At 43.6% G+C, this 144,179-nt stretch overlaps 5 protein-coding genes and 1 long non-coding RNA gene across 15 annotated transcripts in view; 2 read left to right on the top strand and 4 right to left on the bottom strand.

Moving 5' to 3' along the window:
* RASL12 (RAS like family 12) overlaps window positions 1-39,415 on the bottom strand; it is a 40,015-nt gene extending 600 nt beyond the window's left edge. Inside the window, exons 1-6 of one of the 5 annotated variants that reach the window (XM_043494515.1) lie at window positions 39,270-39,415; window positions 26,233-26,358; window positions 21,758-21,814; window positions 11,649-11,722; window positions 9,641-9,831; window positions 1-2,089 (exon numbers count right to left, since the gene is read on the bottom strand). The exon at window positions 1-2,089 is cut by the window's left edge and continues 600 nt beyond it. In XM_043494515.1, coding sequence (XP_043350450.1) covers window positions 1,705-2,089; window positions 9,641-9,831; window positions 11,649-11,722; window positions 21,758-21,814; window positions 26,233-26,350 — 825 coding nt within the window. In that variant the 5' untranslated portion in view covers window positions 26,351-26,358; window positions 39,270-39,415 and the 3' untranslated portion in view covers window positions 1-1,704. Of the gene's footprint in view, window positions 2,090-9,640; window positions 9,832-11,648; window positions 11,723-21,757; window positions 21,815-26,232; window positions 26,413-27,036; window positions 27,667-37,339; window positions 37,465-39,269 lie in introns of those variants that run through there. The other 4 variants (XM_043494514.1, XM_043494516.1, XM_038419557.2 and 1 more) reach the window with 4 other exon arrangements.
* Window positions 39,416-43,386: 3,971 nt separating this feature from the next.
* On the top strand, window positions 43,387-45,687 carry KBTBD13 (kelch repeat and BTB domain containing 13). Its single transcript, XM_038420516.2, has one exon. The coding sequence runs from the start codon at window positions 43,580-43,582 to the stop codon at window positions 44,939-44,941; it is 1,362 nt and encodes a 453-aa protein (XP_038276444.1). The 5' UTR covers window positions 43,387-43,579; the 3' UTR covers window positions 44,942-45,687.
* Window positions 45,688-60,366: 14,679 nt separating this feature from the next.
* UBAP1L (ubiquitin associated protein 1 like) lies at window positions 60,367-76,013 on the bottom strand. Of its 2 annotated transcripts, none has more exons than XM_043494510.1 (7): window positions 75,879-76,013; window positions 73,957-74,109; window positions 73,020-73,850; window positions 70,589-70,798; window positions 65,214-65,315; window positions 63,706-63,851; window positions 60,367-63,026 (listed from the first exon to the last, which is right to left on the bottom strand). In XM_043494510.1, exons 2-7 carry the CDS (start codon window positions 74,023-74,025, stop codon window positions 62,969-62,971), a joined length of 1,416 nt encoding a protein of 471 aa, XP_043350445.1. In that variant the 5' UTR covers window positions 74,026-74,109; window positions 75,879-76,013; the 3' UTR covers window positions 60,367-62,968. The 2 variants fall into 2 exon arrangements, with proteins under 2 accessions (XP_043350445.1, XP_043350446.1); XM_043494511.1 differs by having other exon boundaries at window positions 73,957-74,131; window positions 75,879-76,006.
* Window positions 75,898-95,102, bottom strand: PDCD7 (programmed cell death 7). Of its 2 annotated transcripts, XM_043494512.1 has the most exons (6): window positions 94,274-95,102; window positions 90,868-91,006; window positions 88,412-88,648; window positions 87,696-87,783; window positions 86,497-86,658; window positions 75,898-76,033 (listed from the first exon to the last, which is right to left on the bottom strand). In XM_043494512.1, exons 1-5 carry the CDS (start codon window positions 95,078-95,080, stop codon window positions 86,541-86,543), a joined length of 1,389 nt encoding a protein of 462 aa, XP_043350447.1. In that variant the 5' UTR covers window positions 95,081-95,102; the 3' UTR covers window positions 75,898-76,033; window positions 86,497-86,540. The 2 variants fall into 2 exon arrangements, with proteins under 2 accessions (XP_043350447.1, XP_038276568.1); XM_038420640.2 differs by lacking the exon at window positions 75,898-76,033 and having other exon boundaries at window positions 85,007-86,658.
* Window positions 95,103-99,090: 3,988 nt separating this feature from the next.
* On the bottom strand, window positions 99,091-132,140 carry CLPX (caseinolytic mitochondrial matrix peptidase chaperone subunit X). 4 transcript variants are annotated; one of them, XM_043494508.1, is made up of 15 exons: window positions 128,934-132,105; window positions 125,043-128,674; window positions 124,710-124,870; window positions 123,055-123,172; window positions 116,834-116,988; window positions 116,102-116,261; window positions 114,332-114,373; window positions 112,765-112,941; window positions 109,484-109,648; window positions 109,048-109,136; window positions 108,290-108,454; window positions 107,131-107,430; window positions 105,036-105,128; window positions 104,657-104,763; window positions 99,091-100,220 (listed from the first exon to the last, which is right to left on the bottom strand). In XM_043494508.1, the coding sequence occupies exons 2-15, from the start codon at window positions 125,119-125,121 to the stop codon at window positions 100,130-100,132; spliced, it is 1,902 nt and encodes a 633-aa protein (XP_043350443.1). In that variant the 5' UTR covers window positions 125,122-128,674; window positions 128,934-132,105; the 3' UTR covers window positions 99,091-100,129. The 4 variants fall into 4 exon arrangements, with proteins under 4 accessions (XP_043350443.1, XP_038275069.1, XP_038275070.1 ...); XM_038419141.2 differs by lacking the exon at window positions 125,043-128,674 and having other exon boundaries at window positions 131,915-132,140; XM_038419142.2 differs by lacking the exons at window positions 114,332-114,373; window positions 125,043-128,674 and having other exon boundaries at window positions 131,915-132,140.
* LOC122456199 lies at window positions 100,220-111,656 on the top strand. Its single transcript, XR_006274931.1, has 3 exons — window positions 100,220-100,344; window positions 110,224-110,452; window positions 111,577-111,656. It is a non-coding gene; the product is annotated as an uncharacterized LOC122456199 (long non-coding RNA).
* Window positions 132,141-144,179: the final 12,039 nt, after the last annotated feature.

The raw sequence follows: 144,179 nt of genomic DNA, 5'->3' as shown, positions 1-144,179 counted from the left end.
TTGAATTATTTAAACCAATGTGTCACTGGACGGGTAATAAGAACTCCTTTTCTTTTTATGTATAGACTAGACTCCACCCTGTGTACATTTCTGGATTCTAGTTCGGTTTTCCTTTCCTGAGAAAGGCATACCAGCTGCAGTGTGCTAACATTCCACTAGAGGGGGCTCTGTGGTCATTAAATGACATTTATTGGCCTTGGAGCACTCTGTTAACATTTTGCTAGCTTTCGCTGAACACAATACTGGCAATAAGGACTTTCATCTGCACATGCGCTGTAGCAAGTTACCTGAAATGGGATTTGTAGATCTCTAAACAATGGACCTGTTCCTGCTCCCATGGAAGTGAAGGGGAGTGTTTCCACTGATTTCAATGGGAGTCACACAGGATACAAACTCTGGATTTTCAGACCAATCCAGTTAGGGCTGTAAATACATATCAGTAATTTTAGGGGACAGAACCTTAGAAGAACACTGACATTTTAACAAATGCTGGAAAGCTAGGAAATCTTCAGTTACAGAAACCTTTTAAAAAACCCTAAAAAAACCCAAAACCCTAATGTTGGAAAGTATGGAAATTCAGTCAAGATACCCCAAACAACCTTATCTCCAACATGTATCTCTGACCACCTTCTATCCAGATTCATCAGACATTATGCCTTCACACTGCAGATCTTCAGCACTGACAACATAAACCAAATACTACAGCTTGTCCGGAGTACAACCATTCCATGGCGGGGTAACTTTCAAGGTTGCAAAGAGAGAGCAAGGCCCTGGGATGTGGGAGACCTGGGTTCATATCCCTGGTCTGCCAGAGTCAAAGTGATCTCGGATGAAAACTCTGCTGTGAATCAGCCAGAAGCAGGAACTTTAACCCAGGCCTCCCACATCCCAGGACAGTGCACTGACAACTAACCTGCTCTCCCACATGCCAACTGAATGCCTTAGCCACTCAGCTGCTTTCTCTCTCTCTCTAAAAACTTCCTGGCAAAAGTTTTGTGAAAACCAATACGTCTCCATAAACCATCCTGGCTCTGATGAAGTCGTATATTCCAACCAAATAGTCCCGCTACAGGGTACCAAACTGGGCATTACATTTGTGCCCTCTACATGATCACTGCATTTACATAGCCTGGACCCACTTATTACATGGGCCGCACCTCTTGTCTAATCAGCTCGTGTGTCTTTAAGGGACCTGATTTTTCAAGAAGTGGTGGTACACACGTACAAGCAGAGGATGTGGCCTCTTGGGAGAACAATGTAAAGTTTATTTACCCTACGCACAGGGTGAGGGCATTCGGCCTCTCCTCCTGCTGACATGCCGAATATAACGTAGGCTTCATCTCTCCCTCTCTCTGTCCTGCTTCTGCGATAACACGCAGTGCAAACGCTAGGACTAATGTGCAAATATCATGTCAATACTGAGTTATAGGGACTGGACAAATAGTCAGTGATTTAGAAGGACGTTATGACGAAGTTTCGGACTCTTCTGCACTCAGTCCCAGGCCTGTTCGCTGCATTCCTACCAAAGTGCTTGGCTGTAGATCTAAGGCCAAATGCATTGTCAGTAAATCATGGAAGATGGTCTGTAAGCCACTGCTGCCATGGAAATTGTCAAATGTGCCACTGCAGAAGTTGGAGAAGGTTCCTCGGGATGCCATGAAATCCAGTGGCTGCTTCTTTCCCATCCCCTGGAGGGGCCCAGGCTTAAAATATTTTAAAGCCCTTCAGTAAGGTCAACGTGGGAGCTTTCCTCTTGCTTTGAGCCCGTGATGATTTCACCGTGACCAGCTTGGCTTGTGCCACAGAGGGAATCTCTTTGTAGTTGACTGTGGAGAGAGTGTTGAGTGTGCAGCTGGCCAGGCCATGCTTGGAGACCACGGCAGTCGGGGCAGCAAGGTGTACGAAGGGCCTCTCCTCTGTGATGAACAGCGGTCGGACCGGCAGGTTCCTCTCCATCTCCCTCCTCACTTCCCGCGCAGCTTCATGGAACACATGCTGTACAGCCTCAAACTCCAGGCAGGCAGAGACCTCGTAAAATGAGCACCCGTGCTTGGCAGCTAGAGACATCCCGTCAGCTTTGGTGACCTGTCTGTCAAAGGAGAACAGGAAGGGATGTGAGCCGAGCAGAGACCACAAACCATGACAGCTGATACGCACGGGCTCAGGGCCTGAGATCATCGCTCCCTCTAGTGGCCAGCCCTAGCCACTAGAACAGCCTGGTACAAAATGACAGATTATAGAGAGGGCTTGAGCGCGAGATAAAGGAATTTACGCTGTAGAGCCTGATCCATTTAAGTCAATGAAAAGACTCCCATTGACTTCATTAGGTCTTGGTTTGCTTCACACTAACTACCCTAGTGCCTGGATATGCACAGCCACAATTTATTACACTGGTACCCTTCTAAAATGAGGGTTCAGGCCCGGTTCAGCCAAAACTTAACATTAAACATGTGAGTAGTCCTGTTAAAGTCAATGCATTTAAGCCAATCGGACTATTCTTATGCTTAGTTAGGCATGTACTGACTCAGGGCCTTGGATGCTACAAAGCTAGGAAGTATGGCAAGAGACCACCCTGGCTTAACCAGGAAACCTTCAATGATCTGAAACTCAAAAAAGAGTCCTACAAAAATTGGAAACTAGGTCAAATTACAAAGGATAAATATAAACAAACAACACAAGTATGTAGGGACAAAATTAGAAAGGCCAAGATACAAAACGAGATTAAACTAGCTAGAGACATAAAGGGTAACAAGAAAACATTCTACAAATGCATTAGACACAAGAGGAAAACCAAGGACAGGGTAGACTTGTTATTTAATGAGGGGGGAAAAACAATAACAGGAAATGGCAGAAGTGCTAAATGACACTTTTGTTTCAGTTTTCACCAAAAAGGTTAGTAGCGATCGGATGTCTAACATAGTGAACACCAGTGAAAATGAGGTAGGATCAGAGGCTAAAATAGGAAAAGAACAAGTTAAAAATTAGACATAAGTTAATTAGACATAAGTTAGACACAAGTTAGATGTCTTCAAGCCACCAGGGCCTGATGAAATACATCCTAGAGTACCCAAAGAACTGACGGAGGAGATATCTGAGCCATTAGCGATTATCTTTGAAAAATCATGGAAGATGGGAGAGATTCCAGAAGACTGGAAAAGGGCAAATATAGTGCCCATCTATAAAGAGGGAAATAGGACAACCTGGAGAATTACAGACCAGTCAGCTTAACTTCAGTGCCTGGAAAGATAATAGAGTAAATAATTAAGCAATCAATTTGCAAGCACATTGAAGCTAATAAGGTGATAAGTAACAGCATGGATTTGTCAAGAACAAATCATGTTAAACCAACCTAATAGCTTTCTTTACAGAGTAACAAGTCTTCTGGATACGGAGGAAGTGGTAGATGTGGTATATCTTGTCTTTAGTAAGACTTTTGATACAGTCCCACATGACCTCCTCATAAACAAACAAGGGAAATACAATCTAGATGGAGCTACAACAAGGTGGGTGCATAACTGGTTTAAAACTGTTCCCAGAGAGTAGTTATCAGTGGTTCACAGTCAAGCTGGAAGGGCATAATGAGTGGAGTCTCTCAGGGATCAGTTCTGGGTCTGATTCTGTTCAATATCTTCATCAATGATTTAGATAATGGTATAGAGTGTACACTTATAAAGTTTGTGGACGATACCAAGCTGGGAGGGGTTGCATGTGCTTAGGAGGTTAGGATTAAAATTCAAAATGATCTAGACAAACTGGAGAAATGGTCTGAAGTAAATAGGATGAAATTCAATAAGGGCAAATGCAAAGTATTCCACTTAGGAAGGAACAATCAGTTGCACATGTACAAAATGGGAAATGACTGCCTAAGAAGGAGCTCTGCGGAAAGGGATCTGGGGGTCATAGTGGATCATAAGTTAAATATGAGTCAACAGTGTAACACACTTACAAAAAAAGCAAACATCATTCTGGGATGTATTAGCAGGAGTGTTGTAAGCAAGACATGGTAAGTAATTCTTCTGCTCTACTCCGTGCTGATTAGGCCTCAACTGGAGTATTTTGTCCAGTTCTGGGCCCCACATTTCAGGAAAGATGTGGACAAATTGGAGAAAGTCCAGAGAACAGCAACAAAAATGATTAAAGGTCTAGAAAATATGACCTATGAGGAAAGACTGAAAAAAATTGTGTTTGTTTAGACTGGAGAAGAGAAGACTAAGGGGGGACATGATAACAGTTTTTTGTACATACAAGGTTGTTACAAGGAATAGGGAGAAAAATTGTTCTCCGTAACCTCTGAGAATAGAACAAGAAGCCATGGGCTTAACTTTCAGCAAGAACAGTTTAGGTTGGACATTAGGGAAAACTTCCTAACTGTCAGGGTGGATAAGCACTGGAATAAATTGCCTAGGGAAGTTGTGGAATCTCCATCATTGGAGATTTTTCTGAGCATGTTAGACAAACACCTGTCAGGGATTATCTACATAATGCTTAGTCTTGCCATGAGTGCAGGGGACTGGACTAGATGACCTCTCAAGGTCCCTTCCAGTCCTATGATTCTTAGTGTTTAGAGATGTTTAGAGTAAAAAGAAGGGTTTCTTCAGGTACGTTAGCAACAAGAAGAAAGTCAAGGAAAGTGTGGGCCCCTTACTGAATGAGGAAGGCAACCTAGTGACAGAGGATGTGGAAAAAGCTTATGTTCTCGATGCTTTTTTTGCCTCTGTCTTCACGAACAAGGTCAGCTCCCAGACTACTGCACTGGGCAGCACAGCATGGGGAGGAGGTGACCAGCCCTCTGTGGAAAAAGAAGTGGTTCGGGACTATTTAGAAAAGCTGGACGAGCACAAGTCCATGGACCGGATGCGCTGTATCCGAGAGTGCTAAAGGAGTTGGCGGATGTGATTGCAGAGCCATTGGCCATTATCTTTGAAAACTCATGGTGATCGGGGGAAGTCCCGGATGACTGGAAAAAGGCTAATGTAGTGCCCATCTTTAAAAAGGGAAGAAGGAGGATCCTGGGAACTACAAGCCAGTCAGCCTCACCTCAGTCCCTGGAAAAATCATGGAGCAGGTCCTCAAGGAATCGATTCTGAAGCACTTAGAGGAGAGGAAAGTGATCAGGAACAGTCAGCATGGATTCACCAAGGTCAAGTCATGCCAGACTAATCTAATTGCCTTCTATGATGAGATAACTGTCTCTGTGGATGAGGGGAAAGTAGTGGACGTGTCGTTCCTTGACTTTAGCAAAGCTTTTGACACGGTCTCCCACAGTATTCTTGCCAGCAAGTTAAAGAAGTATGGGCTGGATGAATGGACTATAATGAGGACAGAAAGTTGGCTAGATTGTTGGGCTCAATGGGTAGTGATCAATGGCTCCATGTCTAGTTGGCAGGCGGTATCAAGCGGAGTGCCCCAAGGGTCGGTCCTGGGGCTGGTTTTGTTCAATATCTTCATAAATGATCTGGAGGAAATTGTGGATTGCACCTTCAGCAAGTTTTCAGATGACACTAAACTAGGAGGAGACGTAGATACGCTGAAGGGTAGGGATAGGATACAGAGGGACCTAGACAAATTAGAGGATTGGGCCAAAAGAAATCTGATGAGGTTCAACAAGAACAAGTGCAGAGCCCTGCACTTAGGACGGAAGAATCCCATGCACCGATACAGACTAGGGACCGAATGGCTAGGCAGCAGTTCTGCAGAAAAGGACCTAGGGGTTATAGTGGACGAGAAGCTGGATATGAGTCAACAGTGTGCCCTTGTTGCCAAGAAGGCCATTGGCATTTTGGGATGTATAAGTAGGGGCATTGCCAGTAGATCGAGGGACATGATCGTTCACCTCTAGTTGACATTGGTGAAGCCTCATCTGGAGTACTGTGTCCAGTTTTGGGCTCCATACTACAAGAAGGATGTGGAAAAATTGGAAAACGTCCAGTGGAGGGCAACAAAAATGATTAGGGGACTGGGACACATGACTTATGAGGAGAGGCTGAGGGAACTGGGATCGTTTAGTCTGTGGAGAGAAGAATGAGGGGGGATTTGATAGCTGCTTTCAACTACCTGAAAGAGGGTTCCAAAGAGGATGGATCTAGACTGTTCTCAGTGGTAGCAGGTGACAGAACGAGGAGTAATGGTCTCAAGTTGCAGTGGGGGAGGTTTAGGTTGGATATTAGGAAAAACTTTTTCACTGATGAAACACTGGTGGTGAAACACTGGAATGGGTTACCTAGGGAGGTGGTGGAATCTCCTTCCCTAGAAGTTTTTAAGGTCAGGCTTGACAAAGCCCTGGCTGTGATGATTTAGTTGGGGATTGGTCCTGCTTTGAGCAGGGGGTTGGACTAGATGACCTCCTGAGGTCCCTTCCAACCCTGCAATTCTATGATTCTATGGGTCGGATGTTCTGAGGGGGGTAGTCAGGGGTGAGAAGTGGGAAGGGGCGGGGGGCCAAGCTGTTTGGGGGGGCACAGCCTTCCCTACCTAGCCCTCCATACAGTTTCGCAACCCCGATGTGGCCCTTGGGCCAAAATGTTTGCCCAACCCTGCTCTAGGTGAATTAGCTGAACGACCATGCCATCTTCCCTGCCCGTGGATGGGGCAGCCTGCAGAAACTTCCCACGCCGGGAAGTTCCAGATTCTTTGTGAGACAAGGACAGCATGCATGGACCCATCTGCTGAGACCTTGCAGTGGAGGTTGTGGGATGCTGGTGTAACTTGTGATCTCTGTGTCCCCACTCCCCATACTGCAGCTAGGGCACATACAGAGGTGTAGGTGTCTGCAGCTACCTCCAAACTCACAGATCTGGACCGTTAACTCAAGCAGCCGCAGCTTGTACTTTCAGATCCAGAGAGCCTCGGCTCAGTCCTTGCTGGGGTGTTGTCACATCGGCGACAGCAGGGGTGAGAGAGAGGGGCACCCGTTGAGAGTCAGGGAGCAGATGGAGGAAATGGGGGAAGAGAAGCATCCAAGGGGATGGGGAGACAGCTGGCAGGCTCCGGTTATGGATCAGAAAGGCGAGATGTTGAGAGAACGTTGGACCTGCTGGGTAGAATCCCCAAAGGCAGGACACAGGAACACTGGATGCTAGCTTTTAAAAACCACAAAGCCTGGACTTTTGGGGCAGGAGAGGGGAAGAGATGGGTGTGCTCTCGGAGCAGGTAGGGCCCAATTAACTGCAGGACCAAAGGAAGCTGACCTGGGGAGAGTGAGAGGGCTCCATGGTTGGGAAGGCAAACCAGGTGCCGTGAGAGAAGGACGCTGAAGACCCTCCAAGGGCTCTGACTCCAGCCCGAAGAATGCTCTGGCCTGTTGAGGAAACCGAATGAGGGAAATGCAAGTAGGGTTTATTTTTGTATAGCTCTACATTTTTCTCATGCAATTAAAAAGCAGCGGTGGTTTAGAATCCCGTGCAAAGTTTGTGTGTGTGTGCGCGCGCGTGTGTGTTCCATCCACCATGTGCCCTTGAAGAGTTAACCTGTGGACCCAGAACACCATACAGCTGTGTTTCTGGGGCAGGCTGTGCCTATACTGTGGAGAAGCCTGAGGGGTCAGCATTTGTCCCAGTGTCTAGGTAGTTGGACTGCAGGGGACTAAGCTCTCAGGTGTTTGATAGAGGATCTGCACCCCAAGAGTGTGCCTAGGGTCCCCAAGACAGGGACAGTGCCTGGACTCTGTTCAGACTCTGGGGGCTCGGAGAGGTGGGCACAGTCTGGTGGGTACCCAAGAGGGGGTGTTAAACTATATCTGTGACGGGGCTTATCTGGACTTCAAAGGCTGGTAGGAAGCTTCGCAAGCTCCAGCTGTGATCATATGCAAAGAGAGCGGGGTTTCCAGTAATAGCTTGGGTTTACTTGCAGGTTATTGTTCTCAGCTTTACAAGGGGGGGGTCGGGGGGCAGTGGCTGGCACTGGTGTTCCAGGGACACCCTGCAGTTCCTTCCAGCTTTAATCAATTCAACAGGGAAAATGTGAAACCCCTCCCTCTGCGTGCAGTGGGTCCCTGTGGTCGGAATAGACACTGGCTCACGTGGCTCTAGAATGAGCAAGAAGTGGGGAAGTATTCTCTAAAGTATCGGCCTAGAGTAGCACGCAAGGCCAGGCAACCACATCAAAAGCATTTAGCCCCCTGCAGAGAGAACCACAGGATAAAGAACTCTGCGAAAAGGAGTCAGGGGAGTCAGACCATGTAACAGGAGGAGCTGGAGCAGGTTCAAATGCATTGTTACAATGCAGCCTAAAAAAAACAGCTAAAAATAGCAGCAACCTCAAAATAAGCAAATCATCTTCCAGCCAGTGCCCGGACACTGGGCAGGGAAGAGAGTGAAGAAAGGAGGGGGAAATGTTTGGAACAGGAGGTAAGGTCACACAGAGCAAGGGGTGTCCTCACCCACATCTACAGCCAGCAATCAGGGACTGTGGGAAAATGAACAAAAGATTCAGCGTTGGATTGTGCATTTTAGCGCTACAGAACAACCGAGCCATCAGAACTGAATCTGTGGGCGCATCCCTACAGTGGGCAGCCGATCACAGGCTGCTATCCGGCCAAGGAAGGGCAGAGGGCAGAGGGGGAGGGACAACAGGGCAATGACAACCAAGACTCAGATAACAAATGCCTTGTCTTAAATATAACAGAGGGAGTGTGAGTGTGAGTGTGTGTGTGTGTGTGTGTGTGTGTGTGTCTGAATGCGCAGAAATGCAAAACAGTTGGCTAAACTAGAGTATCAGAATAAGCCCTTGGATGCAATAATGAAGGTATTTAATATAAGTTAATGGCTTTGCTTCATTTTTAAAACAGATCTGCCATTTAAGAAGGTCTCTACTGTACAACAATGGACCCTTCAGCCATTTTAGGGAGTAGCTAGCAGGATGCACATTCTGAAGCTCATAGGAGTTAAGCCCCAACAGCTGATCAGCTGCGCTCCCCCCACCCCACACACACATCTGCGAGTTCTTCAGTGGATGACAGTGATGTGTGCTCCCTTCAACTCACCTTAACAGAATAAACATACATCTATCTGCCTGGCTGCCAGTCATACATCAACTATGCAGCTAAATGTCCCCCTTTCTCGACAGAGAAAATCATCAGAAATGACAATCTCACATTCATGCTTTCAGAGCCTCCCCCAAACATTAACATCAGAGCCACGCCTCCAGCCCTTTGGAGAAACCCATTGACTTCAAGAAGACAATTAATGAGTGAGGACAGCAGCATCTGGTCCTGGGGATTCAGCCAAACATATGCTCCTCGCTGCACTTTTCAACCCAAAAGCGAGTTCAGTTCTGAAGGAGAAACACTCCATGGCTCAGTATAAAATAATATCACATTCTCAGTCCAGAGCTCAGTGAACAGATATTCACGTCACAGAATCACCATGATTATCAAGACTAACTTGTCCCCTTTTTTCAGCAGAGACATGCAGGCCTGGCTGGAGCCCAAACTCCCTTGCCCCCTCCAGATCAAGTTGAGCTACCTTGTCAGGGAAGCTTGCATTTCAGCTGCCCTTCTCTGCATAAAGTGAGGACTCCGGGGCTAGCAATGGAGCAACTTGAAATAAATTAAAGGCTAAAGTCAGCACAGAGCGCATCTCCATGGGACCATCTGGGCTATGCAATGTCACCCCTCTGCATGGCACAGATCGAAGATTGTTACCTGTATTGCTCCAAATCCAGCTTATTTCCTAGCAGGAGGATGGGATAATCGTGCTGAATGCCTTTCGCGTGGAGGGAAATGATATCCAGGTACTGATGGCAACCTTCAAAGCTCCTTTTGTTGTCAATGCTGTAGACGACCATGAATGCATTGGCCCAGTTGAGATAGCGTTCGCAATTCACCGGTACATCCTAGAAGAGTAACACAGGACAGCATTATCATTGGCCCCCAGTGCCACTGTCAGAGCCCATCTGGGGGCATTTGCTTGTCTAACGCTTTGTACATTGTTTCAAAACTAAGCTTATTTCAAAAGGCCGTTTGAGAGCGGACTTGGCTTGGCATGAAAAAGTTCCTTGTGCAGCGAATCAATGATATGAAACAGCTCACGCTGCCCCGAATCAGAGCAATCAAAAGCATGCAGTGGTGGAGTCAGGTTTTTGCTCGGGCAGGCTTCCAGAAAGAATAGCCTTTCAGGCAGCCTTTTGCATTGATTTGTTTAATTGGTAGGTTTTCTTTGTAACAAAGAAATTCTGTTTGTGGCAGGGAGAGCCGGTGGGAAGGCCTTCTGGGATGGACTCCAGGGGGCCTGATCCAAAGCCCAGTGGAAGGCAGTGGAAATCTTTCCATTGACTCCAGTGGGCACTGGTCTAGGCCTTGAGCATGGAGGAGGCCCATGAGAGACAGGACTATCTGTGAGCGGAGGTGTAAGGTTAAATCTACGTCGTGTCCCAGGGCACAGCAGTACCAGGACTCCCCTCTAAGTTACTGCGCTATGTGTTTATCCTGAGACTTAAGCCTATGTGACCCGATTCCCCAAATATGGATGAAATACACACAGTACAAATCAGCAGAGGGGAGGGTGTGCAAAGGTGGCTTAAAGCTCACTTCTCTGTGGCCCTGATCCTGCTACAGCTGACAATGAAGCAGTGGATCAGGCAGAGAAAGGGTCACTCTCGCCGGGCCCCCTTTCGCTGGTGATGCCAGCAGCTGGAAGGTGTCTGGGATCAGAGCCACTGCCCAACTTGCGTGTCACCAGTACACAGACACGCCAGCTGGTCTCAGTTACACATAGAATCTGGAGTTACTCCATGAGCTACAAACAATAAAATATATATCCACAAGTGAGTCACTGTCTGTGTCGAGCTGCAGAGACATCACTGACGTATTGTACAAGTGAAATCAGCTAGCCTGGACTTGTAATGAACAACAGAACAGCCTACCCTGGGGGCTGTGGGAGATTGGAGAGTGTTTACTTCAGTGGGGGGACTCTGTGGAAAGGCGGTCAGCACCTGGGCCAAAACTTGATGGGACAAGCAGCCCCAGTGGTGTTACGGCCCTTTCAGGCTGGAGGTTTTTCCAAGGAGCCTCTGAAAGTTGAGCACCCAGCTCCCATTGCACTTCGGTGAGCTCCAGGTACCACCAGCTATCTCGCCTTTATTACTTATAATGCTCTCCTAGGCAACAGATACAAACCCTCCAGCCCAAGCAGAGTTTTCACCCTAGCTGGGAAGAAGAACCAGAGATGTAATGAAATCACTAGGGACCTTGCTATAACTATCAATTTTATGTGGCAGGTGCCCAGATACCACAGTGACAGGCAGCAGGATAAAACCCTATCCTCGATTAGCTTGGGTAGAAATAGCTGATTCGCGTAGTCAGCTACTTGTAGCTCTGACCTCCCCACTTGCTCCTTTTCTCTCTCATGACGAGGTCGACATTCGGGATGAAATTGGCCCCTGTGCATCAGGCCAGAACAGGGCCTCCGCACTGAGGCCCTTTGGACATACGCCTCATGCTGGCCTCTGCACACGGGCAACGTTCACCCGTGGTGAAATGTGAGACTTCACAGCAAACCATGCAGAGACGGTTTCCCCATTTGTTTCACAGTCACCACCCCGTTCTATTGAGATCCCTGCTGCGTGCTCCACGGGGAGCAGGAGCCTGCCACCCTTTCTAGAGGCACAGAGACTTCCTCCTTCAATCCCTTGGAGAAGCCCTTTGCCATTACCTGGTCAGCTGTGTCCATCACTTTCATCAGCACTGGCTGCTGGTCCACAGTTTCTTCTGACGTGTAGGTGTCCTCTGCAATACAGATGAGCTCTTGTGAGCGGCTGGGACGAGAGCCTTTCACATTCTGGGCCACACACTCCGGGAAGGCTGAGCCCCAGGTATTTACATCTTCCACTCAATGAAAGTGGAGAGACAGGCGCCGACTCTGTCGGTGCTCCGGGGCTCCAACACCCACGGGGGAAAACTAGTGAGTGCTCAGCACCCACCAGCCACAGCTGTTCGGCGGCGTCACTGGTCAGCTGTTTGGCGGCTGGGGAAGGTGCTTGGGGGAGGACAGAGAGCAGCGAGTAGCAGTCGGGCGGGGGCCTCAGGGGGAGGGGGCAGAGCAGGGGTGGGAAGAGGCAGAGCAAGGGCAAGGGCTCGGAGGAGGGGGCCGAGTGGAGATGGGGCCTCAGGGCGGAGTGGGGGGTGGTGGAGCATCCCTGGGTGTAAAATAAATAAAATAAAAGTCAGCGCCTATGAGTGGAGGTCCCTGGTCCTGGCCCCTGAAGAACTGCACTGATCACAAGGCTCTAGCCACTAAATCTGCGAGCAGTGGGTGAATCGGGACGGCATAACAAGCCATTACTCCTCACTGCTTAGCACACCTCCCACACGTTCCATCATTTTAAGCACGACTAAGACGAGTCAGTGTCAAGCTTAGCCGTATAATTTGACTAGACCACGGTTATGCCTGTACGCATTGCTATTCTTTCATATCTGCATCACCATAGTGTCTAGAGGCCTTACTCAGACTCGAAGGCCCATTGTCCTAGGTCAGGGGTTCTCAAACTGGGAGTTGGGACCCCTTGGGGGGTCGTGAGGTTATTACATGGGGCGTCGTGAGCTGTCAGCTTCCACCCCAAACCCCGCTTTGCCTCCAGCATTTATAATAGTGTTAAATATAAAAAAGTGTTTTTAATTTATACGGGTGGGTTGCACTCAGAGGCTTGCTATATGAAAGGGGTCACCAGTACAAAAGTTTGAGCACCTCTGTCCTAGGTGCTGTACAAATAGGTAGAAGGACTGTCCCAGACCCAAAGAGCGTACCCTCTAAGACAGGTGGCACGTGAAGGATGCAGGGGAGTGAGACGCAATGAAATCAATACAGTTGTTACTTAGAGATACATTTGCCACGTGTTTATTATTACAAAGAGACAAAAGAAGGCCCAAATTATTCCCATCGGCCCCTGAAGCTGGTTGATTGGCTGGTTTCTGACGGGGATTGTGGCAGAAGTGAGTCTGGAAAACAGAGCTATTTGGACAGTTGTCTGATTGGAGATGGAAACATCCCCCGTTTTCCTAGATTCTTGGGAAACAATCTACTCTAATTGCTTGTTGGTATTTATAAAGTGCTGATCAGACTGATCTGGTCACAGGAGCAAAGTCACCGAGCTGTAATGCCAATGAAGGCAATGGCAGTTACTTCAGGGATGGTTTTGGCCCGCAGATGTTACTGCCACTAGCCCATCACAGTTTCCCTGTAAAGAACACTGGGCCAGATCCTCCGGCACATATGGACACTTTGTGCCTCACCACAGGTGGTTGCTGGCTGTAGAACCTGGCCCCAGAAGGGTCATCCCAGTTCAAAATGGACCCTTTGGTGGCTCAGAGTCAATCATAGACACATGCCTTCAACACGCCCTCCCTGCTGTTGTCATGTGGGCTGTGACCAGAGGAAAGAGGACATGTCTGGATGTCCCCATCTTGTGCCAATCGCTGACTGGTTTCAGCCCCCTCAGCTGGTGAAAATTAGAGCAGTCCAGAGGCTGCTCCAGCCTGGTGCAGGGGGCTGGCCCTGCATATAGCAGCCCCAGTATCAAGGGGATGGAATAGGGAGATTTCTATGTCCTTCTCTGAAGCCTCCACCCCGCAGCTGTTGCCTTCTGTTTTGAGCTCCTTGGCGATAGCCACAGATCCAGCCCATTATTGGTACAACAGCCTCCAAGGAATTTCAGTGAGATTCTCTCTCCACAGTCCTGTCTCTGACCCAACAATGAGGCCTTTGGTGGGCAGCACCGCCGGCATCCCTCAGTCTCTTTTGTATTGCGCAAAGCTCTCTGTTGAGTCAATGCTTCCGCTGCTCAAGTATCCTGAGCCCTCTTTCCCAGGTAAAATAAAGGCTGTATTTTCACACACACATCTGTGTCTCCACCCACAACCAACACATGTCACACTGGATGTGTACCCATGTAGTCTGGGCCAACCTGCATTTGCATATGCAAATCAGGTATCAATGCACTCAGCTTACCCATTACACTTCTTAACAAGCCTTAAGATCTAATGTAGGCTATACTTCAAAATCCGTAGAGCTCACAAGGTCCTTCTACCTACCTACCTATCACCATAGTACCTATGGGCCATTGCATACATGTGCATGCATTCTATGACTGGCTTCTCATATGAATGGCCACACTGGGTCAGACCAAATGTCCATCTAGCCCAGTATCCTGTCTTCTGACAGTGGTCAATGCCAGGTGTCCCAGAGGGAATGAACAGAACAGGTAATCATCAAGTGATCCAACCCCTGTCACCCATTCCCAACTTCTGACAAACAGAGGCTAGGGACTCCATCCCTGTCCATCCTGGCTAATAGCCACTGATGGACCTATCCTCCATGAAGTTATCTAGTTCTTTTTTGAACCCTGTTATAGTCTAGGCCTTCACAACATCCTCTGGCAAAGAGTTCCACAGGTTGACTATGCGTTGTGTGAAGAAATACTTCCTTTTATTTGTTTTAAACCTGTTGCCTATTAATTTCATTTGGTGACCCCTAGTTCTTGTGTTATGAGAAGGAGTAAATAACAGTTCCTCATTTACTTTCTCCACACCAGTCATGATTTTATAGATCTCTATCACATCCCCCCTTAGTCGTCTCTTTTCCAAGCTGAAAAGTCCCATTCTTATTAATCTCTCCTCTTATGGGAGCCGTACCATACCCCTAATCATTTTGTTGCCTTTTTCTTAACCCTTTACAATTCCAATATATCTTTTTTGAGATGGGGTGACCACATCTGCACGCAGTATTCAAGATGTGGGCGTACCACGGATTTATATAGAGGCAATATGATATTTTCTGTCTTCTTATCTATCCCAGGGATCGACAACCTTTGGCACATGGCCTGCCAGGGAGATCCGCTGGTGGGCCGGGATGGTTTGTTACCTGCAGCGTCCCCAGGTTCGGCCGATCGCCGCTCCCGCTGGCTGCGGTTTGCCGCTCCAGGCCAACGGGGACTGCAGGAAGCGGTGCAGGCTGAGGATGTGCTGGCCGCCATACCTGCAACCCCCGTTAGCCTGGGACGGCGAACCACAGCCAGTGGGAGCCGCGATCGGCTGAACCTGCAGACGCAGCAGCTAAACAAACCGGCCCGGACTGACAGGGCGCTTACCCTGATGGGTCGCGTGCCAAAATTGCCGATCCCTGATCTATCCCTTTCTTAAGGATTTCCAACATTCTGTTCGCTTTTTTGACTGCCGCTGCCCACTGAGTGGCAATTTGAAGGTAATTTTTTCCACTGAATTCCACTAATATGGTTTTACTTTTTTCTTTTGGACCCAGTAGAACTCACTAGCTCGTCCACATTCTGAGCTTGATCCAGCTTCTATCAAAGTCAATTGAAAAAGTCCCTTGATTTCACTGTAAGTTTGACTGGGCACTGTGTCAAGTGAAAATAACCTCCTGCTTCAGCTGTATTCTTCTGCTAAGTGGCCATCCCTCTTAAACCAAAAGTTGAATCTCCTTTTTAGGTGGAGTAAGAACCATAATTTCCCCCTCAATCATAAACATTTCGACATATCTGCTAAACCTGGTTTAACAAACAAGTCTACAGTAGTAGAGTAGCATGTAGGTCATGTTTTGCTGTTAAAACATCAGCTGTCAAAATAAATCCCGTCACAAATGGTTCAGACCGGAACTGGAAAGAGTTTAACCCATTTCAGAATTAATGTGTTGCTTACTTGGCAACAGCAGGGGTTTATGTAAGTGAATTCTGCTATAAATTCATTTGATGAACTTCATCTGTTGCACATTTATTCAAGGAATGACATGTCTCTGGCACGGGGGCTGCAGCTCAATGCAGGCATTTGATCTTACTTCACCTGGGTTACGAATTCACATCTCAATTATCCTGATGTGTTCGGTTTTGAGAAATGAGAGCAAAGGAAAGGTTTGCATGCTGCTGTTCGCCAGGGCTGGAAGTTTCATGGCCCTGGACAAGACTGTTCCATGCAACAAATATCAGGAAAGAGCAAGTGCAATAAGGGAAGGGCAGAATAGAAACATTCTGTTAAAAGACGGGAGGAGAGCGAGTACTGTAGGATCTCCCCTAAATGAATCAGCCAGGAGAGTTCGCCCATTCTAGCTCCTCTTGCTGACTAACATTCAGACTTCTGTTACCTGGCAGCCATAACATTCCTAGGGAGAGGTACGTGGTAGTAACTGCCACAGGACTTCATATGTGCACAGACAGAGGGTACTTCTACACAGACAGGGGTGCTAGAACAATCTGTATTGTGGGGGTGCTGAGAGCCATTGAACCAAACTGTAAACGCTGTATATGTTGGAAACTACTTCAAACTGCAGCATGCCCAGCACCCCTAGTTCCAAAAGACCTGTGGCATGGCCAGGGCTGGCCTGGGACAGCTGACCTGGACTCGCAAGGCTCAGGCTGATAAGTAAACATTGCTGTGTAGACGCAGGATCCCAGAGCTCAGGCTCCAGCCCGATCCCCAATGTCTACACAGCAATTTTTCAGCCCTGGTCAGCCGACCCAGGTCAGTGGCAGGTTTTTATCCCTGTGTAGACATGCCCAGGGAGTACTGCAGGCTAGTAGTCTGAGTGCAGGTGTAGACACAAGAATTCCTGACACTTGCTCTGCAGCCTTGTCATGTCATTTCCGCTGTCATTTCTCCATCTGGAAAATGGGTCAATAATTTTCTTAACAAGTCTGTGGCCACCTAACACCACACGAGAGATGTCACTATGCTGTATGCCATCTCTTCTCGAAAATTCATGCTGACAGCAGGGATAGATTGCAATTCTTTCTCCTCCAAACACAGATGCCACTCACACTTGAGCTATAGGAAAATCTCCTGTAACTGATAGCATTAGAGGGCATATGACACATAGTCAAGCAATTCTGATCCTATCCTGTACAGAGCAGTGGTACACACATACACACTCAGAGTAGCTGATCCTTTACAAAGCTAACTTGCATACTACACAGAGGAGTGGGAAAGCTAGTGGGCCTGATTTGCTATTGCCTTATACCAGTTTTGTGTAACTTCATTGATTCCACTAGCATTAAACTGGTGTGAAACTGGAGTAACACAACAATGAATCTAGGTCAGTGTCTCCAAAGCCTTGTGATGGTTACCAGTGCTAGGTAACACAAGACAAGAGCTTCAGTATTTTTCTCCAAAAATCCAAATAGCACAAATCAAGAACTCATCAATATATTTTCTTTTTTGGCCATCAGTAAAGGTAAAAAACCAGTTCAACTGGAAATCAAGGGTGTCTATTTCACAATGGACCTACGGCTCAAATGCACATGTGCATATTCTGACAGGGGAGAGGATAGGCCAGCCGTCACACAGGTATGTTCAGAAAAGGTTTGATCTGGTAAGAAAAACAGAGCTATGCAGAATCAGGAGCCGGAGGTATGGTGGTGTTCTTGTCTGTTAACTTATGCTGCAATGGCTGCCTTTTATTTTGAAAAATGGGGAAGAAGAGATTACTTGTGAAATAACAATTGTGACAATAATGAATGTTCAGCAATTGCTCCAACTAGATATTTTTTGAGAGGCTTTAAAATATGGGAGGATTTCTCTCTCTTCTCCCTTCTTTAAAAATGACTTCCTGAACAAGATCTGAGGAAAGGATTTTTAGGAACACAAGTTGCTGAGTTATTAGGTCTTTAGTCCGTTCTTGGCTAATGGCCACAATAAATCATTTGCAGTTCTTTATGATGCCCTGGATTTGGGCCCATAAAAATAGTTGTTAATTACTCAAACAGAGATTCAGTGGAAAAAATGCCCAGAACATTTAACTGCAGTCAGTGCAAAATATAGTTATCTCCAGACTTCTGCATCTGCTGCTCATTTCTGGGATATTAGTTTCCTACCAAAGTTAACACGTTCCACAAATTGCTAGTTTGTAATTTCAGATGGAGCAGTGCACAGCTGAGACAATGAAACACACTACAGGCCACATCCAAAAGCCACTGGGAATTTTTCCACTGACTTCTCCAAGCTTTGGAGCAGGCCTTAAGGTGAAAGAAAATAAATATGTTAGGAAGCGTTGTTTCTCTAAGCAAAGATGCTGCCTCTCTTAGGGCCTGACTTAAACCCTTTGAAGTCAATGGGAATCTTTCCATTGAATTTGACGGGCTTTGGATCACACACTTTTGTTCCAATGCAAACTCCTTTGCCCATGTGAAGAGGGCTTTGAGTAAGCACAGGACAGCCCAGAGGTCAGTGGATATGACTCCTAATTTATGATAGTTCAGGCCCCAGATTTGCTTTCTTGGTTTTGTTACAGGAATGTCTATTTTCATTGTAGTACTATCAGGTTTGTTCTAGCTGGTTCTCTGCAGCCAAATTTTGCTCTGTTCTTGTGTAGCTCATTAAAATGAATGAGTTGTTTTGGGTTTACACTCACGTGCTTAGGGATTGTACAAAAGCCGATTGCAATGAACCTGAGCCTTTCCCTGAAATCAGCCTGAGCCTTTCCAAACTCACGATTGGATCCACTTTACAATAACAAGCCAATGTGTAAAAAGAAAAGGAGTACTTGTGGCACCTTAGAGACTAACAAATTTATTTGAGCATAAACTTTCGTGAGCTACAGCTCACTTCATCGGATGCATTTGGTGGAAAATACAGAGGTGAGATTTATATACACACACAGAGAACATGAAACAATGGGTTTTATCATACACACTGTAAGGAGAGTGATCACTTAAGATGAGCCAACACCAGCAGCGGGGGGGTGGGGGGAGGGAGGAAAACCTTTCACGGTGACAAGCAAGGTAGGCTATTTCCAGCAGTTAACAAGAACATCTGAGGAACAGTGGGGGGTGGGGTGGGGGGGAGAAATAACATGGGGAAATAGTTTTACTTTGTGTAATGACTCATCCATTCCCAGTCTCTATTCAAGCCTAAATTAATTGTATCCAGTTTGCAAATTAATTCCAATTCAGCATCCGATGAAGTGAGCTGTACTCACGAAAGCTTATGCTCAAATAAATTTGTTAATCTGTAAGGTGCCACAAGTACTCCTTTTCTTTTTGTGAATACAGACTAACACGGCTGCTACTCTGAAACAAGCTAATGTGTATCCATGTGATAGGGGATGAGCACCCTGGTGAGGAAATAGAATACACTATCCAGATTTCAAGAGATTATTCATACACAGCATATAATAAAGGAAAAATGATGTGATGATCACCAACCTCTAACTAATGGGGGTCAGGAGGAAACTTTCCCTATGGAGAGATTATCTCATCACTGCCTACTGCAGAATACATGCACCTTCCTCTGAAACCAGTGGTGGTTGCCACTTTCAAAGACAGGGTAGGGACTAGATCATCTGATCCAGTCTGGCAATAACTACATTGCTTTGCTAGTGTCTCTAACTGTCTTTCCCCTTGCATAATCACAGGTTTCAGAGTAGCAGCCGTGTTAGTCTGTATTCGCAAAAAGAAAAGGAGTACCGGTGGCACCTTTTGAATGCATCCGATGAAGTGAGCTGTAGCTCACGAAAGCTTATGCTCTAATAAATTTGTTAGTCTCTAAGGTGCCACCGGTACTCCTTTTCTTTTTGTCTTTCCCCTGTTATGAATTTTTATGAGTTTTCAAACAACTCTGGCCAAGTCCTTATTCCTGACGAACACTGTGCCTCCGGAACAGAAGCCTTTCCATGTCACCACAATGAACGCCAGGCAGCTACATATTTTTCAGATGTCCTCTGTAACTGATTCACAGACATCTGGATGCAGATTGAGAGGGAACCAAAAATAAGACAACTTATGCCCATTCTCCCCTAGATGGAGGAATCCCATGTAGGAACAGGGATTCTCTAGGAGTTCTCACCAGCAGAAGTCCCTTTATTCTTTTCTCAGGGTTGGGGAGGGAGGTAGGGACTTAAACTGCATAGCCCTGGTGCTGACCTGCTGTGCAGGGGGAATTTTACCGCTTTGTGAAAGATCACTTTGTAAAGGGGGAACATATCCCTGGCAGCCCCCTGCTGATGAACATAAGTATAAGAAAAAAGGGTCTCAAATGCTGGGCAAAGTCCTATAGTCCTTCCACAGGGCCAAATTCCCTCCCGTTTCATTGCTGCTGACTTCACTGGGAAGTTTATCTGAGGAAGACAGCAGAGGGAATATTTCTGAAATCATCTTGTCCTTTAGAGTTATTAATTGGATTAATAATCCAATGCTACCTCCATAACTATGAAAGCTGTTCTTCTTATATTTATATATCTCTGCTGTCTGTAATGACAGTTTCAGTTTTCCTTTCTACGCAATCTCCTTAGACAAGAGTTGTGATTTCTATCATCTAGCCTTTCTCAGCCTGGTCCTGTTCCCTTGATAGGCTGTCCCACACAGGAGTGTATTTATGTGACTCGTAAAACAAGATCTGGAATGTGCATGGGGCTGAGAGAACCAGTAGCAAAGGAGCTGCATGTGACGAAATGACAAGTAGAGAACAGGAATAATCCCTTTTTTCTTAACCAAATAAAGAGCACATGCTCTAGTCTATTCTAATCTATTCTATTTGCTCCTCTGGCACAATGGAGCTCTCTTCAATATGGGTAAATCTTGTCTATGAGGAAGACAGGACGTTCCCAGGGGCTGGTCTCAGACTGTGGAGTGAACTCCCCCAGGATCTAAGGACCATCCCCACTTTCCACTCCAAGTGCACAGTGCATTTTTTTGACCTGCCATCTCTGACATAATATAGAGCAATGTGCGCTTGCGCGCGCGCGCACACACACACACACACAGACAACACCCTACCAAAACAATACACTCCACTGCTCACATTTCTCCCACGGGGGAGAGGATGAGAGAACAAACAACGTGTGACTGCGGTTAGTTACGGTACTGAATGCCCTCCAGGAAGACGCTCACGCACTATAACGATGAGCGTAGTATAGTAACCTACACACAACAGAGAATAGAACAGAACTGGTGTAAATCAGTGAAGATCCACTGACACCAATGGAACTATGCCCGTTTACACCAACTGAAAATCCGACCCATTGTGAGAACAACCCATGGCACCGGTCACTAACCCACAACCAGTGAGGCAGATTCTGCTTTCTCAGCATTGTAACCCAATTGACTTGATTTATATTGGTGCCAATGATGGGAGAGTCAAGCCCTTTGGTTTACTCTGAGTCTAAAGCAGATTTACCACCCAAACCTGCCTCAGAGCCACTGCTGAACTCAGAACTGACACCAAAGGGCTAATTAGAGAGTCGGGTGTGCAGTACATGGCCAAATAAGGAATGGTGAAGCACCAATGATTGGAGAGAATGAGGAGGAATCATATATATTTTTTTGAGATAGAAAATAGAAGTTTGTGTTTTCCATGATTTCCATGAGCACTTAGAAATACAATAAAGAGGAGGCTAATTTCATCAGCACATATCCTTAGCGATGACATTTAGAAGCACCGATATAAAGTGCCTGGAAAATGAGATTTACATATGAGAAAAGTGGTTTTCAATCGGCATTTTTCAGTGTAATTAAGTTCTCATGGTTTTATATTTCCCAAGTGTTTAGTTGTTTTCCAAATACCGCACTTCCCCTGCCCCCCTTAAATGCCATATTTATGCAAAACCTAGACCTAGGAAAGAATTACTGTTCACTTATAAAGGAAGAATATTTTCTCATCTGCCAGTGTAGAAAGCCAGCTTGGTACCAGCTGGCTAAAGAAAGCTGCAGAAACTAACTGCTTGGCTTTATATTACAGCAATAATAGGACAGGCACAAAAGTGTTCCAGGAAATGGCATGTAGACAACAACCAAGGGAAAAATAACTGCAAAGAAAATGTCTTACCCAAATTGGGATCATATTCACTTATAAACCTCTTGGTTAGAAACTTCACAGTCAGTGCTGTAAAAGGTGAAACAAGGTTTGTTTAGTCTCAGTTTTGTTCGCCTCTGTGCACTCAGCTTCACACCAGTAGCAAGTAGCTCTTGCAGCCACGTGCAAAGGAAAATGAACAAACTCTCCCTTGAGAAATGGTTCATGGGCCGGTTTAGTTCTGCTCATGAAATTAAAGCATCCTGACACTTATTGTTTCCCTCAGGGTTAGGCTCAGAGTTCCCATCTGTGAAGTGATACAAACTATTACACAGTATATTTATACACACTCATTTCACTTTTGCTGAGCTGCAACATACTTTTGAAGGATCACAGATTAGATTTAACTAACACAATTCCCATAAGAGTTTTTCAGAAATGGGGTCTGAGCACAGGATTGGGAACCAACAACTTCTACACTCTAATCCCACCTCTGACACTGACTAGCTGAGCCTGGTGGAGACTGGTGTAAATCCACCAGTTAATGGCACTATAGCAACATCTACCAGCTGAGGATCCGGCTCCAGGATTCCTTTCCTCCAGCGACCCCACCAACAGAAAGATTTCACCCAAAGTTTCTCTTATCGCCAGGTGTCAAAACCAAACCAGTCCTAACTTATTACACCTTGCAACTGACCACAGCCCAGATAATGTCACTGGACCCTCCTAGCCCCAGCCAGCATGAACCAGACTGAGTTTAAAATGCACAGTAGGTACTGCCGGGAAAAGCACAGCATCATATGGCATTTCTGAGTTGGACGTTTGTTGTCCCAGGACATAGTCACAGACCCTCCATATAGTCTGAGTGCAAAGCCACGGGGAGGCTTGGGGCAGAATAAAGTCATTTGCATTAACTAGAAATTATGGGATCGATTTTCTCATGTTTATTTACTTTATGCAACATTGTACAGACAGAAACATAGAGAAGATGAGTGGCCGTGCTTCCCATGTGATAATTGTGGTTATTCACTTCTGACTGCTCCCCTGAACTCTGCCTCCCCATCTAGCTCCACCAGGCCTTATGTTACCCTTCCAAACCTTCCATCAGGCACCAGCTGTTTATTCTTTAAAATCAACCTACCCTTTCTTCCTTCAAATGTGGAATTTTCTCCCTTGCTGCTCTCCAGTTACTCTGCTCATTTGCCACTGGAGGCTGCAGATACTGACCCCTGCCATGAAACGGGCCAGGAAATAAAGGCTATGATTAGGCAAGGCACCCCTATTCGGCAAAGCTCTTGAGGCCTGATCCTGCAACGCTGACGGGAACAGGAGCTGGAACATTGACGTCAAAGAGCACAGGGCTCAAGCCCGTAAGCGGGTGCAGAGTGTTAAACGTGTGCGTAAGAGCTCTGCTGAATGGGGGCCGCACCACAGCACTCCTGTGCCCCTCACAACTTTCTTGCCATGTGCAGTGCAGGCTGGGCAGTACTCAATCTGCGATAGTAAGAGGTCGAGGGGCTGACATCTTGTGGCTGGAAATGGGACCTTTCCACCACGGGCGAGAAGGTGGCTCAGCTCCCAAACCTGGGGCTCAGAAAAAGCTCTCCTGGGGCATTTTCAGATGTGTTAGCTACAGTTCTTCTCCTCCCTTTCCGTGGCCTGCATGGTCAGACCTGCAGTACGAAGGCCTCTGGCTTTACAGAGATGGAGTTACACAAAATACACACCCAATCAAATCGTTGATAACTCTCTCAACCAGCTTTCCTGCTCGGTAGTCTACGTATTACCTGTGGGGCAAGTAATACAAAGGGTTTACTGGCGTTCCTTTGTGACAACCTTCATAACTCTCTCACGGCTCGGCCACTCATGTGTAACACAGCCACCCCAAACTACTGCTCATCGTTTTATATGGCAGAGTGTAACCAAGTACATAGGACACTGGCTGGCACTCCGGAGACCTTGGATCTAGTCCCACCATGGTCTGCTGCGTGACCTTAGACATATCATTTCTCCTTTCTGTGCATTAATTTCCCCATCTGTAAAATGGGGAGAATTATACTTATCTCCTTTGCAGAGTACTTTGCAATCTATGGACACAGAGCACCATATAAATGGAGGTAGATAACAGGATTAGTATCATATAGTCTGTATAATATATGAAAGGAGAAAGATATATTATACATCAGGCACTTGAGGCTGATCCTGCAGTCCTTACTCCCATATTCTGCTTAACTCATAAAATGATTTTTAGATTGTAAGCTGTTTGGGATCGATACCATCACTTAGCATAGTGCTACAAATGATAATCAAAATCAATGGGTGTTTGGTCTGTGTAAGGAGAGCAGGATCCAGCCAGATATTGAGTAGATTCATTTTGCTGCTTGTTATGGGTTGAATTTAGAACCAGGCTAGTCTGTTAAGAGCAGCCACCTCTATACACACGTTTCTCAAAGAATGCAAGAAACATTTTAGCAAGGAAGCAGCAGCTAGCTGAGTGTCAAAATTCAGCCAGGGAGCATTGTGTTGATACAGAAATTAGGTCACTTTAATCAGTTCACTCAAAGAACAAAAGGAATGAATGAAAGTCGAAGGTCTTTGCAGTTCTTTGGGTTTGGGTGGAAGGCAGAGAAGACCAGATGTTAATCACAATTAGAACAGAGCAAAACATTTTCAGTGAATAGCAAAGTTGAGAAAAAAATGCATTTTTCTGAATAATTTTTTCTGAAATTATTTCCACATTCAGGTCAAATTCAAAGAATAGTTTTGACTGAAAAAGAAAATGTAAAAGGAAATCTAGAAAAGTTGAAGCATTTTTTTCTGACCATTTTGAAACATTTCATTTCGACTTTTCGATTCAAAATGGCGTTTTGTTTAGCAATTTGCGTCATTTAAAAAAAAAGGGGTGGGGGAAATCACCCAAAACAAAACACCAAAGTGAACTGTTTTCAGGGGAAAACCCCCCTGAAAATATCAGTTTCAGTTCAAATTGGACCAAAATTTATTATTCACTCAGTTCTAGTCAGAATTGTTTAAATGTCAACATGAAGAAAAGGCCATTCCAGAGAGAAGCAATTTCCCACTACAGATTCACCCAACTTTCCCCAGGATTTCTAACAAACCTCTTCAGGAGCCATATCCTTCTTGCCTTGCACATGTGTGTTGACTTCAGTCAGAATAATTGCAGGATGGTGGAACAGGCTTTGCTGGAAAATTGGCTACATACTATAGAATGGGTTTCAGAGTAGCAGCCGAGTTAGTCTGTATTCGCAAAAAAGAAAAGGAGTACTTGTGGCACCTTAGAGACTAACAAATCTATTTGAGCATAAGCTTTCGTGAGCTACAGCTCACTTCATCGGATGCTCACAAAAGCTTATGCTCAAATAAATTTGTTAGTCTCTAGGTTGCCACAAGTACTCCTTTTCTTTTATAATATAGAATCTACCAAAGGCCAACAGGTGAACGCTATTTAGTTTACGCCTTAGCAGCCAGTGTAAATGCAGTCATCATGGTTACAGTAAACAGAATCTAAAGGTTTTGAGCTGTAGGTCCAACCCAGCAAGACACACCATAACTTTAAGTGCATGAGCAGTGCCGTTGATTTCAATAGGGCTATTCGCGTACTTAAAGTTAAGCATGCACGTAAGCACTTTGTTGGATCAGGGCCTTAGTTCTGGTCATCACAATTTCTTCTCTGTGGGGTTTCACCCATCCGGAGAAGGACAAAGGGAATGAGGAAAGTTCTGTTTTCCAAAGGCAGCTCTCCTCACTTGGAAGATTCCTGAGCCACATTTTATACTGGATGGGCCATGTGGGTGTCTGTTGTGACCGCTGTGAAACCAGTGAGATACGTTTGGCCCTGTGATGAAGGCTCAAATACAATGGAGTTCCTACAGAACTACATTTGATTTCACTCAGACAACTCCCCCGGACAGCTTAGCACAACTGATGTTATTCCAATGGAAGCTGTGAGGATCTGCCACTTTCATAACTTCAGGTGAATTAATGCCATGTTAGCAGCACTTTGCTATGCTCACCTCCAGTATGAGCGGGCATTGGCTTTTGGTTCCCTGGGCATGATCATGTGAGGCCTGGGAACCACAGAGCAGGGCCAGGATCAAGGCATTTATTATCAGGTGGAGCAGCGGGGAAAAATTTTAACCCTCTTGCTTGTTTTACACCCATATATACTTATATAGTCCGTTTTCTCTATAGATCTCATAGTGCTTCATAAAGGATCAACATCCCCACTTTACAGATGGGAAAACTGAGGCACAAAGAAGGGAAGTGACTTGCCCAGGGTCACCCAGCAGGTCAGTAGCAGAGCCAGGAATAGAACCAAGGGTCCCTTGAGTCCCAGACTGATGCCCAACCCACTAGGCCACACTGCCTAAAATGAACATGAACTGAACATGTTTTACCCCAAGACCTCTCAGCCCAGCCCTGGGGCTCTCTCTTGCCAGATGCATCTTTCTCTCTCTCTATCTCTCTCGATGACACTTTCCTCTCACCTGATTTGCCGGATCCTCTGCATCCTAAGATCGCCACGTTGCACTCAGGCAGCAGGCTGGGGAGATGACGGTCAGTGGTGCTGGGGGCGGCCCGTGGCTTGCCAAACATCGAGGACATTCTCTTGCCTTTCAAAGAGAGCGAGGAGAAAGCATGAGAGCATCACAGGGAGACTGATCACCCTATAGGGAGGAGCTCAGGTTACCGCTTGCGAGACAGAGCGACACAAGTGCTGAGTGTCTCCCCCTCCACCAGCTCTATCACCCCCAACAGATTCTGCAGCAAAGGTCCACCTCTGCCTTAGCGGGATCGAAGATCATGGGGGGGGCGTACGTTACTGGGGAGACAGGCACCCCCTCCTCCTCTCTCTCTCTCTCCTTCCCAGTTCTCTGCAGCAAACTCATCTTCAGCACCACCTGTCGATTTCCAACCCCCCCTCGCAGGGCACCACTAACTTCTTCCCGGCCTGAAGAAGCGAACAGCAATAGGGCTTGGGAAATCAGGGCCGCAAAGTGTCGTTGGAAAGGAGCACAAAAGAAATCTCCCGTTCTCCTGAGTACAATTTCTTTTGCATCCTTTAAATAAGCAGCGGCCCTGCAATGCGCAGCCTCCTTGCAGGAAGGAATTCACGTTAAGTTTTGCTGTGTATTTCCTTGCAATTCCCCCCACCCACCCCGTCTCAACCAAACCCGCCATGAACACACGGAAAAAGATGCTTGCTTTGCAAAGACAAAGCTACAACTGACCTCTACCCCTGTGCCCCCCCTTCCCACTATTAGAAACAGAAGATAAATTAGTCCTCTAACCTTGATATCAGAGCTGGATTTTCATGAGGGACACAGAGAGGATGAGTTTGCTGGGCAGGCTTTGTTGTTTATATCCACAAATCCATGGTTTGCCCCCTACACACACGCTCACACTCACACGCCCGCACACGCCTCCTCAAGGCAAGGCCAGGGCTGCACCCACACACCGAATCCAGAGGAACAAGCCAGCCACCAGGCACCGATGAGTCGAGTGAATCATTGGGAATTCAGCGTCTGCGCCGTCCCCACGGCTGCTGGCTCTGGACCTCAGCCCCGCGCGTGAATGAATGAGGCAGGGAGGAAGAGAGCTCAGGCTCCCTGCAACTTTCGCCAGCTGAGTCCCAGCCAAACTCCTTGTAAGGAAAGCTGCTGCCTCTCTCAGGCTCTGCTGGATACAATTTCCCATCAGCACAGGGGACTTTCCTCACAGCAAACAAATAAACCTGCCGAAAAGGCCTCCAAGGCGCATGGTTAAAGGGGATAGAAACACAGCAGCTTGTGGTTCCCTTGGGGGCTTCTGTGTGCTACAGTCCTGGCCCCCCACCCAGACACTGCAGCATCACCCTGCACTACACGGCATCCTTGCAGCACACTCGATACTAATACTTTCGTTATTAATAAAGGGCGGCAGCAAGAAGCTGTTAAAAGGCGAAAGAAAAACCTTTCTAGGAACCCACCCTCTCCTCTTTCCAAGCCCTCCTCGAATCACACGGCTCCCCATGAGCCTATCAAGTATTTCAGCCGCTACCCACGGAAGTGCAGTGGCTCTGTAATAAATACCTGTGGCTGTGTGATCATGTCATCTCCTTTGCACACTGTGCTGTCTAGGTCCAGACTGCATTATCATCTCTTGTACAGAAACACAGGGAGACGCCAGGCAAGATCCGGGTGCCCAGGGTCACACAGGAAGTCTGTGGCAGAGTTAGGGCTAAACCCGAGGTGTTCTGAGCTGTTGCCCAGTGCGCTACCTACCAGGCTGCCCTTCCGACCCTTAAATCCCTTCTGGGAGGTTTTCCTCTGGTCTGCAGGAAATGTCTTGAGTAATTATGGGGGCGCGTGTCTAAATAAACTCAGAGCATCCGAAGAAAATAAGCAAGTAATAGCATGGGACTTGGTTTACCTGGATGGGAGTGCTGGGGCGGGGGGGGGTCAGGAACCAGGTTTTTGTTATTCGTGTGTCAGTGTCTAGCACAAAGGGGTCCTGATCTCTGAGTGGCGCCTCCAGGGGCTGCCGTAACACACAGAGTACATCAGCAGTATTGTCTCAGCTATCTCAGATGCTTTGGGAAGTGAATCCGCCCTGCACAGTTTAATAGCTCAGCTGGTGTTTATATATTTTTTCACGTGACAGTTAGTTGAAGGTCAACAGAGGCCAACTTCTTCCAGGAAGTGACCAAACACAGCTGAAGACGGTAGGACCTCCCTGAACTCCATGGAGTTCCCCCCAACTCCCAGCTGAGTCAGGAATAGAACCCAGGCATCGTGGCCGCCCACTAGGTCCTAACCACTAGGTCTCACTGCTTCCATTCATTCATTTGTAGAATGCCTGTTGCTGTAGCAACTGGTTGTTGCTGTCATCTCCGAAGCTCCCTGCTCCAGCAGGTTTCAAAGGGGCTAATGCGTCTGCCAACCAAAGTGCCAGCTTGGGGGAAAAACAATAAGCAAAACAGAGAAACCTCCCCACCCCCCCAAAATCCCCTAATATTAAACTCAAGCCATCAATTAAAAGCTAAACAAAGTCAGCTGGTGTAAATCAGAGTAGTTGGGGTAAATTGAAGTTAATGTTGCCATGGTGATTTATACCAGATTGGGATCCAGCCCTGTCTACTTGGATCACACAGATGCGTGCTCTTGCTTGGGGATCCGTCACACAGTCCTTAGGCCTGGTCTACACCTAAAATTCAGGTTGCTCAGTGACAGCACTCAGGGGTATGAACAATCCGCACCCCTGAGCACGGCAACTATGTGGGTGTGGACGCGGCTAGGGTGACGGAAGAATGCTTCCGGGGGAGCTAGCTACCATCGTGTAAGGAGGTGGATTACCCACTGTGAGGGAAAAAATCCCTTGCATTGCAGTAGGCTGCATCCACACTCCGGGGTTATGCCAGCCTTGCTATGGCGCCATAGCTACCCCACGATAGCTCCCGTGATGTAGATAGGGTGGCCAGGGGACCCGGGTGTAAGGGTGGGAGGGGAAAAGCAGTGAGCAATGAGGGGTGGGGGAAGAGGAGTGGACAGAGGCGGGGCTTCAGGGGGAAGAATGGTACAGGGGCGGGGCCTCCAGAGGAGGAGCCGGGGCAGGGGTGGGGGCCTCGGGGGGAGAGGCGGGACAGGGGAGGTTCCAGCACCCCTAATGGAGTGTCCAGTTTTTCAATATTACCAAGTTGGGAACCCTAAATGTAGACATGGCCTTGCTCACACAGAGGGATTTCACTGGGAGGGAATGCAGGACTGGGCTCCTGCTTTGGGCTCCGTTGGGACGAACAGCTCTCTTTTAATATACATCATTAAAGCACTACTCTTCTGATTGTCATCCATGAAAACAAGGGAGTTATTTTTAAACCTGCCAGAAATAGTCTGTGATCGCAACGGTCCAGCCAGTGCCTTGGAGACAGGCTCTGGTGATACTATCTGCTAGATGCATCAGTTAGCTCCTTTTCAGTCCTGGGAATCCAGAGGTCATGCTGGGACCGCCATAGAGGCAGTCATTTTTTCATACTGACCTCTATTTCAATAAATATGGTAACTGGTCGTTACTGCGCTCCCATGGAAAAATGGCTCATTTTTCTAGCAGCTCACATAAAACTGTCTTATCAAAACACCCGTCCGTTAACTACAACCCATTACTGGCACTGACTGTAATTTACGGTGCAGTTAGCAAGGCCCTTACATAAACACGGCAAAGCACTGGAAAAGTCAGGTCACCAGACCTAATTAATGCAGGGCCTAATCCTGCAGCCTTTAGACCAACAGCCCCTCCTTTGGGCCCGGCCCTGATTGCACACTTACTTAAATCAGGAGTAGCTCCAAAGGGACTCCAAAGCCCAGTGGGACTGCTCCTATGAGTAAGGTCTTAATGAGCACAACGCAGGCCAAAACACTTTCCTGGCAGCACATACAATTCCGTCCATTTTCACAGCCTTGCCCTCAGCTGGTGTGACTCAGCTTCGCTCTGGGGTGTTCAGAGCAGCAAGGCCGATTTGCAGCCTTCTGAAAAGGTGCCAGGCCTAGCATGAGGTCAAAGGATCCAATTCTGATCTCACTCTACCTTTACATCACAGCTATTCCATTGGCGTCAATGAAACTAACACAAGCCCCCAAATGCCTGCACTCCAATCACCCCCAAAACATGGTATGGGCTACCCCATGCTGCTTGAAGCCGTTGTTTGGCGACTAGTCAAAGCCATTTATTAATTCATCCTCACAGCATCCCCGAGGATAGTATTGCACACACACCCCGGAGAGGGGTACATTGAGGCTTAAAGAAGGCAAGTGCTTCACCCAGTCATTATCAGGGCTGGGAAGAGAACACAGAGGTCCCCACTCCCAGAACCCTGCCCTACCCATTAGGCAATGCCACCTCCCTTGTGTAGGGTTGCTTCTGTGTAATGGTTTTTGCCAAATGTTTGTAACAACTGACTCATGCTGAGAGTCCTATGCCCACTGGCTGTGCCAGTAGCCAGTAAAGCCAAAATTTGCAGCTATTCATCAGAGTGCCCACCTGTCTGAGGGCTCTGTTCACCTTGCAGTGGAGGGGCTGGGTTTCTATACCAGCTCTGAGAGACAGGGCCAATGACCCAGATGCTCTGCTATGTCCAATTCACAGTAGTGCAGCTGAGGGGGGGTCACAGTTATTTTCTGCAGCTCCTTCATCCTGAGCCCACTCCTATACTGGCCCAGTCCCCAGCATAGTTTAGAGCAGCCTCAGCACTGCTCTAAACTACCCTAGCTGGCTAGTATGCAAATTGGGTATTACCAGAGTGTACCAGGGCTCTGGCTATGCCATCTTCCTCCCAGCCTTGTGAGCAACACAGTCCTTACACCAGAGGATGGAGGTATAAGTGTTATGTATTCTCACTCTAAGATGATCTAGGGATGCCCTCACCCTAGGGGAATGTCCAGCCAGCTGGGTCCACTGGTTTACAGCTGCTTTGCACTAGCCCAATGCAAAGGGATTGAATCTAGAATGGTGTCTTTGAGAGCTCAGTAGGGAAGTGCATATAACACCTATAAGAAGATGTACGGTGCCAATCAACGCATCCCTATGGTGCTTCTAGTGACTCCATCAAAGCTAGGGCCCCGAGTCCTTGCATGATGGGAGAGCACAGACCAAGGCTGCATTTGGTCCTTGCACAGCTCACAGGGTAAAGGACTCAGCTCCTCGCACCCTCAGATCCCCCAGCCCTTATGGCCCCACTCATAGGTAGCCACAGTCTATTCCCTGCCACCACTTTGCTACAGGTGGACCAAAGGAAAGACATTAGCAGCCCTTCTCTTTCGGGAAACACAGGCTGCATGTGTTTAAAATTAATCACAGTTCAGAGCTAAGTGTTTTTTCAAACCCAGCCCTTGCCAGGTATTTGGAGAGATAAATCACTACAACAAAAGCAAAGACGACATGTCAGAGATGCTGCTGCATGAGAGAACTGTGCTAATCGTTCCTGGAGACGAAGGGGGAAACAACTTTATGGGGCAGAGCAACATAAATATTTATATGACTCCAAAAGGTCTTGCAAAGATCATCCTAAAATTCCCCTGTTATTAAGGCTTTAGGTGCTAGGGTGGAATTTGTTTAGCTTACATCCTGAAACTGTGATTCTTTTAGACGCTAATAGTCTGGTGTTTTCCTTTGCCCCATGTGTGCCTGCGAGCATGAGCTAGACTCCACTGTGCTGATATCAGATCTGGCAACCTGGGTTTGCAAAAATAGCACTTTATGGTACATGTCTTTATATAGCTATTTTACCAGAATAGCAAATATTGCAAAATTGCCCGAGTAATCTTACAAACAAAATCCCTAGGATTCCCAGGGGAAATGAAAGATTTGCTCTTTAGATCGGTCTTTAAATTAAGCCACGATGAAAGGACCCACTAGAGGATGCTTCCGACCAAATGACTTCTTTCCTAATGCACACCGGAGGCAGCCCGGGATGGAGGAATGAAGGAACATGTGGCAGAAGATACCAAATTCCCATCTGCTGCTGGGTGCTCTCAGGTGAGCCACTTTAAATGGTGACTTACCATATGTATTGCAGCAGCACCTACTGACCCCCACTTGAGAGCCAGGACTCACTGTGCTTGGGGCTGCCCCTGCCCAAAGAGTTTACAATCTAAACAGACAAGGCAGACGCAGGGGAAACAGAGGTGAAGTGATTTGTCCAAAATCACACAGCAGCTCAATGGGAGAAAGCCCAGGTCTCCTGACTCCCAGTCCAGTGCTCTATCCACTAGCCCAAGCTGCTTCTCCACTCACTGCCTCTGTTTCCTTCTCCATACATCAGGGACAAAATGTAACCACCTCCTTCACATGGAATGATTGTGAAGCACTTTGAACATGTGCATGTATATAAATGTTATAGATTATTATTAGGAATGTTTGGTAAACGTGCAGGCAATGGCCTTTGACATCAGGTAATCTGACATTGACATGAATGCCAAAACTCCCATGGATGTCAGCGAAAGCAGGACTGGGCCGAACGTTTACAAGAGGGCTTTACACTCCACTGATCTACTAGTAGCGCTGTTATTCTGATTGCTTTCCTATCACAACACTGATTGTATCTCTGCGTTCCAGCTGTTCTGGTATTTGGGTTAATAATACAAAAAAAGAATTGCAAGTGAATTTAAAAATAACATCCAGCAGTGAGATCACTTGCATGAAATTACACAGTAAAAACAGACCTCGACCCCAAGCGATTATTTAAAGGACTCAAAGGGTCTTAATTCACTGAAAGCCAGCTCCCGGGCCAGATCTCAGCTGATGTAAATCAGCAGAGTTGCACTGAGACCAATGGAGGACTCTGCCCCATGTGAATCAGTGCAGTTCTTTATGGAACGTGCACACATGAGTGACACACAGGAAAGACCATACATATTGCTTCTGACTCACAAAATAGGACTGGTGCACAAGACACCAACCCACAGCAAGGGAGCCAGTTAAAACACCCAATGTCTATTCTGGTAAAGAGCACACAGTATGTGGGAAGGGACCATCCCAGCTTTAACTGTGATAGGAGGAACTACGTGGGTGGAACATAATTAATTGTTCTTCCCAAGATGTTTCCATAGTATTTGATTTGCTGTAGAGCCTTATCTTCCCCAATGCTGTCAGCACAGCAGTGAGAGCTGTGGGTCCTCAGCACCTCTCAGGATCAGGCCCCAAAACTGCACCTGCCATCTCATGCCCCTCCAGAAATAAAACTAACCTGGCCACGTGGAATCACTGCCCTGCATTCTGCTGTCCATGGCACGGGTGCGGATGCCCTTGGAGGTAAAATAGCATCTTCTCTGTTCTCCATGTCTGATGCCATAACGTAAACATGCTCCAAGGGGAGTCACAGGGCAAGTTGCTGCATGATCAGAAGTTGGAACCTGATGCCACAGCTCAAAGAGGTGCCCAGCTGATAGCAAAGAGAAAAACACCCAAATTCACCCCTAAAATCAGAGGGCCTTGATTCTCTGCTCCCTCCAAGCTAAAGTGGATCAGAGCTGTTGAGAAAGCAGGGTACATTTTTACAGTGTTGCTGTTCTGACCCTCACTTCACTTTGTGATTTGACTTTACTGATTTGGGGCATCCATGGCTTTCATCTGAGTTCTCCCCATGTTCTTTCATAGCACTTGGTTCCCCTGAGTAAACAGGCTTCTTCCTCACTGGGTGGACCTTTAACACCAGGGCGAGTGTAACACACACCCCTCCTGGGTGTGGTGTTCTGTCCCATCTAGTGGCACCAAGACCACTTAGAGAGAGATTATAAGTCTACTCTACAGCCTTTGCTAAGTGCCAGTCAACTTCTAGCTCATGCAGTAGAGGCTCATGCACTAAACTCCAAAGGTCCCAGGTTTGATCCTGCCCACCGACAACTGAGATCTGTTGGTTTTACACTAGCATGACATGGAGTTATGATTGTTGTAACCAATTCTTCCCTTTTCTTTGGGTTGAAATTGACCGGGACTGGAACCAAGCCGATGGCAAATGATTTGATTGTTACAATTGCTGCATAGCAGGACCCCAACCAGATGTTTTTCTAAAAGATCAGCTCTAGTTCAAACAGGAATTATTTCAGGGACATTCTAGAGAATGTGTTATGCAGGCAGATCATAGATGACCACAGTGATCTCTTCTGGCCTTAGAATCTATGACCCTTTGAAAACCTGCCTTATGGTTTTTGTAATCAAACCAGGTATTTGTTTCAAATTCTGAAGCATTGAACAACATGCTACAAATCAGCAGATGGGGGTCATACATGACAGCTGTTCTCTTAATAGATTACCAGGCTCCACTATCATCCAAATTCAATCTGCTGCTGTCACTGCAGACAGACCTTCTGAACGGCTACATAAAGCTGCTCAGGGAGAGAAGAAAGGTTTTGACAAGCTGGAGAGCGTAAATTATGATATATTAGAATAATGTAACAAGGCCATGGAATCTGGCTGTCAATACGTTGAGCGTGTTCATTCATGACACGACTATTTTGTAGAGTATCAGAGAGATAAGATGGGTGACGGAATAGCTTTTATTGGACCAACCCCTGTGGGTGGTAGGTACAAGTTTCGAGCTACAGGTCTGGAGAAGGAAATCAGAGTGTCTGTCATACAAAACTATGTCCCCAAGATTGCTTTACAGAGTTAAATACTGGTAGTAACGGGAGAGAGAAGTTAAGAAGTAAGGCCTGGGGTGGGGAAGATCTGTCATTCATCTATGATCTGAAATGAGGTGGAGAGTTGATGATGTAAAGAGACACAGGAAGTCTCCACTAAATGGCTAGAGAGGAGATTCACCCTACATCATAATGTAGCAGTGCTGGGGTTTGGATTCAACTGTGCTGTAATTTCGTGAGCTGTTCTGGCAAGATTTTGTCTCATGTCGTTTTGTCTGCATGCAAGTCTGAACCAAGAACCAAGTCCCTTTTGGATCTGACATAGACGTAAGATTCCCTAGGATTCAGATCAGAACCCTCCAAAATGGAAAGGGTCCTGGACTGATAGCTGCACATCCAGCTATTGCAATACCAGTGTCAAAAGCTTTATATGCACAAACCAGGCATGAATCTGCTCCTGCATCATCTCCAAATAACATATTTTCCCCATGTAAAATGGTGTGCATTCAGTTCTGCACGTGCTGTAACAGCTGCAGGGCAAAACTGGGCAGGACAGTGCAGAAGCTGGGGCTGGAAATGTGATCCATTATGGCTACTGGTCAGTTCTAGCGTCATTTGTTTAACTAGATACACATGCTATGACATGCACCACCAGGTTTGGCTACAGCAGAGAACTCTGAAGAAGGTTGAAGGTGGCTTTGTTGGCATTTTGTTCCCCCACTCCCTCTGAAGACAATAGAGAAAAGACTGCTGAATGCCCCCTCTGGACAAGAGAGGCCTGTGGTGGGTCAGAGAATGGCAGCTAATCCCAAATTTAAGAAACAGCAGGATCATGTGAACAGACTTCTGCACTTCGTCTCCAGAGAGAGGAACATCTTTGATAGAGGCTACTACCACCTCCAGAGATAGCAGGATCCTTCCATTTGTCAGACCTCTAGTTCCTCCTGCTTAACCTCACTTGCCTTCTGTTGCTGATGTTGGAAATAAGGGGCATGTTTTAAAAATTGAGCATAATTTGCCACTGGAACGTGGGAAATTCTCCATCATTTGGGGTCTTTAAACCAAGACTGGCCATCTTTCTCAAAGACATGTTCTTGTTCAGCCACAGGTTTGTTGAATTTGACACAGGAATTTCTCAGTGAAATTCTCTGGCCTGTGCTATGCAGGAAGTCAGGCTAGATTATCAGAATGGTTCCCCTTCTGGCCTTAAATCTATAATAAGATGGACCTTGCTTCATCATAAGCCTCCTGGGTGAAATGAAGTGAACTCAGAACAATGTTTTCTGCTGCTAAGAAGCAAACATTTGCTCTGCTGCCTATGTGGACATTCCAAGCTGGAGTAATATGAGGAAGTCCTGCTGCTGCTTAGATCTGACTTTTTTTTTGGAGGGAGGGATTTTTTTTTTCTTTGAAGGGAAGGTTGAAGGACACCAGCCCAGAAAGCCATCTTCAGATGAGTCCCTTTGTTCTCTTCCCAGCAGTTCTACTTAGATAAAGACTCCATTGTGCTGTTGTGCAGCAAAGCCAATAAGCCCAGATGCCCCATAAGTCATTGATTTAACTACCATCAACCTTTAGCAGATTAAACCACGCAAGCCAGCCAGCCCAGTCTGGAACGTCCAGCCACCTCCACATCGACATTTACCTTGGGGTATCTTCAGCGTGATCGAAACTGACAATCCCTGCTCCTTCCATCCTCTCTTATTCCTGACCTGCTGCCCTGGAATGTTCAGTCTCCCCCAGTTATTGCTTCTGGCCAGGCACCAGGTTTTCCTTTCAAAGGAATGGTCCAAATAATCTTGGCCACAGAAAAGCACTTTCCTCGCTCTCCCATGTAATATATCTATGTAAATCATCACTGCTCAGCCTGGCTGGAGCTCAGTAGCCATTTAGCTCCAGGAACAGGTGCACACAATCAGCAGCATCTCATTCAGACCATTGGCCCGAAAGGCAATGAACCGCGTATAGCAAAACAAAAACCACCCCTCCCCGACCTGCACTTAGCACACTTAAGACTCCCAAACCAGCTGATAAACATGATTTAACTCCCACAACTACCCTCTATGACAGGTAAGTCATTTTAGCTAGCTGCTTTGAAGTCAAGGAAACTGATTTACACCTGCTTATACCAGGTCTGAACTTGACCTGGGAGACCTGATTCTGAACTGCACCTCTCAGCCCATAATAGGGGGTAAAGGTAGTTCCAAGCCACCTTTGCGCTTCACCCACGTCCCAATTCTGGGAGCCTGCTCGGACTCCAGTATAAGTTAGAGCAACCCTGGGATCTGCTTTAACTTATAGCAACTTCCTATAGCTCAGCATAGCTGGAACGCAGAGCACAACAGATATACCCCCGGCCATCTGTGACACACACCTGCACCCATCCCAGCATGCCTGCGTGATGGAGGCTGTGCAGGGGAGTGGCAGAGAATCCTCATGCCAGCTTTGCACCAGCTGAGGAAGGTCCCTGCTCTGGGGTTATTACCTGGGGGCCATCTCTGCCACTTGTCTTTTATGCGAATTAAGGAGATTCGGGAGTTTAAGTGGCTCGCCCAAGGTGACAGTGGCAGAACTGGGGTTAGAATCCCGTTCTGTTTCTCTCTCATCAGATCAGACAGCTCCCCAGCACGGCTCTAGTATTTATCCAGGTGTCAGCATTTTATTCCCAAGTAAAACACTATAGTCCATTGCAAATAGAAAAGGAGTATTTGTGGCACCTTAGAGACTAACAAATTTGTTAGTCTCTAAGGTGCCACAAATACTCCTTTTCTATTTGCGAATACAGTTTAACATGGCTGCTACTCTGAAAACTATAGTCCATTGGAAGTGTTCATCCTGAAGCCTCTTCCCTGTTTTGTACACTGCTCCAGGGTGCGGAGGGACACACACGACCTTTCCTCTGGTCTGTTTCAGTTTGAGATTTTGTTATAGCCATGATTTTAGAAGTGCAGCAGGAAGCCTTTGGCAGCTGCCCCTTTTCCAGCTGTTAACCAGTCTGACGGATCCTTTCTATGCCTTTTGCCATGGCAACCTGAACAAGACATAGAAGCTGTTTGAGGAGAAAACAAAACAGCTGTTATTTTTAATGCACCAGCTCTCTTCTGGCAAGAATCCAGTGGGTTCTGAGCATAAGAAACTAGTACCATGTTACTCAGAGGCACCCAACTGCACATGTGGGGCTCTGCAAAGCATCCAGGAATGGCCAGATCACGTGCATTAAGTGGGGCAGAGCTGACTTTTCTACCCTCTCCTCTGCCCCATGTTTTGGGGACCAGAAAATAGAACATCCTGGTTTTACATCTTTACAGATGTTGCTAATCCCCCATGGGTCTGGGGCTGCACCTGCAGCAAGCGGTCTCATGGTAGGAGATTAACCGCCAGCTCCCATCCAGGAGTTTGACAATCACATTCTCCAGGCCCCCTTCCCACCCGATGGAGGGGCTGTGTCTTCAAGGGTGCATTGGGGGGAGGGTGCAGAGGAATGAGGCTGCTCATCCCCTCTTTATCCCTTAGAGGAAATTTTTCAGTGCTTGTTAAAGGTACTGGCTTAGGTCATGACTGTGATTGGTAGGCAGACACCCCAGCCCTCTGGCAATCCAGGCCCGTCCCGGGCCTCAGGAGGCCAATAGACACAACCATTGCAGACTGCCCACTCGCTGAGAGCTTTTTGGATACAGCTATCTTCTCTTGCTGTAGGGGCAGCATTGCTGTGCTAACCGTGAAGCATGGGTTTCAAATGGCCTACGTTTAATAGCACACTTGATGGACTAGGGTGTTGTATGTAACATTACAATTGTTAAGGAATGCGTCATCTGATCAACAGTGAACTGTGTGTTCTCCCTTTGAACAGAGTGGTCAGCAACCGATCTTGGAGACCAAGAGACACAGGGAAAGGGAGGCACTGGACAGCACTGATGTAAAGCTTTGCCAATGAACCAATAACTCACAATACATTGCACCTGCCCAGCTCCTTTCAACCCAGGGTATCGCAAAGCATTTTCAAAGGGTCGGTTAACTATTACCATCTGCATTTCACCAATGGGGAAACTGAGGCACAGAGCAATGAGGTGAGTGATTAGCTCAAATCCACGTGGTGAAACAGCGGTGGCACCCAGAACCAAACCTGAATTTCTGGAGTCCCTGTCCCCTGCCCTGACAACTGCCTCCACAGACCGTTCGCCACTTTTCTCTCTGGCATCTTGCATATATGCTGCTTCCATAGCCCTGGCAGATTTGAGGTGCAAGCAGCAACTACAACGCTGCCAAGCATGACAACCACACATCTGGCGGCCCTGTCATACATTCTCACTGCACAGCTGGCTCCTGATGTGTCCTGCGGGAAAGGGGTCAGGTTGCATTTGCTCCTCCCATCTATCGGGGTCCAGCAGCAACTGCTGTGGAGACAGCCTTCCTACCTCTCCTCTCCCAGCTCCTGGTGGGGATCTGAGCAGGCAGTAGTAGCAGCAAAAGCAGGAGGTGCAGGCAAAGACGACAGGTACAGCTGGTCAGAGTCACTTAGATGGAGCCACTTTCCAGTGCCGCTGAAATCCAAATGCTTTGTGAAGCTGGGTCAATTCTGCTGCAATTTCACTCTGGAAGAAACACCAGGAAAAAAACCGCTCCGTCAGTGTCAAAATGTTTTGAAATGATTTTTTCCACTTAAAATATCTTTGCTTTGCATTCTGCACAAGGACATAAGACCTGCCCTGCTGGGACAGATCAACAGTCCATCTAGCCCAGCGTCCCCTCTCTTACAGCAGCCAGACCCAAAGCTTTGGGGGGGGGGGAATGTGTGTGTGGAATGGGACAATCTGGGTGAGATCCATCCCGGCTTCTGGCAGCCTATTGTAAAGTGCAATACCAAACAGAAGACAAGCGAAATGAAACATTTTGTTCTGTCAGAACACAAGTTTGGGGGAATTTTGCTTTGCGGAGAGTTTAGCCATGTTCCATTTTAGTTCTGCTTCAGAACAAAGCCAAGTCTCAAAACCCTTCGCGAAACGGAGCTTCTGTTCTCTGCACGGTGGTGATGAGGGGCTCAACACGGCCCAGCCCAAGCTCCCCAAGGACACCCCAGCGACCAGCACCCTAGCGCCCACCAGACACACCCTTCCCCCGTCTCGCCTAGCAGCCATTCCATCCAGCAGCTTCACCATCCTCGACACACTCCAGCCCCCAGCTGACCCCCACCTGCCAAGTTCTGCGAAGTTTCATGCCCTACCCCCACCACTCCGTGGGGCAGAGCATGTTGACCATAAACAAAAACATACGGCTCCATGCAAACTCTTTGCACATACGCAAATGAGTCCATTAAATAACCTGCATAAAATGCCACCTGTGGAGCTGCACAGAACTTGCCAGCTTTGCAGCCAAGCAAGTCTCAGAGCCGGCCTGAACTCAGGTGAACTGGGGGGAGGGAACTGCAAATAAATTCTCTTCCTTTTTTGGAGGCAGAAGCCTAAATGTACCTGACTAAGCAATGCCAGCTCCAAGTCCAGGTGCTGACAACAAGGGGCTGTTGTTCAGGAGCAAGGCTGAAGAACAAGAACAAAGTGAGGGTGGGGGGTGGGGAGGTTAGAAAAAAGATACGGCAGCCTCAGCAAAGTACAACCAAGCCAGTGGGTTTGGGTCAGGAACGGCTCCGATGGGCTCAGCAGAGCAACGATCCCTGGGCTCTCATTGCCTGTGGTGATTTTCCTCTTCTTGCTCCTCCGTGCGACAGCCACAGCATTGGTCTTTTCCCAAATTCCATTTTTGTCTCTCTCCCCTGCAGGCAGCACGAGGCCTTTTCAGGCTTACGTGCTTGACCACTGGCTATCCCCCGGGGTCTACATCCCCGTGCCCCCACTGCAGGCTGACGCTCACCAAGAGAGGGAGGGGGCAAAACTAAAAGCCATGAAAGCAGCAGGCAACCTCCGCCCTCTGCCAGGAAGGCTCTGCTGAATCGGAATGCATCCGATGAAGTGAGCTGTAGCTCGCGAAAGCTTATGCTCAAATAAATTTGTTAGTCTCTAAGGTGCCACAAGTACTCCTTTTCTTTTTGCGAATACAGACTAACACGGCTGCTACTCTGAAATCTGCTGAAACTGGAACAGCTCAGCTAATGCTGTTCCTAACTGGCCTGTTGGGGGAGCTGTAGAGCAGTGCCTCCCAACGCATACCGGCCCCTCTGAATGGGAGGTTAATACACTGGGCTCCTGCTTCCTTCCTTAGTCTGTGCTAGCTTGAGGTACCACTTGGACACACGTTGTCCAACCGCCGAGTGTGTGTGCTGCTCCAAATCCCCTCTCCGGAACTGTGAGCCTGGATCGACCCTGTTCCCTGTAGGCTGGAGCTGGATGGAAGACAACAGAGCCCAGTAGGTCGAGTGGAGACAAAGGAGCGGGGGAGTTACCTTTGCAGACCGGAAAGCAGTGTTGCAGAGGGATGCTGACTGCACCCTACCTATCTACCAGCGTGTTAGGAGCACCCAGTCCCCATCTGTGCCAGGGCAAAGCTGGGATTCAAACCTCTACCTTCTTCTTAGCGCTTCCACTCACTGAGTTGGCAAATTGGGGTTTGTTTTAGCTTCTGCTTTGCTATACTGCGATCGGCATAGATGTGGATAAAACCACTAATAAGTAGGGACAGTCATTTAAGGTTAACCTCCATTGATTTCAAAGCTCCCCCTCCAAAATGTAAATCACCTAAATTAGGGACAAATTTGATTGCTAATTCCATCTCCTTGATACTCCTGGGAGACAAAAATAGAAATGCCCCCCAGGGAGCTTTGCAGGGATCACTGCAACCATGGCCAGGCACATAGATGTGAAATCCTCTTCCTGTATCTGTTCAAGTCCCTGAATGAAGCAACTAGCTGGACTATGCCTTGAAGGAGGCACTGAGGTTGTACAGTGGATGCAGTCCAGCTGTCAATCCAAGAGCTACTGTAATAGCAAAAATGAATGGTGTGTTTTTTCACCAACAGAGCCCACTTCCGTGGAACTTTCAAACCCCAAGGCTGACCGTTCACCACGCAGACCCCACACGGCTTTTGCATCGTCTCTCCAAATATGCAAAAGTAAAATAAAAACTTGTAATAAACCATCCCTACTGCTTGTCAAACGCCCTTTGGTGTGTGTGGCCTGCGGAGCTGGCAGACGCACCGTCCCATAATTCGGGTTTAAAGACTCAGGGATTTACGGAAGTAGTTATCTCACTGAAGCCATAAAATTTACTTTTATGAGGGGGGGAAAAGTACGCTCTTTCCAGCAATACAAAAAGCCACAGCTGTGGGATGAAAGGAGATGAATGAACAGCAGGATTAGAATATCTATGGTCGTTTCTGCACTGGGATCCAGCTCTCCCCCGGGGAAATCGCGTCAGACAGTCTGTATGCACTCAGTAGAGAAGCCGCCTTTGGAATTCCTAGAACTGGGCTTCTCAGACATTCTCCTCCTGTGGACCATATCTTAATAGAGAGATTTTCCTAAGGACACCTCCTCATCAATTCACAATTGTGCAGATTGCCTCCCCGCCAATTTGCAGTCACATAACATTCTTGTGGCAACTCCAGCAATTGCTGACCTAAAAAAGGTCACATTAGGGAAGTATTGAATATATTTTTAGCTACTTTTAAGGCATTTTAATATCTGGAAAGTAGGAAGAAGAGCTGGTACTATGTGACTAGCCAGCTCGCCAAGGATCACCAGCAGTTGCTCTGTGGACCACAGTTCGGGAGCCTCTCCTAAGATTGTGGGTCAAACCCTGGTAGAGCACCTCGCTCCCCCAAAAAGGTAAGATCAGTCTGTGAGCCCCAATTCTGCTCCCTGATACACTGGTTTAATTCTGGAGTAAAAACGCTGACCAACTGCACTCCCAAGAGCAGAATCTGACCTTTTGTAAAGCACTTAGAGATCCTCACAGCAAAGTTCAAAGTATGATTATTACAAGCATCTCGCTATATAACTATTTCTAGTTCAGTAGCATCTACGGGCCTTTAGGAGCCCACAGGGAAACCTGGCAAAGACCCCAGGCAAGATTTTCAGAAGTGACTTGTGATTCTGGGATGCCTTCAAGGGGCCTGGCATTTAGAAAGCACTAAGCAGCCAGCCTCCTAAAACCAGGGCTCTTTGTGGCCTCAAGTGGGACACACAAAAATTGAGACTAGTTACTTTTGGATCACTAGTTACTTTTGGAAACCTTCACCACCATCTTCCCTAGGTAACCTTCTGCCTTGGGAGACCACCTCACGTCATCCCCTGAGGGGATTTCACGAGTTACAGCTGGGATGAATTGGACCCGTCCAGTACGATTAAGTTCCACCTTTATTTGATGACTTCCCCTCCCCACACTGATAGGCAGCTTAGTGCTGCCAGTCCCTGGAGTGGCTTCTCTGTGTTTTGTTGGAAGCAATGCTTCTGGTATCAGCTGGTGAGAGAGCTCCATGGATGCCAATGACAGGCTCTGCTTATGGCTTTCATTGCTGGCAGCTCCGATCACATGGGCCACAGCTATCTTTAGCTGGAGGTATTTATATTACAAGTTAGCAGCGTCTTAGCTGTTGGGGAGGCTCGGAAAGCTAGCAAACAACCACAGAAGAGATAGGAACAGTGCTCTGCTTGGGAAGCGGCCGACATACTGAGAAAGGCTTTGGGTTCCATTGTGTCCATGCATTGAGATACCATCACCACCTGCTTCCCTGGTTCAGGTCCCCGGCATTAGAAGGCTGACCCAGGATCAGACCATGCAGACGTTCCTGCGGGGAAGAGTGCGTATCAAAGTGGAGGAGGAGTTTTTCGCCACAGACAAGGCTCTGCTGGTGGAACACAGTGAGTACTTCCGCGCGCTCTTCCAGTCTGGCATGAAGGAGAGCATGCAAGATGAAATCCAGATCCAAGACTTGAGTGCTGTGGGATTTCTCCTCATGCTCCGGGTCCTGGCAGGGGAGAGACCCGTGCTGACCTGCGAGGAGAATCTCAAGGCGGTTGAATGTGCAGCTTTTCTTCAGGTGAAGACGATGACCAAGTATCTGATTAATTCCATCAATTCCGATAACTGCATTGTCCTTTATCAAGCTGCTGCCATGTTTGGCCTGCAGGACCTTTTCCACAGTGCTGCCCTGTACATTAGAGATGGCTATTCTGATTTAGAGGAGTACTTAGACTGCCTTTCTGCTGACCTGCTGGATTACCTGGACTCCCTTCTGCCCAGCACATTTGTCGCAGTGGGAGCCCATACGCCAACCTTTGAGTTTCTACAGGATCTTTCGAGAACCATCTGCTACCTTGATGAGGATGACAACACATGGAAGACGCTCTCCTGCTTGCCGCTGACGGCCAGCACGTTCCTGGCCGGCATGGCAACGCTGGATAATAAGATCTACATAGTGGGCGGAGTCCGCGGAGCGAGCAAACAAATCGTGGACATCAGCTTTTGCTATGACGTAGATGCTAACAGCTGGAGTGAGTTTCCCAGTCCTCAGCAGCTCCGGTATGACCTCACACTGACAGGTCATGAAGGTTATCTTTATGCCATAGGAGGAGAATTTGAGAAGACCTTGCTAAAGTCCGTGGAGAAATACAATGTGTCCTCCAACACCTGGACTTTTGTCGCCGATCTGCCCCAGCCAACAGCAGGTGCGCCCTGTGCCCAGGCCATGGGGCGGATATTTGTCTGCTTGTGGAAGCCACTAGACACCACAATCATTTATGAGTATGAGATCCAGAAAGACGAATGGCTTCCCATCTCAGCTTTAAAGAGACCTCAGAGCTACGGCCATTGCATGGTGGCCCACAGAGATAATCTCTATATCATGCGGAATGGGCCCTCAGACGACTTCCTGCGGTGTGTGATAGACTGCTTCAACCTCACCAGCCTGCAGTGGACAGCTTTACCGGGGCAATTCGTGAACAGCAAAGGAGCTCTCTTCACTGCCGTGATCAGAGGGGATACGGTTTATACAGTCAACAGGATGCTGACCCTCCTCTACTCCATAGAAGAGACGGCATGGAGGTTCAAAAAGGAGAAGGCTGGCTTCCCAAGGAGCGGGTCCCTACAGACCTTCCTTCTCAGGTTCCCAAAGAGAGACCACAGCATTGCCACTTAGTCAGTCCCTGCCACAAGGGGGCGCTCTCGGATACAAGAGCCAGTGAAAGCTATTTAAAAATGGATCCTCAGCTTTCTCCTTTTCTTTCCAAGCCTCCCGCTGCTCAGTAGAATTCCATGTGTAACAGGAGGCTGCAGCATCACTCGGGTCCCGACCTACTGCGTGCTTCTAGCTCCTCCTACGTTCGCCCTTCCAAGTAGCAGGAGCCAGCATGAGGAGCTGCAGTTCTGCTGCCAGCCCTGCTGATTGCCCTCTGCTTGTGGTTACAAAGGATTGAGCGCTCTGTAATGCTCACCCTTTATTTAACTCGAGGTTGCCCTAATGTGTCTGGAGTTTGTAGAGCCCTTTGAGACCTCCAGATGAAAGACATTTCAGAAATGCAAAACAGACAGTGTGGCCTAAGGGATAGAACACCAGACCGGAACTTGGGTGACCTGGGTTGGATTCTCAGTTCTGCCACTGGCCTTCTGGATAACCTTGGACAAGTCACTTCCCCTCCGTGTGCCTCAGTCTCCCCATCTTTAAAATGGGAATAATAATGTTGCCCTCCTCTTTAAAGCACATTGAGATCCATGGAGCTGGGTATAGTTCGTATTGACTGAATTCGTCAAATGTTTATAAAACCATTTATTCTAGGTACTGATGGGAAAAGATCAATTATCTTGTAGAATTAAAGGGAAGAGGTTTTTTTAAATGTAGGCATGTGTTTAAAAAGGGTCATTGTTTCATGGAAATTAAATGAAATAACTTGTAATGCTGTTTATAAGTCAGGTTTTTATACTGCCAGGGAAATGCTTTTCCAGCTGCCAAACATGTACTTAGGAGTGTATTCCCTGCATTGCTCTTGAGATATCAAGGGAATATATCCATGGACCTGTTTCCAATTTAAAGCGATAGCATGACTGGAACCAGGTACCCAGAAAGTCTCTGAAGGACAGTGTGTAGAGGGGAAGGGGAAATTATACCAGTGGGATGAAGGGAAGAAAAATTATGCTGTTCTGAATTGATTCCAATAGGATTGCAAGTGAGACAATCCAGTAACTGTTAGAGGTGGACTGACAGCAGGTGGTGTCTGGCACATTTAGGTTGAGAGCTGGCTGGGCGGAGTCCGAGCACTAAAGCTTGGCTTCCAATCTGACATTCCCCACATTTTATGAGCCATTAGTATAGGACTATGGCTCAAAGTGGTAGAAATCTCCCAAGCCCAGCTGATCTCGTAGCATTTCGGCCTGCTTCCAGCGTGGATTCTGAACCGAAACCAGGGGGTCAGGGATTGGGTCCGGAGGATTCCGATTCTGCAGATTGCAAAGGGGGTCGGGTTCAAGATTCTGTTTCGGTGCATCTCTGGTAAGAACATTTGTAGAGTGAGTCTTGAACTGGAATCATCCAGATCCAAACCCCAACCTCATGATTTTGGTATCAGATGCGGAGCTGGAACTGTTCTATAGCATTTCTGTTTAATACTTAGGGCCTTCCTCACTCATATTAGCCTGCCCTTCATATGCTTAACAGCATCGTCCCCAGAAAGAGCCCTCAGGAAAGGTTTACCTCTGGGAATGACAATGCAGCATCAGTCAATGCTGACTGGCTGATCATGTGACACCTTTCCAATGGTGTTGCTGGGAGAGATATTAAACCAAATATCTCCCTGGTGTAACATCAGTGACTTAGTATCAGAGGGGTAGTTGTGTTAGTCTGTAGCCACAAAAACAACAAGGAGTCTGGTGGCACCTTAAAGACTAAGAGATTTATTTGGGCATAAGCTTTCATGGGTAAAAACTCCACTTGTTCAGATGCATGGAGTGACTTAGGTGAGTTACAGTAAGGATGAATCTGGCCCAGTCTGCAGCCCTGGGAATGTGGGACACTTGTGGGTGCTGGGTTCAATATTTCCTTCTCATCCCGCAGTGCTTTACATCCTGCTCGTTAACACTCCCTGCTCTTGTTGGCAAGATTGCTAGCGACACAGGGCAGATTCCTAAGCCAGCCTGTCATCCCCTGGGCCAGCATAGGAGTCTGGAAGTGCCACAGTGACCCCTCCAGGGTTTACCTGCTCTTGAGAAGGCCACATCCAGCCCCTCCTTGTCAGGGACACTGGTCACTGAGGTACCCGTCCTTATGGGCAGATAGAGAATATTGCTGTTATAACAGAGGAGCCTGAACCAAATCTCTCAAAACTGAGTATCCCTGGACTTGGGAGTGCTCAGAATCTGAACCCAGGTCCCAATCCACATTTTGCAAGTGACCCCCTCTTTATAATGGGCTAACCCAGAACGCCAGATCCAAACATTCATGAACCATGGGGTATTCGAGTTGTCAGTTCTGAGGTGGAAACCTCACTAGGTATTAGTCATCAAACCTCTGACTGGTGTATTTAGCAGATGGACTCTTTGTGTTGGGCTATAAACAAGGTGGACTATGAAAGGTTAATTGGAACCATGAAAAACCCTTGTCCCTGGAATGAGAACATATGGCCACTCTCATTTGTGATTTACGCCAGGTTTTCAAACCAGATCTCTGGCCCAAAGGACTAACCCCCTGCACACCCTTGTATGCCAGTCATCTCTTTCAGGCAGGCAGGATCTCATTTTCAGTTGTCCTCCTCCTCCATTTCCAGTAAGTGAGCATTACAATAGCTGCCTGCATTCAGTTCAGTACTCACACACCCAGCAGCACATAGCCACAAGCTCAGTAAGAACATGATACAGGGGGACAGGCTCCCAGGCTACATTGGGAGCTGTATCTCGGGGTGGATCAGTTTCACAGCACAGCGGATTCTGCAGAAGAAGTACAGGCAAGTTAAGAGCTGTGTGTCCCAGTAGAAATCCTGAAGTGGCCCATACAACTTCACAGTAATAGGTGTGTTAGTGTAAAGTACAGGGATCAAAATACAGCTCCCCATTCCACCCTCACTACAAATCAATGGGGTTATATGGAAGGAACTGAAAGCTGCATTTGGCCCACACTACTGGACCAGAATAAGAATGATGGGTCCAGTCCTCAGCTGATGTAAACTGGCATAGCTCCTTTGTAGTCAATGGTGCTATGCTGATTTACACCAGCTGAAGATCTAGCCCTGCAGCACCTTTACAATGGTCAGGGCATCTGGGTGCTACTTTTGTTATAATTAAACTGGTCTTGTATGGCACACTGGCCTATACTGGGCACAAGTACTTACCCTGGGGGGATTCCACTGACTTGAAAAGTTACTTCAGTCTTACCCCAGTGTTGCAGAGAAGGATCAGGCTCCCTGGGCCCAATTCTTCTTTCACCGCACCTGTGTAACTGAGTGAGATATAAATGGCCCCGCTGCCTCTCCTGACATTATGGAGCAAGAGTGTGTTTTTTCCCATTTTTCGGTTTTCCAGTGTAAAGCCAACATCGCTCTCATAGGCAGCCTTTTCTCTACAAGGCAGCCACTGTTGTGACGATGCTTCAAATCAGAGAAGAGTTTTTAGCCACACAGGATTTTACACAGTTGGGTATTGCCAGCCTGCAAATGGAGCTAAAATGGGGGGAAACTACTGTAAGGAGCAATATGTAATCCCCATAGTATAGGCGTGAAGCTCCTCTCCTGACAGCATTGCTGAGGTGTCTTGCTGCTTGTGAAGTCCCAGGCACAGATGTCTCTATTTCCTATCTTGTTTTCTCCTGCCTGGCTTGTCATTGCTCATTATTTTATATCCATCACAACATAATTCTATCACCTTTCCCAATGTGGAAGCTGCGTATCCCCACACAGAAAGGCACAGCTCACGAGACAGGCTTTCGATTTGGAAGCTTGGCAATTTCAGCAGCTTTTAGTTCAGCCCCAAAATGAAAGTTAGCTCTTGAACCATATCAAGGTGTCTCCCATGCATCAACAGATTCATTGTCTCTCATCACAAGTCATCATGGGGGAGTGAACAGTTGCAGTCTGTTCTATGACTGTATGCACATCAAGATATCACACCACTAAAATTCAGCTAATCCCATAAAATGGAGATGGAGTCTCAAGGAGACATTTGTTTTTGATATTAAAAAGTTACTGCTCCTGGTTACAATTTAGAGAAAGACTGCCCTTTGTTAGATTACTATGTCTTTATTAAATGTCAAAGTAATTAGCAAAGATTAGGATAAAAAGGAAGTAGCCAAAGAATCTTTCTGTAGCAACCAGACTGGAATGTTATCAAAATCTCAGGGCAATTTAACAAGTTTCTTGTTACAACCTGTGGAGAAGAGCATCACTATTATGCAAAACCCTATTGGGTTTTTCTTTTATCAGGTAACATTCCTTACTCCTGTCTTTGGCATGGCATACCATTTGAGCTGAAAGCATATTCCCTGTCTAAGGTTATGTCTACACTGGCAAAGTTACAGCGCTGGCAGTTACAGTGCCGGTCAGAGAGCACTGAAGGGAAACCACTGTTGTGTTTTCACACTGTCAGCTGCCTGCACAATAGCATGTTCACACTTGCAACGGCATTCAGAGCGATCGGTGCATTTTGGGCAGCTATCCCCCAGAGCATCTCTTCCTTTTCTGCCGCTAAGAGTTGTGGGAAGGTGGAGGGCATCCTGGGTTCTGTCCCAATGCGCAGTGATGCATTGCTTCTTATCCCAGCAATCCCTGTGCTTCCGTCGCATTTGGCGCCTTCTTCCAACAGTTTGTGTATTGCGTGCTCTGCCTCTTCGGTCTGCAGGAATGGATCCGGCACTATTGACCAATATGCTGCTCGCTCTCACTAACACGTTACGAATGGCAGTGGAGTTATTCCTTAAACTACAAAGGCAAGAGGAGTTCGACATTGATCTCATCCTGTGTAGTAGCTACGACATGAGATTGCTTGTGGCATTCACGGAGATGCTGACCACTGTGGAATGCCGTTTTTGGGCTTGGAAAACAAGCACTGAGCGGTGGGATCACATCGTGATGCATGTCTAGGTTGATGAGCGGTAGCTGCAGAATTTTTGGATGAGGAAAGCCACATTCATGGGCCTGTGTGATGAGCTTGCCTCAGCTCTAGGGCGCAAGGACATGAGAATGAGAACTGCCCTGTCGTTGGAGAAGCATGTGGCAATTGCACTGTGGAAGCTGGCTACTCCAGACTGTTACCAATTGTTCGCTAACCAGTTTGGAGTGGGAAAGTCGACTGTTGGACTCGTGTTGACAGAAGAAAGCCAAGGAAAGTGTGGGCCCCTTACTGAATGAGGGAGGCAAGCTAGTGACAGAGGATGTGGAAAAAGCTAATGTACTCAATGCTTTTTTTGCCTCTGTTTTCACTAACAAGGTCAGCTCCCAGACTGCTGTGCTGGGCATCACAAAATGGGGAAGAGATGGCCAGCCCTCTGTAGAGATAGAGGTGGTTAGGGACTATTTAGAAAAGCTGGACGTGCACAAGTCCATGGGGCCGGACGAATTGCATCCGAGAGTGCTGAGGGAATTGGCGGCTGTGATTGCAGAGCCCTTGGCCATTATCTTTGAAAACTCGTGGCGAACGGGGGAAGTCCCGGATGACTGGAAAAAGGCTAATGTAGTGCCCATCTTTAAAAAAGGGAAGAAGGAGGATCCTGGGAACTACAGGCCGGTCAGCCTCACCTCAGTCCCTGGAAAAAATCATGGAGCAGGTCCTCAAAGAATCAATCCTGAAGCACTTAGAGGAGAGGAAAGTGATCAGGAACAGTCAGCATGGATTCACCAAGGGAAGGTCATGCCTGACTAATCTAATCGCCTTTTATGATGAGATTACTGGTTCTGTGGATGAAGGGAAAGCAGTGGATGTATTGTTTCTTGACTTTAGCAAAGCTTTTGACACGGTCTCCCACAGCATTCTTGTCAGCAAGTTAAGGAAGTATGGGCTGGATGAATGCACTATAAGGTGGGTAGAAAGCTGGCTAGATTGTCGGGCTCAACGGGTAGTGATCAATGGCTCCATGTCTAGTTGGCAGCCGGTGTCAAGTGGAGTGCCCCAGGGGTCGGTCCTGGGGCCCGTTTTGTTCAATATCTTCATAAATGATCTGGAGGATGGTGTGGATTGCACTCTCAGCAAATTTGCGGATGATACTAAACTGGGAGGAGTGGTAGATACGCTGGAGGGGAGGGATAGGATACAGAAGGACCTAGACAAATTGGAAGATTGGGCCAAAAGAAATCTAATGAGGTTCAATAAGGATAAGTGCAGGGTCCTGCACTTAGGATGGAAGAATCCAATGCACCGCTACAGACTAGGGACCGACTGGCTCGGCAGCAGTTCTGCGGAAAAGGACCTAGGGGTGACAGTGGACGAGAAGCTGGATATGAGTCAGCAGTGTGCCCTTGTTGCCAAGAAGGCCAATGGCATTTTGGGATGTATAAGTAGGGGCATAGCGAGCAGATCGAGGGACGTGATCGTTCCCCTCTATTCGACACTGGTGAGGCCTCATCTGGAGTACTGTGTCCAGTTTTGGGCCCCACACTACAAGAAGGATGTGGATAAATTGGAAAGAGTACAGCGAAGGGCAACAAAAATGATTAGGGGTCTAGAGCACATGACTTATGAGGAGAGGCTGAGGGAGCTGGGATTGTTTAGTCTGCAGAAGAGAAGAATGAGGGGGGATTTGATAGCTGCTTTCAACTACCTGAAAGGGGGTTTCAAAGAGGATGGCTCTAGACTGTTCTCAATGGTAGCAGATGACAGAACGAGGAGTAATGGTCTCAAGTTGCAATGGGGGAGGTTTAGATTGGATATTAGGAAAAACTTTTTCACTAAGAGGGTGGTGAAACACTGGAATGCGTTACCTAGGGAGGTGGTAGAATCTCCTTCCTTAGAGGTTTTTAAGGTCAGGCTTGACAAAGCCCTGGCTAGGATGATTTAACTGGGACTTGGTCCTGCTTTGAGCAGGGGGTTGGACTAGATGACCTTCTGGGGTCCCTTCCAACCCTGATATTCTATGATTCTATGATTACAGGCTTTGCTCTTGCAGTTCAACAGCACTTTGGCTAATGGACCAGAGAGAATAGCATGGAGGAGATGAGTCCATCTGTCTGAAGAGGGGCAGCAGAGACTAGCTAAACTGCTGACCCTTTTCCCTGTCATGGAAATACTGATGCTTCCCTAGATGAAACAAGATGTGTAGGTTCAGGATGAAAGACATGGTGCAATGTGGCTGACAGAGCCTGAATTATGACCAGAAGAGATGCACATTTACCTACTGCCCATTCTGTGCCCATGCCAGCAGAGAGGTCCTGGAGGCCACATTTAGGCTGCCAGGTAACAGATTAAAATCCAGGACCTCCATGGTAGCATTCTCTGAAATGCATCCACTTCCACGTGTAGTTAATCAAACAGAACTGCAAGGTCTCAATGTGTGGATGAGACAATAGTGTTTGGAGGAGGGATTTAAATTTATTAGGAATTGGGGAACCTTTTGGGAAAGGAGGAGCCTATATAGGAAGGATGGATGCCACTTAAACCAAAATGGAACCAGATTGCTGGCATGTAAAATTAAGAAGGTCATAGAAGAGTTTGTAAACTAAGGGCTGGGGGAAAGCCGACAGGTGCGGAGGAGCACACAGTTCGGACAGACACATCCCTTATGGAGGATTTTTTAAAAGGGATACTCTATATCCTAGTAAAGAGAGGACAGGAGTTGATAAAGTACAGGTAGGAACTGAAGAGAAACAGTCAAACCAAAAAGAGTCCCATTCAATTCCAAAATTCCAGAGACAGTGATTCACAGGCTTGGGATCTGTACAGGAGCAGAGAACAGGGATTGGGCAGTTGTATGGGGCCACCAGACACATATAGTACACTGTATACAAAGTAATTATTTGGATTCACACCATGGTTTTCAGTCAGTGATTCCAAAATACTTCACAAAGCTGGGTAAGTACCATGATCCCCTTTTTACAGATGGGGAACTGAGGCCAAAATAGTTCATTGATGTTCAGCATCGTTGAGTCAGGAAAACCATACCCACATCTTCTAACACCCAGTTCCATCCTCTAGCAATGATGCTACCTCCCTTGAGGGAGACTTGAGGAAAGTTTTTTCCTGCTGCCTTAGAGAAGCACAGAGGCTGCCTAGTGTGAACCCCACAAAGTTTAGGGAGTGTTAGCTTGTTGACATTGTCTTATTTTGAGATCCCAAATGAATTTATTAGTCCAGACGGTGTCCAATACATTCCCTTTCTGCAGATACAGAAAAAGGCATAAATAAGCGCTCTCAGTGGCTACCCACTGACCTACTCCTAAATTTGAACAGCCTCTTAAACAGAAGAAAATGAGCATTTCCTGTTTGCATAACAGAGCCTGAATCAGACAGATTTAAAGCTCTCCCAAAAAGTTTCCCACACCTCAGTGCCACGATCAGGCTATTTAAAAATAAACAGAGCATCAAAAAGAGGGGAAAATACTTCTGGAATCACTGAAATCGCCTCCAAGCATGGGAAGAAGGCCCCAGTCCCACTGACGACAAACTGGTAAGTCACTAGGATCAGGGCGGGCGCTGGCAAAGGATGTGTACGGTGGTTGGCTGGGCCTAGGGTAGATCTGTGTTTCAGTTGTACAAGGAGAGGGAAGACTAGGAACTTCCCTGGTTCTCTCCGTGAATTGGAGAGGGGCCAAGGAGGTGGATTTACCCTGGCACCTCTCATTGTTAATTGTAGGCCTGAGTATCCACTGCTCCCATTGACTGCGACTGGATTTTGGGTGCTCAGCCCTTCTGAAACTCCAGCCCTAGCTGCATTCCAATAGCGCCAAGAGGCCTCTGCAGAGCTCAAGGCCCCATTGGTGCTTTCTGGCATTCCTGGTGCATGGCTGCTGGTGCACACTCACACCCCCAACTGGTTGCGCAGATGACAGCCCGGGTGCTGAAGTGCCAGGGTTGGTTGAGCTGCTGCCCCTCGGCAATCAGCCCCATAGTGTCAAAAACCGCACTGGCTGATTATTCCCTTTTCTCTGAGACACATGCTAAGTTGCGGGACCAGCTAAGTCAAGGACTTCAACAGAGGTACAAGGCTATTTATTCGAAAAGCCACAGTTTAGCCAAGAAGGATATATTTAGGACCTGATAAACTGGGGCAGGCAGAGGCTGCTGAAAGTATAAGAAAGGAGAAAATATCAGTAGAAGAGCAGTCTGGGTTCACCTTCAAACTCATAAACATTCAGTGTTGTCAAAGGGACCATTATTTCCAGATACAATGAGCCAAATGTGTAGATTTTATGCTGTACTCAGTTTCATCAGGCAGGTCACTGAACACTTAGATGTTTAATTTACACCTCTGCTTTCCTCCTTTCTTGGGTTCTGAGGCTAAGAGCTGGGAAGATCATTACTGTATCACACCAAATTAATACCCTTTTATCTGGAGTATTTGGAGAACTGTTACCCCCCTTCTCTCTCTCTCATTTCTACAAACCTTACACACACAGCATTGCTAGAAGAGCCCTCAGCTGGCTGGATTGACTCTGTCTATCAGTGCATATAAAGTGGTGACCAACATGAAGAGCCAGAATATTACACAACCATTTTTCCACAAATTGAATAGGCTCCTAACCCTCCATGCCTCCAGAATCTAAATAGAACAGAAAAGAATGCCAGCTGGCACACCTCAAATTCTTGGATTTCTAACTCTTGCCAAGTTCCCTGCATTTTCAAGTATGCAGCCATGTGGGTCATAACAGTTACTGCCTTTTAAAAAAAAAACAACAAGGAGTCCTGTGGCACCTTAGAGACAAGTTTATTTGGGCATAACAAGCTTAGTCGTGGGCTAAAACCCATTTCATCAGATGCATGGAGTGAAAAATACAGAAAGCAGTATAAATATTACAGCTCATGAAAAGATGGGAGTTGCCTTACCAAGTTGGGGGGGTCAGTGCTAATTAGCCTCATTAGCACTGACCCCCCACTTGGTAAGGTAACTCCCAACTTTTCATGTGCTGTAATATTTATACTGCTTTCTGTATTTTTCACTCCATGCATCTGATGAAATAGGTGTGTGGGTGTAGGTGCCACCTAGGCAAAACTCCAGGTACCATCAGGGTCTCAGTGAGGTTGCCTTGACTCCTACACTGGAAATTTATTTTTCCCTTCCACCATTTTCTGCTTCCAACTTTACTCTGTGCTGCAAGTTAGCATTCTCCTTGCACAGGACAGCTATCTGTGCACATCACAATGTCATCGGAGCACCTCATGTCATCGGAAAACAGAAGGTTGAGGGGAGATATGATTGCTCTCTATAAATATATCAGAGGGATAAATACAGGAGAGGGAGAGGAATTATTTAAGCTCAGTACCAATGTGGACACAAGAACAAATGGATATAAACTGGCCACCAGGAAGTTTAGACTTGAAATGAGACGAAGGTTGCTAACCATCAGAGGAGTGAAGTTTTGGAATAGCCTTCCAAGGGAAGCAGTAGGGGAAAAAGATCTATCTGACTTTAAGATTAAACTCGATAAGTTTATGGAGAAGATGGTATGATGGGATAATGTGATTTTGGTAATTAATTGATCTTTAAATATTCATGGTAAATAGGCCTAATGGCCTGTGATGGGATATTAGATGGGTGGGATCTGAGTTATCCAGGAAAGAATTTTCTGTAGTATCTGGCTGGTGAATCTTGCCCATATGCTCAGGGTTTAGCTGATTGCCATATTTGGGGTCGGGAAGGAATTTTCCTCCAGGGCAGACTGGAAGAGGCCCTGGAGGTTTTTCGCCTTCCTCTGTAGCATGGGGCACAGGTCACTTGCTGGAGGATTCTCTGCTCCTTGAAGTCTTTAAACCACGATTTGAGGACTTCAGTAGCTCAGACATACGTGAGGTTTTTCGCAGGAGTGGGTGGGTGAGATTCTGTGGCCTGCATTGTGCAGGAGGTCAGACCAGATGATCATAATGGTCCCTTTTGACCTTAGTATCTATGAATCTATGAAAACCCAGCAAGGGTTTCTTGTTTCTCCTGCCTCTGAACAGAGAGTTCATTATCGAGCATTTTTTCATTATTGTTCATTATTATCACTTCTTAATGGGTGGGGCCCCTCACAGCTGCTGCCTCTTTCCCTCCCGATAAAGTCGTATCAGCACAAGCAGTCCCATGGAAGCCAAGCGATCTCTGTGTAAGCAGTGACATTCACCCCTCTGCAGCAGTACAAGGCCTGTAGATCACTTTAGCCACACTTAACTCTACTTCAAAGGCTTAAGTGTTGCATGGGCCTTAACTCATCATTAGGTCATGTCATTGGATGTCTGCCCAGAATGAAATGCCAGATCAAACCACGTTCAATACTACTGATGCATTTGCACTTGCTGGTTGTGACTTTACCAAATTAAGAAACACAAAAATAGCCATCTCACCCCCGCTTGGCAGAAAAGTTTCCACCTCATGATTTAGCTTAGAGTTCTGCTCATTGAAACAAGATCTACACTGAAGGCATGAACATTTCCTGCTAGTATTGTCTTAAAGTCATGCACACCACGACAAGGAACTTTTCAGCCCTCAGCTATGCACTTTCAGGGTGAACATTTCAAACAACAAAGAGTTACACGGTCAGTCACAAGCACGATTTTTGAAATGGGGATGTGCAAATATTGCAGGTGGCAAGAGAATCTCTAGAGTATGATTTTTACTACTTCTATTAGAGACCTCAATCAGGATTGAGGCCTCATTGCACAATGCGCAGAATGAGTCTGTAGCAGTATCTGTTTGTAGCTGTTACCCTACGTCCTCAGAATGTTAGCATAGTTCTACACAGGAATGCAAGGGAACTGTGAAATCCAAACATTTCCCTGGTCCAGACAAATCAGATCAGACACGTTCTGGACGAATTTTAAAAGCCTGTTTGTTCAGTTCAAGACAAAGATGCCCAAAACACTTCATTTACTGCCTCTATCCAAATACTCAATGTAGCTTCATTCCAACTGTGTCATGTTTTGGCCTGGAAGCAAAATGGTAAGGCTGCAATATGAATGCTTTGGTAAAGAAGTTTATAATGGAAATGCCAGTGGACCAATAATTATATAGCTGGCACTATTTCTATAGAGAGACTAGGTAGGTGAAGTACTATATATCTTTTATTGGGCCAACTTCTGCTGGTAGAAGGTATACACATACAAGGTTCACAGAGCTCTTCTTCAGAACTGGGGAAGGCACCAGAGCATCTAAGCTAAATATAAGATGGGACACATTGTTAAGTGTAAAGGCTTCACCCATGCTATAGGAGACCACTTAAAATGAAGTGGGAAGTTAAGGGTTAGCAGGCAGTGGGGGATGTTACAAAATGTTGTAATGAGCCATAAAATCAGTATCTCTGTTGAGTCCCTAGTTTTTAGTGTTTAGCACAGTTATGACTTTAAGTTCCCAGGCTTGCCTTTTGAAATTGTTGTGCAGATTTCCTTTGAGGATGGGGACTGAGAGGTCAGATAAGCAGTGATCGCTTTGTGAAAAGTGTTTGCCCACAGGTGAGAGAGTGGGTTTGTCCTGTATAATTTTTCTCTGTCAGTTCATTTGAGAGGTTAGTGGTTGTCTGGTATCACCTACGTAGTTGTTGTTGGGGCATCTGATGCACTGGGTGAGGTTCACAACATGCTATGATAGGCATGTGTAGGACCCATGAATCTTGAAAGGTCTGTTGTGAAGGGGGGATATTGATGATCATTACAGAGGAGTTATGTCTGCAGATTTTGCATCTGTTGTTATGGCAGGATCTGGTGCCACTTTGAGTTGGTGTATCTGTGGGGAGCTCGCTTTTGATGTTGAGCTTGGTGAAGCTGGGGGCTTGTTTGAAGGCCAGAAGAAGGGGTTCAGGAAACATTTCTTTCAGGATGTGATCCCCATCAAACATGAGTTGTAGTTGTTTGATGATACCTCATGTATGTTCCAGTGTGAAGTAGTAAGTGACAACTAGGGGCATGTGGCCAGGGAGGTTTCTTTTTCCTGTATAGAAGCAGGTTCTCCCTTGGTATTTGGGTGGCCTATTCCACAACGTGGTATATATCTCTGGTGGAGTGTCCTGGTTTAATGAAGGTGGTTTTAAATGTGCTTAGGTGTGTCCCCTAGACTTTCTCTTTGGAGCAAATTCTGTGGTATCGGTGTGCCTGGCTGCAGATAACAGATTTCTTGGGATGTCTGTGGTGGTTGCAGGATCTGTGAAGGTAAATGTGGTGATCCATGGGTTTCTTGTTTATAGTCATTTGTAGGGTTCCATTGTTTAAGCTGATCGTGGTGTCCAGGAAGTTGATGCAGGTGTGGGAGTGTTCTAGAGAGAGTTGGATGGATGGGTGGTGGTTATTGAAGGCATGGTGGAAATCTATGAGGGAGTTTAGGTTGTCTGTTCACAGGATGACAATATCATCAATGTAACTCAGTCGATCATGGTGCATTTTCCAGAAAGTTTTCCTCAAGGTGGCCCATGAAGAGGTTGGCAAATTGGGGAGCCATCCTCATACTCCTGACACATGGCTTAGACAAAGTGTTTGTTGTGAAATGTGAAGTTGTGGGTGAGGATGGAATGGATGAGTTTTGCGATGTGTTTGGGGTGGATTTCTGAGCATTGTATTTGAGACAGTCAGTGATGCTGCTGTGGTGAGGGATGTTGGTGTATAGGGAGGTGACATCCATGGTAGCAAGGATGGGGAAAGACTGTTAATGTTGCAGCGTTTCTGGATAAAGTTGGTAGTACCTTGGAAGAAGCTGGCCCTTGGTGTGGTGAATGGTTAGAAGATGGTTTATATGAGTCCTTTCCCTCAGTAAGAGTGCAGTGGCCAACTATGACTGGTTTGCCGGGGTTCCCTTGTTTGTACGTCTTGGGAAGCATGTAGAAGGTCACTGGGGTGAGTTCATGGGGGAAGAAGTTGCAGAAATTGTCTTGGAAGTGTTTTGGGGAAGGATTTGATGGTATCTTTAAATTTCTGTGTAAATTGTTTTATGGGGTCTTCGAGTTCTTTATGGTAGGTGGTGTCAGAGAGTTGTCCATTGGCCTCATAGATGTAGTCATCATGATTAAGGACTATGTTGCCACCCCTTTTGTGTGCTGGTTTGATTGCTATCTAGGATTTCAGGGGCTCTATAGCTATCCTTCAAAAGGAAGTGTAGGAACTTTAATTCATAGCTCTGCTAAACACTAAAAGCCAGGGACTCAGAGATATTGATTTTATGGCTCATTACAACAATTTACAACACACCCCACTGCCTGCTGACGCTTAATTGGCCGCTTCATTTGAAGTAGTAGAAATTATGCAATCACAAGGCCTTCAGGCTCAAGTCAAGGCATTTTTAATTTGTCAGTCCCTGCATGTCTTTCTCAGGTGTCCTGAAAATAGCTGGTTGCTCTGGAAATGAGCCAACCCTTCTCCAGAGAGGGAGTAAAGTATCTGCACCGAAAATATTCATATCCACTTGTGAATTTGCAGAGGACATTCAATTTAGTAAACACTTTGTTGACATGATTTTATCTTTGGACTCCCATCATCCTTCCTCTCATTGGTTCAGTTGCTTAAATTCAAATAATAAACAGCTTTGATTTTTATATTTTTGTTTTTTATTTTGAAATGAGATGTTACTTAGTACAAGGATGCTAAAGATCAGTAGAAAGCCCTTTTGATATGAGACCATGTATGACAAAGATAGAAAGCAGAGTGCTCCTCCAGTCATTCTTCTCCATTAACTTTTTTATAATTGCACGCATTATTTGACAACAATGTTACGAGCGAGAAGCAGGCTGTACATCCATTTGCATTTAAAACTCCAGTAGAGAACTAAACTGTTACAACTGGAAACCTGCCACTATTACTTGTAAACGGGCTAGTATAAACTCAGTGAAGGCAAAGCTATGTCCTATCTTAGCTGAAGTCAGTTAACACTTAACACAGTTGTCTCCTAAACTAACAGCAGCACATATAGGGCATTATGTTTTAAAATCACCTTAAGCTGAGTAATCAACATAACCCCCTTTTTAGAGTAGTTAAAATAACTATTACAGGCTTATGTAACTCATCCAGGATAGTTTAATACAGCAGGCTTTTTCCATTCCTTATAAGTATAGCCTCAAAGAGGCCAAGCAAGACAACCTCTATCCCCTTTGGACACCTTTTCTTCCCTTCATTTGCTTTTGTCCACAGCTTTTAGATTTCCTGAAATACACATGGCTAAAATACAGAGTGTCCTAGAGTTGTAACATTTAGAGAAGAAACCTGTGTTGGGATTCAATGTGCAAGATGTGGATGTTGCAAGGCAAGAATACATTGATTAACTTAACTTGTCCACAAAGCTGAAGTGAAAGTAACACTCAACAAATGAGTTGAGTCAGCTACCCATTGCCTCTATAAGCCACATGTACATAGAACTGCCAGCTTTGGAAGGCTGAAAGGAGAATTGTTCAGACAAGAACAGGTGAGGAAAGATCAGCTGTACAAGGCCAAAAAAAAAAAAATCTTGACACAAACTTTCTACCACAGACCATTAGGCACAGTCACCCCTTCTACCATAAGTGGGCACAAAACCATCTGCAAATTTTATCTCCTACCCCAAAGATACTGCAGTCAGAATGTTTTGTAGTCATTGGAGAGGAACACACAATGGTTATCTATTCCCTTACATCTTAATTATGTGTACTTCTCTGAATACAGAGTTAGATTTTAAACTATTTCTTTAATCATATGTTAACGTTTTGCAAGACTTTTTTTTTTCTAAAGTGACATCATCTTGGCAACAATAAATGGGATGAAAAATTCTGTCTGTAGAATGGACTTGCCTTATAAGGACTGTGTTCAAAAATAAATGTTCGTGTAACTAAGTGAAAAACTTCTGCAAGGAAGTGAAGAAAGGAAAAGTATGTATGTGACGGATACGGCTGCCGAATTCCTGTCACACACAGAACTAACTTACTGGCCAAACTAATTTTTTTTTAAAGCATGTGTTCTGATTTGGAGACCAAGTGTTAATATGCAGATTTAAAGTTATTCACTGAAGTAGTCACTTTGATCTCACTGGGACTACTCACATGAGTAAATGTTTCAGAATTGGCCCTGTTTATTTCAGTGCTTTGTACTTACAACATGTATCAGTAGCTTGAGCATCTCTTCAGTAGGACATCCATATTGCTCTCTTCAGTTATATAGAGACAAAGGGGAGGCATAAAAAGCCTAGGAATCAAAGCGATTCCCTTCTAGTCTGTGATGAACTGCGGGTTCTGCCTGTACCACTTCTGAAGGATGGATGATTTTATGACATTCCTGTGTCATGGGAAGCCTACTCGTACGTGGCTCCACCATGAACGAGCAGGGTTGTGTCATAGTTTCTGCTGGCCAGAGACAATGGTGAGTGAGCTGCAATCGTCTATTCAAAACAGAACACATAGGGACAACGGGTTTGTTTCCTGTAGCTGGGAGAAGACACTTCCTCTGGTTGTCTGAAGGGAGTAGGGGTTGGAAGTAATGGAAAGTTACCAGGAGAACAAAAAAAGTAGGTGACCCTAGTGGGAGTCTAAAGAGACTCACCGGAGGAGACCGGGCGAGAGAGCCATTTTGCCCCAGATGAAGGTGAGGGAGTCTGCTGCAGGGGCAAGGTAAGCATGGGGGTGGAGGACATTGCCTGCCTGAGGGAAGACAGATGATTCCCAAAGACCCCAAGGGAAGCTTAGGCCCATGAGGGACACTGTATTTAGGAGGGTTTGTATGATCTGTACTCTCCTGTGCTTTATCCGTTAAGAGCATAACAATGTTCAACTGGGCAACGTGTGTGTTGACTGCATCACAACTACTGTGAGCCCCTGAGAGAATTAACCTGTAACCTAGAAGCTTTGCACCTTTTGGGTGGACTTTGGGAGAGGCAAAAAGAAAAGGAGGACTTGTGGCACCTTAGAAACTAACAAATTTATTTGAGCATAAGCTTTCGTGAACTACAGCTCACTTCATCAGATGCATGAAGAGGCATGTGTTTAAGTACCAGGAAATCTGGAGGGTCAGTGCTGTGCCCAGAGGGGTTAGGTGGATGGTCAGCAGGTTCAACCCTTGGAGGGGGTGCAAGATAGAAGGTCTGGGCCTAGAGATTGTGCCTAGGGATCTTGAGATTGAGGCAGGGGATGGGCTCTGTTCAGGCTCCAGAAGCTTGAAATACCCCGGTAGCCAGAGGACAAAGGCTTAAATTCCCCTCACAGCAATCCTAGCATGTGGCCAGGCAGGGGCACTCATTAGGATCCGTGACACAGGCATAGACGAGACAATCAAGACTTCCTGAGAAGTGTACCTGGTCCATGGCACACCATAACAAGAGTCTTTGCCCCAAAGAGTCTACAGTCTATTTAAAACAGACAAGAGCGGGAAAAGTTTACCTCCATTTCATAATTGGGATTAAGAGATTGTACAAGGTCCAACAGGAAGCCTGTAGCCGAGCTGGGAATTGAACTCAGGTCCCTTTGTTCCAGTCTAGTGCCTTAACCATGAGATCACCCTCTCTTTCAAGAGCCGGTGTTCCAGCCCTGCTGTGACACCTCAGGAGGGTGGTAGGATATCAAGCAGTAACAGAGGGACATTTTCTAAACAACGATATTTAAAGCTATAAATGGGAACATGGGGGAGAAACGTAAGGACAGATTGTTTAACTCAGCTGAAATAGATTGCACTATAAAAGCTTTTGGAAGGACACAATGGAAAACGGTAAATATTTTGCAACTAATTAAGGACTGTCCCTGCTAAGTTGTGCCAGTTGGCATTTTCATAGGAAAAGACACAATAAACATATTTAAGAAAAAAAAGAAAATATCCCTTACTCACAAGCAATGATATCTATGACTAATTCAAAGGAAAATTAAATGCTTGAGTTCATCTATGTGACAACATTATCTCTGTAATGTTGCAAAGGGCAGAGAGACATCCAAGAAGGTGATTTGGATCAGTTACATTCTTTGTATGTCAGTTACACCAGAAAAAAAGCCTATATCCAAATTTTCCAGATCTCGAAGACTGTGCAAAACTTGATTATTTGAGCCACCGCTTCCCACCTTCTGGAATTGTGCTGTTTCTCCGCAATTTCTTCAATTGGACACAGAGCAGAATCATTCCTTCAGTTCTCTTCCAAATTTCATGAAAATTCCTGTACGTGCAGGGCATACGTCTTGCATAAGCCATTTTTCATCTTACTGGATAAACATGATATATTAGTTACCAACAAAATTACAACAGAAGCCTTCGTTCTTCTCTTACACTCAGTTAAATATTGTATTCATTTTACCTTTATCCTTTTAAATGAGAAGCCAATGTTATTAGGCTGAAATCTAGAATTTGGTTACACACTTCAGACAGGACCAAGTCAAGGTGGATTCATCTCAAGAAAACAGGAACTAATTTTCTGGGGAAATGTTCTGCTTTTATAAAAAAAAACAGAAACCTTTTCTGTTGGCTTGTGTTGTGTAAAGTTCCCATCTGGCTATATTTGCTGGTATTGTACTGAGGAGGCCATGTTTTGCAAAGCCTTGTAAGCCATGTCCAGGTTTTTGCAGAATTTAAGCCACATGGGGGCTTGGATCCAATTCCATTTTATCCAAACCAGTGAGATGAGATAGTCAAGGTGTGCATGTGGAAAGTGGGGGTGCAGAGAAAAGTTTCTGATATAAAGCCACTGCTATGGTACAGTGACAAAGCCACTTGTAATAGATGTTCACAGAAAGTGAGGCGAGAATGAGATGCAACTTTAATGGCTTATTTCTGAGGGGCTATAGTCATGTCTTTCACAAAATTAACAGCTTGCATCTAGAATGAAACTGACACACATGGGTCTATGGTGTGGTCAATCTAGAGATGAAAAGATGTCACTGTTACCAGAGATTTGATCCCTGTGTTCGTGTCATCAGCTCTTCTAATGCCTTATCTCTATGATTCTCATAAAGCAGAAGAACCTCTTTGATTTCAGCTTGCTGGAAACCCATATCCTTAAATTGCACTAAAAGATGCAGGAATTCAGCTGCCTGGGGAGGGAGGGGGGGGAAAAAGGAACAGAAAGGAAGTTATTTTATCATTTATCGATTCAAGGAGAATTCATTGTAAGGTTTCAGCAGAAGCAGCAATATGTGAAAGGATGCAACCGATCTATATGATCTAGCAGGATTAATTACATTTAAAGAACAATGTTGAAATCAATGGCACAGAATGTGGATGGTAAAGCCCTGATTCTGAATGCTGCTCCTTACAGGTGAACTCCTGTGCTTAGGCAGGGCCCCAGGGAAGTCAATGAGGCTCCATATACATGCAGGGGCTGCCCAGGCAAAACTGGGAACAGAATAATTTGAAAACCCTGGGACAAATTCACCACAGATAAAAGTGGGCACTGACTTAATGGAGTGACACCCATCGGCACCAGTGGTAAATCTGGTCCCACCTCTCTAAAAGAGAGAAAATGTCCTTTTTCTGGACACACACCATGGATGGAACAGACAGAGGGGCTAGCTTTTAATGGCAGGTAACAACTATTGTTTCTTTATTTCAATACTGTTTGTGATAAAACAGTCACTCACTTCACTGATTCCAAAAGGGGAGTCAATCTGGTTCTAAAGTGGCCCCTATCAAACAGAACGGTGAAATACTCCTAGTTTGGGGGGAAATTATGACTATTATCAAGTAACGAAATAGAATTTCAGTCTATATTAGGAAATAGTTACATGAAAAAGATGTATCAAATCAGAAAAATATACTAAGCATAAGCTGGTATTTATTCTACCCCCCTCCCCCCATACCCTTCATTCTTGCACCAGACCTTTACTGGCCTCAGTATTTTCCACAGCCTCTCATCTGCAACTAAATCAACAGAAGTGAAAGGTACAATCCTGCATGTTGTGAAAGTCGGGGTTCTGCCAGACACTCCAGACCCGAAGGTAGGTAGTGTTTCTCCTCTTCCATGCCAGCTTTTCTTACTGTTAGGGGCACCTCCCAACACCCTTGGCCAAAAGTGACTTCACACACAGTCACAGTGCCATGGCTCGGCCATCTGGGGAAAGGAAGGCACAGAGTGGAGAGCCTGCATAGGGGCCTTGGCAACTCATTGTGGAACTAGTAGGTAGATGGGCCACAGGGGAGGCTGGTGCCCAGGCAGTATAGAATTCATCAGTGCAGGGGCTCTGGAATCATAGTGTTTCCATTGCAAGGGGCGGGGATAGTAATGGAGCCATTCACAAATACTCTGCACTCCCTGTGTGAGGCAGAGCTGGATTCCTCAACAGCTCGGTGTAGCCCACAAGGAAAGGAGTTCTGGAGGTCGTGTTGGGGGTTTGATTCAGTCCCACCTCTAATACAAGGCCTAAGCAACATGACTCTTTGCTCTGAAGACACCTAACCTTCTTCTCCGAGTACTGGAACATTTCCATGGCTTCTTCCACCTGCCCCTCTTCATAGCCCTGTTTCAGCAATCTGTCGCAGGCACTAAGGTAACTGAGAAACTACAACAGAGAGACAACAACAAAGAAACTGGGTTAATATAACCTCAGGGAGAGAGGGCGAGCAGCAATCAAAATCTATTGCCTGTATATGAAATCTTTGACTGCCTGCCCACCACTCCAAAGCCCTGCAATATGGGGGCTCTGTCTTGGAGGTTGTTCTTATGATTTAGGTGTCATCAGAGCTCCTCGAGGGGATGAGGATCTTATTACCCAGAGCCAGATGTACAGGAAGGGACAAATTGTTCCATCGTGGTGGAAAATCCATAAAGGCCTCGAGCGGAGCTTTCCTGGTTGAGAGGCTGGGCCCCCTGCTTCATAAAATTCTGGCCATTGACTTCAGTAGGGCCAGGATTTCAGTCCTGGTGTTGTATGAGGCTTATTTATGCAAACATTCCCTCAGTGTGGGCCAGATCTTCAGCTGGTGCAAATCAGGGTAGCTTGAGTAAGCTACACTGATTTATATCAACTAAGGATTTGGCTCTTTACTTTTTTAAAAAAAAGTGTAAAATTGGATGTTTTTCTTAATCAGGCCTAAATTCTTACGTGCCCAATGGTGCTAATGCTGGATTGTTCAGATTGAATTTGGGATTGGAGAATAGACTAGGATTGTAACAAGAAACGCATGGAATATACGTAATTTGCACATTGTACCATTATCCCACAAGCTGGCAAAAACTGTATATTACAGCCACACTTCAGGAAACTAGGCCTTTTGTCTTTCAGTCTCCATTAAGGTCAGCTGTATTTTTGCACCAGTTTTTAGATATGGAGTAGAGGGAAGATCACAAATTTAAAAAAAGAGATGGGAAAGAGTCAACACAAACTTGTTCCATTCAGTTAATTGCCTAATGTTTTGTTCCTATGAGTTTTCAGTGACTCAGGCAGCAGGACTTTCATCACTTCCCTGGAGAAGATAATCATCTAAGATCTTCCCATTCTCTGGGTGTGGGAAATATGAACAAATGGAGAGACTTCCCCTCCCCCAGAGAATCCAGAAATCTGAACTTTGCTTGATGTGGGGAAAAAAGTATTTTAAAGTTTGGTTTTTTTTAAAGACTGTACCATTAAAGTGCTAAGTGGTGCTGAATTCTAACCTGCCATGCTCACAGTGTCATTCCTGATGTTCAAAACTTCAACCCTCTAGGAGCTTGCTCCAGAATACTGAGCAGAATATGCCCCTCAACCCAACGGAGGCCTGTTAGCTGTCATTACTGAAAGCAAACAGTTATTTTTGGCTTTCCTCATTGTTCTTGGAGTGCTGACAGCACAATTCCCAGTGGTATCTTATAAATACCACATAAGCCATTCACTGCCCAAAAACTTATGTGACAAACAATAAATGAAATATACAATGGTAAAAAAGGCAGGGCCAAATTCACCACTTGGTGTAAGTGGGTGCAACTCCATAGACTTCACTTGAAGTTGTGTCTGTTGATGCCAGAGGAGAATTTGACTTATAATCTCCAAAGTCTTTACTAGTAAAAGAAAATGAGTGGCCCTCCGCCAGACTAACAGCATCAAAGCCAGTAGAAGGATTCACTAAAAGATCATAAAACTTGCTAAATGCCGCCTGCCCACCGCCCCACCCCCCAAAAAAAAAGGCTTTCTAAACTAAGAAAAAAATTTGGCTGAATACTCATTTCTCCCGCAGTGCGGTAATGGGGATTAACAAGTACAATCTACATTCACTTGGTATTATCAAATCAAATATTACAGCCTCTATTTTCTTGCCATTTACGTGAATAACTTGCTGTTTTTATTTGTCTCATGACCTTCCTTCCTAAAAAGCCAGTTCTGTTGACAATATTTCTTTGGCCATTAACAGGGACATTGGCTTACAACGTTCACTGCAGAAGCAAACAATTCAGAGAATCTGACATTTTATGTAAGCACAGTGTGGAACTTGTGCAAAATTGGAATAAACAGGATGATTTCAGCATTATAAAAAACATCAGTAAGACTAAACAAAAACAGGTTTTTAAATATTGTGACCTATCGACCTTCATGGTACAGTATAGACTAATCTTTTGCCTGTGGAGGTGGAGAAAGAATGTAGCTAGCTTATCCTGGAGGAATGTATTTAGGAACAACAATTTTGCATTTGTTTTTCAAGAATATTAATGCACCCACAAAACATTAGATAGGCATGTTTTCCAAAACTAAATACATACACAGGTTTAATGCTTGCATCTATCCTAAGCTATTCTCTCTGGGTTTTTTCCTGTGTCTTATAATAAGGTTGAGGATGGTTATGAACACCAGGTAGCCTCAGTGTGAGCATCTTATATCAGAGAAAACTTCTTAACAGAGTTTTTATTCTGGCATTATAATCTATGGAACATACTAAGGTACAAACCAATTTTGAAGTTCTTCTGTACACTTGGAGCTCGGTAAGTCATCTGTCCCCCTGCCCCCCCTTCATTATGTTACCTGTCATGCTATGCAGAACAATATTTGTTTTTTCATATCAAAGAAAAGCAATGCAATGACTCAAACAAGTTAACAAGCCCATAGCTTACACATTCACTTGAATGTATTCTCAAGATTTCCATTACAAGTTTGTCTGACCTTCACTAAAAAGACCCTTCTCTCCTAGGCCACCAATTTCTGATGGTTCCATAGGCGGCTGCTTAAAACAGGTTGCACTGTACACTGGTTTTAAATTCCCAGTGTCTTGCCAGTCAAATCAGAGAGCAGCCTGTAAGTTCCAGCATCACAGCCAGAGATGAAGCACAGGAATGGCATTGACTGCAAGAAGAGATCGAACCAAAATGGAGAAAAGTGATGGCTTCAGAATGAAGGATGGGGAAAAACCATTATTCTTCCCTGGAAGCAAGCTTTGCACCAAGGGTGGGGAAATCCACTGTTAAAAACATCTCTAAAGTATTCTGTGTTACCAGAACACTAGGACAGTCAAATAAGTGGAATGACAGCAAATTTAAAACTGACAGAACTTTTTTACACAATGCATAATCAGCCTGCGGAACTCACTACTACAATATAATAGTATAATTGAGGCCAAGAGTTAGAAGAATTTTTTTTTAAATGGGCATTTACGCAGATAATGAGAACAGTTACATTATAAACATAAAACATAACAGCAGCCATACTGGGTCAGACCAAAGGTCCATCTAGCCCAGTATCCAACAGTGGCCAATGCCAGGTACCCCAAAGAGAATGAACAAGGACTATCAAAAAGTTTTGAAGAACTGTTACTTCTGTATCAGCCATAAGCCACCCACTAACTGATAGGGCTTAGGAAGAGACTTCCTTTGTGGACAGGTTATTCCACAACTGCCCATCCACTTTGGAATTCTTCCATATCCCTCAGAACCAGGTGGTACTGGTGACTGGTGGAGACAGGAGATTGGATTATATGGACCACTGACTCATTATGGCAATCTCTATCCCTGTATGAGCCTTTTAACCATGTTCTTTTGTCAAAATTGGGGTGAATGTTGCCTCTTTAAGGCTAAAGCTTGAAAAATCTTGCTTTGGGAATCAGGGTAGTTTCCGGCAGATTTACTCAACACCATAAAGAATGCAGTGATTTTTGGCTACCATATGATGTTACTTTCAGTCACCCTTCCTGTAGTTGTCAACACCACACTGCAGTCCAACATGACACTAAGGAGCAATGAATAGTCTTAATTTTTCTTTTCTTTTTAATTTTTGGTGGAAACATTTTTCCAGCAAGGTCTTTAGCCTAATTTGGTCAGACTTACACCAGTAATTTGAGCCTGGACGTCTTCATGGCTAACCATTATATTTCATCTGGGCTGTGCCCCTACACAACCAGAGGAGAGAGAGGAAATCATGCTGGTGAAAGAGAGAGACCAGTGTAGGGAAAAGAAGGATACAACCATATACTTAGCTAAGGGCTGCACTGGTAACTTTGTGAGAACCTGAGTGCTGCAGTCAATTTGCATAAAATGGAACAGATTGCAGCCAACCTCATCTGTAATATGAAGCATACCTGCTGGGATGTATAGCCTCTTTGGGCTGTACCCTCCATATTAAAGATGATGGCACCCATAGTCAGGAGCACACTGCATGACTCCATTAACTACACAGGGAATGTAGGCTGCACTTTGCCCACTTCTCTATGTGTGGCTTGTTTTAAGCCTTTGTGAGTAGAATAAATAACATTCACCAATTTGGATTACAGAAATACTTGCATTAAACAGCAGAACTGGTCTGAGAAGGATGATCTAGTGGACCGGGTGCTAGCCAGTCACTTGGGAGACCTAGGTCCAGTTCCCTGCTCTGTCACAAAATTCCTGTGTGACGTTCAGCAAGTCTCTCTCTAGGCCTCAGTTCCCCATCTGTAAAATGGGATAACAGTACTTTCCTGCCTCATAGGGTTGTGAGGATAAATACATTAAAGATTGGCATGTGCTCAGATATTAGTTAGTGCAGAGAGGCATCTAGTAAGATAACTATCAGTGATATGTTTCAGAGTAGCAGCCATGTTAGTCTGTATTCGCAAAAAGAAAAGGAGTACTTGTGGCACCTTAGAGACTAACAAATTTATTTGAGCATAAGCTTTCGTGAGCTACAGCTCACTTCATCGGATGCCAGTGATCCGATGAAGTGAGCTGTAGCTCACAAAAGCTTATGCTCAAATAAATTTGTTAGTCTCTAAGGTGCCACAAGTACTCCTTTTCTATCAGTGATATGTATGCATTGGTGACAAATTAGAATATTTCATGACCCAGTATAACGCAAAGGCATTATTTGTACGTATTCAGTCACTAATCACTATTCTGAAACAAATTCTTGTGAAAAAGCAAGAAATCTCACACTCCAGTTCTGACTAGATGAGCTACGGCGATAAATCATATTGATCCAATGACTGAGAAAAAAAAAATCTGTTAGCAAAAATGTTTCCATACCATGAACTACAAGAAATCTTCACTTCAAAATAACACTGTGCTTTAGGTCACCGATGTAGGTTTTGGGTTCTATATAATAAATAGAACACTATAAAATAGTAAAACAGCAACTAGTATTGCCTATGGGAATGTGGCTGAACATAATGCAAGCCAATTTTATTACTTAAAAACTGAAGATCTAAGGCAAAAATCCTGAATTACTTCAGTTCTTATTATGACATATGATAAACTACTAGAGTTTCCCAAAGCAGAACTGGGCGTCTCTTTTAAGACTTGGCTAGTTACCAGATGATATTGCACTAAGAAGCTTCTTACATGATTGTTCTTTATCAAGTATTTTCCATACCATTTAAGTAAAGCAATACTGGCTCCACTAACCTGACCTAAACTTTGTCTTCCAGTCTTCTGAAGGGCGAGGATTGCTCTGCGTATTGGATAACCCAAGGCTATAACTGGCTCAATAAGGTCACGTTCCTCTTGGCTTAATGCCGAGAGGAGGTCAGCTGTTGAATCTGGATGAGTTCTGTGGGAACTTGGATGTCGCAGAGCCCCAGAAGGGGGTGGAAGACAGGAATAGGGGCTGAGGGACTGAAAAATAAACACAATGGTTTATGTTCGCTAATTAAGACACATTCATTTACAAGATACTAGCATTTAGTACTATGTGGAACTATTAAAAGAATAGGAGTAGTCTCTAAGGTGCCACAAGTACTCCTTTTCTTTTTGCGAATACAGACTAACACGGCTGCTACTCTGAAACCTATTAAAAGAATACTTTTTCTCCTCTTCTGGAACAACAAAGTAATTGTGGATGTTCAAAAGCATCATTTCGGCATTTGTCATTTAACATAATTTCATTAGATAGGGCAACCAGAGGAAAATTCCAATAAATGGAACAATTCCCTTCTGGTTCTGTGTGAGAGCGTATAAATAAATGATTACAGTACAGGTTAGCTATCATGCATGTGAATTTGTGTGTTATATATCCTGTTCAAACATATTCTAAAGTTAACTTCAAATGACCTTACTGAGATCAGAATTTATGTTTCCAGGGAAACTCTGAACAGACCGAGATGACAATGTCTGCAGACTGGAAATTTGGGAAAACTTTAAGCTGTGCACTCTAAAAATAAAAACAAACAAAAGAACCCAATCTAGTTATTACGTGGGGACAGCTACAACAATTTGTCCACAGGCTCTCCCTTCAAATGAGACTAGACTTAATTAAGTCTAGGTATGGGTTCAGATACAGATCAAAGGATGCTGATATGGTAAACTGATCACATCCAGCTTCTAATTCTCAGGGAATCCTGTTCATAACTCCAATAAGCTCTTTACTTGTTGTTGGTTGGCCAAGAAGGAAACGATTATAATATCAATGAGATGACAGTCAGGTGGCGAAGACTTAAAAAAAGTGACCGTCTAAACACTTGATCTCCTATTTAAGAGTGTATTGTGTGTATAAAGATATAAAACCATAAGCAAGAGAGAAAGACAAAGACATCTGAGATCCTAGAAAACGTCTCATGCTGAGAAGTGCTCATCCCGTTTAGGGGCTCACGGAATACAGTATGACGTATAATAGCTGAATAGATTGAGATGATGGGTAATTAAATTTAACAATGGTTTAGTTTACAGAGTATGCATAGGCATATAACCACTCCATAATTACCCTCTTTAAATCTCATGCAAGTACATGTAACTTGAGGTTGCCTTTCATTTATTTGGTCACTGTACCTGTAAAACCTGTAAGCTTTTAAGTAACAAAAGTCTGACATCTCTCAAGTAGTTATGATAGAATTTGAAAATTTAAGATGACAGAAACTACAACATTCAGCGTAGCAGCCGGGTTAGTCTGTATTCGCAAAAAAGAAAAGGAGATGCATTCGGTGCATCTGATGAAGTGAGCTGTAGCTCACGAAAGCTTATGCTCAAATAAATTTGTTAGTCTCTAAGGTGACACAAGTACTCCTTTTCTTTTTTACAACATTCATTCTGTTATTTTGTGGTACTTACTCTATGGTGACATGATCAGACATTATAATGTAACTATGGAACTAGTTCATAATTATTTCTTTACCGTTTAGCCTTTTTAAAAGAGAATTTTGTGCAAGTAAGAGGTGCCAGAATTGGCAGCAGTGAAAGCTAAAGTCTTTCTACCAACAAAACAGGGACAAAAAAGTCAGTTATAGTGTAGTACTTCCACCCTGAGCTGCACCTTAGGGGTGAGAAAGTAGTTTAGTCTTCATGATCATTCAATCCATGGCATCCCTTCTGAAACTGCCAAAAGAGCGAACTGAGGAGGCAGCTGTGTGTGGGATACAACAAGAGATGGTTGGGAAATGTATTTCATTTTCTGCCAAAAATGTCAAAGAAATAAAAATTGTTTACAGTTTCAGGTTTTCATTGAAAACCAAAAAAAATTCCCTTGTTGAAAACTGTTTTTTCATTGCCAGTTGGCAATGAAAAAAATGGTTGTAGTTCTTTGATGAAAATGGAAACTGTCTCACAAAAATCTCATCTAAAAGGCATTTTTTTCATTGAAAAAAATTTTCAGCAAAAAGTTTAGACCAGCTCTAGTGAAAACCTGTCCCCCAACCACTACTCAACTTTCCTCAATTAATTTTTTCAGTGTATACAGCCTCAACATATAACAAAGGCCAAATGTTTATGATTTCCTCAGCTCCTAAGTTTGGGAAATATTGCTATATAGGTTGCATTGTCTTCTTTCTCTCTCATCCCACTTTACATGGGGCTGAGTGACTACTACATTGACAAAGGTACACAGTTTCAAAAAGCCGTATCTTACCGCAGCTGTGGGTTCATGGTTTCTTATTGGAGGTATTGATCTAGCAGCAGAAGGTGTCCTGGAACTGCAGCAAGGAGTAGGTGGAGGTGTTGGGGTCAAAGTTCCCATCAAGGATACATCCGAGGCAGGACCGTATCTAAGATTTCTGCTACTTCGAGAGCGCTGGAAGAGAGAAACCGGTCTTGGAGCCAGTTTCCTTTCAACAGATGCTCTATTTAAAGGATGCACTAAAGCAGCTAACTTCTTTTTGGCTTCTTCCAACTCATTCTTCATATTATTAAATAAAATCATGGATCTTCTCTGCTTGATCAGATTTGCGGTAACTGGCTCATGGCAGCAGTTTTCAGAAGGTGGATCTACCAATACTGGAGAAGTCCTTGGTCTAAACTGGTGAACTCTGGAATGCTGGGGCATGGTGCTTTCAACAAATTTGTTATCCAAAATGTTTTCTTCTTCTTTGTTGCTTTCTTCACCGGTAGTTGAGGAATACTCATCGTCCTCAGAATATTCATTCTCTTCAGAGTACCAGTCCTCACTTTCCGTCTCAGATGGTGCACCTCTGGCTGTGGGAGGGCCATATTTCACATCAGCAGCACTTAGGCTTACACATCTCCGAACAGAGTTTGTGTGTTTCACACCATCCTTTGCTTTCCCACCAGCTGTCTCCTCGTTCTGTGTATTGATGACATAGTTTTCTTTAGGATCAACCAAAAGCAGCCAGCAAGGTGGAGCTGTTGGCACAGCATCAGTAGTAACTCCATACCAAGGAGTTTCTTGCCCAGAAGCAGCCTCAATCCAGTAAAGCACCTTTCTTTCTAATGAGAAATCATGCTGTAAAATAGCAGTAAGCAGAATAATTCAGTATTTATTTTAAAAAAAACCCGATGTGATGTCAGTTAAAAGACTTTTATGGGTTCAAACCTTCACTCTTACTCACCTGAGTAATGCTTACAATAGAACTAGTTGCAAGAGTAAGGGGTGCAGGACTGGACACAATGGGCCACATCCTCTGCTGGTATAAATCAGCAGTGCTCCATCTCAGGCAAGGGAGTTATGCCAATATCCACAGTCTGCCCCAGTATCTATAATCCTGAACATAGACCTGTATCCGTCTCTCAGAAATAATTATATCCAACTCAAATAAATTCACACTGGAACTTCGGGGTTTTTTTTAAACCTTTGAGTAATGCTTAGAAACCAATTAGCTTCCAGAGTTGAGCTCACAATCAAAGCCTTACGCTTTGTTTTAAGTATTTATCACCTACAGTACTGGGGAAGGGGAAACACAGAACTGTGTACTGAGGGTGTTGGCATGGAAGTAGAAGAGGTACTGTTTTCATATACTTTGTTTTAAAATGTAAATATATTTGTGATATAAGTCTAAAGACCTGATTGAGCAAATAAATCTTATATCATGCCCTGGAGCTTGCCAGACTAGAACTGTCATGGGCTGTCAGACAAACATACCCCATAGTCTGGCCACAAGTTCTGTTTTTACCACTTACATACAATAAGGCCTAGTACTTGCTAGTGTTATGACTGGAGATGGACCTGAACCAAATCCCCAGAGCGAAAACACATCAAACTTTGAGGAAAGATTTTTAGATCCAATCTTGCAGCTTTTATCAAATTCAAGTGAAGAATAATATTGTTTTTTTCCAAAGCAAAATATGAAGGTCAGAATTTGAGAGAAGGAGGCAACTGGCATGCCTGTGCAAACACAAACGTGAAAATCAGGAGACTGCACACCTATCAGTCAGCAATTACCAGTTTTACACATGTTGCATAAGGCACAGATGCAGCAATGTCCTTCAAAAAACTATTCTTAGCATATTTGAGATATTTAAAATAGGGAGCAAAGCAGAGCTGAGCAACAATGAACTAGTGAAGAAGTGTGATGTGATTTTTAAAACTTTGCAGCTTCTCCAAGCAAGAGTAAACAGCATCAATCTCTGTTACGAAGAGTCCTACATAAGACAGGCTTGCCAAGAATAAAGTGCAATGACTCCGCCTATTGGTGAGAACTTGTGGATCATCTCTGAAACCAAAGCAGTTCTTTTTACAAAGAGGACTCCAATTAAAATCCTGTCCATCCTATGGTTGAAACTGTGCTAGCAACAACTGTAACCTAGGAAATCTGCCCTAGTGGGTTCTGGAATCACAACCGAAATGATAGTGATAAAAAAATACTACAGCCAGCCAGTGGGGAAAATCCACAGTAGTTTCCTATGACAGACAAAACTGTTCTACCAACCAATGTGTGCATTTAAACACAATGTTCCACTATAATGTGAATAGGGTCTAAGTCTGTCAGAATACACCACATAGCAGCATATGTCTTAGCCAGCATGGGTAGTTTTGGCTGGCCAAAATTCCCTTTCAGGTCTTGGGGCACAGACCAAAACAGGATCTGGGCTTTGCCCTACCAATCTTTGGCCTTGTACGAGATTGCAAAAACAGGTGTCTGTTTAGTCCAGGAAAGAAATATTTCAAGGACTTTTTTTCCTTTTCAGTAGGAATTTTCTTCCAGGGCAGATTGGAGAAGCCCTGGAGGTTTTTCAACTTCTTCTGTAGCATGGGGCATGGGTGACTTGAGGGAGGCTTCTCTGCTCCTTGAAGTCTTTAAACCATGATTTAAGGACTTCAATAGTTCAGACATAGGTGAGTTTTTTTGTAGGAGTGGGTGGGTGAGATTTTGTGGCCTGTGCTGTGCAGGAGGTCAGACTAGATGATCAGAATGGTCCCTTCTGACCTTAGTATCTATGAATCTATGAAAAAATACTAAGCTACTCTTAACATCATGGATATTAATATTGGGATCAAAATTAACAAGGGTTCTAAGAACAGAGACTAACCTACCATTGTGCACATTAGGATCTCAGTGCAGTCAGGAATATCAAAGTCAGCTAAACTGATTAAGTTGGTGCCTTCCGCAGAGTCATCTTCAAAGCTCTTGGACATTTTAAAAGGTACGTCATCCAGACAGCTCATATTGTCTCTTGATATTTTGCAATCTAACAGAAAATGAGTGAATAAAAAGAAGTCTCAGTAAATTTAATGTGAAACAGTAGGATAATAGCATTTCACATGCCCCATCCTTAAAAAGACATGAAAGGAGAGGCAAAGTAGATATATTTTAACAACTGTGAATAAAAATAATTTAGCTTTTGAACATAGTTTAGACTCATAGACATTAAGGTTAAAAGGGACAATTATGATCATCTAGTCTGACCTCCTGCACAATGCAGGCCACAGAATCTCACCCACCCACTCCTGCGATAAACCTCTCACCTATGTCTGAGCTACTGAAGTCCACAAATCATAGTTTAAAGACTTCAAGGTGCAGAGAATCCTCCAGCAAGTGACCCATGCCCCATGCTGCAGAGGAAGGCAAAAAAACCCTAGGGCCTCTTCCAATCTGCCCTGGAGGAAAATTCCTTCCCGAACCCAAATATGGTGATCAGCTGAACCCTGAGCATGTGGGCAAGATACCCAGGAAAGAATTCTCTGTATTCACATCAGGGCTTTGAGAAAGATGCTGAACTATTTACTTTAAGCCCCGTTTTTTCCCATCCAGAATTGTGCTGAAAAGCTTTCAGCATCTAAGGTGCACATTTATTTCTCTTTATAATTCCACACAGTTGAGAGAGAGAGAGAGAGAGAGAGAGACGTAACTTTGGCGAACAATAAACCAGGCATAATTCTTGGCCTTGTCTACACTATGGGGGGGGAGATTGATCTAAGTTACGCAACTTCAGATACATGAATAACGTAGCTGAAGTTGACGTACTTAGATTTACTTACTGCGGGGTCCACAGTACGCAATATCGACTGGAGACGCTCTCCCGTCAACTCCCCTTGCACTTCTTGTTCAGGTGGAGTACAGGAGTCGACTGGAGAGCAAGCTGCGTTTGACGTTGATCGCCGGGCGTTGATCTCCGGTAAGCGTAGACAAGCTCTATAGTGACTTCCAAGCCTAAGTCCTGTTTTAAAGAGTGACTTAGACACTTAAGAGACTAAGGCCCAGATTTTTAAAGGTATTGAGGCACTGCTGCACCTAGCATCACAACACCTAGCTGATTTAGGAGCCTACAACATATTTTCAAAAGGGATTTAGGCACTTAGAGTAATTACAGCTTTAGCCTGGACAATGGTCAGTTGAGTTGATAATACAAGATTCTGTTACAAACAGAAGACTTCTTCATCCCTCTCAGCCTGGTACACGCTGTTATGGATCAAGACAGTAGTTTAAACAAACAATGACAAAGGTTTTGCAAGCTCAGTGACCTTGGATTATGTTGACTGATGAGATTCAGGTTTGACTGGGAGTTTGGCCACACACAAAAGAAGGAAGAAAATGGCCTTGTGGTTAAGGCACTCAACTAGAACTCAGAACAACTAGATTTAATACCCGGTTTTGCCATAAACTTCCTGTGAGACTTTGTGCAAATCACTTAGTCGCTCTGCGCTTAAGTTTCCCATCTATAAAATGGAAAGAAGAGTTTCTCCTACTTCAGAAGGGGATTGTGAGGTTAAACACAGTCATGCCTGTGTTATGCTCAGACAGGACTGTGATGAGCACTTGAGAAGGTGTAACTACAATCTCATTTCAAAGCTACCACCCAAATGGCAGCTGCTGCTAGGGACAGGATGCTAAATTGGAACAACAGGACTCAAATGCTGGGAAAGATATGAAAGCCTGCTCAGATAAAGGTATTTTAGCAGAGCAGTGTGGGGACACAGGACCAGAGGACCAGGAAAGCTAAAGTACTGAACTGGAGGGTCTCGGCTAGAGTGAAACGCACAGGCATAGCTGTATATGAAAGCTTGCATAGTTCTTACTCACATTAGATCTGGCTCTTGCCAGTGCTGCGGCTGTCCACAGCAAGCCAAGTTGAGGAGCAAAACTGTACATTCCATGAGACATTAGTCTTTGCAACAAGCTGGCCCATGTCCTTGAAACAGACTTTAACTTATGAATTCAATTAACTTTGCAGGTCCACTTTTTGGTTTTTACACTAGAGGTCTGGGCAGAATTTTCAGGAGCTGCTGAATGGGTTGTGCATGGAAAAGTCATAAGCAATACTTAACTGATTTTACTTCCTATCAAGAAATACAAAGAATGATGCTCACTCAGGAAACACCTGTGTACTGGGAAAATATTCAGGGAGTTTCCTGGACTTAGTTATCATCAGTGATCTGACCAATGGACAGCAGCTGAGCCCTGGCCTGAGGCACAAGGGATACCAACAGGTGGAGGCTAGGCATGTTTGCACAGTAGTAAAGCCTTCACAAGGGAAATGGATTGGAAAAAAACCTCTGGCCTGGAAAAGATTTTGGTGAAGGGAGCTCTTATGCATCACTTACTCTCCGATGTCATGCCTTCACCATCTAATCTGGCATTTTATAGTAGTTTACATTCTGCCCTTTGCTATTCTGGGAGATCCGAAACACATTCACTGCAGAAAGTTCAAAATCCTTTACCCATACATACCTGGCTTTAGGTATCACCCGAGTTCTCTGAATTCTACGGAAAGGAAGATGGTATATATGTGTAGTGTGAAATGCAAAGGGTTTGAGATCTATCCCTACACCAGTCCAGGGGTCAGAACTACAGGTTGCTTTAGTGAAAAACACTTGCATGAAGGTAAGCCCAGGGAGGAGATAGGGGAGGGACAGAAATAAAGCTAAAAAGCGTCTAGGTGGAACATGATTTTTAAACATGGTTCATAAGAGTGTGTGTGAGGTGGGGTGGGGGGGAATCCTAACAACAAAAATTGTTAGACACTCATTTTGTCTAGACCTATGTTTAAAAGGGATCTACAAAGGATTTTTAAAAAGTGCTGCCAATTCTGGTAAAGTAGAAGAGTAGTGTCCACTATGAATAACACTGAAAATCTTAAGAACTGTATTGGTGTCAGATACTAGAAATATTTACATAAAGGGCTAAACTTTATTATTAGATGAAGGAATTTGCGATGAACACAGAATAGGGGCCAAATCTCCAGGGTTCAGGTTCTGGATGATAGAAACTGTTGCAGAACCCAAATGTGATTCATATTGAATGAACATGTGAACACAATTTCTTCACTTCACTACAGAGCTCAGACTGTTGAACTTATGCCCGATAATTTTGCTGCACATGTGGACATGCCTGACCTATGACCCACATATGGTCAGTGCTCAACTCTACATTAGTGACATACTGTTCTTGTGCGGAATCAGGTCTGTCCACTCACACACACACACGCACACACACCCCTTACGCTCGCTGAGGAATTGACAACTGTAATCCTGTAAGCTCTTGCAATGGATAATTAAAGGAGACAGGTTTTTTTCCATTTGCCAGTTTGCATTCTGCTAAACAGACTTTCTAGGTTCCAATGCAGTGCACATCTATACATGTCCAGCATGTGCCTGGAGCCAGCTGATCTACCTTCTTGGCCCTACATTTCTAACCTCAAAAGAAGTTCTTATGAAGAACCAGCATGCAATTATTCTTTTATCCTTTTTCCAGAGAAGAGCCTGTAACTGCAACTCATTTGATCATTTGCATATGTGAACTTTCAGTTTTGTTAGTTTAAATGGCTTTCCAAATCTTTGACAGCCAACAGTCCTCTCTTCTATCCACTGATCAAGTGCTCTGTTTTGATACCTATGGTAAGTGATGATAACTTGAACAGGTGGCATATAGTCACTAAAAATCACCTTGACTTCAGCTGCACTTGCAGCATGATCAAGACTCATTCATTCTCCACTTCCATCCGCCACTATATTCAAGCTTAATTCCCCATATATTTTCAATACTCTCCATCCACTTCTCTTTTTTTGTCCCCTCACTATTCCCAGTCTATTCTCAACTGCCACATACCTCCTCACATCATCCATCCATCCACCCACCCACCATTCTTCCTTCCATTCCCTCTCCCAACCAGAAAGCGGAGTACAGGGAAGGGACCAACCGGCAGTTCTTCTGGAGATGGAGGCTAAAATGGAAGCCACTGCTCAGCCTCTCCACCCTTTACGCAGTTTAAGGATGACCCTGGGTTGTAGGGAGGGGTAGGCAGTTTCAACCATGGACTGGTAGGCCAGGGAACAGTAGAGGGGAAACACAAATAGACATCCTCCTAGTCCAGTTGACATGACCCAGCAGCAAGGTCAGAGCTCAGCAGCACAATCCCCAGGGCTTCCCCGCACATGGCTGGCCCACTAGGGGTTTAAAGAGCAGGTGGAAGGTGACTGCTGAGATGGCACTGGGGCATCTTAACTGACAGACACAAATCCAGATGAGATTACTAGAAAGAGGAGAGAATTGCTGACATTACTGTTGGGCGCACACGCATCCCTTTCTCCAGCTATGCCTCATGGGGAGAAACGCCCCCCCAACTCAAATGTAGTACACTCACATTTATTCCTACGAGTTATTTAAATAAAAGAAAAGCAGAATAATGAGGGTCAGCACATACAGTTTATTTCTACGTGATTTAAAATCTCTCTCTGCCATAACGGTCATTTTTCGGAGCCCTTCGTTTGGGAGGTTTTGCCCACATTGTTTTCCAGACCTTGCTATTGTGAGGGCCGAGACAACAACCACACTTCTTGTTAGAGGGATGTTGCCATTATATTATCTAGATAAACTTTACAAAGAAATCAAGTAATGTTTAGTGTAGTAAAGATTTTTTGGGGTTGGAATGGCAGGGAGAGAAGGGCGATTAGGGGATAGAAAGTTTTCCTACAATAGTGCCAATAGATTTAGGCAATGAATGACTCAGTTAAGTGAAAAATAAAAGATTCTGTTGCAAACACAGATGAAGAATCCCAGTTCCCTAATTTCTTACCTATGATGGGCTGATAACGTTTTGCATAACGTTAACTGGCAAGTCTTGATGGCAAGACTTCTAACTTGGAGACTTGGAATCTAAAGTCTGTACTTATTACAAAATAAATAAATAAATAATCCCTACGCAGCAGGTGTTTATAATCTTTCTGAAAAAATAAAAAGTAGCTGGAATCATGTCGATTTTCACAAAACTGTTCTGCCCATAATTTTTTCAAATAAGAGGGAGGGTTTGTTCATTAGTGAGGATAAGTGAGTCAAAAAAGAAGCAGAATTTATACAGAGGACAGAGCAGCACCTATGAACAACGTGGATCTCACAAGGAAGAGGCACCTAATCAACTCACAGCCAGACTTCCATTCATTAGGAAACAGATTTAAATACTGCTGTTACTAGACTAAAATATCAATGTTCCTATGCACAATTCCTAGGTGCAACTGACCTAATCAACATATCCAGTTTATATTAACATTACAGAAGGGTTGTTATTTGGATTGTTAATACAAGGATTATGTGCATCCAGGGCTGTAGTTGTAGCCAGATGGACAGTAACCAGCTTTGCAATGCTGCACGTGTATTTTCATTAATACATTTCACGTGCAACAAGTTGGAATCCTACACAGGCATAGACCATCTGCTCCATACTTAAGAGAGGTTCAGCATAGGCTACAGCTTGTGTAAGTGTCAGAGAAAAACATAGCCAAACTGCATCTGAAAAGAAATGATTGTGAAGCATTGCTCTTTCAGTTACCTGGACTATATATACTTAAGAGTCCACACTTACGTAGTTAATATTATCTTGCAGACATTGCATACTGCAGGAAGAGAAGGATGTTCCTGTTAAATAATAAACAATTTTTTTCTCAAAATAGGTGCAACTTCCATTATTGTCAATGGTAGTCAGGTACGTATATGGGAAAAAAGGACATTGTTACTTTTTTCTAAAGATTTTTAAAACTCACTTTTATGGATTAAATGAGGAGGGTTAATGCAATCCCTCAAGTCTCTGTGAACATAACAATTGGTGTTCTGACATCTGTCTGAAATATTTGCTATACTGGATTTGCCAAAACATGGGTTTGTCTATACAAAAAAGTTAATCCACTTTAACTATAGTTAAAGCAGTACAATCCCCCTAGTATCATACAGTCATACACATATAAAAGTGATTTATACCAGTATAGCCATTCCCACACAAGGAGAATAAAATATACTGGTAGAACTGTATCCACAGCAGGAGTTGTACTGGTATCACTATTTTAATAAAAAAAAATTCTCCACCCCCCCCCCCCATCAAAATAATTATACTGGTACAAAAACTGTGTGTACATCAGACCTACAAAAGTGGTGACTACTAGAGACACACTAGATAATGGTCTATCAGCACTACAAATATTTTCAGAGGTTCATAGCTTGGATTACAATGCCAAATGGACCATTATGATATACTATAAAAATATATGACAGGTTTCAGAGTAGCAGCCGTGTTAGTCTGTATTCGCAAAAAGAAAAGGAGTACTTGTGGCACCTTAGAGACTAACAAATTTATTAGAGCATACGCTTTCGTGAGCTACAACTCACTTTGAAGTGAGCTGTAGCTCACGAAAGCGTATGCTCTAATAAATTTGTTAGTCTCTAAGGTGCCACAAGTACTCCTTTTCTTTTTATAAAAATATATATATAACTGAGGCTTCCACTTTTAAGATTACAGGGAAACCTGCCTGCCTAAAAAATAAAAGCAGACTTACCAGTAAATACTAGTTTATACCAAAACACACGTGAAACAAGGATTCTGAACTCTTTCATCCAGTGACATCTTCACATCGCTCTTAGTCAGTTTCACACTAGAGGATCCAGGTTGACAGATTCACTAATATACATCAAGTCAATTAAAAAAAGATGACACTTAGTACAAGAGTGGACAGACTGTCTTACAACTATACAAAATTGAAATTGTATCGTGACCAAACATGGAATTGGAGCCAAAGGAGCCATGGAAATTTATAATCAACCTTCTTTTGAGCCACAGTATTTTTCTAAACCTCACAATATAGCAAGAAAATGCCTTTCTGGACTCAGCTCAGTTCATAGGTTTAATCAGATGAGTGTTTATTTGAAGACAGATTCTTTTAGAATCAAACCACAAACTTGGATATAATAATTACTACGCTGCACAATATTTTAAGAGTTCCTCTTCAGTTGGTGGCTTAAACATCAAAACACGTGTTCTTTACTTGAAAATCAAAATATTTTAACAAGGAAAAGGAACAGTAGGCTATATGAACTATATTCAAACTACATAACTGGAGTATATTTTGCTCTATAGTACATCAACTGGAATTTTAAATGTTTATAAACAAGATAGAAGTACAAAGTTATGCGTACCTTAAAAAGAAATCGTGCAGCTTTTCCCATGAAGTAGAGAAACTTGCGCTGTTTTACATACACTAGCTGTTTATCCACTGCTCAATTCTTTAAATGCTTGCATGCAAAAAGTCAGGTGTCTGAGTCACGTTTTTACAGTTTTAGATTATAGCTGCCTAATCAGTTAGCCTGCATCACCATATCCTCTGACACAATGAGGAGCCTAACCACTTATGCTGAACATCCTCTGGTCACTCGTTATGTTTTATAAATTGAGAGCGCTGCTGCCACTGTTTTTATAGAACTGAAGTTTTGTGTTAGAGCAGAGGTTTTCAAACTGTGATCCGTGAGCTCCACTCAGGTGGTCTGCGGATAATTCCCTCTAAGGTGTGCGCCTGGATGGCTGCAGACAAGAAAACAAAGGGCCACCCACCTAATTAGTGGAGTTGCGCAGGCGTGGTGCCGCTAATTAGGTGCATGGGCCCTGGAGAAGACACATATGTAAGGTAAGGTGGTGGCCTTGGGAGGAATAGGGGGTAGGTGGGAGGGAGCAGTGGAGTTAGAAGAGGGGGTGGGGGGAATTTGGGATGTGCAGGGCTACGGTAGCCAGAGAAAGAGGTGACTTTCCCCAGCTCCAGAGCTGTGGCTGCCAGGGAGAGACGGCCCTCCTTCCCAGCCTCAGCTCTGTGGCGGGGGAGAGACCCCCCTCCTTCCCAGCCCTAGCTCGGGGGCTGCTGTGGCAGGGAAGAGAGGGCACATCCATTGCATTAGAAAGGTAAGACTATGAGTTGTGTGCTTTATTTGTAGAACAAAAAAAATTTGATTTTTTTTTTTAATATAGTGCTTTTATCCAAAGCGCTTTACAATAGTTAGATAACGGTACAAACAACATTTGGAAAGATCATTTAGTGGTCCGCCGAGACCCTCAGCAATTTTCAAGTGGTCCGCAAAAAAAAAAAAAAAGTGTTTGAGAACCACTGTTTTAGAGCAAATAAAATTCTAGGGTAAAGATTTCCTATGTAACAGGAAGCTAAAAAGAGCAGATTTTTTTTTCCCTTTTGTAAACCAGAAACCCTGGCATTCCCTTTAATTACTTTATGATATAGATTATCATATGGTGTTTAAGGTAATACACATGGAAGCAACAATTGATGCATTCTCTCTGGCAAAAAGAGTCACACTCTCATTTTAACCCTTTCAAGTAAGTAATTCTCAGTGTGCCCATACTGACAGATCTCAACTCTGGGCACAAGTTTCAGTTAAAAATGATGAACATTTACATTTACTTGTAAAGCCACAACATAATGGTGTTGAATATGCCACTATATTTTAGTCAACCCTATGCTGATTTCCTGATGCAGTTTTAGGGTGAAATGAATTTCATCACATTGAGTCTAAGTAGATACTTTCTATACAGTTGATGTGTAAGTGAGTTGGAAAGATTAAATCCACTCCCTCGTGTTGGGGCCAAGATGCAGGGTTGCAGCCTATGGGCTGGAATAGCAACTGCAACTCCGAATCACTTGCATAGATCTGGTACGTAGAACTAGAACCTGCATAAACATGGTTCCCATTCCATGCCCCCATCACTGTGCTATATATTGGCCTGTACCCAAAACAGCTGCAAAACAGAACCTTCTGTAGTGCTTAGGGGAAAAAGAGCTGTGGATGTTTTCCTATATGGCTACTCTGCCAGCAGCCCTCCCCGTACTATAGAGATTAAGTGATGCAAAGGCTTGTGCTGATCCTCTGGACCATGGAAAATTTCACTCTCAGAGAACAGGTATTTATGACAGTTTCCATTATTTTTTATTTTTTTTAAGTATAAAACGCACTTTCAAAATGAGAGTTGTATTTTTGATCAATTTATATTTTACAAATAGTATCAACTTACAAAGAAAGCAAGTAACTAGCAAGAACAATTACAATAAATTAGACTTCAGCTTTTATTACATTTTTTTTTTCTAGTAGGCTTATTTATCAAGCTTTGTACAATCACATGGCTAGTCTACCTTTTTGAGCATGATGGTACAATTATGGATTGTCAAGATACTTCTATTAGCACCATACCCAAATACAATGTCAATGGAACAGGTATCACATGAATATTAGGCTCTAGTGTCTATCTAGTCTATAAGAGATTGAGCACATACAAAATTCCAGGTTTTATAAGCAAAGTGTCTCTTGGACACAGTGCAACACATGACTATCCAGAGGGGGAAAAACCTTTTCATTCTTATAACAAAACTGAAAACAAGACTTAAGCCCTTCATTAAGCAAAAATAATTGTGACTTTGGACAGGAGACAATCAAGGAGCTAGATTTTTAAAGCTGCATGCATTATTACTGCATGTATAATGCCCAAAAGCTGGCTACTAATCTGCCTGAAAGAAAGAGGCCATCTTTGGAGCTCACACTTTTTATTTAGGAAAATAATCTTAAATCTGTGAGCTACGTTTGATGCATAATTGCTAAACGGCATATCAATATAAGTAATACTTAGCATTTTAAACTCACTATACAACATTAATCCTTGTGAGGTAGGAAATTATTCTTATTTTGCAGTTTGCTTAAATAGACAAAAAGAGCTTACTGACTGCCAAAGGCCACAAAGCAAGCCAGTGGTAGAGTGAAGTTAGAACTCAAGTTGACCACAGTGACTCTTAGAAATGTTTATACTTCTATAATTATGTGGTGTTGGCTATTTTTTTTGTTTTAAAAAGAGATCTGGAACTTCAGGGTCAAATATTAGATTGAGAGTGTTCACTGACTTTGATACTAATTTTGGAACAGAAATTTGTTTCAACACTAATTTTCTATGGAAATTCACCTCTTTTGGCGATAGTCATTCACTGTCTCTACAACCAGAAGAGTTCAGAGAGATGACTGCTGAACTGAAAGCTTACATGCTAGGGAAACAGCTAAATCTGATGTCCAACGTGAGCATTTTCATTGCACACACATGCTCTGCAAAAGTATCAGCCCACTTACAATGCCCTCAAATTGTAAACAAATTCACTCAAATCCAAAGGCTAGTTAAATAAAGGCCCATAACAGAACTGTAATTCTATAGCACCACAACATTAACAACAAACATGGCTTATACCATCTTTTACACTTGGATATTTATCTGTTGATCCAGGAGGTGGAAAACATTTTTCCCTTATCGCTTTTCTTCAGGAAATTCCAACTCCAGTATCTTGCCACATGCTTTACAATTAAAAAAATGAAGTGGCGGTGTAGATTTCAAGGAAAACTTGGGACCTACCTACCTACCTATATGTGAAATTCCTACCACTTCAGTCTGACTTCTTATAAAATTATCTAACAGCAGTGGCCCAGGTGTCACTGGTAGGGAGACTTGGAAGGACCCATCCTGGAGGGATGCAGCTTCCTTCAGGATGATCAACTGGTACCAGATACTGATCCCATTCATGCCTTTAATAGAAAAAAAGAAGATTAAGATAGGCATTTGTTCTGTTCCATCTCACACACTTTAAGACACATTCACATACATGTTCTTTTTTTCATATTGTTTCATATACAAACACATTATAAAATGTACTTCTGAATTATATTCTTCAAAGCAAAAACTTGAAGATACATTTTTAAACCAACATGAAATGAGCATGAGTGAGCATGCAAGTTTCTAGCAATTATATATGGAGATTCACTACACTTTATGCTGACGTCTACAGCATATTTAAAGACGCAAAAGCATAATGTCCCTGAATTAAATTGTTTAAATGACATCAATATATATATATATTTTTAATCATGTACTTTACCCTAGTAAGTATGCTGCCTTCATTTTATAGGTTGTACCATTTTATCTCCATTATACATAGTTATACAGTAGTTTAGGATCAGAAGGAGGACACGGACCATTCATTTCCAGACTGGTTTCATGGAATATTGCTAGTCTATGAACTTTATAAAATGTAGTTTGTAAAACTTAATTTTAAGCTTTCTATGAGAAGGTAAGCATGCTCCCATGTAAAAGCAGGTCAAGTGTTCCACGATGATTCACAAGGTTTTTTGTGTGTGCAGAGGGCAGTAATATTGTTGACTTGAAAACGAGGTTTTCAGTGACCACAAGTGCGTTGGTGTGATTATATATTCTGATTGTAGTGAGCTAGTGCTTTGAGATTAATATTGGGTGTGAAAGTTGCCTTAATTTATTATTTGTTTGCTTTTTAATGTTCAGGTTGTTGTGAGGAAATATATTTCAGCAACTATAACTCTATGTTAATGAAGTTTTTTGGGTGGGAATACATTTATGTTAGCTGAAAGTCAAGTTAGGCAAACAGAGCTGCCAAATTTATAATCAAAGTGATCTGATAAGAATTCATAGTATAAACTTTATACTCTGGAGGTCAATGAAACAACAGATGTTGTAATTTTATGTTCACAAATCTCTACACGACAGACTACCACTTCATTACCACTAATAAACTAAAGATGTTTGTTCTTACCTTATCTGGATGAGGGCTGGTACAGAATGCTCAGCTTGTAAATAATATTGTCTAAAGGGTTGCAGTAGATGATTAAGAGGAAACTCATCTGTTAAAACATACATACAAAATACATAAGAAAGCTGTTCAACAAGATATGACCTTCAATATCAAAAAGTGTTATGATCCTTAAAAGGTGCCATATCTCACTTGTCTCCGTGATTACTGTTTAAAGTTATTTGCCAATTGATATATTCTTCTTATAAGAAGTATTATGGGATTTCTGATGCCTACAAGTGGTTAGGACTTTCTCCACTCATACAAAAGACAATACTTCCACTAGCAACCTCCCTCCCTGGGAACACACTGGTATTAGGACTGTACTAAAAGGAGTAATGACACTTCCTGAATCACCAATACTAACATATCAACATGTTGTGGGACGTCTTCCATTTAAATACCAAATTCAGCCTAATCCTGCTTGGCTTGTAAGGTTTGGTGAAATCAAAGTTTGTGATACTGTGACTATACTCCTCCTACATAAAGTAATTTTCCAATTCTTATTACACTCTATGAACATGATAATGAAAAGGCATGAACGAACTTGTGTATCTTGTCTCCTGCTCTTTATAGTAATTTCAGCACATATCAGCTTTTCCAAGCAAAGTTTGCAGTTTAATCTTATTTGTTTTGAAAAAAACCTCCCCAATACTGAACTAAAATATGCAGAAACGTACCTGGATCCCCAAATAACTTGGAATCAATGTCACGTTTCTGCTGTAGAAGCTTTTCCCTTTCTTTCTTCTGTTTCTTTTCCATTTCTCTTTTCCTCTCTTCTTCCTGTTCTCCTTCTAACATAACTCTTAATGCTCTCTCTTCAGCTTCATACAGTTCAAAGCGTTTTCTGATCAGTGTCCTCAGCCTCTGTATGTGATGTTCAAAGTCTTCATCTGCTGAGGGTGGAGGACAAACACCTATACAGACAGTGAATTAAGTTATAATTTTCAGACACAGAAATGGTATTAATTTCAGTTTCATACTGAGAGTGGAGTTTGCAGAATCTCCAACTAACTTATATCTGAGTCACCCATTTTCCTCAGGACTATCCTCCAATAAAATGATGTGGGTCAAGAAGGAGTTTGGAAAGAAATGTGTGTAACTGTAGTATTCTGCATGATATACAAGAATCTTTCAGAGATACTATCCTATAAGAATGGAATTTAAGGTAACTGCTTAAGCAGTATCTTCTGAATCCTCACTAGCCAGGTACTCTATTCATGACATTTATTATTTATATACAAAATGTTCCTGATAGTCTGGTTATTGGGTACACTCAGCACATATTGCTTAAATAAACATAACTTATGATTGTTAATAATACCACCTAATATAAAGTAATTATTCATTATTAATTATTATTATTATTATTATTATTACTGTAAAAGTTTTATTATCTGGCACATTGGGAGAATGGGGGGTGCTGGTAAGTCAAAAATTCTGGTTAACCTAAGAGGGAGGGAGTTTTGGTGCGGGAGGGGGCTTGGAGCAGGGGGTTAGGTTGCGGGAGAGGCCTTGAGGTGCTGGATCCATGCGGCTCCCTGCAAGCGGCGACATGTCCCTGCAGCTCCTAGGCAGAGGTGTGGCCACTCCCGGCCAGGCGGCTCTGTGCACTGCCTCTGCCCGCAGATACTACCCTCGCAGACACCATTGGCTATGGTCAATGCTCCTTGGTGGAGGCGCAGCCACGCAGCTCCGCGCGCTGCCTCCACCCGTAGGCACCACCCCTACAGCTCCCATTGGCTGTGGTCACCAGCCAATGAGAGCTGCGGAGCCAGCGCTTGAGGCGACACCTGCGGGCAGAGGCAGCCTGCAGCACCACCTGGCTGGAAGCCGCCATACCTCCGCTTAGGAGCAGCAGGGACATGTCACTGCTTGCGGGGAGCCGCCTGAGGCGAGTGCCTCCCGGATCCAGCAGCCCAAAACCCCTCCCGCGCCCCAGCCCCCTGCCCTGAGCTTCCTCCTGCACCCAAACTCCCTCCCAGAGCCCACGCCCCACACTCCCTCCTGAAATGCCGGTTTATAGAGCTTTCTGGTTGGTAAAGTGCCAGATAACACAGCTTTTATTGTATTAGCAAGTCATTAAGAAAGTCTCACCAACTGAACCTGTTAAATAAAGCATTTGGAATAAATGCAGGAAACCTACTGAAGTTATTAATTTGGCAGAGTCAGGAGCAAGTAAAAAGACACTGGTGCTACTGGAGAAGTCCTTATCAAAATACCTTCGGAAAACCCACTAAAGGCCTGATCCTGGGATTTGCTGAATCAGGTCTCCAAGAGCTTATTGTTCTTAGAAATATCTATTCTGCTGAAATATCCTGAGAGCAGAACAGTTTTACCCAAACAGTAAAGTACCATCTGAGAAAAGAAAAAGACCCAAAACCAAAAAAATACCTTGCGACCCAAGGCCCTGATCCTACAAACACTCACGCACATGCTTAGCTTTACTAGAATGAGAAGTCCCACTGATTTGTGATTTCAATTAAAATCCATGGGACTACTCACAGCAATAAAGTTAAGCATAAAGTTGCCTATGGGGACCTCTGCAAATAAATCCCCCATGTGACCACCTGGGTATTGTCTACGCTGCAATTAAAAACCCATGGCGGGCCCATGCCACCTGACTCAGGCTTGCGGGGCTTGGGCTGGAACCTAGGTCCTAGGATCATGGGAGGTGGAACAGTCCCAGCTCGTGGACACCATAATTAAACAACCCCATAGCCTGCCAGCTGTGGGTTTTTAATTGCCGTGCAGACATACCCTTTATTTACGAAGTGAGGGCACCATATCATCTTATAGACTATGTGAAGTCTCCATAAACTTACAGAAGTTTTAGACCTTGGAAGGCACCATTATATCCCATTTTTAGTAGAGAGTTTGTATTACACAGATAATTACACAGGGCAAGCTTTTGCCAGTCTTACTCATGTTGAATAAGCCTTTAATCCATAACAATGAAATAGGGGTAATCATGAAGAAAGGAGCTACCTAATGCAAGGATGGAAAATTCTCAGTTTTATGGAGCTTTGCAAAATTAAGACATTTGCTAGCTATATTTGAATCCCTATATAATATTTGTCTAAAAATGTTTTATTTCTTGTATTTCTGCATAGATCACAAAGTGCCAATAATTTACCTTTTCTTCCTGCTGCCTCCTTTCTCAGTTTCCGAAGCTTTTCTAAAGCACGCAGGATGTCCACCATTCTCTTTGTGTCTGCCTGTTTTTTCCTTACTTCAGATAAGACACTGTCTGCTGCAGCTTTAAGTTCACGTTCCTGAGAACAGAAGAATGTACAGAGAAAATATGAAATTACATATATGGGCAAGAATTAAAAAGAAAGCTCATATAGGATAAAAGGAAAAATAAGTGAAATCAAGAACAACATTCCAATGATGGAGATGAAGTAAATCAGTAACCTGCCTATTGTGTCACTTTTAATGGAAAGAAATAAAACATGGTAAAGAAGCCTAAAAAATTGGAGAATAGCAGAGTAACACCAAAGCAGTGATATCAGAGGCTGCTGGTAAATTCATAAACCGTAATAAATTCTGTCCTCAGAACATCAAAATGATAGATAATATATGTAGATTAAACAAAACTGGGATCCAAGTCCCATGGTAGGATGCACTATGGGGTAATCAATTATTTTTTGTCAAGATCCAAATGTCTTGGTGAATAAACTCCAGATTCCAAAGACAATAATATAAAAATAATAATAATAAATGATAGTAATAAGTAAATAAAAAGATTTCCTGGTCCACTCAAAAGCATCTGGCGGTCCGGATTTGGCACCCAGGATTGATGTACTAGTTTGTAAGCAGCGCACAAGGTTAAATGTATAGGGTCAGATCTTGAAACTTACACTGCATGCTTTGTAGCATTCTAGTAAAACACAACACAACTGTATAGTGAGTGGATCTAGTATCCTGACTAAGTAACTCCTTGGTGGCATAGAGCTGACATTGTGGCTCTTATGACACCTCTCTTCAGGCCCCTAATGCATGATAAATCTTTTGCTTTAAAAAAAAAAAAAATTATATATATAACATGGAGAGCTAAAAAAAAAGGGAAACACTTTTCCAAACTGCTTACAGTTTGAATTATGCTATGGAAATGAATGGAGCTTTCAGTTGTTCAACAACAGTATTGCCAACCCCAAGTGTTCAAAAAATCATGATGTTAAAAAATAATTCACTCTAGGTTCTTCTTCTTTGCCTTCTGGTTTCTGAAGCCTGATATATACTTAAAATTTAGCCTTACCCAGCTAAATCGCTCAGGGGTGTGAAATATTCACATCCCTGCATGCTAGTTAAGCTGACCTAACCGCTAGTGTAGACACAGCTTGGTCAGTGAGAGAATTCTTCTGCCAACCTAGCTACTGCCATTTGGAGAGGTAATTAACTACAACGGTGGAAAAACCCTTTCCATTGTGCAGGAAGCATCTACAGTATGGCGCTACAGCCACACAGCCGTGCTGCTGTAGTGCAGACATGTCCTGAGCATCTAGAGGATACTCGGGTCACATTCTCAAGCTTTCCTCTGCAAGCACAAGGGCTATAAATGTACTTTAAAAAAAAAAATTGAAAGCAAGGATTTTCACATAATCCCTTGACTCCAGGAAGTGGGGCTTTAAGAATGTTATTAAATTTCACAAGACTTGCAAAAAAAAAAAATGAGAATTATAGTAATTCCTCACACTTCTTGGAACTTTCATTAAAGGAGGGCAAAGCATGGAAGCATCTGAGTTCGCCAGTGAGGTAGTTAAGGGATGCAACAAGGATCAGTGCACGCTCCAATTTAGCCACTTGGTACATGGCAACACAATAGTTTAGGACAAAAAAGGAAGAACTGCGTGCAGGGAAAATTTTATGTAGACTGAACGCAATTAGCCATGTCAGGATTTGGCCAGAGCAGTGGAGTCAACACCCACAATGGATCTTCAAGGACTACCAATGGTCAGGACTATCTCAAAAAGCACAGCTCCCCCATAGGTGCTGGAAGTTGGGGTGCTGCTGCACTCCCTGGCTTGAAGTAGTTTCGGAAACCACTTAAACCAGGGAGTGCAGCAGCACCCTACCAGGGTTGCCAACCTTCCCGGTTTCGCTGGGAGTCTCCCGGAATCAGGCTCTATCTCCCAGAGGCTACTGAAACCAAACCAGGAGATTTCAGGCTGCTAAAAGTCTGGCAGTGCAGCGGGACTAAGGCGGTCTCCCTGCAGTCCCTGGAGGGGGGGGGGGGGCGGCCCAGAAGGTCTCTGAGCACGGCCCCCGCCCCAACCACTGACTCTGCATCTCCCACTGGCCAGGAACTGCAGCCAATGGGAGCTGCGGGGGCAGCGCCCGCAGGCAGGGGCGGCACGTGGCACCCCTTGTCCCCCTCCCTGCCAGGGGCTGCAAGGACGTGCCGGCCTCTTCCGGGAGCGGCGCAGGGCCAGGGCAGGTAGGGAGCTCGCCTTAGCCCCACTGTGCCGCCGACCAGGAGCCATCCAAGTTAAGCGCCACCCGGCCAGACCCTGCACCCCTCACCCGCTCCCGCAACCCAACCCCAGCCCTGGGCCCCGTCCCAGAGCTAGTACTCCAACCCCCCTCCCGCACCCAGCCCCAGAGCCTGAACCCCACACACCACTGCTGCACCCCAACCCCAGCCCTGGGCCCCGTCCCAGAGCCAGTACTCCAACCCCCCTCCCGCACCCAGCCCCAGAGCCTGAACCCCACACACCACTGCTGCACCCCAACCCCAGCCCTGGGCCCCGTCCCAGAGCCAGTACTCCAACCCCCCTCCCGCACCCAGCCCCAGAGCCTGAACCCCACACACCGCTGCTGCACCCCAACCCCAGCCCTGGGCCCCGTCCCAGAGCCAGTACTCCAACCCCCCTCCCGCACCCAGCCCCAGAGCCTGAACCCCACACACCGCTGCTGCACCCCAACCCCAGCCCTGGGCCCCGTCCCAGAGCCAGTACTCCAACCCCCCTCCCGCACCCAGCCCCAGAGCCTGAACCCCACACACCGCTGCTGCACCCCAACCCCAGCCCTGGGCCCCGTCCCAGAGCCAGTACTCCAACCCCCCTCCCGCACCCAGCCCCAGAGCCTGAACCCCACACACCGCTGCTGCACCCCAACCCCAGCCCTGGGCCCCGTCCCAGAGCCAGTACTCCAACCCCCCTCCCGCACCCAGCCCCAGAGCCTGAACCCCACACACCACTGCTGCACCCCAACCCCAGCCCGGTGAAAGGGCAGGAGAGGTGGGGGTGGACCGAGGGAGAGGGGATGGGGTGAGCGGGGTGGGGTCGCAGAGACTGGGTGGGCAAGGGGGGCGCGGCGTGGGTTTCTTAGCAACGCTATAGACAGGGTTTATAGGTTGGGTCAGTGGCTCTCCGCCCCCCCCCCCCCGTGTGAATTGCTCCAGCACCCCTGAGCACCCCTCCACGACAGCCCCAGGCATTGGTATGGGGGCGGGGGGGGCCTGTTCAGCGCCACAGCACCGCCCCTCGGGGGCCTCCCACCCGCTCCTCCCCGGCGGGCTAAGGGACGGGGCGCAGTACCCGGCTCTTCTCCTCCACCTCCTGGACGCACTTGGCTCGCCACTGGTCGATCCTGGCCTCCCGCGCCGCCGCCTCCTCCCGCGCCGCCGCGGCCTCCCGCTTCCTCTTGCGGAGGCGCAGCCGCCGCTTCCGCGCCTTCTCCGCCTTGCGCCGCAGCTCGCCCAGGTAGCCGGGCTCCCGCAGGGGCCGCGTCCGCTCCCGCAGCTCGCTCAGCAGGGCGCGGGCCCGGGCCTGGGCCGCGGCCCAGCCGGCCTCGTCGCCGGCGGCCTCCAGCTGCCGCAGGGCGCGGCACAGGCCGGCGAGCTGGGCCACCGGCCGCAGGGCCCCCGCCGCCAGCTGCCGGGCCTGGCTGAGGCTCGGGGCGGCCGGCGGGGGCGGCGGGAAGCCGCGGGGCCGGGGCCTCCTCTGGGCCAGGAACTGGGCCAGCCAGAGCTCATCGCGCTGCCGCAGGGCGGCCTCCCCCGCCCCCTCGGCCGCCTCGGCGCTGCCGCTGCCCTCGCCCCACGGCGGCCAGGCCGGCGGCCCCGGGGCCGGGAACAGCAGCCGCGGGGCCGCCTCGCGGCCGAGGGGAGCCGGGCCGCAGCCTCCCCCGGGGGCGGGGAAGTAGGGGCGGGGGGCGGGGGGCAGCTCGGGGCCCCCCGGCGGGGGCGGCAGGAAGGGGGGCGGCGGCGGCGGCGGCGGGGCTCCCAGGAAGGGGCCCGCGGCGGGGGAAGGCGCGAACGGCCCCCCCGGCGGGGGGAAGCAGCGGTACTGGGGCGGGGGCGGCCCCGCAAAGCGGGCGGCGAAGGGCAGCGGCGGCTGAGCCATGAGGGGCCCGGCTCTCCCGTGGCCCCGGCGCGAGCGCTTCCGGCAGGGCTGCGCCGCTCACAGCGCCCCCCGGCGGCGGGGAGGAGCCAGCAGCGGGGCTGCCCCAGGAGCGGTCGGTGAAGGGCTTATGAATATGAATGTCGGGGCGGGGGGGCCCAGTCTATGAATATTTATGAAGGGGGCGGGGTCTGAGCAGAGCCCTGACTTCGGGCGGGGGGGGGAAGAAGATGAGAGGTGCGATGCAGGTGCAGGAAGGAGAAGGGTCTGACCATACATAGATTAGGGAACCTAAAAATAAGTGTGAAGGGAGAGGTGTATGAAGGGGGATCGGTCACCCTAACCTCTTCCCCCTCTGCTCCCTTCAGCCAGTGACAGCAGAAAGCAGCTGCAACAACAACAGTCATTTCTGAAACCACGGCCCAGCCTTTCCTAACCTATAGCTACTACTGCAGCCTGCTAGAAGGGGTCCCACATTGCAGAGAGCGTAGCGCGGAAGGGGCACGCTCCCCTCACACAATGAAATTAGACCCTGTGCTTTAACAGCAGCGCTGGCTGTATTACAGGACACCTTAAACCTATCCACATCACAAGCCTCTATCTTCCTCATTGCTAGAGCTGCTCTGGATATGTCCTGGGACGTTAGGCATAGAGTTGAGCAACCAAGACCTTGCATTGCTCCAAGAGATCTGCTCTAACACACCCATAAGGAATCGACTGAAATCACATCATTTTCTTGCCACCCGTCTACCCCTAACGTTGTCACTCAAGCAGACAAGGGGTCAGTTATTGCAAACGAGCAGAGAATGATCTTGTAGCCTGTGCACTCTGGCACCTACCAATCAAGCACCTGCCACCTCACACAATCAGGCCTGGAGTAAATGTAAGGCCCTACCAAGTTCACTACCATGAGAGACATGTCATGGACCATGAAATCAGGCCTCCCCGTGACATCTAGCTACTGGGAGGGAGAAGGAGTAGGGTTAGGGGCACACCATCTGGGGGGGCTACTATCCTGTCCCTGGCTCCAGCTGCTAGTCTGGGGAGGAACGGGACTTACTCTTCCCCTGCACAGCCATGCGCACGGGCACATCAGAGCCACCTTCCTGAACCTACCCCACCTACAGGAAGCTCTGAGTGCCAGAGGTGGAGGTAATTCTGATCTCCCCTGTGCAGCTGGGAGTACCTTGCAGCTGGGTGAGGTACCCATAGGTGAGTCTGATCTCCCGTAGAGAACCACAGTGCAGGCACAGAGCAAAGCTCAGCTGGGACTAGCAGCTAGGAGCCTCCAGCTGGGGTTCTCCCAGCCAGCAGCACAGGGGAGATCAGACCCCCATTTACCTCCTGGAACCTCTTGCAGCTGCCAGAGGCTCCAGTGCTGCTGCCTTCAGTACAGAAGTGAGGGTGGCAATCCCGCCCCACACACACACAAAACTGCTTTGCAACCTCCTCCCTCATGACTTTCTTTTCAGGACCCCCAGGTTACACCACCCATGATTTTTCAGATGTAAAGATCTGAAAACATGAAATTGACTAATTTCCAACTCCTATGGCTATGAAATTGACCAGAATGGACTGTGAATTTGGTAAGGGCTTAAGTATATGGCATTGCCTTAATTGACTCCACCATGGAGTTAGCCAACTAGAATCACAATGGTCAAGTGGGGCTACACAGCTGGCCTCAATACATCTGCAATGCCAGCTGCTTGAGTGCAAATCCTCTTCCCATGACCTAACAGAGTGCAATAATCGACTATTGCATGTGCACAGATGCAGCAGGCAACAGTAGAACGTCACAAGAAAGAGCAGAATTAATGCACAACAGAGGTAATTACAAAACATTATGTATTACTTGACTGTTACAAGACATTATTTAATATAGCCAAGTCAGAAAAATACATATTGACATGATTAGCTACTACTATGGCCTTGTTTGCTCCAGCTAAGTGATCAAAAACTTGTTATAGTGCACCAGTCTACTCCCAGCTGCTCCAATATGTTCTTTCTAGCCAAACTAGCAGTTGAACTGCTCTGCTATAGGTTTGCCTGGCCAGCCACACTCCTGCTATTCTAACTCCTTTCAGCTGCAGAGTATGGATATCTATTCCATTTCCATAAACCCCATCCCCAGCTCAGTTTCCAGGAGCAGTGAAGCTATGATTGCACAGACAGTACTAAATGAAACAGGTGAGGGTCTAATTTAACCTTTTCAGTTTCTCGATCCACAACAGCGCAGAACCAATTTGCTTTAGTTTGAAATGTTTTTGAAGCCTGTTGAAAAAGTCTTCTCCAGCTGGTTCCTAGAATTTCCCTTTGCACATTTGTGTCCCCAGAGTAATGAACATATAGTCAAATTTGTAAAACTCTTTGCAAAAAGCCAAATCCAACCTCTTCTCCTAGACCTTTGGTGGGGTCCATTATGCAACTCATTCCATCACAGTGCAAGGAATTGACACAGATAACTGCCACAATTGCTAATACAATGTACTTTCTCAATGAGATGTATACACATGTAAAACTCTTCTTCCCTCTTTCCATCACAAATATTGGTTTGATGCATTTCAAAAAAAAAAAAAACCACACTGATCTTCACTTATACCATCATTCTAGCCTTTTTATTGCTATTTTTGACAGCATTTCATTTAAGTCTGACATTTCCCTTGGCTCAGTAGTATCCAAAGAGAATAAAGCAAGCATTTCAGTAAGGCAGTTACTGTCTGTAACTGACTATACAGAAGGCAGCTCTAAAAAGGCTCACTCCCCACTATATCAACTTGAGAACAAGATTTCAAATGAGCATGAAGATGCAAGAGGGTGGCCCTTAAGAACCTATTATAATTAGGTAACTTTTTAATTAAACAGTTAGCGGAAGAAGCATTTACCTGGCAATAATAATGGGGATAATCAAAGGCAATTTATATTAAACAGATTTCATTTTCCCAAGTTACAGCTACTTTACTTTATTTACTTTTGTTATATGTACCTTTAAATTTTAAGAATATGAAAATAGTCATGATTAGCTTGCATAATTCCCAAAGAACCATTATTCTACTACACAGATTCAAAATTGTCTAAAAATATGTAAGTGGACTCAACTGTGAAAGCTCAATATGTAAATACTGTATACAACTTAATTCAGCTTTTTAATAAGGATCCTGAACATAACTCAAAAATTTCCCAGAATGTGTAATCATTTTATGTGCCATTACTAAGGTCTCATATTTCATCTACAGAAATCTGTAATTCATGAATATTTGCTTTGTTTTATTCAAATGCCAAATTTTTGAAGTACAAATTGTAGTTATACTGCATTTGTTTAAAAACATTTCTTGATTATACATTAAACTAAGTTGTTTAATTATTTTCACTAAAACATTTCTCAAATCATTTAAAAAAAGAATTAACACAATTAAAAGCTATTTGAATTTCATTCTACAAAAAGGAAAATGAGGTTAAAGTTACCAAAACTGGAAGTCAGATAAGTCTATATTATAATCTACCATTGCTTCTCCCGGAAGTATCTTGAACCCTGAGAGCAGCCTTTCCTGAACCATTACTGGGTAGTTTAACTAGAAGAAAAACAGAAATTGCAACAGAAATTCTGTTGCATCTGATTAAATCTATATTTATTGTGTCCATTCTATACAACCATGTATGTATTACCTGACTGACTTAAACCATGTTAATTCTGAACCACTAGTGAAGAAATGAAGGCGTGGGCCAATAGAACAGTACCCGTTCTGATCTAAAACATTCAATGTATTTCTAGCCTAAAAACAGTAGGGATGTTTTAATTAAATTAACTAGCTTGACTCAAAACTTGTAACAAAACAAAAGTCAGTATAACTTAGAGCCACATATTGCGAGGAAGAACAAAACATTGAAGTTGTCAGCATAGATTTTAATTTCTGAAATAATCAAAAAGATACAAGACAAGTCCCTTAGTGTTTTACAAATGTTTTCCTAAAGGATCAATTTAATTAGAGTGTAAAACAAAGCTAAGGCTTTTTTTGCTTTGCTGAAAGTCTAAAACCAAGAGACAAAAAAACCACAAGATGCAGCATTTAAGCATGTAACTTTATATAAAAAAAAAAAAAGCACTCATGAACAGTCTACTGATTACATCAAAAATACTATACATTCACTTTACTTTCTTTCAACTTTTAATGTTATAAGAAGATAGATGGGCAAATATCTGGCATCAAAAAACTGATGCATGATATGTTCCAATACTTTAAACAAAATGTACTATATAGAACATTAATATTTAAATTTTTAGGCCATTTCTAAATCCACATGGTCTACTACTTCCTGTAAATTGTTTCCTTCCAAAAGAAATTCAGACTTTTGGTTCTACTTGCTTTCACAGTATTCTAAAGGATCCATTAAAATGTACATGTGATGCTAAGGTAAGAAAACAATGATATGACGTTTGGTACTGCAGCCAATTATTGTAACAAGTTAGTGTTACATTTGAGCAAAGTTGCATAAAAAAATAAAACATCTGATTTTTTTCAAAATCTAGTTTCTAGGGAATTTTTCATGACAAATGTAACACGTCTCTCCAGCATCCATCTGGGTTCCAAATGGACATAAATCTAACACTGACATTTACAGTGAATGAACTTAACTCAAGTGAGTGAAATATATGCAAAATTAAGTTTGCTTATCCTCTATTTTATATTAAACTTGTTTTCCCATTTGTAGAATAACATTATTGTAAAATTTAACTATTTGCGACACAAGCATCATTTAAGCAACAGTCTTTGCTTTCTAGAATTGTTTGTTAATGCACATTTATTTAAAAACTGAACAAAACGTAATGTACAATTTATATTTGAACATTATGCTACTGAAGTCCAAATAATGTTCACTGAATAAATCAATGTGATGTTACAATACATGATCTGATTTTTTTAAAAAATATTTTAACTTTTTTGACCATGTATTATATCCAGGATAGATCCGATGCCTTCAGTATCGGATTGTAATGCCAGATAATGATCTTAAAAATAACCAAACACACTATATGCAGGAGAACATTGACACTATTTAATTGTTTGCAGCATCTGCTTGACGAGGCCAGCCTTCCTCTTCAACTCCTGAGTCATACTCTTCTTCAGAAGTATCTTTAGTCGGAGCCCTACAATTTAAAAAAAAAAAAAAAAACAAAAAACAAAAAAACAGGTATTCCATAAAGCATCATTTCAAGTTGGATATGGCATGTGTGCTGCTTTAAATACTGGTCTCAAATGTCTCTTGGGAAGGTAATTCACTGATTAAACTTTATTTACTTTCTTGAAAAGGAAAAATTATTTACACTCTTTACCACAAATTAAATGACCAGAAATAATCAACAGGGTAAAGTTTAACTTTCCAATAAACACTGCAGGCTCCCAGTTATTTTGCAGTGCACTTCCTAACACTTAACGCAAGTATTACTGAAGATAACACTTCACACTTCAACAATCCCCTCTCTCTACCTGCAGATTGAGCTCCTTAGAATTAAGCCTGAATACTGACTTGATGAATAATAGTATTATCTCCTATGATGTTTTTGGGAATCTGTCTACGTACAACTTATGACTTCCGGTTGATGATATGAAATGCTTTAATGTGTTCAGCAGAGGTCTCCAAACTTTTTGCTGGCATGACATCACTTCAGTGAAATATTTCCTCATGGGACTTCAGACAGCATGGAGGATGCCATTTTGAAGAGCATGACCTCACACATGATCATGCATGCAAGGTCATGCTGTGTGAAGCAAAATGGCATCCTCTGCATACTAGAGATTGCTGCGCCCCATCAGCTGATAGCACAACTTCAAATCCCACACTTCAGGAACCGCTGGTGTAGTGAGTCAGCCACCAGTTGGCAGGTGCTGCGTCATGAACCTTCTAGCTCAGGGATGGTGCTGAGTTGTTAAATTGTAATGGGTTGCCTATTCAGGTGGGAACCCATTGGGACAATAGGTTGGCTAGAGCTCAGAGGAACAGTTCCCTGAACTTCTCTGCAGGGAGGGGAGAGTGGAAAATCACCAAACAAGAAAAAGGGGCAGGAGTGACAAAACGGGTTTAAAAAGAACTCTCAGAGCCAAGGGGCAGGCTTTTGGACAAAGCATTGGACAGGAGAGAGGGGCATGCCTTTTGTAGCAGGGAGCCGTTTTACTGCTGGATCTGCTGAGGATAGAGGAAGCTAGCTGCATTAGAGGAGGCAGGCAGAGAGACAGACGCTCCATGATTTTGAGAAGCCATGTGCAGAAGAATACTGGGCACCCCAGAAACTTTGTCCTAAGACCAGAGAATGCTCTAGAGTGGTGAGGAAACAAACAGGGGACAGCATACAGGTTATAATGTCTAGATGTGTGTGTGTCTCATTCTACCCAAGTAAAAAGTAATTGTGTTTAGAAACCCTTATAAAGCCTGGGAGAGTGTCTGTTTTTTCTCTCACATGTCCCTGAAGAGGTGACCTGTAAAACCACAGTACCTTCCAGGTGGAACTCTGGGGAAGAATGTGCTTAAGCCACTGTGGAGAAGTTAAATGAATTCTTCACTGCACAAGATGTGAAGGATATTCCCACACCTGACATTCTTTTTAGGGAGTGTGAAATCTGAGGAACTGTCCCAAATTAAGGTGTTAATAGAGACTGGTCTGGAACAAATTGATAAATTAAACAGTAATACGTCACCAGGACCACATAGTAGTCACCCAAGAATTCTGAAGGAACTCAAATATGAAATTGTAGGACTAACAACTGTGGTATGTAGCCTTTTACTTAAATCAGCTTCTGTATCAGATGACTGGAAGGATAGCTAATGTGATGCCAATTTTTAAGAAAGGCCCCAGAGATGATCCTGGCAATTACAGGCCAGGAAGCCTAACTTGAGTACTAGGCAAATTGGTTGAAACTAGAGAATCACAGGGTTAGAAGGGACTGCAAGGGTCTTCTAGTCTAACTCCCTGCCAAGATGCAGGATTTATTGTGTCTAAATCATCCAAGACAGATGGCTATCCAACCTCCTTTTGAAAGCCTCCAGCAAAGGAGCTTTCACAACCTCCCTAGGCAGTCTGTTCTATTGTCCTTCTGTTCTTTCAGTTAGGAAGCTTTTTCTAGGATTTAATCTAAATGTAGTACAGAACAATTATCAGACACATAGATTAATACAATTTGTTGGGGAAGAGTCAACACTGCTTTTATAAAGGAAAATCATGCCTCACCAATCTATTAGAATTCTTTGAAGGGGTCAACAAACATGTGGACAAGAGTAATACTGTGGATACAGTGAACTTGGACTTTCAGAAAGCCTTTCACAAGGTCCCTCACCAAAGGCTCTTAAGCAAAGTAAGCAGTCATGGGATGAGAGGGAAGGTCCTCTCATGGATCAGTAACTGGTTAAAAGATAGGAAACAAAAGGTAGGAATAAATGGTCAGTTTTTAGAGTGGAGAGAGGTAAATAGCAGGGTCCCCAGAGATCTGTACTGGGGCTAGTGCTGTTCAACATATTCATAAATGATCTGGAAAAAGGGGTAAACAGTGAGGTGGCAAAGTTTGCAGATGATACAAAATTACTCAAGATAGTTAAGTCCAAAGCAGGCTGTGAAGAGTTACAAAGGGATCTCACAAAACTGGATGATTGGGCAACAAAATAGCAGATGAAATTGAATGTTGATATTGGAAAGTTACGCACACTGCAAAACATAATCCCAACTATACATATAAAATGATGGGGTCTAAAATTAGCTATTACCACTCAAGAAAGCTCTTGGAGTAATCGTGGCTACTGTAACGTGCAAACACCTGCTCAATATGCAGCGACAGTCAAAAAAGCTAACCTAAATGGTTAGGAACCATTCGGAAAGGGATAGATAATAAGACAGTAAATATCATAATGCCACTATATAAATCCATGGTATGCCTACACCTGAACACTGCATGCAGTTCTGGTTGTACTAAGAAATGGAAAAATACAAAAAAGATGTATCAGAAAAGGAAAAAGTAGAGAGAAGGGCAACAAAAGTGATTACAGGTATGGAACAGCTTCCATCTGAGGAAAGATTAAGACAACTGGGACTATTTAGTTTGGAAAAGAAACAACTGAGATGGGATATGATAGAGGTCTATAAAATCATGACTGGTGTGGAGAAAGTGAATAAGGAAGTTTTATTTACCCCTTCACATAACACAAAGAACCAGGAGTCACCCAATGAAATTAACAGGCAGCAGTTTTAAAATAAAAAACAGGAAGTACTTCTTCACACAACATACAGTCAGCTTGTGGCACTCATTGCTAGGGGATGTTGTGAAGGCTAAACTATAACTGGTTTCAAAAAATTAGATAAGTTCCTGGAGGATAGGTCCATCAGGCTATTAGTCAAGATGGTCAGGGATGCAATCCAGTGCTCTGGGTGTCCATAAGCCTCCAACTGCTAGATGTTATGACAGGATGACAGGGATGGATTGTGTAATAATTGCCCTGTTGTGTTCATTCCCTCTGAAGCATCTGGCATTGGCTGCTATTGGAAGATGGGATACTGGGCCTAGGGCAGTTTGGCCACATGGTCCCATTTCTAAAAAGGTGTAACAAATTGCTTGTGCACAGGAAATGTGTCAAGAGGCCAAGGAGTGAAACAGTGCTGCTGCCTACAGAGACCCTGGAAAGCTGAACACCACATGGGTCCAGTGCGAGAGGCTCAGTACAGCAGCCTGATAAGTGTCCAGCCAGGGGAAATTCTACCAGTGCTGTATGTTACATCTCCAGTGCACAGAGAGGCTATGCAGCTTCCTGAACATCACACAAGGAATCTTGCCAGAAACAGGAACCCCGACTCCCAGTCCTGTATGTTAAACACACAACTGTCTCTCCCCTCTCCACATCATCTGCTATTTATTTAGATTGGAAAAAAAAATCCAAGATCTAATAAAACCATTAAATCCCAGCAGAATTAAAGTAGTAATTTCAACAGGAACTCAGCCAACCAGACACCTACCTGCAGGAACACCTTTTTATCCCATTCCCTTCATCCCTGTGGCAAGCATACTCTCTGCCATCTCAAAAATATTATCAGACAGATGTATTTTGTAGCATGCCTAGATCATCAAATTCAGCTATTTCCAACCAAGGAAGGGAGAGCAAGTTCCAGTGTCCTGAGGCCCTCATAGAGCACAGAATTTTTTCTTTTCAACAAATATGACACAACCACTCACTGAAATAGCCTTAGTAATATATTCATAATTTACTCATCATGCACTTTTTTCCCCTCTGTTTCTAAAGAAACACACACTGGGGAGAGTTAAAAACAGAATGTAATACATTTAGATTTAATATGTAACAATAGTAATAAAAAAAAATCCAAAATCACTAGTACAGAATATGCATTAAATGCCCTATATCTACCAACTATGTATGATATACACAAAGTCGGAAGATTATTTTTGGAACAGGTATCTGTGTAGAACTTTATTTTATTTAAAAAACAAAACAAATGAAAACATTGGTATGAGGCACCAGATGACTGTCAGGTATTAGGACAACTGTCTAGACTATTAGTCTGGTTTGGAATTGCAATTCCTATGTTACCTAATGTATCCTGGTTCTTTTTTGCCATCCACAACTTCTTTGTCAACCTCCACACATACAATGTCAGAATTGGGTACTTCAAACATGGGTTCCAGCAATAACTTTTCCTATGAGCAAAGAGAAAAGTAAAAAAAGAATGTATACAATGCTTTGCACAAAAGTAGTTCTGAAAGTCACTTCATAATAGTGGATACCGTACTGGAAGAAATCTGACTAGCTATTGTCATTAGGAAGAAATTTACTTTGTAGATCTTAATATCCCACTTAGAGATCCTTTTTTAGTATAAGTTGTCTTGGCAAGAAGAATACTTACATTCAAAATACATTATCTACACCTACTGAGGCTGATAATACCCCCTTAAAAAGGCTGCACACTTACCATTATAGATCGAAGACCTCTTGCACCAGTCTTTCTGTCTAGCGCCAGTCTGGCTATAGCCTTCAATGCATCCTCAGTAACAGTCAATTCACACTACATACATAAGAATACATTACACTTTGTTAAATATTTCATTTGTAACTTTCCTAAATCCACGGTTTACCCATCTTTCATTTAACAATACATTTTGTAAAATAATTTGATAAATTTTATTAAATAGCTAGTTCATTAAGTAGCACTTCTAATTCGCCTTTTGGAAATTTTACCCAAACAACGTATTCACCATAGAACAGATGTTAACAGAAGCTCTTTGATGATTTTGTCATCTTCTGCTCTTGCACCTCCCACCTTTCAGGGTTTTTTTGAAGTTTTCTTTTGGACAGGTTCTTTGAACTGCGCAAGTAAAGCAACAGGAAAACCACAACTATATACATACTAATGCTAGTGTGTATTAAAAAAACATGGGACAAATTTGCACCCAATTTAGAGGGCTGACTTGTCATGAATGGAATAAAATATTATGGTTTGCAGATAATTTTCAGTTTGTTTGTATTGTAGATAAAAAAAAATATCTTCAGTTACCTGCTTTTCAGTTGCAATTACAGTATGCTTTCTCCTACCATTTCAATATGGCTACATATTGAGACTAGGATGCATTCAAGACAAAGCAATAATGATGAATAATGGGTTATGAAGGCCATTTGCTTAGATTCTGTACCGGTGTATTTACTACTGGCCTCTTGTCTACACTGCAGACCCAAGCACTTGTAACAGAACCATTGAATTTAAGTACAAACTAGTTAAAACGTTTCCCCAGAAGCCATTTAATTTTAAGAATTACTTTTAAGTTTTGCCTTGCAACCACACACCAGTGCTGTCCTAAAACATTTCCATTGCAAAGCCCTCTGCCCATTCAGGGAGATTTCGCAAGACCACTTGTGCATGCTTGGACTGTAGTGGGAGGACTAGTTGAACTATTTCAACTTGTCTTCATCCACAGTGGCACTAAACTGATTCAGACTGAACCAATTAAGTTGTAACTAGTTATTAAATCTTCTGAAAGAATCTGGTCTAATAAGTGTGGGAAGAACACTGGAGGCTTCTTTGGGTGTGAACAGTGTTCTACAAATGCAGCAGGAGCATCAAACAATGTAAAATTTTCTAATATAGATCAGGCTCTTGAATTAGGCACTAATAGGTTATAATACACGTTATTAGAAAAAGGGCCAGATTATTTTTTCTATAGTACCAATACACTAGGTGCTTTATAGAGACAAGCATGAAGACAATGTCCCTGCAACTGGTTTATAATCTAACTAAACAAACAAATGTGGAGATGGGGAGTGAAGGGAATAAGCTACTATAAAGGCAAGCTAATTAGTGAAATTTAGCACGTGCCTTGGAATGTTTTCAGTTTCTAGAAAGAATTTCAAGCATCTCATACTTTAACACTTCTGAGGGGAAGACTATGATTAAAAGGCTTATTTCTGAGAAAGCAAATAGTGGAGGCATAGCAGATTAGGAAAAAACCCTTTCCCCAAGCCATAAGCTACTCAAATCAAAAGTAGCTTTGAAACCTGTTTCCAAAATAGAACACAAAAATATCTAGCTAATAGAATTATTCTAGTAATTCCATTATATCTTTAGTGAGACCAGGCAATGTTTTCCTACACTGAAGATAGATATTCTGAAAATTCAGCAATTTTACAAGAAATTACAGCATACACGGTTGGCCAAATTTGATATAGTGCTCTTAAGATATCGAAAAGAAAGAATACATTTGTACACATTTCTCATAGTTTTTTGATTACTTAAGAGAAGCCCAATAAATGTAATAAGATCTTGCTAATCTCTTTATCCCTGAAAATTTCCAAGCACTGGCAACTAATGTAGTCACTGAGGCAATGAATAGGGTTTCTCCCAATGAGCGGGGATTTATGCAACTCCCATTACTTACCATGCTTTGATAAGACGAGTTTATTTTCTTTAGTCATAAAGCAGACAGTATATCTTTATACTGAAAACGCCTTAACATGAATTCCATAACAAGGATACCAAGAGGATGTCAATTAGTAAGACAAAAAAAATATCGAACCTTGTCCATGCTGAATAATGCCTGGTATTGAGGAACCACAGCATTTCGTGGCTCAGTAAGAATCCGTACAAGTGTTTTCTCATCCAGGCTATGCAGCGGAACCACCACAGGTAAACGTCCCACAAACTCTGGAATCATGCCAAATTCAATAAGATCTCTGGCTTCCACGTGCCGCAACAAGCGATCTTTTTCTTCACTATCTTGCTGTGTATTGGACTCCCCACTTATGTTAGCGAGGTCAGCTGCTGCAGCAGCCCTTCTGCCTTTCCCCAAATTAGATGGCGTGCCAAAACCAAGATACTGCAAAATAAACACTGCATGTTCATGAAAGAGCTACAGTTTCATGCTTGCTTTATATAAATTTGGTTGCATATGCATATTGGAATACACCAATGACAGCACTAAAACTGAAATGACCAATCAGCTTTAATTACAAATTAACTGTTTCAAGAATGTATGTATGAAGAACTTTAATTTTAATGTTGTATGAATTAACAGAAACCTGTTGTAACATGTAGTTCTCTCAGCAAGGCACTAACAAATAGTGACTACTGACAGGGCATGAAAGAATTATATATACTTTTCACAAATTAAAATGTGATTACATTACATACCTCGTACTAAGTAGTATGTGATACGAGTACCCTCTAACAATAAAAAGTACTCTTCCAAAGCGAAACAGATGAACTTCTAATAAAAAACTAAACCAAAAAGCTTTACAAATACCCAGCAAGCTGGGGTCAGAACTTTAGACATCTGCTGGAAATGGAAAACTGACCCAATAATATAGCTCTATGTAGGCTTATTATGTCATCCAAAAGAGAGCAAAGTTGTATATCTCCAACTGCTGATAAATAAAGGGGATTAAATATAAAAAGAGAGAGAGTTTCCAATGCTTGTTCTCTGCTTCAAGCTTTCTATGCATCATATCATACATTTTAAGGAAAGTGATGGTAGGACACCTTCCCAATGGAATTGTTCACAGATACCCCATTTTTAAAAATTAAGGGACATTACAACACCTTCAATTAACTTTTTAGCACTAGAATTCAGTTTTCTAGGTGCAGTTAGAGGGTTCTAAAAATACATTAGCAAAAGAGCCACTACACATTGTTTCAATACAGCTAAAAAGAGCTAGTCTAAAACAATGCGTTCTCACCTTTTCATTTTTCCTCCTGCTGATGATTCTGTCAAGACCATTAAAGGCACCAGAAGCTACAAAGAGGACGTTTGTTGTATCAACTTGCACCGTTTCTCCACGTAACTTACGGGAATTTTTTTCTGGAACATTTACTATTGTACCTTCTAGTAACTTTAACAAGCCCTAAGTAAAAACAGAGACATAAAAGCAGTAAATAAAGAATCCACATTATAGCTTTAGAACAGAATGCACATCAAATCTTGTTACCTACTCACACCTGATTCAACGAGACAGACCACCTGATATGATAAGCAGGACTTGGCTCACACGTCTCAAGTACTTGAGAATTTTATCAAAGGCCACATCAACAGCCAGTGGTAGAGATGGGAACTAAACCTAGATGGTCATCTTTTACATGCTACCTCCCATATGAGAAGAATTGTTTCTAAAAAATGTTTTTCAAATTTCTCCATGAGACATCAGTGATGAAGGGTTTTGGAGAAAGTGAAAAAAATGCATGTCATGTTTTTTAGTTTAAGTAATTTGATACTTGAAAGCAGATAAGGATGATTTCTAATAAAACAATTCCACTGAGGGTTTTTGGGAGAGGTGGAGAGGAGAATGGGGGGTAAGGGACTTTTGATTAACCCTAGAATTTAATGAAATATGAATCTATACACATACAATATCTGCAACATGACAAGACAATATCAGGGACTTCATGTACTTTAATGATTTGATTTACAAGGCTGACATCAAAATAACTGCATACTTACTTGTTGGACACCTTCTCCTCCTACATCCCGTAACTGATGAATGCCTGGCACACTGCCAATCTTATCTACTTCATCCAGAAAAACAATTCCTAAAAGCGGAGGGAATATATTTAGAGAAGATTATATTTCTCCTTTACAAATAGCAGCTATGCACAGAGAAGAGTGCCATCTTAAATAGAAGAGATTACTATAGCAATGTTACAGAATGCTGAATGTTACATAAGCAACTTGCTGTATAATAAAGGAATAACTTGTTATACCTGTTCATAATAGTAAATTAATTTTAAAAATTCTCATCAATCAATAAAATAAGAGTCAAGTATACGTACCAAGAATGCTAAACTATTAAAATGATTCTTGACACCAACTTATAGAATTTAATTGGGTCATGTATATTTTGCGGACAAACATCAGAAAACACATAGTTCAAGTTTACCTTGTTGAGCTTTTTCAACACTGTAGTTGGCATCTTGCAGTAGTTTTGCAATAACAGATTCAATATCTTCACCTACATAGCCAGCTTGAGTCAAGGTAGTACAATCACAGATAGCAAAAGGTACATCAAGGCATTTAGCTAGAGTCTGAGCCAGCAGGGTTTTACCTAAAAATTAAAACAAACAAACAAAAAAAAAACTACTAGTTGTTCTGTAATATTAATAATTTATTTCTGTGGCAGTATAGAAGATCAAACATTTTTCCTCAATGAACAAAACTAGTGTGCCATTCTTTATCATCAGACAGCTAAATTGAAGCCAAAATGTTCATATATTCATTCAACAAATGTTTTCTGGGTAAGCTAGCTTTATCAAACAATGTATGCTGTCATCTTTTGATTCTGCCAAGTTGCATACATTTTAAAGACATTCTATTAGTTTGCTCAGGATTGCCTATGATACAATATTTAAACACACAAACTTGTGTTAACTGTAGTGTATGTAACAGCGTGCCATATAAATGAAACGTTAAGTTATTGCCATTCATCGGTTAACTTTCAGGGCACTGTGCAAACCTCATTTGTTTATTCAGGCTTTTGACTGAAACGTAGAGTGGCATAGTCACACTGACTGGGAGAGTACTGAGTAAATAGTATCCTACTATGTTTGTATGTTTACATACATGCACAGAGACTTCTGAGTGACATATTTTAAAAACTGAAATATAATTTTTCCTTTTTAGATCCAACAGCAGCTGTGGCTTAGAAGGTGAAACGGCATCTTTTTCTAACCAGGACATATCTTGAGCTTACCATGAGAAGTCTGCAAACTATGAACATATTTTTTTCTAGCTACATGACAGTTATATTTTTAACATGGTTTTAATGACTGATTAAGGGGAGAAAACTGTGTAATGAAGGAAGATTCAGTAACATAGCCTTCTTCTCCCTTCCCAACAACGCTAAGCACAGGTGGGTACAGGACCACTGAGTCATAAAATACCATGCATCAACTGCAGCTGCCATTTAGGGGTACAAATCACAGAGACCATCTTTGCAGCTGCATTTTGTTGTTTAAAAGATTTTAATTACAGCCATGCACATGGGCATTATTTTTCCTCTAGTGTTAGAGTGAAACCTAGAGTGAATAGATTGCTGCGTGGCTGCGCAGCTTACAGGGAACTTAGGTTGCGTCTCTCAGGGCTGTGGATTTTTCACACCTCTGAGAGACATAGGTATATCGAAGTAAGTTCCCAGCATTTACCAGGCCTAAGTCACTACATTCATCAATACCCTGCTCCTAAGAGATGGGAGCATCTACACAATACAACCTGACTGCACTGGGTATTCCACATCTCTGAAGATCAGGTTTCAAGTAGACATATTATTTTGCATGTCATAACCATATTTATTAAAGCACCTACAACAAATTGGGTTTAAGAACTGGTTATTTTCTGAGCACACAGAATTTCCTGATACTGAATTTTATCCAGGCAGAGTGTGTTTTGATTTTTTTCTTCCCTACCTGATTCCAGACTATTCTGTTTCCACGCTATCAGTCTTTATAGTAACTGCTGTTTTTCACTTCTAGTAGCTGAGGTATGATTCCTATAACTGATTCTAGCAAGGTATTTATATGATTGTTCTGGAAAACTGCCTGAACCGTGCAGTGCAATTGACTTTTGACCAAGATGAGCCACCCTCATTCCACAGTACGGAGGTACCCATGGGTAACACCAGATGGCCACCTGTCTTCTTGCATTTGAAGACCTTTGAAAATATGATTTGCAGGCACCATTATCAGTATATAAAAACTGTGCATGGTACTTTTGTCTTGTAGTCCAATGATTACCCTCAACATTGTCCTGTGCTTGAAAGAAATCATCATAGTGTATGCATTTGAAGTACGGCAGAGAGCAAACTGGATCAGACAGGTAGTTGGAAAGGAGGGAGGTATAATATAAGCTGGCAGTACCCAGATCTGAAGTGCAGAATTAAATGCTAACTTTATCCCATGGGGGAAAGGCTAATTTCAATCTGTTTTTAAGTGAACTTCAACATTCAGCATGTTTCAATATAGATTTCTTGTAGTTTAGGATAAGCACATACTATATAGCGAAGGCTGGAGTTTAGCATTTCTACTTTTTGCTGTTTTTCCTGTTATTAACCAGCTGCAGCTGCCAAAGAGAGCCATCGGAGACTGAAATTTCTTAAAACAGAAATTCAAAATCTGTCCTCAGTCTGGTTCTAGTCAATATCTTCAAAAATTATTTGGATAATGGCATAGAGAGTATGCCTATAAAGTTTAGGAACAATACCAAGATAGGAGGGGTAACAAGTGCTTTGGATGACCAGATTAGGATTTGAAATGATCTTGACAAGATGGAGAAATGGTCTGAAATAAATATGATAAAATTCAATAAGGACAAATGCAAAGTAGTACATTTAGAAAGGCATAATCAACTGCATAAATACAAAATGGGAAACGACTCCCTAGGAAGGTGTACTGCAGAAAAGGATCTGGGGCTTATAGTGGATGACAAACTAAATGAGTCAACAATGTAATACTGTTGCAATAAAAGCGAACATCATTCAGGCATGTATTAGCAGAAGTGTCAACAAGACACGTAGTAATTCTTCCATTCTACTCAGCACTGATAAGGCCTCAGCTAGAGCACTGTGTCCAGTTCTGGGCACCATACTTCAGGAAAGATGTAGACAAATTGGAGAAAGTCCAAAGAAGAGCAACAATAATGATTAAAGGTCTAGAAAACATGACCTATGAGGAAAGATGGAAAAAAATGCATTTGTTTAGTGTGGAGAAGAGAAGATTGAGGGTGGGGACATAATAGTCTTCAAGTGTGTCAAAGGTTGCTATAAAGAGGAGAGTGAAAAATTGTTCTCCTTATCCACCTAGGACAGGACAGGACAGGACAGGACAAGAAGTAATGGTCTTAAATTGCAGCAAGGGAGATTTACGTTAGACATTAGGAAAAACTTCCTCACTGTAAGGGTGTTTAAGCACTGGAGCGAACTTCCTTAGGAGGCTGTGGAATCTCCACCATTGGAGGTTAAACAAATACCTGTCAGGGATATTCTAGACAACATTAAATCCCGCCTCAGAACAGGGGACTGAACTATATGACCTATCGAGGCCCCTTCCAGTCCTACATTTATATGATTCTATGCCATGTTTTTATTCACTCAACTGGTAACATAATAAAAATATTTTTATCTTCTGTTCCCAAAGTACTCAAAATCTACGGAAGTGTTAAGTTACATACCTGACCCAGTTGGTCCAAGCAGCAAAATATTACTTTTTTCAAGCTTTATGTCGTCATGGGTTGAATCTAGTACTTCACCTCCTCGTTTCTCCTGAGGCATCTGCTGGTTCACTTGTTGCTGCATTGATGCTCCTAAAGCATTACCATGGGGACTTATTCCAGCAATCTGCAGAAGTTCTGAAATTAACAATAAAAGCATTGTTTGAGAACCAGGTTTAACCTGAACTGGCAGAATCTGACACTACTGTTGAGCACATAATTAAAATTTTAACTGATGGTTCTTGTAATCTTTCAGTGGTTTGTTCTGTGAGCCAGTAATCCTACCTAAGAAAGTAGTGCAGTCTACAGACTGGATTGCAACAAACACAGTTAGCATAAACACCAAAAAAAGAGGAACTGCATTCACATAGTGTATGATTCCATAAGAAGATTTTTACATATTTGAGAAGATATTTCAAAGAGAAATAGAAATTGTATAGTAGCTTATCTAAAGCATTCTAGTATATTAAACAAGTGCATACAAAATTCGTAGTCCACACACAAAGCAAGTTACCAAGTATTTTCTCCTATACATAAATATATAAAAACAAAAGGCACTAAGATACCATAATGCTGGCAAAGTATAAGAACTTAGATAAAACTGGCAAACTACTAATATACACAAAAACAATGTACAGTTACTCTAAAAAGTGACTTTATAAAAATAACTCCTAACAGATCTGTGACCTATGAATATTTAGTGGTAAATTAAGGTCTTTATTTTTTAAACACTTCTTTATTCGTTAGTACTGCAGTGTCAACAGAAAGACAGGAGTGTGAACTGGATTCTATTCCTTTTCGTCCATCAGCAGAATTTTAAATAGTTCCAATTGCAAGTCAGAATTCTGTAATTTAAAGAAAATGGAATTGACCAGGTGTAACTAGGATTATAAATTGGTCTGCAGAAGCCTTATTACAGATGGATGGTGCATGAGGCAAGAAGAACCCAGTCTGAAAGACAGCGTGCAGTTAGAAAAAATACTTTACTTGTGAGCTGAGCAAATGTGACCAGGTGTCAATGAGACAAACATGGAACAGCACAATGTCATTTTGACAGTTACTTTTCAGAGTACAACTACGATGTAGCAAATACATTAATATAACATTGAAGGATTAATACTATACAAAAGTTGGCATGAGGCATTACCTACTAGGCAGTGATTCACATTTCCCTTTGCCTTAGACATTTGGTGTCAGATAGAAATTCAAGGAAAATATACACTGCAAATATCTCTGAGTAAATAAGTCTAATATTTCACTCTTTTTAATCAAGGTTAATTCTTGGTAAAAATACTTATTTAGAAACTTGTGGGTTAACACTTTACCTGCCTTCCATGTAGAATTATATACAAGGTCAAATCCTGTTCGCCTCAGTCACAAATGCTCTTTGAAGTCAATGGACTACTTGTCTGAATAAAAGTAAGCAGGATTTGGCCCATAATTTCTACCAAGCCACCACTAAACTACTGTTTGGATGTTAATTTCAAGGTAGATATTGCAGAGGAGGACATGAGGAGAGTTCACTTACTTGTAAATCTGTACTCATCCTCCCGTCTTCTTATTTCTAATTCTAAGAGAGAGAGGATGAAAACAGTAATATAAAAAAAAATTATATTTGCTCCACCTCTTGCCCTCTTCTGAATACATTTCATGGTGTAATCAACCTCTTACAAACAAGAAATACCCATGTTAGCTTTTATTTATCAGATCTAAGAGCTCCCTATTTGGGACTACTTAGTCATCTAAAACTGACTACCTGCTTCCTCTTGATTACAATAACTTAGCTGTTTCTACATCAAAATCTTAAAATACAAGACACTTAGTAACAAAACCATCCCATTTTTAATCTGATTTTAAAAAATTATCTTAAACTAGCATTGTAATACTTTGATATAAGATTATTCTACATATTTTAAAAGACTATCAATTATAATTGTTCATTTTAACTCTCTCTGGGGCAGGAAGTGTCTCTGTTCTGTGTCTGTATGGCGCCTAGCATGAGATCCTGGTCTGTGCTTAGACCATTAGTCAGAACTGCAATACATATAAATAATACAATTAGAAATCAGAAACAGTTTTAAGATAATATACAGACTATATGACTATTAAAGCATCATTTTTGTATGCAGTTAGCATACGAAGCCTTAGATTTCAATTCAGAATGACACTCTTTATAGATCAAACTGAGCCTTGAATCAGTTATCATAATTTAATCTCACTTCTAAAAATAAAGTAAACTGATACTACTGCATAATTATTGTGCAGCTAAAGCACTGCCAACAAGTAACCTCATATGAACTTGTTGGATATTTAACAATATTAAACTGACCAACAGTTTCTGTTGACTTAGGAGCAAAAATATGTAGTTAATTATTCATCAGGTTATACTAAATAGAATACAATTTCTCTCTTAACCCCCCCCCCTTAGTTGTTGCTTGCAACTGAACACTAAATCTGTTGCTCAAGTAGTAAAGCAGATTAAGAAAATGTTAATAGGCTCACTTTATAACGTAATGTCAGATTCACCTGAAAGAGTGCCACCAACAGATGCTAAAAATATTTTTATAAGTTAGAAAATGCCCATGATGCCATAAGTTACAAAATTTACAACTAGTCAAAGGTTAAAAAGTACACCATGCAGCTAAAAATCATTTAAATACAGAACAAAACTAAGAAAATTTAAAATTACTTTCAATTAACGAGTGTTAAAAGTTATTTACTTTTAGTCATTTGTGTTACATCTTTACTTCTTGCACATCACTCAGCTTGGCAAACAAAGACAATTCACTTTACTTGCTGGTTCTCATGCACTGACAAGATTGCAGCATATGAAAAAGCAGTTGCAAACATTTCAGAAGCTTTAAATCTAAGCAAACCTTTTATTGAAATATATTAATGGAGGCATACATATTAATAGAAGGTTTCAGAGTAGCAGCCGTGTTAGTCTGTATTCGCAAAAAGAAAAGGAGTACTTGTGGCACCTTAGAGACTAACAAATTTATTAGAGCAGCTGTAGCTCACGAAAGCTTATGCTCTAATAAACATATTAATAGAAGTTTTTGAAAATGTTTGCTTTTATCTAGCATTTATACCTACATATCCAACAAAATCATTTAAGGAGCCAATAATATATGCTTCATGCAGGTATCACATACCACTGAATTCATCCCAAGTTTTACATGCACAATAACTGCTTACATTTATTATAGCACCATATATGGCAATATTGCATGAGTACAGGAGAAAAGTCCACAGAGACAATATACTTTATCAGAAAAATATGAAGCATTTTACAAACCTCTTGGTGTTAAAGAAGTCTGCTTTTCAACTTCTGCTTGCTGTCTCAGATTAGCTGGGATATTGTTGTATATTCTTTTGTAATGATTGTACACAGCGACTGAAAGCACCTTCTTAGCAAAACACTGACCAACAACATACTTGTCGAGGTAGTTGTAAATCTAAAAAATAAAATTAACTTAATAAATAAATAAAAATAATTATATTTCTAAGCCACCCATGCACCATCAAAGCATTACAGGGTGCCACAGGTACAAAATTAATAAATACAGACAACAGATATCTAAAACTGAACAAAACCTGAGTTTAAGAGAGACATCAAATTCTGAAATTCTAATGCATAAAAGGAGCTGAACTCCAAGGCTTTGGAGCACAATGTGCATGGCCCATAAATGGAGGCTATACTAACTGATCTAAACAGACTTGATTTTTAAATTTTGTTTCATGGTCTGTGATATAAACTAATAAAGGTTATGGAACTGAGTATTAACTATCCAGTACATAAATACAACCAAATATTATGAAACTAACAATTTTTCCTTCAATAAAATACTTCACTATGTCCTATAGAATACGAGCAGTAAATCTTTAAATCTGGGAGAACTAATTTTTATCATTTCTTGGAGTGATGTCCAAATTGAACGTTAAGCTTTGATACAGGATTTTTAAAATTAAAACATTCAAATATGCTATAATGCAGATAAGTAAACTGCAGTGAAATTAAGAACCATACTTTTTTCGGTGGAGGAGGTGGCTTTTGTTGGAATGCCAATTTCACAGCTTCTGCTGCTGATTCAGGCTCTTTAATGATGCTCTTCTTTGAGTCTGCCTCTGACAGCACAACAAAAAAATGGTGACATTTTTCACACTTCACAAAACGGGTGGAAGCTGTAAAAAAAAAAGTAAAACGAAGTGGTAAGTGACTGTTTAGACATTCATTCAACTTTCTATTTTCATGCTACACAGAACATAAACACCTGTAATAACAAATTTCAGAGTAGCAGCCATGTTAGTCTGTATTCGCAAAAAGAAAAGGAGTACTTGTGGCACCTTGGAGACTAACAAATTTATTTGAGCATAAGCTTTCGTGAGCTACAGCTCACTTCTTCGGATGCATTCAGTGGAAAATATAGTGGGACATTCTGTTAATCCCCTCCTCTGCCTCCAAGTATATTTTAAGATGGGATAACATCAAATCTAGAGACAATATTAGTAAATACTCTGCATTTACACAGCACTTTTCATCTGTTCACCTCAAAAGCTTTAGAAAGCATTTAACAGATGGTGAAATTCATACAGAGAGGCAAAGCAATTTGTCCAAGATCAGACAGTGACAGACCTAGGAAAAGAAGGCAGGTAGCTATTTCCAGTTTGGTGCTCTGCTCAGTAACAACTGTATTCAAAGGATGAAATTCACCCAAGTGTGGCAACGCCTTTCATGCTACTTGAGGTATGCGGAGGGAGCATAAAAAACACAGGGGGAGCTCTGTAATCCTGTATGCATAGGGGAAGACACATAATTTGGCTCTGAACAGACTAGCACAACTGAATCCACAATGCACAGAGAGAGGTAACTACTGGGCCTGGCCCACAAGCTGAAAAAGTAACAGTGCCCCCTTCATTTGTGCTCTCCTGCATGGAATTAATCAGGTTATCATGAAAGGTGGACGATGGGGTCTAGAAATTTCCTATAAGACCACAGACTATACAAAACTCTGCTTCGTGTCAATGAATGTCAAATCAATTTATATCTAATTAGTATTTCAGTTTCTTTTAATGTAGTATGGCAGTATATTGAATGGCTTCAATCCAAATATACTAACTCAGTTGTGACAATTTTTCAATTAACACATTTAGACTATAGGAAAATGTGAAGTATAATACATATGATTTCCCCTCTCTAGTGAGCAACATTTGGTTATCACTTCAAAAATTAACTAATAGTGTTCTAGATTTTTTTTTTTTTTTTGAGATGTCATAATAAATACCTCAAGAACAAAAGAGATTTTTCTTAAGAACATTTTCCTGCCTTTGGGAATCAATTTTTAGGACAGCAGCAATTCAGACTTCAAAGGAAGACAAAGAATCAGATTCAGAAATACTTTATAACAACTTGTGGACTTGCACTATTAAAGCTATTGTCTGTTTCAGAAAAGCAAAGAAAATGGCATCTGTTCTAGATTTCAAACAACAGAGCCATATTCCAACATAAGTGTTCAAGTCCTGCTCCAGCACTTGAATGTCTCTTAAGTGTGCCAAATAGGTGCAGTATGACCTACTTCGACAAATAACTACTCCTTATTAAAATGACCAGGTGAACAATCTTCTGAACTTTTAGGAAGTCTTTAGAAAACAGATTACACAGCCAAATTCTGGGTAATTTTATTGTCTACCTATGACAAGAACCAAAGCATTTCTGACATCGTGCTCATGCTTCACATAGAGCAGATGTTAGGAGAAACTCATCCAGCAGATAAGATACATACGATTCAAAATTCTGTAGCTGCAAAAATGAAATTAGATTTTTATTAAAAAAATATACAAATCTGTTCATTTTAACAGATTATCAAAGTGCTGCTGCACTGTGGAAAACATATTGCTCTTAATCCTATTCCTTTAAGCAAAGTGAACAGAGGAGATGGAACGCTCCAGTGGTACCAGCATGAACAGCTGATATAGTAGGAGGGACGGGGCAAAGTGAAGAAGAGCAAAGGTCACTCACTTGCAAGCAACCGTCCTATGATAGTACTATCGATTGCCAATATCGCAGGAAGAGTTTGTGCACTTGCACAAGCTCAGAACATCCCGGACATCCTTATTGACTACAAGTGCCATGGGAGCATTCTCCTCCCTCACATAATGCTAGCATTCAACATTAGCACCACAGAACGAACATGAATATAGTCACTCTCTTAAGCATGGGAACAAAAGAAAAATAAAGAAGAGGCATTATATTTTGCACTTTTACAGCAGCTTTCATTGGAAGATCTCAAAGTGCTTTACAAACATTAAACCTCCTAATAACCCTCTGAGGTAGCTACTTCCCCCATGTTACAGATAGGGAAAAATGCAGCACAATGGTGATTTTCTCTGAGGTCAGAGCAAGTCAGTGATAGAGCTGGAATTAGCACTAAGATCTTCTGACTAGGAGTTTCATGCTCTGAACACTAGTTCATGCTCCCTCCCACAGCTGTGACAAAGGAAAATAAGATCACTTAGTTTTCACAACAATGCTCATTTTCAAATAGGAAGGAACCAGAACTACTAGAAAACTGTGGGAGGTTGTTTTTTTGGTTTGCTGAACACTGTGGTGATGCCTCACAGATACTGTAAATGTAAACTTCACTTATTTTAGACTCTAAAATGATAGGGTCAATGGCAACTGGCAGAACATTTTACATCACCAGCTTCACAGAAGGTCACACTTTTTAGCAATTTCCCCAGGACAGAGGAGGTATAAGAAGCCCTGCAGATCTCCAGAGCCAGCAATAACGTTATATTAATAAGTACACACAAATGTTTATGCAATAGTTCCAATTTCAAATAACTTCACTGGCATGATGAGATCTGCAAACGTTTAGATACAACAACAGGTAGTGAAAAAGACGTTAAGCTTGGCTGTTGACTTGGTTCCCATGGCATGCTGAAGGCTGTGCACACTACAAGTCAGTATTTATAGTGGTAAGGTGCAAGACATGTCACACCACAGCAGAGCATTGCATCAAGTTTTTGCACATATCATGTGGGTAATAGTATTATTTAAAAAGCTTGAATCTGCACTCTGGGTGGAGATAGTTACTACACTGCAATTGCTCTAAGAGAGCATGATGTCAAGGAAAAAGGGGCAGGAAAGCCACTAATTTCCTAACAGGTTTCAACATGACAAGAAAACCCTGCTCTGGAGTATGCAAAGGGCAGGGAGTTCATCCCGGCAGAATGAGGTGATGACGATGCCTGTTTTTAAGAGTACTTGAATGAGCAATACTTGGGCTCAAAAGACACAGGTGATTTTGACTTCACCTCTCAGGCATGAATTTTATCTCACAGAGGGAAGCACTGATCACAGGCTTTCCCTCCACACAGCCCGACACCTAATGCCAGGTACAAGGAGCGTTGAGCAAATGGGTAAAAACCACCAAGATCTCTTTAATCCCTCCAAAGAGCCCAGAAAAGAAGATGAGTGTGTTGGAATAGCAGAGAACCACAAAACTATTGTGTAAGGTTTGCAGCAATGTGATGAAGAAGCACATTACAAACAAGCTGCACTGGAATGTCAAGTTGTCACTCCACCACTCAATGGCTTTTTGCAAATTGATTCATTTATAAAGAAGCTCTTTGACTCAATTCCATTTTAGCATTCTGTTAATCATCTCAAGATGAGTACAGAGTTAATTTAATATTTAATTTTTTAAGTGTGTGGGGCATATACTGGATAAATGTGTTTTCCTTAGTCAGTAAACATGTAATTAAAACCCTGATGATTTACAAGTCAAAATAACAGGTTTGTTTTGTCTTTTTAAACTAGTGGCATTACAGGCTTAGTTGAAAATGAAGTTACTGTCTGTTTCATAGAATACAACCACCCATTAATGGAATGGGAATAGAACTTGGATGGGAATTTTGACAATTTAAGGAGGATTCGAACACAGCTTGCTTCCCTACAGGTATTCTGAATTCTATAGTGCAAATAAACCCAGAAAATAAAATAAGTAGAGTAAAACAAAAACAGATTGAGTTAGGGAAAAAATGTACTCAAATTAACAGCTTGAAAGAGAACTGGAAAAAGATGTAAGGAGTCCAATGGATTCAGGAAGAAATTTTGATGTAAGCCTTAAAGGAACATCTGAAAAATTATAGCAACTACAACTGATTTTCTTAAAGATCATAGTTACTAGGAATCCAATGACAGCTCTCCCTCCGTTCTGTCTCTCTAACAAGCCCTAACAAAAGAAAAGAGTTGGTTCCACTCTTACTTGTTGCAATGCTGCATTGTATAAAAAGACTCTTTAAATCCCAGTATCTCGAGAGGGATGAAAAATAAGGAATATCCAACTGCCCAAAAGAGGCCATCCTCTCGCTGTATCTTGATGCTTGAGTTCTCTCAAACTCCCATCAGCCTCAATCCTCCAGATAAGGAAAGGTAATTGGTTTTTAGTCTTATGTGCCCATGATATCCTGGTTAGATTCCAGTCTGGCTCTGGTCTTCTTTTTAAATTGAAAATATCTCATCAGCCAAGCTTATCTCCCACACCATAAGAGTATGAACTTCATGGTAAGATCACTTCTAAACACAGGTTAAAGTATGTCTCTCTCTGTTGTCCATGGACCCAACAAGTTTGATCTCTGCTCTGAAGCAGTTCTTGGATGATATTTCCAGCTGGATGCACAGAAACAACCTCATCATCAACCCTGGTCTTGATGGTAACATAGGTGGAGATAGTAATTTTGAGACTCAGTTTCCTGATGTCTTTGTTTACAACTGGGTGTCTTTAGAAGATGGTGAGTCAGATTAAGAATCTTTTCCTCACTTTCAACTACACCCTTTCTGTGGAAAGTCCCATATGGTTAACAGGGTCTGAAGTGTTTAATTCAGCTGTACAGTTAGGGCTGGATTTGCAGAAATTCTGAGCATATATATTTTTAACTGAAATCAACAAACGCTGCGGGAGCTTAACACTTCTGAAAATCAGTCCCTCTCACACTGATCCTTTATCTATCTTGGGACTATCTTGCAACACCAAGACATGTCCCTGGGACCATAAAGTTGGATTACTGCAGTACCTTCCTATCAAGGCTTATCTGTTTGCAGCTTGTTCAGAACAAAGCATCAGAAATCTGCTTTTTAGTTTAGGTATCTGTGATATTACACCTACCCTGCACTCTTTACAGGGACTTTAAATTGACCTTGTTTTTAACCCTTAACAGCACAGGCCTGGCTATTCGTGAGACCTCATCCTTAAGTCTCGTCAAAAGAAGCTGATGAATATTTGTGCTCTGACAACCCAATTTTTAGAGACCTCTGTCACTTGTTAGGTAAGCAAGAGTTTGTGCTTCACTCTAGTAGACCCTAAGGCATGGGATTTGTGCTGCTCTACACTACTGCCTCAGCTTATCTGTCCAAAGTGCTTTTAAGTACGACTACTTTTAATCCTATAGTTGTATTCCTTTCCCCCATTGCTCCTCCATTCAACATCTCTGGTGTGCTACAACCTCTTTAATCTTCTGTTTAAAAGGGTTAATTCTAAATATTTTAAACTGAATGTACTAAAATTCTTGCTGTATAGTATACCAAGTGTCCAGGGAAGGCAAAGGCTGCACTTCAAATATAAGGTTGATCTTCAGTGGTGGTCTGGCATTTGATGTTAGAAGATTTTTTCCCCCATTCACTGTGAACTCAACTACTCTTCTGAATACACTATGGCTCTTATTCTGGCCTACAAGGTCCAAAACATATATTTCTTCTAAAATATTCTAAAATGTGGTAATTCTCTTAGTGGATCAGCAATTCATAGTACTCTTCTTATTGCTTAAGAAAAAGGTTTTAAATGGTAAATAAGCAAAAAATCATGCACATGCTCAGAAAGCAAGTTAGGAGCTGAAGTAATATTGTCTACATGAACACCTCTTCCACTAAGATACAAAATGTAATAGTTAAAATAAGCTTACATTGTTCACAATATTGCTCTCCATACCGTTGACCAAATTCTGCTCCTGATTATACTTATGCAGTTCCTCCTGATTTACAACGTCAGTGACATTATTCTGGATTAACACCATCATTGCAGGATATTTATATGCATGGCATAAGTATCTGAAATTCTCAGTATTCAGAATAAAACTTAGCTATCAGAACAGAATTGTTAAAATTTTAGTTTGGCAATAATGTCAATGTTTTATAGAAATGGAGAATCACCCATATAAATCAGAACACAATAATACTTTGTTAATACTTACACACAAAGGTCTCTACATGTGTGCACAGGTCACCACACTTTGGGCACCGCAGCTGGTTTCCTCCTTTCCCTGAGCTTCCAGAACTAGACTTTTTACTGCCTCCCTCACTGACAGATTTCTAATGAGAAACAATAAAATCATATTTCAATTATTAGTTCCAGACAATGAATTTCAGATTTTTTTAATCATACCACAGTATATAAATGAAAAAAGTTAAAAATTGGCCGCTAAAACTGTTTATTTTCAGTATTTGAAAAAAGACTTCAAACATCTACAGTAAAAGAGTTTAAAATTTTATGCTTAAAAACAGGCTAACATCTTCCTATCAACAAGCCAGAAGAAGCACCGTATCACAAGAGACAGAAGAAGTGACAAGTGATTTTGGATGATCAACCGGAAATACGTTTGAGACACCCGGTTTTTAAGAATGTACTGGCCACCCATCCTCTCAAAAACAGGCCCTTTCCAGGTGTCTCAAAATGAGTACTCAGAAATTAAGGCATCCAAAATCACAAGCCCCTTTTGAAAATTTAGGTTCTAACAACTAAAGGCATCAGTTTCCAAACTTTTGAAAGCTGAGCCACAATTTGGTAAAATTAAATGAGTTGTGTGCCCTCCTGCAGTTCCATGACACGTTATTAAAGGCCTATCCATCTCAACATCTAAATTAAGGCACATCCCACATTTTGGGAAATAATAGAAATATCTTCTCTCTCTCTTTTTTTTTTAAAAACATTCTTTGATTAGCAATGAAATAGCTAACAATGTTGACACTTGAAATATCTTAGTTAGCACTCACTGAAAGATGGGGCTGTCCATATCTCAAAACTATTGTTTCAGGGTCTCTGCAAACTTGTATAGACAACACTACATTGGTTACGCCCTCTTTACATTTTGAAGGTTTTCTCTGTAATCATAACAGCTATAGACTGGCTTTAAAAATATATATACACACACAGAAGCCTCTGAATAATTAACACATCTGTCCATGCCCCATGGCTAGTCCTTCACATTCCACAAAATATCAGTGTAAGGAAAATTACTGAAGTATCCCATACACCTTCCAAAATCCTAATTGCTGACTAAGGAACAACCCATCAGGTAAGCAGATTCTTCAGGTGTATGATTATTAATTGCAGGTACAAGAGAAAGAACAGGGTAAAACAAAGATTAAAGGTAAGTTCATAACAAGAATAGCAATTAAACATATAAGACTAAAATGAGTCTTTTCCACAAAGCACTCTTTCTTAGTTCCATAGCAACATATTACAGAAGTAATTAGAAAACCAAAACATGTTTGGTTTAAAGAAACCAAAATAAGATGTAGTCAGTTTTTTAAAAAGTGTTAAGACTTTCAGATACCACTTCTATCTGAGTTCCTGCAAATGTCTGTTATTTTATAATCATATTTCACAATATTTTCAAAATATTTATCACACTTTTTGCTGTTTGAAAGACCCAAACAATTGGGGGAAAGTGACAATAAACTAAGTATTTGTGCCTGTGACAGTACACAAACCATACAATGAAAATATTTTTCCTCTAATCTTTTCAGTTACAGTAATCTGAAGGGTAACTTGTAACAGTAGGTAAAAATTTCAGAAAGAGGTGTGGTTAAGAGATCCCTTAAGCAATAGGTAGTGTATGCAGACTACCTTATTGCCATCGCCAGAACCGTCCTTGCTTGTGCCATCTTTTGAAGCAAAGTATGCTGGTGTTTCTGAAAAACTTCTAAAAGGAATCCTTCTTAGAGACCGAGTTTCAAAAGTCCCAATTCTTCCTAAAACAGCGAGACAAGTACGACCACAAGTAATACCTGGAAATGAAACAAATCCTGTAAGTCTGTGGGACACATATCTTGCTCCCCACAATTCAAACAAGCTCTTCGCATAAAATAGGGAAAATATGCCATGTTATCTATTATTAGTTTGCTTTATGGTGTAAGAGAGAACAAGATATAATAGTTACCACTCTAGTTAGTATTTTACCATTTATCAGAAGAAATCTGAAATGCCAATATATCGTGTATCGAGACCCCCTTTTCCCAATTTCCTGAGTCCTTATCATATGGCAGTGAAAAGGACTTTGAAGGAAAATATGACTTTCCTTTTGGTCAAAAAGTCACCAGCATTTCAGAACAATTCCAAATAGGATTTATTTGAAAGTTCCTTCTGAAGCAGAAGAAGAGCTACAGTTAGATGAAGGAATACAGGCTTAATTGACTTAAGGAAGTCAACAGAACACCGAACACTACTTCTAAAGTCTTCACAGGGATGAATATATTTTCAATCAAGTTAACAGGTTAATTCGGCAGACAGTTCACATACAGTGGGCATTTGAATTGTATAACAATTTAAATAGTATCCCCAAAATACCTCACTGTGTATACACACATCCCCACAACATTATATACTACCATGAGGAAAAATACAGATTGAAAATGACAATGTAGATCCCATTTTTTACACCATTATAGCGTAGTGAAGATTTCTACTAGCATTATAGTCAAACAACAATTAGTCAGCTGTACTCAGTTAACATCAATCCTCTAGATTTGTGTCCAAAATGTACTCACAATACAAAAGTAACCACTTAATATACTATTACACATTCTCTCACCTAACACATTAGCAGTGGCAACAAAGTCATTTAATGATTTTAATAAGTGTAAGTTTATCAACAACTCTAGTTTGAACGAAAAATCACATTAATCAAAATCAGGCCTGGACTGGGCTGCCATCAGGATTAAAAAGGAGAGCAATTTTTTGTTAAACTGTATAGTGATTAATCAAGGCCATGTCTATACTAGGAACGCTTTGCAGTTCTAGATATACCAGTTTCTTATATCAGCAAAACACTCCTCCTACGGACACAGCTTATACTGGTAAAACTGCACTTTTGCTGATATAGCTTATTCCAGTTCCTCACCCCTCGACCCCCCAAAAAACCTCACTCCATAAAAATAACCTATACAATGTATAATAGAAGCACAGTTTTGCAGGTTTTACACTAAGGATTTTAGCTGGCACAGCTAGGTCTGTCAGGGATCAGACCTCCTCATGCCTCTGACCACCATAGCCATGCCGTCAGAAGCCTGTAGCGTGGACATGGCCAAACTATCAATAGAGGTTAGTTAGCAAACAGTACTACAGTTCAGCTCTCCAAACATCACTTATCCAAGATAGCATCATGTCCTCACCTCAATAACTGTCATATCAAAGATTTTCTTGCTAATCCAAAATTATTTCAGGTCCCCTGCAACATTTAGGTAATTGAGGTTATATTATGCTAGTGACAGTTACAGAAAAGCGCAATCAGGATGAAAAAAAGATCAACCTTTAACATGTATTATGAAATAAGGTAACTGCAGAGATAATAATGAAATGACCTTTGAAATGTCTCGTAATCATATGAAATGTACCATGTAAGTGTCTTAGCAGTGTAGTACACTGGTCTTCATTTGGCAGAATCAGAATCCTTGACACTTACTCATAAATATTTCCAAAAGTCAGTTTCCAGGAATTTTCAGAAGGTCATATTTGAAAAAACAAATTCTTCAGGGGGAAACGTAGGGGGGCTGTTATGTTTGGCAGCATGGCTATCTTCTATAAACAGTGGGTACAAATTTTAAATTAGATACTCTATTTTTAACTTTGACAGTTTTAAATGATTTGTTTCCAACATGAAAAAAACTCATCCATTAGGCTACCCAATCTGTTGGTAGTCTTGCAATAGCCTGGGAGAAATACTCCACATGTGGGTGGTTATGAGCCCACCTACACTATTCCTACAGTTTTAGAAGCTTTTACATAGATTAAAATACAAGAAATGGTACAAAATTCAAGTAGCAATGATACATTTGAGATCTAGATTTCATGTTAGGGAGCTACTACACATAACTAGTAAACAATGTGAGGGGAATTCTAAAGGCCGACCTACAGGAAAATGCTACTTAACAATAATGATATAGCAGTATAGCGTCAGCTCCTATTTTTTTTATTCCAGCTAACTTTGGACTGGGGTAGGTGGAGGGGGATTGAACCCTGGGAAGAAATCTCATCCACTGAAAGTTTATCATCTCAGCAGAACCTTCTCAAGCAGGGACGCACAAATGAAGAGGATATGGATGATAGGATGTGTGAAGTTGGTTTGCAATGAAACAGAAAATGATTTCCAGTCATTTCTAAGACAGTTTATCATAAATCTAAGTCTATCATTTTAATTTATCAGGATTTTGTTAAAATAAGTTCAAAGACAGACATGTAATTTTGTTCCAGTATTTGATCTTCAGAGTTTTTCATTGGCTATAAATTCCCCTCAACATTACACTTTATTCCCTTAATGCACACATTTCAATATGAGAATATATCTTAAATGATTTAATAAACAACATTCTTAGGACTTTCAGCTTAAATTCTTGGTGTCAGTTGAGAGAGAGGAGGGTTTTTGAAAATGACACCTTATTACTTTAATACTAGGACAGACAATAATAAGGAAGAGTATTACACAAAGACATACATACGGTCAAAGAAAAAGCCCCTGCCAACATCTGCTACTGCAAAGTCACAACCAGTCATATTTAATCAAATCAGATTTGCAGATTTAAAAAAAAAAATAGTTTACTAGCAAGACACTACCATAAATTAAGGTAATTAATATACATGTTTAAAAGGGACACTATCAACTCAAAATATATATTTAAAAAAATAGTTGTGTTTGTACTTGACTAGTCCCTACCAATTGAAGATGTCTCTTGCCTGCTACAATAAGAGAGAAAACGGAATCTAAAGGTTCCTTTCCTTTTTGTGAATCTAAGGGAAATCATGAAACTAACTATACACAAACTGCTGACAAATGCACAAAGTAAACTGAAAAAAAAAAAAAAAAAAGATTTCTCTTTCAGTAATGGTAGGGCGGGGTGGGCAAACTTTTTGGCCCAAGGGCCACATTGGGTTCCAAAACTGTATGGAGGGCCGGGTAGGGAAGGCTGTGCCTCCCCAAACAGCCTGGCCCCCTCCCCCTTTCTGCCCCCTGATTGCCCCCCTCAGAACCACTGACCCATCCAACCCCCCCTTCTCCCTGTCACGTGACTGACCTGACCCCATCCACACCCCCCACCCCTGACAGCCCCGTTGGGACTCCCAATGCCTAGCCAACCCCCCCATTCTACGTCCTCTGACACCCCCCAGAACCTCTGCCCTATCCAAACACCCCCTGCTCCCCGACTGCCCCCTGGGATCCCCTCCCCCTTATCCAATTCCCCGGCCCCCTTACCATGCTCAGAGCAGCATGTCTGGCAGCCGTGCCACCCGGCCGGAGCCAGACATGCTGCTGCGCTGCCCTACATGAGCACGCACAGTGTAGCTGCGGGGGAGGGGCCGGGGGCTAGTTTCCTGGGCCAGAAGCTCAGGGGCCGGGCAAGACGGTCCCGTGGGCTGGATGGGTCCATAGCTTGCCCACCTCTGTGTTAGGGATTACTTGAGAAAACAGAAGATACAGAATTTGAAGTTGGTGTCCTTTCAGTACAATATTTTTACAAACACTCTGAAGTTGAAGAGCACTATTTAAATGGTAATACTAACAGTTAAATGTTTTGCTATTCAAACCTTGACAAGTCTTACTTTAAATACCATAAAAAGAAAAGGAGTACTTGTGACACCTTAGAGACTAACAAATTTATTAGAGCATAAGCTTTCGTGAGCTACAGCTCACTTCATCGGATGCATTTGGTGGAAAAGGTTTTTCCACCAAATGCATCCGATGAAGTGAGCTGTAGCTCACGAAAGCTTATGCTCTAATAAATTTGTTAGTCTCTAAGGTGCCACAAGTACTCCTTTTCTTTTTGCGAATACAGACTAACACGGCTGCTACTCTGAAACCTTTAAATACCATGACAGTCTATCAATTTAAAAGGATTCTGCTGGGCTGTGATACTATTTACTGTGTGGTATTAGCCATGATACCATGACAGTTGACACATTCTAGTTCAGTGGTTCTCACCCAGGGGTATGCATACTCATCTAGATATTTGTCTAGTTTTACAATAAAATGTTACATAAAAAGCACTAGCAAAGTCAGAACAAACTAAAATTTCATACAGACAATGACTTGTTTATACTGCTCTATATGTTACACACAGAAAGGGGTAACGTAGTCTGGAACGGTTAGGAGAAAGTTGTTGGCAGAGCATTTCAGGGCACCCTGCAAGAATTATCTTTTCACCCAGGCTGGGTTTAGGAAGGTGTAAGTAGGTTCAGAAGGAAAAGTTAGGTATCACCAGTACGAGTTGGTTAGATGGGAAGAAGGCTTTTCCTGATACAGAACCACCTCACAAATTTCAAAATTGGTTATTTTGGAGAAAGTTTATTGTACATGTACCTAAAGAGTAAAATAGGAAGAAATTTACTGCATCCATTTCCATAAAATGTAAGTAATCATAAAGTGCAATTTTCCAAGAATACTCCACATTCCAGTCGAATACCTGGTTTATTTCCACTCCACATTTTAGTCAAAACCTGAGCGATTCAACCTTCCCCCACCTCTATTTCACCTTTATAGCAAAATGTATTATGAAGAAACTTGTGATTGGTTAAAAAATAATCAATTCAAAACTGAACAGCTTGTTGATACACAGTAGAGTATGTTTTGCTAAATCCTTATGTGTACTGCATGAAAAATAAAATCTTTTACTCAAGTGATTGCTATGTTTGACAGCAGCTATACAATGTGCAATACCACTGCCTCAGTTCTTAGTACTATTCCATGGTATCTGAGTGCCTCACAATCTTTTAATGTATTTATCCTCAGTATCCTAGTACTGTAGGAAAATTACATTATCCCATTTTAAAGATGAGGAACTGAAACACACAGACACAAAAGTCACACGTGGAGTCTGTAATGGAGCAGGAGATTGAACTCAAGTCCCAAACTAGCACCCTAACCACCAGACCAACCTTGAATTTTCTACCATTTTCAGGGTTAGATCCATAAGTGATTGCAACAGGTGCCAACCACAAGCACCTAGGATACTGGATAAGAGTTGCAGGCATTATTATATGGCAAAATGTCTACAACTATTACAGGAAGTTGGACTCAAAAATCATTTTTTGTTACTCTGAAATTTCTAGTTTTTCACTTATCTTTATAGATTCAATTTACATTATGTATTTTGAACAAAGAAAAACACTGGATATACTGTTTATAGAAAATACTTGATTCAGATACTGACAAGAACTTTTTACCTTTTAAACTATATTTGCTTTTAGAGGGTTCGTGTGAGGTAGAGAGTTCAGAGCTGAAAATATTGATTTGAACCTCTCAGTGTAGGTCATGCTGGACTGGCAGATATGGAATCAGCTAAACGGGTCATTGCAACGTAATGACTAGCCCTTGTTGAACTACCACATTAAGCTATTGCTACTGAGGTTGACAAAATGCTGTGCCCACTACACATGCATTAAACAGGCTCTGGCAGGTTTAAAAATCCTTACCTGTGATACTAGCATCACCTTACACTATTAACATCTATGTTCCTTAATTCTTGCATTTCTAGTTTAAACTATGAAAATAAACTTGAAGGTTCCTGCCAGTCAGTCACAAGTTTATTCATAAACATGATGTTCTATTCTCATTAGTGATTAAATATTTTAAATCCTAACAAAACCCATTTGCACTTTTCTCTTAATACTAGTTTTGTAAAACTTTCTTCTAGCCACTCAATATACATTTAGGCCTGAACTAACCAAGTGGCCCTTTGGACTTAAAAAAAAAAAAAAAAAAGAGAGAGAGAAAGAAAGAAGTGAAAGAGTAAACTATTGCTTGACAAAAGACCCTACAAAGATTGAGCAACACAGAAGTCTGGTTAGAATGCCACTGGCTGTAAGAACCAGAAATACATTGCACATGGTGAATCGAGGGAGGCGATTTCTTTCAGTAAAGCCTAGACAGGAATTAATAGGAATATCCGCAACACTGCCTCTGCACTGACCCACAACAAAGCCAGCTGGATGGAGATTACTATCTCTTGCCAACTGTACATTGGTTCTACGACAAATCCATTTCAAGTGAGCTATCCTACAAACACGTTTCAATGCTTGAACTCTTGCTATAAGCAAGTCTGGCACTCTACAGTTCAATGACAGGTACGCTTCCTACTCCCCCCAACCCCCTTCTCCAAACTACCCTCTTTACAAGAGCCATCGACTGGAGCTATACAAAGAAACAAAAAACCAAGTTAGATCCCTCATTTTAGACCCGACTCCAGCCCCAGCATTGAGCTTGCGATACCTGCCGTTCGTAACTAGTCACGCAGAGTCATGAAGCCCAGGGCGATCTCTGTGGCTAACGCAGGGCACCCCACTTCCTTTGGGCCTCCCTCCACCGACTTCTGGGGGCGATCGCCCCGTCGTTTGGAAGCTACTGAGCAGCGGCTTAGTCCTTGGTGTGACAGAGAATGCAGCGGGGCGAGGAGACGAGGCACAGGCAGGGCAGATGCGTGAGAGCAGCCCCGGCACAGAGGAACGGGGGTTGTGCGGCTGGGGCTCAACCCCGCAGAGGCACGGGGAGGGGGGTGTTCGCCCCCCCCCCCGTCTCTGGAGGAGGATCCAGGCCAGGGCTCGGGGAGGAGCGGGAGCCCCAGCGCGTGGGGGGCGCTCATTGGGGCGCGGTCCGGACGAGGGTGATGCCCCAGCGGGGGGGGGGGGGGCTCGGCGGGAGTTGGCATTCAGGGCTCGGTCTCTAGGGAGCGGGGGGGGGGGAGCAGGGAACGGGCCGGGGGCCGGTCTCTGAGGAGGGAGTACTCGGCCCCGTCTCTCAAGAGGACCCCGGGCAGTGGGGGCTCGCAGGCGGGCCGCGTCATTACCTCTGTGCGCGGAAGGCAGTGAGGAGCCGAGCAGCCGCGCGGCAGCAGCGCAGGTGTTACAGGCGGCCATGGTCCCGCTCGGCCTCAGCGCCCCGCACCCCCTCCGCTCACTAGGCCTCAGGCCCGCAGCCTGCCGCGCCGCCCCCCCTCACACGGCTGCCGAGTAAACACCGCCCCTCCCCCTCCCTTCCCCCCCAACTACCGTCACCACGCTCGGCGCTTGTGTGTCGTCACGGCCAGCACGCTCCTCTCTCTCGCGAGCGCCGGCTTCCCGCGAAGCATCTTGGAACACGTAGGCCGGCGCGCTAGGAGTGACGACATGCGCGGCCGGCGGCGACCCACAGCCTCGCCGGAGCGTGGCATGCCGGGAGCGGTAGTTCAGGGGTACTTTGCATGCTGGGAGTTGTAGTGCAGGTGGGGAACTGGCAGTGGGAGAGTGGCAGGGGTGGTGAGGCGCCACCTGTTGGCAGACACCTTGTGATGATTTGGGTCAACCTGCTGATGCAGGGAGTCGAGTGATGGTACCCGGGTGTTGCCAGCGTAGCGATTGTGTCACTAGATTTAGGGACGTTTTGGTTTCCCTAGCGAGGAAAGAAGTGTCACAGCGACGGTGACAAACCTCACGACTTTCACTGCCAATTACAACATCGCTCACAAGCAGCAGCTCTGGTGTGAATAAAATCCATTCCACGCTCTTCTCACTACCTTCTGTTGCCCTAGTCCCACGTCCTAGTCCAGGGGTTGTTGCCAGCCTGAGCCTAAGAAGGAGCGAGAATTTACCAATGTACATGGCCAAAGAGCCACAGTAATATATCAGCAGCCCCACATCAGCTCCCCCACACTCCCAGCTCCCAGCGCCTCCTGCCCATTGGGAGCCCCTTTGATCAGCGCCTCCCCATCCATCCCTGCACCTCCAGATCAGCTGTTTTGTGGCATGCAGGAGGCTTGGGGGGTGGGGGGAGGAGCGAGGGCACAGCAGGCTCAGGGGAGGAGGCGGGAAGGGGTGGAGTGAGGGCAGGGCCTGGGGAAGAGTCAGGCATTGAGCACACTGGAAAGTTGGCGCCTGTAGCTCCAGCCCCGGAGTCAATGCCTGTACAAGGAGCCGCATATTAACTTCTGAAGAGCCACATATGGCTCCAGAGCCCCAAGTTGGGCACCCCTATCCTAGTCGGAAGAAAGCACATTCCAGGGTCTTGGGTGCCAGAGAGGCTGTGAATGAGAGCAAGGGTTTGAACAAAGCAATAGTTCTCAGCCAGGGTTATGTGTACCCCTGAGGATACGCAGAGGTCATCCAGGGGCACATCAACTCATCTGGATATTTGCTGAGTTTTACAACATGTTACATAAAAAGCACTAGCAAAGTCAGTACAACACTAAAATTTTATACTGCTCTATCTACGGTATACTGAAATGAAAGTACACTATTTATATTCCAATTGATTTATTTTATAATTATATGGTAAAAATGAGAACATCAGCAATTTTTCAGTAATAGTGAGCTGTGACACTTTTGTATTTTTATGTCTGATTTTGTAAGCAAGTAGTTTTTAAGTGAGGTGAAACTTGGGGTATGCAAGACAAATCAGACTCCTGGAAGGAGTACAGTAGTCTGGAAAAGTTCGTAGACACTGGACTAGAGCCCCTGCTGGCAGAATAAATGCTTAGCACACAACTGGGGCTCAGTTTGATTCCTTGGTGGCAGGCACAGGGTGAAAAGCCAGATCTAATGGGGAAGGGAGGCTGGAAGAGGGGAGGGTACACAACCGCCCTTAGGGGGAAAGTTATGATCTTCTGCTCATAAAAAGTCAAAAACCATTAGTGACCAGGGCAGGCACCACTCCCTGGGCGAGGGTGATGCAGGAAAAAACATTTGTCAACAGATCTTTGAGCCTTTGGCCACTGAAATGTTAACTGATCAAAATCCCCCTGCAAGGAGTGGGAAGCCGACTTGTCTAGCTGGGCAATTCCTTGGGACTCTGCTAAACCTGCCCCCCGTTACTAACTTCTGCGCTTACCCTGCCCAGGCAAGAGAATAGTCCCAGCTGCTGAACAAAAAGCAGCAGCCAGTCTGGGTGCTCCCTCTCCAGCTGGATAGTCTTGGCAGCTGAGTTATTATCACTGACCGGCTCTATTTGTGTCTCTCAGCTGGTAGGGGTCTGGCAAGAGGTTTCTGGCTGTCCTGGTTACACAGGGCAGGCTGGGGTCCCCCCTATCTCTTAACCTGGGCATTTGTCCGCTCCTCCAGCCCTCTCTTTGAGGCTCTGCTCCCTGGGGACAAGGTCCAGATTCCCTTAGCCCCGCAGGGATGAGCTTTCCCGGGCAAAGCAAACCTGCCTCCCCCAGATCTAATGGGGAAGGGAGGCTGGAAGGGAAGGCTCCCCCTCCCCTGCTCCGTTCCGCGCTGTCCACAAGGGGCAGTTTGGTCTCTTCAGCCATAGAAAAGGTTATTCTTTGTGCTGATCAAATCCCATCAGAGCAGGGGAGGGCAAACTACGGCCCGCAGGCCACATCTGGCCCGCCAGCCATTTTAATGCAGCCCTCAAGCTCACACTTGGGAGTGGGATCTGGGGCCTGCCCCACTCTGGTGCTCCAGCCAATGAGCAGGGTCGGGGGCTGTTCCACGCGGCTCCTGGAAGCAGCAGCATGTGTCTCTCCCCCCCCCCCCGGGTCCTACGCATAAGGGCAGCCAGGGGGCTCTGCTCTGCATGCTGCCCCCACCCCAAATGCCGCCCCCGCAGCTCCCATTGGCTGGGAACCACAGCCAATGGGAGCTGCGGGGCAGTGCCTGCGGACAGGGCAGCGCACAGAACTGCCTGGCTACACCTTCGTGTAGGAGCCAGAGGGGGGACATGCCACTGCTTCCAGGAGCTGCTTGAGGTAAGCGCTGACCGAAGCCTGCACCCTTGAGCCACCCCCCTGCACCCCTGCCCCAGCCCTGATCCCCCTCCTGCCCTCCAAACCACTCAGTCCCAGCCCAGCGCACCCTCCTGCACCCCAAGGCCCTCAGCCTCAGCCCCACCCCAGAGCCCGCACCCCTAGCTGGAGCCCTCACCCCCCATGCCCCAATCCCCTGCCCCAGCCCAGATCCTCCTCCCACCCTCTGAACCCCTTGGTCCCAGCCCAGAGCACCCTCCTATACCTCAAACCCCTCATCTCCACCACAGAGCCTGTACCCCAGCCAGAGCCCTCACTTCTCCCACAGCCCACCCCTCCTGCCCCAGCCCAGAGTCCACTCCCAGACCCTGAACTCCTCCTTTCTGGCCCCACCCCAGAGCCCACACCCCCAGCCAGAGCCCTTGCCGCCTCCTGCACACCAACCCAATTTTGTGAGCATTCATGGCCCACTATACAATTTCTATACCCAGATGTGGCCCTCGGGCCAAAAAGTTTGCCCACCCCTGCACCGGAGGGTCACCTCTCCTCTACAGCCTAGGGCTCAGCTCCCAGCCAGCAACCCCCCCCAAACCACGCCTGAGGGGCTTTGCTGCAACTGCTGGCTCTGAATTCTCTAAACTTCACTTTGATTCTCTCTATCAGCCTGTGCGTGCATTTTGTCTGCCTCCTCTGGCTCTGGGCTCTTCCTTTCACTAACCTATCGGCACAAGATAAAAGATGGCCGGGGGAACTGGTGCAAGGAATCGAACACGGCTTTGCAGGGTCACCATTTCCACAGCACCAATTGCCTAGCCTTTCGTTTGCTTCCTCTCCTTCTTTTTCCCGTTTATTGTCTTTCCTTTTCTTTCTCCCCCATATTCTTAACTTCTTCATTCCCCCTCTCCTTTTTGTCAAGAATTTATTCCCTTTCTCCGGTTTCCCTCTGATTGAATCTCATGCAGAAGATCCCTTTGCATTTCGCTCCTCTGGATGTTTTTGCTACCAGGCTAGCTGTCGCTGGAGTTGTCTAGAAATGCGCAGATCCCTGTTCCATCCCCCCCCCCCCACTCCCAACCTTCTTCCTCCCCAAACAACTAACCCCCAGGCAGACAGAATGCACACACGCACGAGAATCAAAACCCAAGAAAAGGACGATAAGAAAAGACAAAAGGATCTAGAGAATGTACTGGCAATGGCAGAAGGAAAGCTGAACAGAAGGACTTAGGTACTTGAAGAATAACCAGAAGAGACTTTTGGGGAGTCATTAGGAATGAACAGTTGAACAATAACTGTGTTCATGTTATAAAAAAAACAGTATGACATTTGCTTTAATTGGGATGATTATAACGGATAGCTGTGTCCAATATTTTAAAAAGTAGAGACAATAAGTGGGCAATGGGTTGAGGGAGGGGGTGATCCACAGGTGCCAGAGATTGGAGAAAATAGAGAGGGGAGGGGCCCTTATGGGCTCTGTGTAAATCTCCCTCGTGTAAGTTAAACAATCAGATGGTAATCTACCTCCAAGGGTGAGGGTTGAAGTCCCATAAGTGGAGAATGTATCTCCTCTGGACTGTACCTCTTACGGAGGTGAGTACAGGAGTTCAGGGTTCAGCAAAGCATGGTCTTTAGGGACTGATTTATATGTTATGTTGGTATTTTATTTTTGGATTTAAACTAAGGGGAATGCAGGAGAGGGGAGTGAACTGGGAAGGTGGTGGGGAATTGATACAAGAAATTGCTATGTAAGTTTACAAACAGAAATCAAGCCATATTCAGGTACAAATGTGTGAATACAACTTAATTAGAAATAAGAAAGATGTTGGCCACATCATGCCATCAAATAGCCAAAGGACCCAATCATTTCAAGTTTTTCCATAAGCTAAATAATATAACATAAGAATGGCCATACTGGGTCAGACCAAAGATCCATCTAGCCCAGTATCCTGTCTTCCAACAGTGCCCAATGCCAGGTGCTTCAGGGGGAATGAACAGTACAGGTAATCATCAAGTGATCCATCCTGTGTTGCCCATTCCCAGCTTCTGGCAAACAGAGGTTAGGGACACTTCAGAGCATGGTTTTGCATCCCTGCCCTATCTTCCATGAACTTATCTAGTTCTCTTTTGAACCCTGTCTTGGTCTTCACAACATCCTCTGGCAAAGAGTTCCACAGGTTGTGCATTGTGTTGAGAAATACTTTCTTTTGTTTGTTTTAAACCTGCTACCTATTAATTTCATTTGGTGACCTCTAGTTCTTGTTTTATGAGAAGGAGCAAATAACTCTTCCTTATTTACTTTCTCCACACCAAGCATGATTTTATAGACCTCTATCATAACCCCCCCCAATAATCGTCTCTTTTCCAAACTGAAAAGTTCCAGTTTTATTAATCTCTCCTCCTATAGAAGCTGTTCTGTATCCCGAATCATTTTTGTTGCCTTTTTCTGTACCTTTTCCAATTCCAATATATATTTTTTGAGATGGGGTGACCACATCTTCATACATTATTCAAATATGGGCATACCATGGATTTATATAGAGATAATATGATATTTTCTCTTTTATTATCTATTTCTTTCTTAATGATTCCCAACATTTCTGTTAGCTTTTTTGACATCGCTGCACAGTGAGTGGATGTTTTCAGAGAACTATCCATAATGACTCCAGGATCTCTTTCTTGAGTGGTAACAGCTGATTTAGACCCCATCATTTTATATATATATATAGTTGGGATTATGTTTTCCAATGTGCATTACTTCACACTGATCAACACTGAATTTCATCTGTCATTTTGTTGCCCAGTCACTCAGTTTTGTGAGATCACTTTGTAACTCTTCACAGTCTGCTTTGGACTTAACTATCTTGAGTAGTTTTGCATCATCTGCAAATTTTGCACCTCACTGTTTACCCCTGTTTCACAGGGTTGCCAGCTCGCACAACTGTATTTGTGAATCCTATATATGAAAAATAAAACTGTGTCCTGAAGGAAGACCTGAACAGAGTTTGGTCCTGGCACTAGTCCTTCCTGGGCTGGGGGAGACAGGCCAGCAGTTTACAATTATTCAGTCCATTCCACTAAATGGGAACAAAGCCTTAACAGGCACTATTGAGACAAAATGTCAGGGGCTGGCTCCTTAGGACTCGGTTAGAAAGCCACCAAACAGAGGACGCTCCTGAGCAGAGTCTCCTCAGGGAAGCTGGTTAGGAAGCTATTCCAATGGAATCTCTCTGGAGAGCAGAAGCTCAGGGAGAGAGGAACAGTCCCAGACAAAATGTACTTGCAGACAAGGACCCAAGTAGCCTAGGAGAACAAACTGGGCGTGGGAACTCCTGGGGAGCTATGGGGGATTGGCTCAGCAAAGAGTGAGGCACCAGCAGGAGAAGACTAGCATTTGGCTGAATGCCCAGAAGAGGCCCAAGCTCCAGTCAGAGAATTCAGCCTGGGAGTGCTCTGGGGGTAGAGGAGCAAAATATAAGACTGATTAATCCACAGGTAGAGAGTTTCCAGAAAAGTAGCCGACAGAAGCTTTTTTATGTTTTCATGTTGTCCTTTTCTGTTACATCAATGAGGCCCTTGGAAGAAGGTGCTCTTTAATACTACAAAGGTCTATTTGGACTTGTTTATACCCTGGCTGAGGGAAAACTGAGGCAGGGGCCACCTGCAGTGTTGTGTCTGATCATAGGGGACACAGCAGACTGATCTCCACAGCATTATGAAAACCTAGAGCTATAATTCTGGAAATAAATACTATGTGTACGCAGCAATTCTTGCAACAATGGTTGGAGAGAATATTTGGGTCAGTTCTCCTCCCCAATCAATATAAATTTCTAGTGCCATCTCAGAAATAGCATTCACTTGCCTCAAAGCACTGTAGCTCAAAAAAAATTCCAACAATAAATCTAAACTGAATGTGGCTCAAGTCACTAAATCAACACTGAGAACACCGTGACAAATCCTTTTGCACAGAACTGTCAGACTACCAGCCTGCAGCACTACAGTGAAACGTGCAAAGCTAAAGCAGACTCTACCAAACGCAGAACCGTAATTATGAAGGTACAAATTGGAGACACAAATAGTAAACAGTGAAAACCCAGGAAGAATTGATCGCACAATATAATACGACCCAAGAGAAATTGAAATGGGGAGGTGTATATATTTTACTTCAAGATCCAAAATACACAGGAATTTGAGAAAGATCTTTCTTCAGATTGTCAGAACTGATAAAAGATTTTACATTTAAAAAAAAGAGGCCAAACTGTGTACACCTCTGGGGAAAGAGATGTAAATCATAACATCATGCCCTGGACAACATGCAATCTGATCAGGAATGGACAGAAATGACAAAGAGACATGGGTCAAACTCCCAAATACCTGGTATAGACTTATCCTGGGTAGAAGGTACCTACCTCTGACAGAAGCTGGGGGGTTCTGTTTCCTTTTGGCATTTGGGCAACACTTGCAGAGCTTGTGATACTGGCCACATATGGATGAACTGCAATGAGTTGATCCTGACTTTCCTCTCAAGTAATGGGGCAGAAGAAGAAACTTACTACTTGATCCCTTTGTGTGTTAAATTAGGCACCTGAAAACCATCTGTCCATCCCTGATAGTGGAGTTATATAGCGCAACGATTCCCAACCATGGATCTGATGCCTCCTGGGGGGCCACCAGCAGGTTTCAGGGGTCCACCAAGTCAGGCCAATGTTAGACTCACTGGGGTCCAGGCCAGAAAGCCGAAGCCCTGCTGTGCTTTCCCCAAGCCCTATAGGCACCAACTTTTCCCAGCACTGGTGGGTGCTCACCCTTGCCCCGACTCCACCCCTGCCCTGCCCCCATTCCAACCCCTTCCCCAAAGTCCCCACCCCAACTCCACCCCCCCTGCCCCTATTGGACTCCTTCCCCAAATCCCTGCCTTAGCCTCGCCTCTTCCTGGAGCGCTCCGCGTTCCCCCTCCTCCCCTCTTCCTCCCAGCACTTGCTGCTGCGAAACAGCTGTTTCCCGGCAGCAAGCGCTGTGAGCTAGCGGGAGAAGCGGGGACATGGCGCACTCAGGGAAGGAGGCAGAGGCAGAGCGGACGTGAGCTGGGGTGGGGCGGGGAGCTACCAGTGGGTGCAGAGCACCTACCAATTTTCCCCCGTGTGTGCTCCAGCCCCGGAGCACCCATGGAGTCGATGCCTATGCCAAGCCCTGCCACCTTGGGCTGAAGCCGAAGCCTGAGCACCTTAGCTTCGCAGGGCCTGCTGTGGCATGGGGCCCCAGGCAATTGCCCTGCTTGCTACCCCCTAAGGCGAGCCCTGGCTTTTATATGCAAAAAAAAACAGATTTTGTGGCACTGGTGGGCTGTGGAATTTTTATAGCATTTGGGAGGGGGGCCCTCAGAAAGAAAAAGGTTGAGAACCTCTGATATAGAGGGACACTGCAGTATGCAGCATGAATACTAGTTGCTTTTTTGTAGTTTCTGATAAATTTTTGGATGGATTTTGAGCCTTATGAAATACAGGTTTAACAGCACTATCTACAGCCAGACATAGGGCAGATAGGTCTCTCGCAATGTTTGCTTCTAATGCTGTATCTACAGAGCTCCTTTTGAAAGGCCTGTAACGGGAGAAGCAGGGGAAGTGCCTTCAACAACTGAAAAGCACAGATAGAAATGGAATGACTTGCACTCATAAACCATGGAGGTCTGGGGGAAAGGTACTGTTGGCTTCAAGTATGTGTGCTATTTTATACATTAAGGTTTGTTGCCAAATGTATACCAAAGTTCATTCAGACGTTTTAAGATAATTAACTAAACCTGGACTTCTGTGGCATTAATATCTCTATTTTTAATTAGACTTGAATTGAACTTTGAATAAAACTCAGGAAAGTGGTCCAGATTTATGAAATAAGATTACGATGATAGCTACCTCAGCCCAAATCTTCAGAAATCTTTTGTCACTAGAAAATCTAGTGTAGGGTTCAGATGATAGTTTGTATGAAATATACAATCTAAAATGAAGAAGTACTTGTGGCACCTTAGAGACTAACACATTTATTTGAGCATAAGCTTTCGTGAGCTACAGCTCACTTCATCGGCTAAATTTGTTAGTCTCTAAGGTGCCACAAGTACTCCTTTTCTTTTTGTGGATACAGACTAACATAGCTGCTACTCTGAAAACTATCTAAAATAAGATCCAATCCTGCAAACACGTATGCACACGTTTAACTGTATGCACTCATAGTTCTGTTAAAACCAATGAGACTATTCACATGTGAAGTCAGCATGTGCGTAAGTGCATGATCAGGGATATAAATTGCAACACATTGCATTGAGCAATGATGATATTCTCTCTCTCCTTTAGGCGGCAGCAGCAGTTCAGAGTTATTCCTTCTCCACAAGCATAATGGGTGAGGGGCTCGCAGGAATCAGAATAAAGTAAACATTGGTTTGGAAAGCCTTTACTGATAATTTGCTTTTTTAGTTCATAATTTCCAGATGTTGCCCTTTGATGCATGGCAGAGTTCAATGGGAGATGTGCATAAAGCAGAAAAGGGGCACAAACCTACTCCCCCTCCCCCCCGGTCCCTTAGGTCACCTTTAATTACTTCCCTCCAAAACATGGGCTCTCTCTTTTTCATCAGGACTTCCTGTTGTTGCAACATTGGGTCAGGGAAAAGTTGCTATCTTCTTTTTTTCTTTTTTTCTTTTTCAACTGCCTTCAGCTCACTTTCTAAACACATAGCAATATTTCCAGTCAGACCCATTTGGCGGTTTTATGCCACAACAGCTGCAAGTATACTTGCTCTATGAAATTCAACAAAGGATTTTTACCCCTAGGTCCTTGGCTTTCCTGGTAGAGAATACAAATTCATTGCCCACTTTCAGAGTATTAATGTATCTTGTGTCCAAAGGAAATATTTTGCCCCCCTCCCCCCAATGATGCATCATTTGAATTATGACAAGTTTCAGAGTAGCAGCCGTGTTAGTCTGTATTCGCAAAAAGAAAAGGAGTACTTGTGGCACCTTAGAAACTAATAAATTTATTTGAGCATAAGCTTTCGTGAGCTACAGCTCACTTCATCAGATGTATTCGGTGGAAAATACAGTGGGGAGATTTATATACACACACAGAGAACATGAAACAATGGGTTTTATCATACACACTGTAAGAAGAGTGATCACTTAAGATGAGCCATCACCAGCGGGGGGGGGGGGAAGGAGGAAAACCTTTCATGGTGACAAGCAAGGTGGGCCATTTCCAGCAGTTAACAAGAATGTCTGATGCATCCGATGAAGTGAGCTGTAGCTCACGAAAGCTTATGCTCAAATAAATTTGTTAGTCTCTAAGGTGCCACAAGTACTCCTTTTCTTTTTTTAAGAATGTCTGAGGAACAGTGGGGGGTGGGGTGGGGGGAAGAAATTTCCCCATGTTATTTCTCCCCCGCCCACTCCACTGTTCCTCAGACATTCTTGTTAACTGCTGGAAATGGCCCACCTTGCTTGTCACCATGAAAGTCATGGTCACCTTGCTTGTCACCTTCCCCCGCCCCGCTGGTGATGGCTCATCTTAAGTGATCACTCTCCTTACAGTGTGTATGATAAAACCCATTGTTTCATGTTCTCTGTGTGTGTATATAAATCTCCTCACTGTGCATAAGCTTTCGTGAGCTACAGTACTGAAATGTATTAAAATTGGTAAGTACTATTTTGAACATTTAATTGACGCTTACGATAATTGCAACATATACTTGAGGGCAGTAGAAATTTACACTTGAGAGAAAAGTACATATGCTAAGAGAAATGGTGTTTCCCTAAAACATCTCTTAAGCTGAAGTGTTGTCCCTTATTTTTCATTTTCCCTGATTTTCATTTCATTTTCCCTGATTTCTATCCAACAAAGGTGAGCACCCTAACTCTCATTGAACATGCAGTAGAATTGAACTCACTGATAGAAATAAAAGTGCTGGAGCTCCTCTCTCCAGTTCCTCATATGAATACACAAATATCTGCAAGGTTATCTGTTCCACTGGCTTTCACTAGTTTAAAAAAAGTCATTATAAAGGAACTGCTATCCAGAGACACTGGAATGGGGCTGGGTTCAGACTAGAGCCGTAGTACCAATTCTCATATTTTATCAGGAGTCTTGCAGTGATGTTCATGGTTACTTAAAGCCCCAGCTCTTGGAGTCATGCTTATTAGGTAAGAATCTCAACTTTCATTAAACAAGTGTCTAGCCCTTGTACACGTGGAGAAAAGCTTAAAAACTTTTCCTAAGCGCACCCTAAACGACTCCAACACCAGAACTGTGTTTTTTTCTTTGCCTGAGTTGTTCTCTTTTTATAAAACCTGGCGATCTTTAAGCCAATCTCATCAGGTGCAGGGAGGTCCTGATTTGTGATTTTTGAACTCCTGGGGTTGGCAGTACTGGTTTAGAGTAACCATGGAGAACGCTACCCAGTGCCACTGGACTTGGGCCCAGGGGGCACTTTGGGGTGCGAGAGGCCCACGTGGGAAGCAAGGGAGTCACCACTTCTTTGAAAAAAGAAAAGGAATACTTGTGGCACCTTAGAGACTAACAAATTTATTAGAGCATAAGCTTTCGTGAGCTACAGCTCACTTCATCGGATGCATTTGGTGGAAAAAACAGAGGAGAGATTGATATACACACCCAGAGAACATGAAACAATGGGTTTATCATACACACTGTAAGGAGAGAGATCACTTAAGATAAGCCATCAACAGCGGGGGGGGGGGGGGAGGAAAGGAGGGTGGACACAAATCAGACGTCAAGAATTATAACATTCAAAAACCAGTTGGAGAACACTTCAATCTCTCTGGTCACTCGATTACAGACTTAAGAGTGGCTATCCTTCAACAAAAAAGGTTCAAAAACAGACTCTAACGAGAGACTGCTGAATTGGAATTCATTTGCAAACTGGATACAATTAACTTAGGCTTGAATAGAGACTGGGAATGGATGAGTCATTACACAAAGTAAAACTATTTCCCCATGGTATTTCTCCCTCCCACCCCACCCCCCACTGTTCCTCTGATATTCTTGTTAACTGCTGGAATTAGCCTACCTTGCTTGTCACCATGAAAGGTTTTCCTCCTTCCCCCCCTGCTGTTGGTGATGGCTTATCTTAAGTGATCACTCTCCTTACAGTAAGAAAAGGAGTACTTGTGGCACCTTAGAGACTAACAAATTTATTAGAGCATAAGCTTTCGTGAGCTACAGCTCACTTCATCGGATGCATTTGGTGGAAAAAACAGAGGAGAGATTTATATACACACACACAGAGAACATGAAACAATGGGTTTATCATACACACTGTAAGGAGAGTGATCACTTAAGATAAGCTACTCTGAAACCTCTCCTTACAGTGTGTATGATAAACCCATTGTTTCATGTTC

Source organism: Dermochelys coriacea, chromosome 10 (assembly GCF_009764565.3).
Source record: "Dermochelys coriacea isolate rDerCor1 chromosome 10, rDerCor1.pri.v4, whole genome shotgun sequence".
Classification (NCBI taxonomy): domain Eukaryota; kingdom Metazoa; phylum Chordata; order Testudines; family Dermochelyidae; genus Dermochelys; species Dermochelys coriacea.
Note: the sequence above shows the minus strand (reverse complement) of the source record. Positions and strands in the feature narration are given on the sequence as shown.

Coding starts and splice junctions, on each gene's coding strand:
- KBTBD13 (XM_038420516.2), top strand. CDS start 43,580: ATGCAGACGTTCCTGCGGGGAAGAGTGCGTATCAAAGTGGAGGAGGAG.
- UBAP1L (XM_043494510.1), bottom strand. CDS start 74,025: ATGTGGCCCATTGTGTCCAGTCCTGCACCCCTTACTCTTGCAACTAGT. Junction 70,799..73,019: donor ACCATGAACCCACAGCTGCG/GTAAGATACGGC, acceptor TTTATTTTTCAG/TCCCTCAGCCCCTATTCCTG. Junction 63,027..63,705: donor ACACAGGGATCAAATCTCTG/GTAACAGTGACA, acceptor ATGTTTATCCAG/TAAGATGAAAAATGGCTTAT.
- PDCD7 (XM_043494512.1), bottom strand. CDS start 95,080: ATGGCTCAGCCGCCGCTGCCCTTCGCCGCCCGCTTTGCGGGGCCGCCC. Junction 88,649..90,867: donor GGAGGCAGCAGGAAGAAAAG/GTAAATTATTGG, acceptor CTGTCTGTATAG/GTGTTTGTCCTCCACCCTCA. Junction 87,784..88,411: donor CAAGTTATTTGGGGATCCAG/GTACGTTTCTGC, acceptor ATGTTTTAACAG/ATGAGTTTCCTCTTAATCAT.
- CLPX (XM_043494508.1), bottom strand. CDS start 125,121: ATGATAAGGACTCAGGAAATTGGGAAAAGGGGGTCTCGATACACGATA. Junction 124,871..125,042: donor CAGATTTCTTCTGATAAATG/GTAAAATACTAA, acceptor TTTCATTTCCAG/GTATTACTTGTGGTCGTACT. Junction 100,221..104,656: donor AAAGAACCAGGATACATTAG/GTAACATAGGAA, acceptor TTTAAATTGTAG/GGCTCCGACTAAAGATACTT.